Raw genomic sequence first — 140,135 nt, forward strand, 5'->3', positions numbered from 1 at the left:
GAGAAGCTGAGACGTAGGAGAATGCAGTGATTTTTTTTGTTTTGTGTTTGTTTTTGGGGTTTTTTTTAGACGTTTGACATTAATCTTGAACTGACTCGTTCCTCCTGATCGCAGGATGAAAGATATTCAACCGAAAGTGACGTCAACGTTAGTTTACCTTTTTCTAAATGTCGTCATGCTGCTGGAGGAAACTGTTTCACTAAGCGGGAGCTGCAGTCTGTGATTCTGCAGATCCTGACATAGAACTTTAGATTAAACTTTCAGAGTGTGAATCTAATATTTAGTTTGAAGGTAAAGTGAAGCTTTGTGTTCAGAGCTGCTCTCAGAGTCGGCTCTTTGGACTCTACAGATGTTCACACGTCAACATCTGTAACTAGTATACACACAAAAATGGACAGAGGCAGTGTGGTCCGTATCGAATTAATTTTTTAAAAATACTGCATATACATGAAGGTTGGATAACGGACTGCAGCTTATTTGTTTTGCGATGATAAACTCTTAGTGGAGCTTTTTGAGTTGAGATTATTTTTCTACAGAAAAGTCAGAGGAGTTTCACAAGATCACAGATTGAGAAAGTCCTCGTCGTAGGCATCCGTACTCTGTGCCTGTGGTTTGCTGCGATTTTGTCACTGGTTCGTAGTTGTTCGTAGTTTTTCGTCTAGTGGGACTTTAAATCATAACTGTTGGAAATTTACGACACCTGCTATTTATACCCCAACTCTGAGGCTGATTCGAACAGCTTTTCCCAGCGGTTGCTTGTATCTACAGTCTGTCTGATGTCACATGAACATAAACACTTCAGCAGAGCTAACAGCGGTTCATATGAGAGTCTCGATATACAGCCAACACACACACGGTCCCCGCTCTGTGTATAAAACCAGCACGTGTCTCTCTCATACACGCAGTCTCTCACGCTGTCCTGAGCTGCGTTCAGGAAAATTAAATGTCCCCGCTGTCACGGTTAAAATAGAAACCATGAGAACGCCACGACTTTCCCAGTCTGCCCAGGAGCAAGGCAGCAACCCCCCCAAGGACAGCCCCGATCAGCTGGGAGATGCATGATGGGAAGGATTTCAGGACAGTTTGACCTCCTCTGTCTTCTGGTTAAATTTAGTCTGAGATCAAACCTGAGAACCACAGCATGAGTCCAGGACAGATAGCTCCGACGCTAGCTGATGCCAACGTCTAATGTCGCCTCTGTTTCCGCAACTCTTAAGCAAAAAAATAGAGCAGGTAAATCAGACAGCTCACCTGTCAGCGCATGAGTAACTGTGACTAAAGCCGACAATCTGTAAAGTTTGAGATAAAGCCTTAGGTTCACCTAGCTTAGAGCTAGCTTCCAGGTACAGAGAGGCTAGTAAATAAGTAAACTCTATCTCCATAGCAGCTTTCAAAACCACAGTCACGAGTTTCTCCACAGACATAAAAATACAAGAATTTGACTGAATGGGTAAACACATAAAATGTAAACTAAATAAATAACAAAGTAAAACCAGTGATAACTTGTAAAATGTCAGCCAATACAGTTAGCTTCTGGTTCCAAGTTAGCTTAGAGCTAACCGATAATATCTGGTTTTGATAAGAGCTTGGTTAGCAGTTATCTATGGGATAGCTTCAGTTCCAGTTGGTTTCTAGGTGCTAGTCAGCTAAACCCTGTTGATAACAGGATGCTCTGCTAACTTGCCTTTTAACTAACAAGCTACAGCATTTGGAGGCTAGCTGATAGCTACTGGCAATGCAAACATTTGTTGAATTGTGATCACGTATAGGCTAAATGCAAGAAGCTAGCACTATCTAGTGAGCAACTGTTAAATTTAGCAGCCAAGTGCTATACTTTGACAACAAGAGAGTAGTTCGTGCTCTAAGCTAATAAGTGAAAGTGCAATGCTAACGTTAGATTTTTTAAAATTAGCTGGTTAATGGTAACTGATGTGTAGCAATAAATGAGCGATAAGAAATTTATTTTAACTAAACTTTAAAACTTTGAAAACATTTTTAGTGCTAATTAGCGTTGTTGTTAATGTTGGTTAGCATAAAACAAAAAGGATTGTCTTGGCTAATGTTAGCGTAACATGCCCTTCTTGTTAATGATAATTATATATAACATTATAGAGGTTTTTCTTGTTCTTCTGACATGGCGTGAATGTGGCCTAAGCTACGTTGGCTAGGCCAGCTGTTTACCCCTCCTAGGTTTTGTGCTAAGCTAGGCTAAACCCATCTTGGCATAACTATCAACTACAAAAAGAAATTCTAACTCTGGTTATTCTAGTAACACTAGTTTCTAGCTACCATAACACAGAATAACTTAAAACACATCCATTCAAATTGTTTTGTGCCTACACAGGCTAAGCGTCTTCGCGCTAAGCTAGGCTAATTTGTCAGTTATTGAATCCTGTGAACCGTGTTTATTGGTCCAGTCGCTGTAGTTTCTCTCCTCAGACAACATCCAACATGAAATTGATTTTTTTAATTAAAATGATATAATATTAGTTATAATAATGGATTATTTGGTATTCGTGGTTTAATAAAGTCTTCAGTTGTTCTTAATTTTTTAATCAAGATGTTATATAGATCTCATATATGTAAACACCTTAATCTGAAATTAAAGAGTTTGATGTTTTCAGGAGTAAATTAATTTTTGTAATTTGTGATATTTAAATGGAATTTTTGTTTCATGTTCATCTTTAATGTCGATCAACACTTTCAAATGTCATCGCCTCTATTTTCCGATTTCGTCTTTTGCAGCTGTTTTGTTCCTTTTGTTTTATCTCCTTCATTTTCTTCATTTCCCTCTTTTTTGTTTTCCAGTTCTTTTTCCTTCCTTTTCTTTCTCACATTTCTTTTCTCCTCTCATTCTTTACTCTGTCTGTTGTATTGTGTTGAGAGGAAAAGCTCCATAGGCTCCAGATGGTTTTTGGTGGTTTTTACAGACAGGACGTTCACACACACACACACACACACACACACGCCCACACACACAAACATCCTCGTGGTGTGTGTGGGTTTTATTGTATGTTTGTTTTGGTGTGTATTATGTGAAAACTGTGTGAACCTTCAGTTAAGTGTCTTCATGTCTGAACCTGAAGAATTTTAATCATCAGTGAGTCACAGAGGATTTATCTGAAGAACGACTCTTTCTTCTGCCTCTGTTTCCCACAATGCATTTCAGCATATGCATTTGGACTTGAGGTATTTTCATACAAACCTCAAATTTCTTTAGTCGTTCAGTTCGTCCTCTTGTGTCCTTTCCGTTTGTCCGTAGCTGCGGTAAAGTATCAAGTTCTCCTGTGGCATTATTGCTGTTATCTTCCAGATTAACTTTATTAAACATGTCGTCATGGATACGCTTTCTTCTTCGAGCCCAGTCCTTAACAAATACACTAAGCAGAGAAATAATGAGTAGCCCAGTTTGCAGACCGAACCTGTATCTCAGCACAGAGCGTTAGGATGATCGTGACTCCGCTGCCGGGTTGGACAGTGCATCGGTTTAGTTGCACGAAGCCTGGAAACCATCGAGAGAAGAATGGAAACATGATCTGGATCCCTGTTAAGGCCAAATACCAGGAAAGTCAACACATACCAGTCTTTGAGCTTCCCCCAGAGACAGCTCAGCCTCACCTTCAGTATAAACAAACTGTGTGTACGACACAATATGCTTCATCCACACAGCAACGCCACATACGGGGGGTGTCGCTGTGTCCTCTGATTGGCTGGGTTTTCCCAGGTGGAAGCCTTTAGTCTTTGTGTGTCTGGTGCTGCTTGTCTGAGTTTTGCCTGTTGAAGGTCTGAGGACTGGGACGTGGTCTCAGTGAAGCAGGTTTGAGTGATGGACGGTGTAAAAGTGATACCGACGCGTGTTGAGTTCGGTGCAGTGAGTTTTTCATGTGGTGATCGGTTTGTTCTCCGTGATAAAGATCCCGAGCTGTGGATTCACTTTATTCTCCTGTTGGGAAAATGTTTCATCCATAAAAACAGATTCTTCTTCCTCCAAAGCCTGAACTTCCTTTTTCATTTTGTGAGGCACCTTGAAGTTGTTGAAGACGTCAAAAAACTTTTGTTTATTTTGTTTTGTATTCATTTAAATGTAGCTGGTGTCTGTCATGTGCTCAGTATTTCACTACAGTATTTAAAGACATGTTTGCCTTATTTGTGCATAAAGCAAATAGTTAACAACGTTTATTGAAGAAAAAGGAGGACAGACATGAGGCGTTGTCGGTTCGGGCTTTAATCTGGTATGAGAACTGGATTAAATCAGATTAAACCGGCAGCCACTTCGGGTTTGTTCAGATTAAACACCGACAGAGTGAAAACTGCCTGATGTTTTATGAGAGTCTGCATTAGATCAGATCCCACATCAGTTCTGGGGGAGAGCATGTGGGTGTTTTGGCCTCAGATCAAGAGGTCGGACTGAACCACGCCTGTGATAATCGGAGATTTGGAGGTTTTATCTCCGTGAGTCGGCAGTGATTTACAGATTAGAGCTTTTAGTTTGTGGGAGAAGGAGACGGAGCTCGGTCTGAAACGTAAAAACTCTTCACATGGTCGCTGTTGGTTAAACACTGTAAACTAGAATCTGACCCGTGGTCAACTGCAGTTGAATTCATTACGTTACATGATGGAGCCCCAGGTCCTGAGAGCAGATATTTTTAATTCTTTGTGCACAAGATCATATTTTATGCACACAAGTTATTACTTCGTTAACTGGATTTAAAAAAAAAAAAAAAAGTAAATAGTGTCTCCCGTTTGTTTTTACTGACGAGTTTCAACTTTATCAGATTTATTAGGGATAATCCTGGCTCATCTCCGGCCGGAGCCGCTCTCATCAGACGCAAACACGTGCAGCATATATTATAAGCTGATCACATGTTTTGTCTGAATAACGGTAACTGCAGCTGTCAGATAAATGTAGTGGAGTGAAAGTATAAAAAAAGCAGAGAATGGAAACACTTGAGAAAAGCACCAGTACAAAAAGATATTATTTAAGTACAGTATTTGTAATAACTGGGTTCTAACAGACTAAAGCTATAAGGACATGTTTCATCCAATGATCATTTTCATTATTGATCCTTTTTCTTGATGTATCAAATGACTACCAACAGTTCAAAACATTCAGTTTATGATCAGAAAAGCAGAAAATCTTCACGGCTGAGAAGCTGAAAAAGCAAAAGTTTGACATTTTTGGCTGAAAAATATAAAATGATGGTGATTTATTTTCAGTTGATCGACTAAAAGTTTCAGCCGCAAACAACTTTAACTGTTAATCATCAATAACTGAAGCTTTTACTGTAAACGGATAACAAATGATGATTTAATATAACAGCTGTAATAATAGAAGTTAGAACGAATACTGAACAGTAATTAAGACTTAGATCTGCTTACGAACACGTTAGAGTCTGTTACAGCCGGTTTGTCAGGTGAAGTTTTCGTTACAGCTGTGAACTCAGCTCAGAGAGACGTGAAGTTATTTCAGAATAAAATCAGGAGGCGACAGTTTGATTAACTTTCAGCTCAGTCGGTTGGTTCTTCTCTGGTCCAGTTAAAAGCTTCTGACGGTGGATTTCCTTCATTAAATGTCTCTGTTCACACTAACAGACGGCATGCTGGGATGCCACTTACTATGCTAATGCTAGTCAGAGGGATGCTAATGGCTGTTGTTATGGGCGAAGTCTCCAGCTGTGACGGCACAGCTGCAGCTGGAGAGCTCAAGGTTTCCCCCCAGAAAGAGGAGGGAAACGTTGGTAAGTGCGAACTTTAACGGACCTTCATTCTTCATACACAAACAAACGGAAGCTTCACATCTCTGCATGGAGGTCCGAGTATTTTCCCACACAGCTTTTATCACTGAGCACTAGTCCCAGTTCTGCCATTAGTCCCAGTTCTGCCATTAGTCCCAGTTCTCCCCTTGGTCCCAGTTCTGCCATTAGTCCCAGTTCTGCCATTAGTCCCAGTTCTCCCCTTAGTCCCAGTTCTCCCCTTAGTCCCAGTTCTCCCATTAGTCCCAGTTCTGCCATTAGTCCCAGTTCTCCCCTTGGTCCCAGTTCTGCCATTAGTCCCAGTTCTGCCATTAGTCCCAGTTCTCCCCTTGGTCCCAGTTCTGCCATTAGTCCCAGTTCTGCCATTAGTCCCAGTTCTCCCCTTGGTCCCAGTGCTGCCATTAGTCCCAGTTCTGCCATTAGTCCCAGTTCTCCCCTTGGTCCCAGTTCTGCCATTAGTCCCAGTTTTGCCATTAGTCCCAGTTCTCCCCTTGGTCCCAGTTCTGCCATTAGTCCCAGTTCTGCCATTAGTCCCAGTTCTCCCATTTGTCCCATTTCTCCCCTTTTTCCCATTTCTCCCCTTATTCCCAGTTCTCCCATTAGTCCCATTTCTCCCCTTTTTCCCATTTCTCCCATTAGTCCCAGTTCTCCCCTTATTCCCAGTTCTCCCATTAGTCCCACTAACTGTCTGTGATTCTTCTTCCTTCAGACCGATGTCAACTGACTCATGAAAAATCCTTCACGTTTCCTCAGACCGATCATTTCAACGTCCATATTTGGTGTGTGTTGACATCACTGATGATGTCACTGCGTGGCGAATTTCCCCGTGAACAGTAGAGACTGGAAATAGACTCTAGACTCTATTGTTTCACATCCAGCTGCGATACAAGAAACAAAAGAGGTCTGATCCCGGGGGGGTTCAGGTTTACAGACTTTAAACACAAGTGATCTCCTGGGCTGAGCTGGTTTGAAGTGAACCTGCAGTCCCTCTGGGTTCTGCTGGAGCAGGGAGGAGCACACCTGAGAGGAGGAGGGCAGGAGTTTACCTGTGGTCTGACGCAGCTGTTTGAGTTCAGGGTCAGGATGTGGGATTATATCGGTAGTGTCATCTCAGAGCAGCATCAGATCCAGATCAGTAACGGAAACCTCAGCGTGAGCAGACCTTATTTTAACGGTGCCAGGGGTCTGATAAAAGACCAAACCAGCAGGTCCACAGTTAAATCTGAAAACTCTTCTTCTCTCAGTTTCACCCTCCGTCCAGACTGAAACTGATCTTTTTTAAACCTGTGTCGAGAGTGTGTAGACGTTAAAGCGTCTCAGCGTGTCAGTGTTTCAGTGTGTCCGGACTTTACTGAACAATAACAGCAGTGAAACCGGTCCGTGTCCGGTCTGACAGAGTCTCAGGCGGTTTCAGTTGAGAGCTGTGAACCAGGATCAGCGATTTAATCCCAGAAACACTTCGCGTTAACCAGCAGTCGTTCCCAACCTGCTGCTGCTGATAGAATCAGTATGTTATAATAAAACCAACATAAAGCAGAGTCCCGACGGTGCTCTGCTGTGATCAGACAGATCCACATTTAAACCGATGGATCTCAGAGCGGACTAAAGGTCGTCCTCTTCGCTTCACCGTCTCACAGCTCCGACCCTCGCTGAGCCGCTACAGCTTCGTTCAGTAAAGTCTCCGTTTTAATAAAGATCAGTTTCAGTCTGGACGGAGGCTGAAACACAGGAGATGTAATGTGGACCTGTGGACTGGAGTCAGCCCCTCTTGTCAGGACCAGCTGGTTTTTTGTTTTTTGTCTCATTATTTAACCACTGGCCTTTTTCAGCTCTTTCATTCACAATGAAGAGGACGTGTAAACACTGGTTATATGAACATGCCTGAATAAATCTGAACCTAGACACGAGGGTCTGACCTCTTCAGAACCTGTCTTCCATTCACTGAACAAGGTCTTTGTCTGGATGTGGTTCCAGAGGTTTGGCCTCTGCTCACATGTAGTTCATAAAATTTAAATTAAATAAAATGATGTAATTTTCTGTTTTGCAATAACTCCCTCTGTTTCTCTTTATGTCTCTCTCTCTCTCTCTCTCTGCTCATGTTTGGCAATCAAGAACAAACTTGGCAGGAAAACCAGAAACCCCCCCCAAACTCCTCAATCCCCCCACCCCCCTAACACTCTCTCACACCTCCCTCCTCTCTCCTCCCCTTTTCTCTGTTCATTCAGAGCTCAGTTGATCAGGACATCACATCTCTGTCCTCTCTCTCTCTTTGTCCTTGTCTTTGCTTCTGTCTTTCTATCATTCACTCACTCATTCATTCACTCATTCATTCATTCATTCATTCATTCTCTGTACATTTGAAGCATGTCCAGTCTCAGTTTCCTGTCTGTTTATCTGAGTGGAGCCTCACTGATCCTGCTGCTGACTGCTGGTGAGTCTTAAACTGTGTGTGTGTGTGTGTGTGTGTGTGTGTGTGTGTGTGTGTGTGTGTGTGTGTGTGTGTGTGTGTGTGTGTTTGACATCTTCTTCATGTGATCAGTGTGTGTGTTGCAGCTGTTTAACTTCCTGTTCTCTCAGCGTGTGTGTGTGTGTTATGGTGAATTGAAATGTGAGTGGACATGGACACACTCCTCCGTGCTGCAGATCCTCCTCTCTGGCAGAAAAGCAGCAACAACGAGGATGAAAAGAAAAGCATGAGAAGCAGAAAACACTGTGCTGATCAGGACAAGCAGTTGTAGTGAAGGAAACTGTGAAGACCTGCTGTGCAGAGTGTGTGGATTAGCGTGGACGTGCGAGGAGGACGGTGTGTGACGATATGAAAGCTGAGCTGTACAACCTAACCACAGAAGTAATTAGTTAATTAAAGAAGGAGGTGGCAACAGTAACAAAAACACGAGCTCCAGTTGTGTCGCTGATTAGTTCTTTTTCTAGAAGACGGGGCCTCGTCACATGAAGCCTCGCTGCTTTGTCGGTTGGCCCCTCTGGCCCACCTGAGGTCTGCGAATTCCTAAAAACCTGAGAATGATACGATTCGGTAATAATTAGGGTGAAAAGACACTTAATTGATATCTGCAGGTCAGCTGAAAGGTATTTTCCACACTGACCTAAACAGTTTAACATCGAGTTTATAGAGAATAAAGTTTACAGTACTAAATGGATAATCAACGACAATGAATTGGGTTTAAATCAAGTTTCTCTTTTAGAGACATTCCTATTTTCCCTGAAATTGATTTTTCACACAGAAGTGTGTGTGTGTTGTTATATGGCTTTATGCTTGGCTACAAACTGTTTCGTTATCACCGGTATCAGGTTAGTTTGGATGGTTTAAACAGACATGGTTAACGCTTCAGGTTCTGGTGAGAGTCCAGCTTGAGGAACGGGGTCATGAAGGTCCATCAGAGACCAAGACACTCAGACAGGATTAGGTTCTGAGGTCAGTTGTTCTGTTGTAGAGTTTAGGCTGTACTGAGGTAAATTTGGGTGTCATCAGCATAACGTTGAAATGAGAGGTTGGGTTTTTGACCTCAAGGGAGAATCCTATCTTTCGTCAGTCGTGAGGTAAAGAGTAGAAAAACAGCGCTCACTTTACAAAGTCATCTACCGGGAATTTGTGTTTGCCTGTGTCTGATTGGCCAACGAAGCCTTAGTCCTCTTGTCAGTATCTTTGGATTTAGCTCTGAGGTCCTGGGCCTTATGGTGGCAAGCGTTGGTGCCTTAGCTTTCACATCCCCCTATCGCGTCGCTGGAAGAGGAATTTTATCGCGTTGGAAGCGCATTGATCCTCCTCCCGCTCCGTTGTGGCTCAAAGAAAAATCAGATACACTCTGAGAGGATCCACAAAACAGTATGATAAAAGATGGGACCTTTGTTGTCTGTTCCCTCACCTTCATGTGAAAGTCAGCGAGGTGAGGAAACCTGATGTTGACAACTGGAGACCCAGCACCTTACTGAGACACTTTATGTTGGTTTTTCCTTTAATCTGTCACCCGTCAGTATGTATGTATATGTATACTGTGTACGTGTGTGTGTGTGTGTGTCTGTATATACTGTCTATGTTTATATTTCCTATTTTTTCTTCTTGAATTTTAAGTCCCCCCTCGCGGTGGAAGTCGGGCAGATGCAGTTGTTCGTAACGTTTCCTCCGCTGTTGTTCACTATGTAAGAACAGATCAACTCGTGTAACTGCCTGTTACTGGATCAGTTCGTCTTCCTGTTGAATCAAAGAACCGTTGCCGTCAGTGCAGTTGCAGACTTTGAGGTTAAGTCAGTAAATTCTGTGTTGAACAGCTTCAGAAACCACAACATGAAGTCTCCTCATTGGTCGGCTGATTGTCCTGCGGCTGTCCTTATCCTCTGTCTGATCAGCTCTGTTCTGAAGGATTTGTGTGTGTGTGTGTGTGTGTGTGTGTGTGTGTGTGTGTGTGTGTGTGTGTGTGTGTGTGTGTGTGTGTGTGTGTGTGTGTGTGTGTGTGCGCTGAACAGCTGGTTTTTGTAAAATTTGTGTGGATCCTGTGACTTTGCCAACAAGCGCTCCCACACTGTTACTGACCCCCCACTGTTTTTAATTTCTTAACTTCCTTTTACTCTCCTCTCCTTCTGACCCTTCCTTTGTTTCCTTTCCTCTCCTCTTCTTTCTTTTCTTTTCTTTTTTCGTCTTCTCTTTCCCTCCCTCTTCCTCCCTTCTTCCTTCTTTTCTCCTCCTCCTCTCCTTCATTTCCTTCCCTCTCCCATCCACCTTGATGACTTTTTCCTTTCCTTTCTTCCATCCTACTTCTGTCCTACCTTTATCTCCTCTTGTTTCCTTTTCCATTTCCTTCACTTTCTTTTGTGTGTGTGTGCGTGTGTGCTTGTTTGTGTGTTTCTTTCACCTGGTTTTCATTTCCTCCTCCAATGTGATTGACAGGCTTTTAGTGATGACACACTTCCTGTTTAGTAACAATTAACAGCCCACCCCCTCAGTTCCCATCAACCTACTTTGGTTGTGTGTGTGTGTGTGTGTGTGTGTGTGTGTGTGTGTGTGTGTGTGTGTGTGTGTGTGTGTGTGTGTGTGTGTGTGTGTGTGTGTGTGTGTGTGCCAGAATGGCTATACATTGTGAGGACCAGTTTGAGTTTTAAACCGTCGTTGTGAGGACATTTTGTCCGGTCCTCACACCTTCAAGAGGCTGTTTAAGGGTTCAAGTTAGAATCAGGTTTAGACTAGGGTTAGGGTTACTCTGTGTGTGTGTGTGTGTGTGTGTGTGTGTGTGTGTGTGTGTGTGTGTGTGTGTGTGTGTGTGTGTGTGTGTGTGTGTGTGTGTGTGCGCTGAACAGCTGGTTTTTGTAAAATTTGTGTGGATCCTGTGACTTTGCCAACAAGCGCTCCCACACTGTTACTGACCCCCCACTGTTTTTAATTTCTTAACTTCCTTTTACTCTCCTCTCCTTCTGACCCTTCCTTTGTTTCCTTTCCTCTCCTCTTCTTTCTTTTCTTTTCTTTTTTCGTCTTCTCTTTCCCTCCCTCTTCCTCCCTTCTTCCTTCTTTTCTCTTCCTCCTCTCCTTCATTTCCTTCCCTCTCCCATCCACCTTCATGACTTTTTCCTTTCCTTTCTTCCATCCTACTTCTGTCCTACCTTTATCTCCTCTTGTTTCCTTTTCCATTTCCTTCACTTTCTTTTGTGTGTGTGTGCGTGTGTGCTTGTTTGTGTGTTTCTTTCACCTGGTTTTCATTTCCTCCTCCAATGTGATTGACAGGCTTTTAGTGATGACACACTTCCTGTTTAGTAACAATTAACAGCCCACCCCCTCAGTTCCCATCAACCTACTTTGGTTGTGTGTGTGTGTGTGTGTGTGTGTGTGTGTGTGTGTGTGTGTGTGTGTGTGTGTGTGTGTGTGTGTGTGTACTTGTATGGCTATACATTGTGAGGACCAGTTTGAGTTTTAAACCGTCGTTGTGAGGACATTTTGTCCGGTCCTCACACCTTCAAGAGGCTGTTTAAGGGTTCAAGTTAGAATCAGGTTTAGACTAGGGTTAGGGTTACTCTGTGTGTGTGTGTGTGTGTGTGTGTGTGTGTGTGTGTGTGTGTGTGTGTGTGTGTGTGTGTGTGTGTGTGCGCATGCGAATGGGAAACAGAAGACGAAGCAGCAGGAAGTTGCTTCAGGGCTCACCTCACCTGCAGAGTCGTCATCTGGTTTTGTACTTTGTGAGTTAAATATGAAACCAGATGAAGTGTATGTGTGAAACGGTGTAATGTTGTTAGTCTGACCTGAGTGTGAATGTGTGCGACTCAAACAGAAAACAACGTGTTTTAACAACGTGTTTCTCTTAAAGCGCAGACGGTGGACCCGTCTCCTGGAAATGACGTTTGTACTTTTAAGTTTTTTTCACAGTGACTTTGTGGAGACAGACGTGATCTCTGGCTGGATCATGTTCAGAGGAAACGATTCTTTTCGTTATTTAACAGGGACAGTTCATATTAATGACACTGAACGGAGCGAGCGATTATCTCTGCAATATGTCACCTGGCTCCTAATCAGTGTAACTAAGTTCCAGACTATCAGCCTTCAGACCGTACTTGTTTCATATCGGGTCGTCAACAGAGCGATGCTGCATACCATTAGCCACCAGACTGTGATCGATGACATTGGTGGGACACATCGTCTCGGGTCGTCACCGCCGCCACGCTTCCCTGTTGCTGGTCGCTCCGTCGGTGTAAAGCTGGCTCCTAGCGTCTGCACGCAGCCGCTGTGGGATCAGATCAGATCAGCCGAAAGCTGACTCGTCGTGAGGGGACAGCGTGGTTGCTGGTTCGTGCTGAGATGACGATTTTGTGTTTGTTGCCTGAGCGACTGATGGGCTTTGTTTTCTGTACATGAGCTGTTAGCTTCCAGGGCTGCGCTGTTTTCAGTACATTAACCGCTCGGACTCGGAGCCCAACGGGATTTAAGGGCCGGCGTCCTATAATTACCGGCCGTGGCTGCAGAGGGCGCTGTTGCCGCTACTCAGCAACGGTTACATAGTGTTGCTTTAAGCTACACTTATACTGCACCGTAGCTACGGCGGCTACATGTGTAGCATGTCCAACTGCTCATACATGTAAGCAGATGCTGCAGAGATACAACACCTGTGATTGGTCAGTTTGGGATGATGGTGGTTGAGAAGAGGTGGACTGGAAACCTGCTGTACAGAAACCAGACCTGACGAGGACTGTCCCAGACCCCCTCCCTGCACAGGTTAGAGGTGTCAGAACAGACAACCGTGGGTTCACACGGTGCCGCGCTCTGAGGCGTCGCTGCAGCTCGCTGATGTGTGTTTACTCAGACTCTGTGTCTTCAGCACTTTTCTCTGCTGGACTCAAACATGAAAGCTGAGAACTCCGACTGAAAACACACATCAACTCTCCAGAAAAGCAGTAATTTAATCTCATCCACACATCCAGACTACCGTCTGCTGCCCCACCTCAGCTCAGCACCAGGGTTACATTCTTTCATCACAAGCATTTCTACAGAACGCGGCTACATTTTGGCAGAGGTGGGAGATGCACTCTAACATTTTACTCCAGTCTTATGGGGGGGGGGTCTCACCCCAGAACCCCCTTTAAAAGACACTAAATACCATCTTCAGTGGGTCTCAACTAGGGCTGAAATGACAAACGGCTACAATTCAGATAATTGATTAATTGTTTGCGTCATTTTTCAAGCAAAAACACCTTCACATCAGCTGGTTCCAGTTTCTAATCAGTAGTGAAACATTAGGTCAACCTCTGTAACAACAAGAGAATTTAACCTTGTGTTGAGAATTCGTTTGTCCCGTTGTTTTTCCATCAACAACAACAACAACGTCTCCAGAGAACCCTTCAAAATAAGACAGTGAATTCAGCCGCCCTGCGACATGAATGTTTAAAATCCAATACACATGAATCGTCCCTATGTGGCAGTGAAAGCATAAATACAGCAACAGCGGTTTCATCATTTTTCACAGATTCAGCTGCCGCTCAGACCAGTTTCCGACTGGGAGCGGACCAGTTCAGCCACAGTCTCGCGGGCATTGGGAGACTGGGGCAGAGGATTTATGTCTCAGACCCTCCCACTGTTCATCATGTCAGGCGATTTACTTCCTGCAGGATTTATGCAACAGAAACCAGCGTTTACATTCCTTCAGACTCTTTGTCATACTAATACATAAGGAGTCGATGTATTCGTCCTTAAAGGCTCCATGTTTTCTACATCAGGACGATAGAAATACAGTTTCCTGTTCCAGTTAATCTGCTGAAAACGGTCGGGACTTTTAGTTCCCCGTCCGTCAAAGCTTCCAGCTGTCACAGAACCTCACTACAGTTTTGTTTCAGCCAGTTTTGTCTTTTATAAAAACCTATTTGAAGACTTCACCAGTAATTAGAGAAACTACGATGGACATTTTTCACAGTTTTCGGACGTTTATCAAACTAAAGATCAAGTGACAAACAGAAAAAAGAAGCAAGAGATTAAAGGATGAAGTCATTAGTTTCAGCCACCCATGACATTAAAACAAAGAATAAGAAGTGATAATTCACAGGTAAAAACCAAAACAAATGTTGTTTTTCAAATCTGAACATGTACAGTTGCAACACATGGGCAACTGCACCTCCTGATGAAGATCATATGATATGACTGAAAGCTCCAGAGGCAGGGGATCTCGTGCTGAGATTGTTTTGTTAACTGCCGTTCCCAAAGTCAAGAATGAACCTCACAAAAATAAAAAAGGTTTCAGAGACTCTCTCTAACTGTTGGATCACGAGCTTCAGACGCTTTTCACCGGTCGGTGCTTTCACGGAATCCTTACCGAGATGTTTTACGGTTCTTCTAAAATGGAGAGTATGTCTGATTGATGAATGTGGTGGTAGGGTCCACTGCCTGATAATGCAGTCAACCGAAGCACTTTGGAAAGGGAGGATGACCATCAAAGTAAGCACAGTGTCAGATGGGAAAGGAGGAGGCCGAGGCTCTGAGGAGGAGGAGGAGGAGGATCGACCTCCGAGGTTCAGTTTGGGAACAGGAACGGACTGAGGGCGGGAAACAGAGACACACTGGACCCATGTGTCTGCAACACACACACACACACGCAGGAACACACTGGGATGGTGAATGCTGGGGGAGGAGGAAGGAGACCTTCAGGGATCAGAGAGTTTCCCATCAGAATGTAACTGTGGGCTGGTTTTTATTTCTCAGTGGGGACTTTAAACTGAATACACACTAACCCACGGGGACTTGTGTCGCTCGTGACGTCCCCACGAGTCCAGACTGTTTTTTGAGGGTTCAGACCTGGTTTTAGGGTTAAGGTTAGAATCGGGTTTAGGTAAGGGTGAGGGTAAGGGGCCGGGGAATGCATTATGTCAACGACGGGTCCCCACCAATACACTAAAACAAGGATTTGCGTGTGTTGTTTGAAGGATTTTGTCCTCAGTGTCTGAAGGCGACCAACGTGCCGGTTGATAACACGGGGACAGAGCTGCTGCTCCGCAGGTCAGCGACCACTCAGCTGTCTCCATCTCTCTGATGGTTTTGAGTCCCTTTGTGGACTGTCCCACCACTGGCCCTGTCCCTGACTTAGGTGTAGTGACATGTCAGCATTGTAGTGTAGAATTTGCCATCTCTTGCACCTTCACAGCAGCTCCACCAAAGAGTGAATCACCATCAGATGGTTGAATTTAATTTCAATAGTGGTGAAGAGACAGAGATTAAAATGACTCAATATTTCACTAAAAATCAAAGATCAGAGAAAATTTCAGAAACTGAATCCAGATCAGTGAATCAGAATTGTGTTTCTTCTTCTTCTTCTTTCCCATTAATCATCTGACGACCCCTCAGGTTCACCTAGTGACCCTCTGGAGGGGCCCGACCCCCCGGTTGGGAACCAGTGGACTAAACTAAAAGCAGCTCCACCAGTAAAACGCTGCTGAAGCCTCCGTGACTCAGGATCAATGATCTGAGAATCAGAGACCAGTCACAGGAGACGTGTCCCTGCACAGTGAAGTACTTTTACTGTGATACTGGGACTACAGCAAGTACTTTTACTGTGATACTGGGACTACAGCAAGTACTTTTACTGTGATACTGTGACTACAGGAAGTACTTTTACTGTGACACCGGAACTACATGACGTACTTTTACTGTGACACTTGGACTACAGCAAGTACTTTTACTGTGATACTGGGACTACAGCAAGTACTTTTACTGTGATACTGGGACTACAGCAAGTACTTTTACTGTGATACTGTGACTACAGGAAGTACTTTTACTGTGACACTGGAACTACATGAAGTACTTTTACTGTAATACTGGAACTACAGGAAGTACTTTTACTGTGATACTGGTACTACAGGAAGTACTTTTACTGTGATACTTTAACTATTTGAAGTCATACTTTAAAGGTGCTATATGTAAGTTTTTTCTATCGCTACGTAGCCACCGTTAGCATTAACAGCTGCTTACTCACCAGTCTAGAAGAAACGTTGCGAGTTCAGCATCAAACTTCATCCTTTACTCTCCCAGACCCGACTCCAGTGGTGGAAAACAACACCGATGTTAACTCGAGTTTTGCCTCCATTTATATCACTTCTTTTCTTCTTCTCAAGTTAGCATGCTAACCAGCTAGCCCCGGCGCATCTCTTCACTTTGTGATAACAACAACATGCTTTTGCCTATAAAACATCAGAAAACAGTGAAAAACGTCTTCTCAGAGTCCAACGTGACTTGAATGTCTGTTTTGTCCAAAACTCAGTCTTTCAATTTATTATTATTTAAAAAAGAGAAAAACAGAAAATCCTCAGTAACATTCTGAGAGAATTGTTGGTATTTCTGCTTTCAGTTATCAAAAGTCTCAGCAATTCATTTTCTATCAATCAACTAATTGATTTATTAGCCAATTGTTTTAGCTCTGAAGTCCTGCATTTCAAATTTTACTCAGGTGAAACTACTTAAAGTTTGCAAAGTAAAAGTACTCATGATGCGGATGTGTGTTTTGAATTTAAAATCTGAATCTGTAAAGTAATAGCACATAGTACAGCCATTGGAAAAATGTAGTGCAGTGAAAAGTCCAGTATTTCTTTACGTTATGTAGTGAAATATTAAATTACATAACATGAAAATACTCAAGTAAACTGTGAGTCCAGTAGCTGAGTAAATGTGAGGACCAGTTTCAGTTTTAGACTGAGGACACGGGGAGTGAGGTGTGTTGATTTTTATAAAACACGTCTTTTACATGTGAAGGTACGTCTTGCGGTGGATTGCTCGGACTGCAGGGTTATGTACCTTACTGTCTGCTGTATGAGAACAGATGGACTTAACCTCAAACACAATGAAGTGAAAACATGCAGAGAATCTGCTCTGGAGCCAGAACACTCCCAGACACCCACCAGCACAGGCTGATGGAAAAATGACTTTCGTATACACAGAGGTGGAAAACCCCAAATAAACTGATAATAAATCATTGTGAGACACCACCTCAACCGAAAGGTCCAGTATTAAGGAAAATCACAAGAATCTGGATCAGTTTCATTCCAAGACTCCAGTAGAGGTGAAAACCATCAGAACATCTTTTATTTTCAAAGTGAACAGGAAACTGTTAGCCAAAGACTGGAGTCAGGGGGGAAACTGTTAGCCTAGCTCAACAAAAAGACTGGAAGCAGGGAGACACTGTTAGCCTAGCTTAGCACAAAGACTGGAGTCAGGGGGGCACTGTTAGCCTAGCTCAACAAAAAGACTGGAAGCAGGGAGACACTGTTAGCCTAGCTCAACAAAAAGACTGGAAGCAGGGAGACACTGTTAGCCTAGCTTAGCACAAAGACTGGAGTCAGGGGGGCACTGTTAGCCTAGCTCAACAAAAAGACTGGAAGCAGGGAGACACTGTTAGCCTAGCTTAGCACAAAGACTGGAGTCAGGGGGGCACTGTTAGCCTACCACAACAAAAAGACTGGAAGCAGGGGGAAACTGTTAGCCTAGCTCAACAAAAAGACTGGAAGCAGGGAGACACTGTTAGCCTAGCTCAACAAAAAGACTGGAAGCAGGGAGACACTGTTAGCCTAGCTTAGCAAAAAGACTGGAGTCAGGGGGGCACTGTTAGCCTAGCTCAACAAAAAGACTGGAAGCAGGGGGAAACTGTTAGCCTAGCTCAACAAGAAGACTGGAAGCAGGGAGACACTGTTAGCCTAGCTTAGCACAAAGACTGGAAGCAAGGGTAAAACTGTTAGCATAGCTTAGCACAAAGACTGGAGTCAGGGACACACTGTTAGCCTAGCGTAGCAAAAAGACTGGAAGCAGGGGGACAGTGTTAGCCTAGCTCAACAAAAAGACTGGACACAGGGGGAAACTATTAGCCTAACTCCACCCAAATAGAGAATCTCCACCTTCCAGCAGCTCCACATCTGTTCTACAGAAAGACGACTTTCTGTGATGTGACACAGAGATGACGGTTGGATTTTTGAGTGTGTGTCTGTTGTGTTGTCATGAGCTGTCTTCACTGTCGATTGAACATCAGTGTGTTGTGTTTTCAGTGTCTCAGGCTCAGGACTACGACTTCACACCAGCTCCAGACTACGACTCCGACTACAATGCCACCTTCGAGTACAGTTTCTACAGTGAGTCACACACACCTGTTAGCCTCAGAAAACACTGTTTATGTGAATTATTATGTTTATTAATTATAAAATTATAATTATTTGAAAATTTGATATGATTATCCACCACTTTTTCTTTTTTCTTTTTTTGTCGTTTATCAGCTGCAAACGAAAAAACGAGCAGAATAAATATATTTATTCTTGTCTTATTATTTTCTACATATATTCTTCTTTAGATTTAAGGATTTCACACAAATAAAAATTAAATTTTTCAAAATATTAATTCCAGTTCTCGCAGAAAAACAAACCTCTGCATAAACCGTAGGATTTTTAAAGATCTCAGATATTTACAGGTGAGGTAAATCCTCAGGTGTTACAGGTGTTGCTGGTGATGTGTTTTCAGGTAACGGCAGCAGCGAGGACCTGGAGAAGTTGAGCGAACGATTCGTCGACCCGGAGGAAGAGGAGGAGGACATGGGTGGATGGGAGGAAGAGGAAGTGACTGTTACCACGGCAACCACCCAAGGAACCACCGAGAGGGGCGGGGTCGACGTTCATAACGCTACATCACTTCCTGTTTCTCTGGTAAGACTGACAGATTCACTGAACAACCTGAGCTGGTATCTGACCTTCTACTGAGCCAAAGTAACTTAAACCAGGTTTAAATTCAACTTCAGTCAAACCGAAGTTTAGTGTTTATCGTTTATTGACATCCTCAAAAGCTGTTGCCTTGGCAACAAATACTCTTCCTGAAGTTCATATTCAGAGAAAATACAGCGTGTGCACTTACACTTCATACAGCAAATAAAAAATGCACAACATAAACTCTGCACCAAACAATGAGATAAACAAGATAAGCCCAAGTCAAACCAAAGTTAAAGCTCAGTTAAACCTAATTTAAACCAGGTTTATGTTCAATTTGAGATGAACTAAAGTTGCATCTCAGTTGAACCAGGTTTGAGTTAAACCTGAGTTAGAACTCAGTTAAACCAGGCTGTAAACCAGAGTTTCGACGATGATCCTTTGACTTCTTGTGACGGCAGCTGTTCCAGACTAAATTCAGGTTCAGTGTAACCTGCAGCCTCTGAGGACACAGTAATAAGGTTTAACAATTAATCTGGTTTAAACCCAGATTAAACCTTAAACTCCATCTGAGCTGGTGACAAAGCTGCGGCTCCCTGATTTTCTGTTAGTGCTGTTTTAATGTTGCAGAACAAACATGGCGACCACAGCCACACATGCAGCTGAGAGCAGGTTGTTTCTATTAACACCGCGTGTGTGTGTGTGTGTGCGTGCGTGTGTGTGTGTGTGTGTCTGTCTGTGTGTGTGTCTGTGTCTCCATCTGCTCTCTATAAAAGTGAAGCTGATTTCTGCCAACGTCAACAAACACACTCTTTATATCTTCAAATCAAACTGTTTAAACATTGAAATTGGTTGTAATAAGCATCTGGAGACAGAAAGTCTCCACGAGTTTGAGTTAAAAGTAAAACCAGCCGTTAATAAGAAGCAGAAGAAGAAAAAATGAAAACAATGCTCGTGTTTATTTCACTCTATGAAAAACATTGTTTACATTTTATGAAAGAGAATTTGACATGAAGTAAACATCTTGTGGAAAAAAGCCACGATGAATTAAAAACACTAAAACAGAAATGAACTCCAGTCAAATTCAGTTATTATGAAAATGAATTATCAAATTTCATAATAATGAGTTCATTTTATTCAGTTATTTCACACACTGTTGGTTCATTTCTATAATTTACAAAACGTATTCATAGGAGTATTTTGTCATGTGTTTTGAGTTCGGCAGTAAACTAGAGCAGACGCTTCAACACGCTTCTCCCCAAATCACCGGAGTCGATGGGATCATCAGAAGTTCAGCTCTGAAGTTTAAAAATGTCCACAAGCCGACGTTGCTGTTCAGAGTTATGAACCGACGCCAAACGGAACAGGACTAAAGGGCAGTTCTGTGGTTTTAGGCTGTCTCCACTTGTGTTGCCCAGTAACGTTAGTGTTGTAAATAAGAATGAAGCTGAGGTCTGGATGTGACGGAAAGCCTCTCTGCTCTGTGGTTCAGTGGTTTGTGTCGCCCGGGACATTTCCAAGGACGTTGGTCCCACAAAAATGAAGAGAAGGAAATCAACACATTGTTCTTCTCCACAAAATAAAAATCAGTTCATGAACTGAAGAAGCTCCGAAGGCCTGTTTGTCTTGGACCTGTGAAGACGTGGACATGGACGGACGGACACGGGCGGACGTGTCCTCTCATGTCACTTTTCAAAACCCAGCCTTTGTGTCCGACCCTTTAACAGGTCCAGGTTGAGGGTGCGGCCTCTGCAAACAGCAGAGAGCAATTGCAGAGTTTTCTAGGCCTTTTTCTTGCCCTGGGTTTCGCCTCTCAGGCTACAAACAGTCCTACTTTACTCTGGTTGGTTTGTTTGGTCACTGCTCAGGACTGAAGCACTACTTGTTTTTCAACATATATTTTTATTCACAATAAATAAAAACACACGAGTTTATTAAGATAATTCAGCAAAACTCTTTGTGGTGAAGTGCTGGGTGCAAATATGACATTTTGATCATAAACTGTTACGTCTCTGTCATCAGTACTAAGCAGGATTTGGTAAAGCACCACTTTCTGACTAGGCTCCATTTATAGCGGCTTTATCATCTGTATTTAATGGATTCATTAATGGTTAATAAATCATTTACTAAAGCTTCATAGATCAGTTCTGAGCCATTACTGAGAGAAACTTCTCGGTTGCCAGGTTGTGGAACAATCCTCCTCCTGCAGACACTTTTTTATCAGGGAGACGTCTCCAACGGACTGTTCGACCACTTGTCTCCAGCTGCAGACCAGATGGATTATTGTAGAACCTTGTAAGAATGGTTCAGTAACGTTTATAAAACATTTTGTAATTTAACGTCGTGCTAACACTTATAACTGCTTTACTACTGAACAGAAACACTCATGGGGTTAGAGACTGATGCAGCAGAGTCTGGATTCAACAAGGCTTCATAAAACTTCAACATTTACCGTCGTTCTCTACATCTGGACTCACGTTTCACACACAGATCAACATCTGCTCAGACCCTACGTATGAGTCAATAAATGGTTCTATGACAACGAGTCTGCAGCTGCAAAGGTCTATTATCGGTTTATAGATGGGTTTTGGTCCAGATGTTCTGCAGCTGTTTTCAGAAGATCAGAGATAGTAGATGATTTATTACCCATCGATAAATCGTGAATTAAAGCTGACGAAGCCGCTATAGGTGGAGCCTGATCAGAAGGTGGAGCCAGTGGTTTGAAGACGAGTTTAGAAAACAGAAGTTTACATTTTTAATAGCAATGTTATTACACACACACACACACACACACACACACACACACACATTAAACATCAGTACACTGTGTCCTTGTGTTATTATTAAAGGAGCTGATGATGTGTTTTCTGTCTGCAGGAAATCAGGACGCTCGTCTGGACTCTGATGATCCTGATCAGTCTGAACCTGCAGCAGCTGCAACCCACACTATGAGACCAGACACACACTCAGCAGGTCAGACACACACACACACACACACACACACACACACACACGATAAACAAGTCCTGATGCTGGCGCTAGAGGAAGGTCAAGGGTCGTGGTGGGAGAAGTAAAAGTACCACAGTGTAAAAGTACTCTGTTACAATTCGTCCAGAATGGACAGCAGTGAAAGTACAGAAGTATTAGCAGGTAAATGTACTTCGAGTATCAAAGTAGAGCTACTTCACCGCGCAGTAAAACTGACGCCAGAACACACGATATTTGACGGGCTCCTCGGAGACTCGGCTCCAAACATGAGACCGGTCTGTTTAAAAGTCGGCAGCATGTTGCACAGGTGACTTCACCTGATGAGACCTCTTCTCGGGACTGTGTGGGCGGGCTCGCGCTGGGTTTGATTGACAGCTGTCTCACTCCGTCATGTATTCTGTGGCAGGACAAATTCAAACTCTTTTTAATCCAGATTAATACATGGAGTTTGGTGAGTCTGCGGGAATCCCAGGAGTTTGTGCCTGTACTTTCAAGTGTTTGTTTTTTCCCACTTCACCACATTTCAGAGGGAATATTCTGCTGTAGTCACTTTACAGATTCCGTTTATTAAAACACAATGTAATCAAGTAATGAATGGTGATGTCACATTATGCATCAAATTAAATCTTTACCAACATTAAAAATGCTGAATGCATCGATAGTTGTAGTACACTTGTATAATACACATTACTCGGCACGTTTACTTTTGGTACTTTACGTATATTTTGATGCTGATATTTTTGTACTTTCACTTCGGTAAAGTGTCGAATGCGGGACTTTTACTTGTAACAGCTACGCCGAGGCATTTATACTTTTACTTCAATAACAGACCTGAGTACCGGTCCTCCCCTGTACTCCGGTAACCCGAGCTCGGGGAGGGTACTGGAGTAAAAGTACTTCGTTACACCTCCAGCTGTGCTGAAGCCCTGGGCGAGCGGGAGCTGGTGTGTAGGTGTAGCGTGTCCGGCAGGAGGAGCTGCAGCCTCGACGTCCCTCCGGTGCAGCCGGACCAGAGGTCGTTCCAGCTCTGACCTCGGTCACGTCTGCGTCGTGTCCTGATGCGATGAGCGATGGAGCCTGGGTCTCACCGGGTCGCTGCTGATAAAGCGTCTTCCGCGACAATGGTCACAATTAGACGCAAAGGGGCTGATTTCGTTCCGTGCGACGCCTTTAAAGGTCGAGACCCGAACTAGAAACACGCAGCGAGTTTTCAGACACCAGAGTCACGGATTGTGACTGAAACCTGCCGTTTCTGTCGGTCAACGGGAGCCGAGAAAAACGGACCCGCGCAGCAGTTTGTCTGTTAAAAACTTCCGGACGAGGAAACGTTTTGCTCCCGAGAGAAATAACACACGCGACACAGTTCACGCGCTCAATGTCGAAACAAGCGATTTGAAGAATTTACTTCAGTAAAAATGTGCCTCGTGTCAGAAACCGGACTTTAACGGTTAATTCATCCACATCAGCACGTTTTCAGTGAAGCTGATTGAAAATAAATACATCGAGAGAGAAACAGATCCGCTCACTTGATGAAATTCAACTGAAATAACTAGTTTTAACGAGTAATTGCACCGAAATGACTTGAGTTGAAGACACAAACGCGCAGGTAGAGACGGGCCGATGCGTCGACACGTGACTCGTGAGAACTCAGCCAGTCCTTGATTCTCTCAGACGAGTGGAATCAGGGAGCGTCGGGAGTCTGCCGCTACGCGGAGTCGTGGTTTGTTTCATATTTACGCACAAGCACAGTGAAGCCTCCGGCTGCTTAAAGATGAGAAAAACACCGAGAGGTTTGGCTCAGACACTCGGGCTGCGAGTCCGCAACTGTCCGGACGTTTCTTCTGGCGTCTGATCGTTGTTGTTTTTGTTTCTTCCCGCTTTCCAGCTGTTGGGTGCGTTTGATCCTGCAGAAACCGGCCGAGGTCACTCGATCTGAGGTGGGCGGGGGCACTGTCCCCTCTGTGACCTTTGACCTCAGCAGAGAGCGACTCCTCCTGAACGTACCTACCGTCACCTCGGCGTGGGAACAGGTGGAGCTCAGCCAATCACAAACCTTTATCAGCACCTCAGTTCACTGCAGAACTTTCCTTCTAATATAAAAACTGTCACGTTTCAAAGGATATTTTTCACAGTTTATCACTATTTTATTTGACTGTTGGGGAAACAGCAGATTCAAATCATTATTATCTTGTACGGAGGCTCGTGTGTATAAGTATAGAAGCTGATTGATGCCAAAACTGTTGAGTGAGAGCGAAGTAGAATCGGGCTTCGGCCGAGCTGAACCGCGATTTGCACCAGACCTGAGACGGACCCATGGAGAACCTACCCGAACCCGATCTGAGGGGATCCCGAGCACAGCCAGACCAGATCCAGAATGTGGAGAGAGAACACCGGCAGCAGCACGATGATCGATCAGTTGACGAGCAGCAACAGAATGATAATCATGTCGTAAGAATAGATTTAAAGTCTGTGTTTCCACTTCAAATGTATTGAGACCATGTAAAGTCCTGGTTCCTGCTCCTGCCGCCAAACGTCCTGCAGCCGACGGGGCGCCGACGTTCTGACCTGTTTCACATTTGATGCTTATACACATTCGTTCTTCACTCATTCACAGAATAAATTAATTTCAGGTTTCAGATTCTACGTTTCGGCAGTCTACAGCTGAAAATGAGACGTTTTCACTTATTTCCGTCTGACGCCAAGAAGCTCTTGTTTAAAAGTTTCCGAGGATCTTGATGATAAATCTGCCGCAGATGAGCAGATCAGCATCAGCGCAGTGAGTTCATTCGTCCGGAGAATGAAAATTAGATTCGCCTCCAGAAATGATTTCAGCTCAGAACTGGTTCCGTTTAGTCATCAATGAACCTCCATATCTAAAGTCCTGTTTTCTGTGGATGAACCTCTGATGTTCAGTGATGTAAAACGCTCTCACCTCGACAGGAAACGGTTTCCGGTTCCGTCTCCTCCATCTTTTATCTCACGTCGGTTTCACCGTGAATCAAACAGCAGCACTTTGAAAACGAGCAGCACTTACCAGTTTATTTCGTGACGTTCTTTGTCTGTTACAGATTGTTCTGCGGAGGCGGAGGAAAGAAATGTACCTGTCAAATTAATGGTCCAGGGGATTATTGCTGCTTTTAGTTATGAGACCAGATGAAAGGCTGGTTATTATTCAAACATTTGAATGTTGGAAACAGAAACACGAAGAAAACGAGAAAATGCGCTCAGTAGAGCACAGACCTCCACCAAGGCCAGTGTCGAACAACACACGCCAGACTTCAGAGGAAAAAATTCAAAATCATAGCACAAGATCCGGATCCACACCAAAATGTAACAGGTTCTTCCCTGGACCATGATCCATCCCTTGGTGAAAGTCAGTTCAGTGGCTTTAGTTTAATCCTGCTGACATACAGACAAACACGGGTGGAGGAAACAAAAGTGTTGTCAGGAGCAGAAATAGAAAATATAAAAGTTAGAGTTTTAAAATATCACGCTGAAGGACAGAACTGTTGTTTCATCAAGACACAAACATGAGATGACTTTCAGAACAATCTAGAACAGATTTCTATTCACTTTAGTGTCTAATATTTGTTTGTTTGTGTTTTTCAATAAAATGTATAAAAAGTTATGAACGAGGTCTGGATGATGATTTAATGTGGTTACTGCTCCGCACACAAACACACCAATTATGTTCTGATTATACAGGATAAATGTGAAGCTCATTTACATTAAAAGCATAAATGTCGTTGGTTTTAAAAAAGGACGTTAATTTCTTCCCGTCTACGTGAAATTTGGATGAATTCCTACGTTTTTGTTGAGCTGTAAAACCTTTAGTTCGTTCCTTTCGTTGATCAGAGGAAAACTAACAAGCTGCTATTGATCCTGGCTGAATATCAGCTGTGGAGTGAGGGTCTGCGGGTCTTTGGGGCCGTCAGTCAGGATTCGAACTGGCTGATGACACGTTTAAAAATCAGATTAATCATCGTCGGTGGCAGCTTCGTGAACCCGGGGGGGGTTCACGTGTGCCGGGTTTATTCCTGGTGCTCGGCGTGTGGCGGCGGCCTGGTCGTGACCGGAGGTGTCTGCTAACGAGGAACGAGTCCGTCAGTGTCACCAGCTCTCAGCGAGAGTCCGTGAAAACCGGGAGGAGGAGGTGACGGACGCCTCGGGCTCCGCGGTTATTTCCGTCCAGGAGGAATCTGCACGACAGGACGAGGGAAACCAAACGAGCGACTAGACCGGTGGTCAGATCCTGCAGCAGGAGTAAAAGTACTGACGGGAAACTAGTTCGAGTCATATATGAGAGTGTCAGGTGATTACTACTGATGCATAATGTGTGTGATGTGTAGAATTTCTCTGTAATATTTGTTGGAGGTGAAGTTGATTCTATTTTCGTTTGAAGATGAAAGTTTCATTGTCTGATTTTGGTGCCTGACCGCAAATTATTCTCAATGTTTCCTCAAAAAGAAAAACAAACCAACAAACACTAGAATGATTGGCTCTCAGTTTAACGTAAGCCAGAGTCCGGACTCTGGTGAGCCAGAGTGTATTTCTTTGGCATGCGTGATTCCAGGTGTCTGTGTTCACATGCTTGGCCAATAAAGTTGATTCTGATTGGATACAAAGTTGTAGCCATGACAACTAACAAAGCTTCAAATGTGGACGTTGCTGCAAAGAAGCTACAAACTCTGAAAACGTTCTCTTCTCTCTGGGGGACAAACTGTAAAACTTTCTCTGCATCTACACATTTCTTTGGTTCCGCTGTTCCGGTTCCGGTGTCTAGAGTGGGTCTCGTTTAGCCTCGCGCCATCCAGAGGGGACACAAATAAACCTGGTTAACACACAGTCTAAACCCCGGTAGCGCCGTCTCGTTCCCCCGCGTTTCATCCAAAACAACGAATCCTTTGAGTGAACGAACTGAACTGAGTCACTGCGGAAACGATCGGTTCACTTCTCAGTCGGTTGTGAGTGATCGTTCAGTGATTCGTTCACTGAACCTACTACACAGTGAACATGCCGAACTGTAGGTCAGTTAAAACGCCTCCGAAGTCGTTAAGAACCAGCGAGGAAACGTTTAAAATACCAAAAATTATAAACAGAGTCTGGCCTGCTTGTCAGAAGCCGGGATCAGGAGGACTGAAGAGCGTTCAGCCGTGTGCCAGGTCAGTGAGACGGACTACGCTCCGACACGGAACGATTCAGTGAACGGATCTTTTGAATGAATCTTTTAAATGAACAGATTCTGGTGATTCAGGACGCTGACAAGAAAAAGCTCTGCACTTCACTAAATCCCTGCTGGTGCCCCCTAAAGAATGCAGTGTGTGTTACACACACACACACACACAGCTACCTGCAGGATGAAAGGTGTGTTTGATGAAGTCTCCTCTCTGATCACACTCTGTGCTGTGTTTGGTCTCAGTCTGTGACCTTCAGGGAAACTCTGCTGTCAGTTGATAACACAGAGACACAACATGTAAACACAAGTCTGTGTTACACATGCATACAGACACACGTCACTGAAACACACACTGAGTTGTCAGCGGTTTCTTCGCTGTGCTGACGAGCTCTGCTCCGATGGAGGCGATAAGACCGTCACGACGAACGGCAGCAGGTTTTCTCAGTGACTCGGTCACATTTGTCTCTGAGGCTCCCACACTGAGCAGGGCTGGGTCTCACACATTCACACACACACACACACATTCTCGTCTATGTAGTGTGAGTTTTTCTATTCATTGTGTTTATAAATTTAATTCTCAATTTAAAGGCAGGAAATAAAAATCATTTAAATCTCCATCGTCATCATTTAGATGCTAATTTACTCAATCAATGTACGAATCTTTTAAATTAGTTTAATGTATCAAACATCTCGCAGGTGCGACCGCGCCCCCAGTCAGTGATGTCACAGGGGTTTTCAATCAGGTGATAATCGATCAGAAACATCAGAACAGGTTGAAAGCAGGATTTTTTGGTTTTGTGATCTGAAGTTTTCTTCTCCGCGTTCGCGAATGTTTTCGTGTCAAACTTGCGATTCTGCAGCTTTGAGCCCGAGGCTCATTTTTCTACTGAAGGTCACTGATGTTCACGTTCCAGACACTGAGGAGCAGGAGGTCGTCCGCTGTCGTCTTCTTCTGGTTGTTCTGAATAAACAGCGTCCGTGTGACGTCGGCTTCAGCCTCGACTGTCGCCTGGAAACTCACCTTCAGCTGCTGTTTATTCACTGAGCCGCACGTTAACGCTGTAAATAAAGGCTCAGGCAGAGAATTATTCAGGTTCCGAGGTGAAAAGAGAATGAAAACTTTTCAAAGGAACAAAACCAGAAAACACCAAAATATATATAAACGTCCTTTTACGCGCAAACGTCCTGCATTCCACTTTTTATTGAGTAAAAGGACAAAAGTCAAAATGTAGTTAAAGTACCAGAAGTAAAAGTTCTCATCGTGCAGAATTTTACAGACGATTTTTTTGCACTATAATTATGAATGTGTTCATCACTTGCTGGAGGATCCTCATTAGCCTCAGTCAACCTGGTTGCTAGTGAAGGTCCGTTAGTTCTGGCAGACGCAGAACAAAGGTCACGAGTGGAAGATGGGATGAAATCAGTCACATTATGAGCACAGGACTATTTCTACACTGTTTCCACTTTAGCGTACATTTTCCCAGCATTTCTTCCACCACTCTACTCGAGTGAAGTACAAGTACCCCCAAATTGTACGTAGGCACGGTACTACAGTAAATGTACTTAGTTACTTCCTCCTCTGCCGCTTTTCCTGAGATTTACTCCTTTCTCCCTCCTCACAGAGGATGTTATGCTGCTCAGGTTGTAGGAAACTGCACTCAGCCAGCAGACTGGGCGTTCAGTTGCTTTGGAGATATGGGGTTTTCAGTGGTCAGGAGCGCCGCAGCAGCTGTTTGACATTTAGCTGCTAATGAGAGTCGAGATGAAAGCAGCGGAGTCTGAGCGAGTCGAGCCGCAGGTCGCCTCACGATGCTAATCAGCCAAAGAAAAGGGCAAAACAGTTTCCTCCTGCATCACTATTAAACACGGTCCTGGTCTGAGGTCAGCCGGATCAGACCTGTTGCTGCCTCCAGGTGAGGAGCATGATGGGGGATTTATTAACGAACATCGGAGCTCCTGACCTCTGACCTCTGACCTGGGACAGGAAGCGGCTGTAGTTTGATGAGCAGGTGGAGACTGAAGTTGTTGATGAATCAGTCCGAGTTGAATAATGCGTGGAAGTAACACAGGAAACGTCCTCCTGAGGATCTTCTACAGTGACCTCTGACCTCCCAGAGACCGTCACGGTCAGTATGAAGCTGTTTTCTTCTCACCCTGAGTTTCTGTCAGATAATGAACCGATTCCAGAGACGGAGCAGCTCAGCTCACCTGAGCAAAGCTTAGAAATCATGTGTTTTTGGTTCAGGATTTAAATCAAAACACAAACGGGCTCAGTTCAGCTCATTTCAGTGAAGTCACAGCATCAAGTTCAACACACACACACGTCCGCGTCTGTTTTCTGAGAACTCGTCCGTGATTACAGCAGATTTCAGCTAATATCCCGAGCTGAGTCCCTCTGCTCCGACCTTCAGCAGTGAGTCACAGTCTGACCTTTGACCCCTGGACAACCACACTCCGGTCTGCAAGGTGTTTGCATGCAAACGTTCAGTATCGGCCTGTTCAATATTAACCACCCGGACGCATCATCAATCACCGGTCAACACATCCACACGGTTTTATCTAATGTGCTGAATACATGAATAAAATGTGAGCGAGCGACCGTCAGCAGAGCCGTCGCAGCAGGAGGAGGGGACGGTATAAATACAGGAGCAGGACAAACCTCACAGTCCGTGTGAGGAGGAGGAAGACGAGGAGCTCAAAGGGAGAGAACATAACTAACATTTCAAGAAGAGAGAAGAAGAAGCTGCTGGGAAAACTAAAGACCAAGACTCTGGAGCTGAAGTTAGACACCGAAGAAGAAGAAGAAAAGAAGAAACTGAATACTTCTGTAGTATTCCTGCAGGATCTTGAATTATTTCTGTCGCATTTAATCGTGAGTTCACATCCATCCAACGGAAGCTTTTAATGACATTTAAAAATTGTGGAATATTTGTGGAAAATATCTAATTGCCTGTGCTTACATTATTTTAGGTTCTTTAAAAGATTCTTGGTGATGGAGAGTGTGCGAGCCGTGGTCTACCTGTCCGTCTGTCTGTCCGTGCTGGCATCACTCTGTCAGGGTCAAAGGTCGGCTGACAACCAGCTGCCGTCCGCACCGGACGAGCCGGTCCTCGGACTCACAACCAGAGAGCTGGTGAGTCAACGGTCCTAGTTCGTCTTAGAAAGTTCGTAGTCCGTAGACTTTTAACTGTGAAACCGTCTTGTTTTAACGAAGAGCTACAAGAATCATCTTTAAAAATCATTTAGGTGGTAAAATGGTGAATTTACAGCTAATTAAAGACGTAGAATTTCCTCAAAGCTCAGTTAATGAAGGTAGTCAAAGATGGTTAAAGTGTAATTTAAATGCTAAAAGAGTTCGTAAATGGAGGTGAAATCAAAACCAATAAGGGTTGAAATATCGTTAAATTAGAACTAATGAAGGTGATGGTAAAATTATAGACAATTAAGGTTGTAAGATCATTAAATTAAAGTAATGTTTTACAGTAGTCAAATTTAGCTTGTTAAAATTGAACATTATAAGTAATTCAGTTGAACAGATTCTAAAATTATTAAGGTGGTAATTTACAGCTAATTAAAGTAGTAATATGGTTCAGTCATATAGGAAGATTATACCGTATTCAGATGACTAATTAAGGTGGTAAAATATGATTAAACTATAACTAATTAAAGGTGGTAAAGGGCAGTTAAACATACACATTAACATTATCAAACTATGTTTTCAGAGATCGACAAATTTGATTTTTCATGTAATTTCAAATTAGATAGTTAGATAGATACAGTAGCAAAAGTGTATGGGGTCAAATCATAACTAATTAAGGTAGAAAGAGATGATTCCATTTTAATTGAAGGGTAGATCGTGTTTAAGTTGGTAAATTCATAGACAAAGATGTAAAATCATCAAATTCAAATAAAGTTTTAGGAAATGCTCTAAATGGAACTAATGAGGGTGAATTAGAAGCAATTAAGGTGGTAAGATGGTGAATTTATACATAATTAAAGCAATAATATGTAGTGAAATCATTTCTAATGAAGGTGGTAAACTGTGATTAGTTAAGGTGGTAAGTGATGGTTGAACAAACTACGGTGGAAATGTGGTCAAAATAGAACCAATAAAGGTTAAAAACAGACAAGGTTTGTTTTAAAATCATCAAATTAAAATCATGTCAGTGTTGCTTCCATGTTGCAAACGTGCTTCCAAATTGAACTCATTAAGATTGAACCCTTTTCAAATTAAAGGTAAATAAGAAATAAAATGATATTTCTTATTTACCGGGGAGCAAATAGCTCCGCCAAGGCCGACCCATCGCGTCTGTCCGACTCTTAAAACAGAAAAACTGAGACGCTGATGAAAATGTGGGAAGATTTCTCATCTCACAATGTTAAGGAAAGTGATAAAAAATGACAATAAAAGATGATTAAAGTATAATCAAGGTGGTAAAAAATGTCAATGATCCATAAAGTGGATAAAACTCAGAAAAGAAAGATTCATTAAGGTGGAAACATGTTAAATGTTTAATAAAATTGCTTAACTTCAATTATCTGTTCAGTTGTACGTTCTGTAAAGGTCATCTAGCTACTTTGGTAGGCAAAAGGTGGCCTGTGGACCAAATCTGGGCCTCGGAAATAAAATATTTGGTCCCTGACAAAAGGTTTTTTTATAGTCAAATGATTTTTCCTAAATCAACTGTAGGTAACAAGTGTAAATACACGACTCATGTAAATCCCAATAATTATGACACAAAGTCTAATAACACCACCAGATAAATAACACAATCAAATAATATTAGAATCCCCAAAAAAACAATGTAACAATGAGAATTCAAACACGTATTAATTTCTCAGCTTCAGCCTGTTTGACCAGAACAGATTTGTGTCTCACAAACTGAAGGTGTCAGACATGTGGAGGACACAGTGAAGTTTAAAAACTACAAGGCTCAGAAAAACTGAAAGAGAAACTATGGTAAATGATACTTTCCATAATAATGGTAGTATGAGGTCAAATACAGGTGCTATTTAAGCTCTGTGTCACTGCTTAAATTCAGGTTGAGGTTCTGATACTTTCTGATTCAATCCAAACGTCTTTTTAGGAGAATATTACCTGAGAAACCATGTTGGCAGCACCTTTTCTCAGCTCTGAGTAGTGTCCGCGGATATTTCCTTCAGGTTGCACAAAGCTCCAACAACATTCACCATGATGGAAGGCAGGCTATATGTATCCTGGGGGTAAAACCCAGGGTCAGTCAATCATTAATCTGACTGCTGTGAGCCGCCAGTAAGAACTGAAGGAAACACAGATCAACATGTTGATCTCTAGTATCGTAGTGCAACACAGAACATGAGTCTTTCTCAGCTAAAAGAGGAGACACAGGAGGATGAAGAAGCCGAGAGCCAACGTTAGTGAGGATGAAGAAGCCGAGAGCCAACGTTAGTGAGGATGAAGAAACAGCGGAGAGCTAATGTTAGTGAAGATGAAGAAGCTGAGATCTAACGCTAGTGAGGATGAAGAAGCTGAGAGCTAACGTTAGTGAGGATGAAGAAGCTGAGAGCTAACGTTAGTGAGGATGAAGCAGCAGAGAGCTAACGTTAGTGAGGATGAAGAAGCTAACGGCTAACGCTGGTGAGGATGAAGAAGCCGAGAGCCAACGTTAGTGAGGATGAAGAAGCCGACAGCTGACGTTATTCAGGATGAAGAAGCCGAGAGCTGATGTTAATGAGGATGAAGAAGCCGAGAGCTAACGTTAGTGAGGATGAAGCAGCAGAGAGCTAACATTAGTGAGGATGAAGAAGCTAACGGCTAACGCTGGTGAGGATGAAGAAGCTGAGATCAACGTGTTAGTGAGGATGAAGCAGCAGAGAGCTGGCGTTAATGAGGATGAAGGAGCTAGCTGGTGAGGATTGAGGATGAAGAAGCGCTACCATTAGTGAGGATGAAGAAGCGTGAGGATGAAGAAGCTGAGAGCTAACGTTAGTGAGGATGAAGCAGCAGAGAGCTACCATTAGTGAGGATGAAGAAGCTAACGGCTAACGCTGGTGAGGATGAAGAAGCCAACAGCTGACGTTAATGAGGATGAAGAAGCCGAGAGCTGATGTTAATGAGGATGAAGCAGCCGAGAGCTGACGTTAGTGAGGATGAAGAAGCCGAGATCTAATGCTAGTGAGGATGAAGAAGCCGAGAGCTAACGTTAGTGAGGATGAAGCAGCAGAGAGCTAACGTTAGTGAGGATGAAGAAGCGGACGGCTAACGCTGGTGAGGATGAAGAAGCCGACAGCTGACGTTAATGAGGATGAAGAAGCCGAGAGCTGATGTTAATGAGGATGAAGCAGCCGAGAGCTGACGTTAGTGAGGATGAAGAAGCCGAGATCTAATGCTAGTGAGGATGAAGAAGCCGAGAGCTAGCGTTAGTGAGGATGAAGCAGCAGAGAGCTAACATTAGTGAGGATGAAGAAGCTAACGGCTAACGCTGGTGAGGATGAAGAAGCTGAGAGCTAATGTTAGTGAGGATGAAGAAGCTGACGGCTAACGCTGGTGAGAATGAAGAGGCCGAGAGCCAACGTTAATGAGGATGAAGCAGTCAAGAGCCAACGTTAGTGAGCATGAAGAAGCCGAGAGCTAACGTTAGTGAGGATGAAGAAACAGCGGAGAGCTAATGTTAGTGAAGATGAAGAAGCTGAGATCTAACGTTAGTGAGGATGAAGCAGCAGAGAGCTAACGTTAGTGAGGATGAAGCAGCAGAGAGCTAACATTAGTGAGGATGAAGAAGCTAACGGCTAACGCTGGTGAGGATGAAGAAGCTGAGAGCTAATGTTAGTGAGGATGAAGAAGCAGAGAGCTGACGTTAATGAGGATGAAGCAGCAGAGAGCTAACGTTAGTGAGGATGAAGAAGCCGAGCTAACGTTAGTGAGGATGAAGCAGCAGAGAGCTAACGTTAGTTACGATGAAGAAACAGCAGAGAGCTAACGTTACTGAGGATGAAGAAGCCGAGAGCTAACGTTAGTGAGGATGAAGCAGCAGAGAGCTAACATTAGTGAGGATGAAGAAGCTAACGGCTAACGCTGGTGAGGATGAAGAAGCTGAGAGCTAATGTTAGTGAGGATGAAGAAACAGCGGAGAGCTAATGTTAGTGAAGATGAAGAAGCTGAGATCTAACGCTAGTGAGGATGAAGAAGCTGAGAGCTAACGTTAGTGAGGATGAAGCAGCAGAGAGCTGACGTTAATGAGGATGAAGCAGCAGAGAGCTAACGTTAGTGAGGATGAAGAAACAGCGGAGAGCTAATGTTAGTGAAGATGAAGAAGCTGAGATCTAACGCTAGTGAGGATGAAGAAGCTGAGAGCTAACGTTAGTGAGGAAGAAGCAGCAGAGAGCTGACGTTAATGAGGATGAAGCAGCAGAGAGCTAACGTTAGTGAGGATGAAGAAACAGCGGAGAGCTAATGTTAGTGAAGATGAAGAAGCTGAGATCTAACGCTAGTGAGGATGAAGAAGCTGAGAGCTAACGTTAGTGAGGATGAAGCAGCAGAGAGCTAACGTTAGTTACGATGAAGAAACAGCAGAGAGCTAATGTTAGTGAAGATGAAGAAGCCGAGAGCTAACATTAGTTACGATGAAGAAACAGCGGAGAGCTAATGTTAGTGAAGATGAAGAAGCTGAGATCTAACGCTAGTGAGGATGAAGAAGCCGAGAGCTAACGTTAGTGAGGATGAAGCAGCAGAGAGCTAACGTTAGTGAGGATGAAGAAGCCGACAGCTGACGTTAATGAGGATGAAGAAGCCGAGAGCTGATGTTAATGAGGATGAAGCAGCCGAGAGCTGACGTTAGTGAGGATGAAGAAGCCGAGATCTAATGCTAGTGAGGATGAAGAAGCCGAGAGCTAACGTTAGTGAGGATGAAGCAGCAGAGAGCTAACATTAGTGAGGATGAAGAAGCTAACGGCTAACGCTGGTGAGGATGAAGAAGCTGAGAGCTAATGCTAGTGAGGATGAAGAAGCCGAGAGCTAACGTTAGTGAGGATGAAGCAGCAGAGAGCTAACGTTAGTGAGGATGAAGAAGCGGACGGCTAACGCTGGTGAGAATGAAGAGGCCGAGAGCCAACGTTAATGAGGATGAAGCAGCAACGTTAGTGAGCATGAAGAAGCCGAGAGCTAACGTTAGTGAGGATGAAGAAACAGCGGAGAGCTAATGTTAGTGAAGATGAAGAAGCTGAGATCTAACGTTAGTGAGGATGAAGCAGCAGAGAGCTAAAGTTAGTGAGGATGAAGCAGCAGAGAGCTAACATTAGTGAGGATGAAGAAGCTAACGGCTAACGCTGGTGAGGATGAAGAAGCTGAGAGCTAACGTTAGTGAGGATGAAGCAGCAGAGAGCTAACGTTAGTTACGATGAAGAAACAGCAGAGAGCTAACGTTACTGAGGATGAAGAAGCCGAGAGCTAACGTTAGTGAGGATGAAGCAGCAGAGAGCTAACATTAGTGAGGATGAAGAAGCTAACGGCTAACGCTGGTGAGGATGAAGAAGCTGAGAGCTAATGTTAGTGAGGATGAAGAAACAGCGGAGAGCTAATGTTAGTGAAGATGAAGAAGCTGAGATCTAACGCTAGTGAGGATGAAGAAGCTGAGAGCTAACGTTAGTGAGGATGAAGCAGCAGAGAGCTGACGTTAATGAGGATGAAGCAGCAGAGAGCTAACGTTAGTGAGGATGAAGAAACAGCGGAGAGCTAATGTTAGTGAAGATGAAGATGAAGAAGCTGAGCTATTAGTGAGGATGAAGAAGCTGAGCTAACGTTAGTGAGGATGAAGCAGCAGAGAGCTAACGTTAGTGAGGATGAAGAAGCCGACAGCTAACATTAGTTACGATGAAGAAACAGCGGAGAGCTAACGTTAGTGAGGATGAAGAAGCCGACAGCTGACGTTAATGAGGATGAAGCAGCCGAGAGCTAACATTAGTGAGGATGAAGAAGCTGAGAGCTAACGTTAGTGAGGATGAAGAAGCCGAGAGCTAACGTTAGTGAGGATGAAGCAGCAGAGAGCTAACATTAGTGAGGATGAAGAAGCTAACGGCTAACGCTGGTGAGGATGAAGAAGCTGAGAGCTAACGTTAGTGAGGATGAAGCAGCAGAGAGCTAACGTTAGTTACGATGAAGAAACAGCAGAGAGCTAACGTTACTGAGGATGAAGAAGCCGAGAGCTAACGTTAGTGAGGATGAAGAAGCTGAGAGCTAACGTTAGTGAGGATGAAGCAGCAGAGAGCTAACGTTAGTGAGGATGAAGAAGCCGAGAGCTAACATTAGTTACGATGAAGAAACAGCGGAGAGCTAACGTTAGTGAGGATGAAGAAGCCGAGAGCTAACGTTAGTGAGGATGAAGAAGCCGAGAGCTAACGTTAGTGAGGATGAAGCAGCAGAGAGCTAACGTTAGTGAGGATGAAGAAGCCGACAGCTAACATTAGTTACGATGAAGAAGCAGCCGAGAGCTAACGTTAGTGAGGATGAAGCAGCAGAGAGCTAACGTTAGTGAGGATGAAGAAGCCGACAGCTGACGTTAATGAGGATGAAGCAGTCGAGAGCTAACGTTAGTGAGGATGAAGAAGCTGAGAGCTAACGTTAGTGAGGATGAAGAAGCCGAGAGCTAACGTTAGTGAGGATGAAGCAGCAGAGAGCTAACATTAGTGAGGATGAAGAAGCTAACGGCTAACGCTGGTGAGGATGAAGAAGCTGAGAGCTAACGTTAGTGAGGATGAAGAAGCCGAGAGCTAACGTTAGTGAGGATGAAGCAGCAGAGAGCTAACGTTATTGAGGATGAAGAAGCCGAGAGCTAACGTTAGTGAGGATGAAGAAGCCGAGAGCTAACGTTAGTGAGGATGAAGCAGCAGAGAGCTAACGTTAGTTACGATGAAGAAGCAGCCGAGAGCTAACGTTAGTGAGGATGAAGAAGCCGAGAGCTAACGTTAGTGAGGATGAAGCAGCAGAGAGCTAACGTTATTGAGGATGAAGAAGCCGACAGCTAACGTTAGTGAGGATGAAGAAGCCGAGAGCTAACGTTAGTGAGGATGAAGAAGCCGAGAGCTAACGTTAGTGAGGATGAAGCAGCAGAGAGCTAACGTTAGTGAGGATGAAGCAGCCGACAGCTGACGTTAATGAGGATGAAGCAGTCGAGAGCTAACGTTAGTGAGGATGAAGAAGCCGAGAGCTAACGTTAGTGAGGATGAAGAAGCCGAGAGCTAACGTTAGTGAGGATGAAGCAGCAGAGAGCTAACGTTAGTGAGGATGAAGAAGCCGACAGCTGACGTTAATGAGGATGAAGCAGTCGAGAGCTAACTACTGAGGAAGTTACGACGGTGTGCCCCTAATGAAATGCAGGGCTTGAGAGTAACGTTATCTGGATAAATGTGTGGTTATAATGTGTCTACAATGAGTCATGAGATAATCACATTAAGCCTTCTTACGCATATTTATTGGTAGTGAATGTTTTGTTCCTTACAATCAATGTACTCCTTCAAATTAAAGCTGTGTATTTGTCTTTTTAAGGAAAAGGACAACTGACCTGTCTGAAGAACAATCACCTAATACGTGTATATACAGATACATAACACATTAAAACCAGATTGTTAACTGTACCAGTATCAGTCTATGCACATTACATAATTAGCAGGAATAAATGTGAGATACGAAACCAAAGTATATCAGTGTGCAATGCTGTAACTCTCATTATTGACTAATTTTCAACCAGCCTATAAAAGAGTTTCTGAAATTCAGCTCTGGATTTTGTTTTGGTGAGTCACCCCTATGAAAAATGTCTGGGGGCACCGCTTTTCAGAGAGCAAATGTCGTGATTTACAGCCTGAAGGGAATACCTGCAGACAGTACTCGGGGCTGTGTTACTCCCGGTGTATTACTGTCTGTGTGTTTACTGTGTGTGTGTGTGTGTGTGTGTGTGTGTGTGTGTGTGTGTGTGTGTGTGTGTGTGTGTTCCCGTGTGTCCAGGCTGAGGCTCTGCAGGGTTTCCTGGATGAAGCCGACAGCCGGGTCGGTCTCTCTGTGGAGAAGAAAGCCAGTGTCATCCCGCGGGTGAGAACACGACTGACAGCTGTCAATCAAACAGCAGAGCCAGGGTTTCCTGCTGGTAATGAGCAGGTGTTCAGCCGACTGGTCTTACCTGTTGGTGGTCTTATCAGGACCCACGTGACAGAGCAGTTCACTGGTTCTGCAAAAGGCAGCACATTGGCCGGCCAGTTCACCACGTCATGTGACCAGGAAGTGCATTCCACCCACTCCTAACACTTCTCATATATTCATACAGAGGATTTACTGATATTAGCACCATATTTGTACAGTGTTGAGTCCAATGAGCCGCCTCAGGGACGTCTCTCGTGAGCTGGAAACACTGTCCTTTATCTACCGAGAGATGATCCGTGAATTCATGGATTCATTACAGTTGTGACACTTGTTATCAGATACTGTACAAACTCTGTTACACATAACGGCGCTGCCAAAACCTACACTCAGTACTGTACCTGAACACGTCCTGTGTTAGAGCAGTGTTAGTCTGTCTGATCTGAGAATCTGACGTGAAACCTGTCTGTCTTTCTGTCTCTGTCTCTCTCTGACTGACGCTCTCTCCATTTGTCTGTCTCTCTCTCTCCATCTGTCTCTCTGTCTCTGTCTGTCTCTCTCTCTCCATCTGTCTTTCCATCTCTGTCTGACTCTCTCTCCATTTGTCTGTCTCTCTCTCTCCATCTGTCTCTCTGTCTCTGTCTGTCTCTCTCTCTCCATCTGTCTTTCTGTCTCTGTCTGACTCTCTCTCCATTTGTCTGTCTCTCTCTCTCCATCTGTCTCTCTGTCTCTGTCTGTCTCTCTCTCTCCATCTGTCTTTCTGTCTCTGTCTGACTCTCTCTCCGTTTGTCTGTCTCTCTCTCTCCATCTGTCTTTCTGTCTCTGTCTGACTCTCTCTCCATTTGTCTGTCTCTCTCTCTCCATCTGTCTCTCTGTCTCTGTCTGTCTCTCTCTCTCTCTCTGTCTCTGTCTGACTCTCTCTCTCTCCATCTGTCTCTCTGTCTCTGTCTGATTCTCTCTCCATCTGTCTCTCTCTGTCTGTCTCTCTCTCTCCATCTGTCTTTCTGTCTCTGTCTGACTCTCTCTCCATTTGTCTGTCTCTCTCTCTCCATCTGTCTCTCTGTCTCTGTCTGTCTCTCTCTCTCCATCTGTCTTTCCATCTCTGTTTGACTCTCTCTCTGTTTGTCTGTCTCTCTCTCTCCATCTGTCTTTCTGTCTCTGTCTGTCTCTCTCTCTCAATCTGTCTCTCTGTCTCTGTCTGACTCTCTCTCTCCATCTGTCTTTCTGTCTCTGTCTGACTCTCTCTCCATTTGTCTGTCTCTCTCTCTCCATCTGTCTCTCTGTCTCTGTCTGTCTCTCTCTCTCCATCTGTCTCTCTGTCTCTGTCTGACTCTCTCTCTCTCTCCATCTGTCTCTCTGTCTCTGTCTGACTCTCTCTCCATTTGTCTGTCTCTCTCTCTCCATCTGTCTCTCTGTCTGTCTCTCTCTCTCCATCTGTCTCTCTGTCTCTGTCTGACTCTCTCTCCATTTGTCTGTCTCTCTCTCTCCATCCGTTTGTCTCTCTGTCGGGGGGGGGCTGATTGTTATTTTCTGACGGGAAGTTTCTTTTGGGCGACTGTTCTTTGGTTGTTTTTGTTTGTTTGTTTTGCTATTTTTATTTCTGGTCTTTGGGTGATGATGTGACGATGATCTGGGTTTAATAAATGTTTTTTTTCTAAATCAAAAAAATCTCTGTCTGTCTTACTCTCTCTCTCTCTGTCTGTCTCTCTCTCTGTCCTTCTCTCTCTGTCTCAGTGTGACGTTGGTGAACGATGTGCGATGAAACATGGACCTCGAATCGGTCGACTGTGCGACTGTCTGAGAGGAACGGTCTGCAACACCTTCTTCCTGCGCTGCTACTGAACGCACACGCACGCACACACACACATACACACACCTGTCCCACCTGGCTGTCTCTCTGCATGTTTCGGTCTTTGTTTTGAAGTTTCAGTGTCTGTCCCTCAGATTCATTTATTTTTATTAAATAAAGACGGTTCATTAAGCTGCACGTCTCCAGTGACCTCATCCTTTACAATCATCAGTTACTCTACAGCCACTTTATGCCCCGAGCGTAGTCTGTCAGGTGATTCTTCTTCTCAGATCCAAATCCAGCAGTCAGTGCAACACGTGTGACGAGCAGTGAAAGATGGCACCAGGGACCAACTCTGTAACTGCCGTCACGTGCGTTTTGATCAGTTCTCCTCCTTCAAGATACTTTTTTTTTTCCTTTTTTGGGTAAGTTTTAGTCCTTTATCTGAAAACCCTGTTCACGTTCTGTGAGGATGAAGTCAAACTCAACTCAAAGCGCCTCAGAAAGGCAGTTGTGTGGCGTTTTCATCAGTTTACAACGTTCAGTTATACTCGTGTTCTGCTGTAACTCAGTCCAGCCGAAATCAAAACTTTTGTTTGAACAGGGGAAGAAATGAATGTTCAAACTGTAACGAGCTGTTTGAAATGAGACTTTACAGCCTATAACCTCGGGGGAGTGGCTGAAGTAGTTCACCCTGTGGTCCAGCAGAGGGCGCTCTTGTGATTGACTATCAGCTGATCTATTAATGCCCAGTTGCTCTGTGTGTAAACCAAGCACACAACCCAATAAACGACAGGTTCTCACAGTCCCTTTTCACAACATCCATGTTGTTTAATTTTCTCACGCCAAAGCCCGATAATAGAACACTGACCGTCTGAACAGTGGATCTCAGACTGTCCCTGAATGCACCAAGAGGTGATGGTAAAATGACACTTCATCCCTGTCTGATGTGAATTATCAGAGTTTGTTGTTGCAGGGCGTAAACACGTCTCTGACTTTCCGACAGCCGCCCGTGAACGCACTTCTTCCTCTCCATCGAATTTATAAACCAAGCTGCTGCAGCATCGGTGCGTTTACGGTCAGAAAGAGCTGATCGTCCATCAGCCACGTGTCAATCAGACGGGCTCAAACCAGGAGGGAACAAGAAAAATAAAACTCAGACCTGGAAACGTCACCTGCAGCTTCAAACTAAGCCAGTCTGGAAAAGAAAATATGAAAAGTGGTGAAGAAACCTGCTGGTCAGGAGAAACCCACTTTTTCTGCAACAGTACGAGAAGAAAACAAAGTAAATGTGAAGAGACGGGTGAAGCGCTGCTCCGCTGAAACGTGGACTTCACTCACATTTTGCTTTCAATGACTTTCTGCAAATTCATTCAAAATTTGCTGGAAACTGCAGTAGTGATTTGATTTCACTTCTGTCCATCGTTCCTGACGTCTCCTCCGTTGATCCTCCGCCGTGTGTGAACTTCCACACAAACTGTCGGAGGCTCCCGGGAGGAGTTTCCTGTAACAATGATGTGAAAATACTTTTCACGGAGCAGAGACAGAGGAAAACACAGAAACACCAGATTTCCCCAATCAATCAATCCCTCCTAATTAGACCCCCGGTTGGGTTGATCGGCCCCGGGGCCTCAGCAGTTGACAGGCGGCGCACACTCTCCTAAAAAAAGACCCGACAGCAGCAGCTTCTCATCAGCCTTTATTAAACACCGACGCTGACGACGGCAGCCGCAGCGGCAACAGTTCAATTCCCTCCTCAGACCTACCGAGAAACCGTCAACCTTTAGCTGTAACGAACCGCACGCGTTTACCTCCAACACTGAGACTCTACGGACAGATGAATCATCGGGAGGGCGTTTGTTTGGATTGTGGCTGTAGGGGGCGCCGGCAGAACTGCAGACTAATGGTCTGATATATTTGCTTCTTCGGTATCAGAGATTAAGGAACATTTTTTTTCAAATGAGGTACAGTGAAGTCAGTTGTTGGTGCTGTGGTGGAAATTGTGTCTCATGCCGGGTTCGAGCGACACAATATTTTTGTCTGAACAGATCGTCATTGTGTCAGGTGAGGCGATTATCGAGTCACAAAGATTGGTCCCCGCCCAATCACGGCTTGCCGTCTTTCACGACCTGCATGATGCCTTCAGGAAGCAGGTGCCAGGGATCGGCTTCGGGGAACAACAATGTGAGGAAACAATGGCGTCCACAGCCGTCTTGTGTTGTGAGAAACGTAAAAAAGTAACGTCATGAAGGCAGGTGCTTCCTCTGGTGGACGGTTCCACCCGGCAGCTGCAACATACTCATTCCTCCGCAGCACTCTGCGCTCCCATTGGTCAGCGTCACGGGACGCGCCGCGGAAAATGTCACTAAGACAAAAGCAGTCTGACGTGCTAGTCTTTCTGTCGGGCTGTCGTCCGTTATGATGCACTGCACAGGACATTACGATCAGTCGACGCACCCATGACCCATTTGCACTCCAGACGGCCTACGTCCGTCGGGTCGGGCTGATGGCGTACGGTCTGAACCCGGCAGAGCTTGAGCTGAGAATAAACATCTCAGGACCACGTGCGTTTGTGAAGCAGCATCAATCTGCTGCCACTTTTGTTAACAAGAGAAAACGTGCGGCGGCGACGGTTGAGCCATCGGAGCTCGCCGATTCTCTGCGGCCGTAAAAACAGCTCCACCAAACCGTTTTTTCATCATCTCTCTTTACTGCCATTATACTCATTAACTATTAAAGAAACAGTAACGTGTGGAGCTGTGTGTTCAGGTCCTGCAGGTCTACAGCCTCCAGACAACAATGTAACTTCCTGGAGAAGCCTCTTCCCATTCGTTGAGCTGTTGCCGTCTCGCCTCGCTGCGATTGGCTCAGCTGTTTCAGAGCGATGCGATTGGCTGAGAGTGATTTCTTGATCACCACGCCCCTCTGATCTACAGTCACCTCCACCCAGCTCAAAACAGCAGGCGGAGGCGCTGACTCGGCCCGGGACCAGCACCTGTAGCTTTTTGCCGGTCGTTGCCCTTTCAGATGAAAACGGGCCCCGACGCGAGATAATGTCACAGTATAAAGGGTCGAGTCAGAAGTTTGGTCAGTTCATGATTATGTTGATTTTATTTTGAATGAGTTGAATAACTTCTTTTTCTACTTTCTGTCTCAATGTCTACTGGACCTGCCTCGCTACTTTTACTGTATTTTGCAACACGGTGAAGCATACGAGTATTTTATTGTGTTTCATTCGTTTTCCTAAGCGGAGGTTCACCGGCCAACCACCAGCTGCGCTCAGAGCGACCGTCCAATCAGAGACGAGCTGCATCTGATCCAGGGAACCTTTAATTCCTGCGTCAGACAGATGGACGGAGATTATCGACGAGATTCACGGAGACAGGATGGCATTTGGCTCGCAGCTCCCAGCCGACAGAGATAAGAGGGATTAATTACAGCAGCGTGCGCGAACGCGTGCACGGACACACACACACACACACACACACACACACACACACACACACACACACTCGGGGGGGGGGGGCATTGTTACCATGTTACAGAACGCAGGTTTGTGCTCTGACAGACTCCTGACGGGAGATTGTAAGTTGATCTGTTGATTCGATGTTAAATATTTAATTATTCAGAAAAAAAAATTGTTTGAATGTTGATGCTTGACGTTGAAATAAAAACTTAAGGTCCACTTAGTAGCTTTTCAGTTGCTTAGAAGCTGCTTATGAGCTGAGCTGTCGTCGTCGTCGTTGTTTCTCAGCCCTAATTTGGCAAAAATCTAAAAAACATTTCAGAAATCTGAGTATTTGTTTTTCTACATTCATGGAGACGGAATTAACCTGCTATCACAACGTTGGAGTAACAATATTCTAACTTCTGCATCTGATCTGCAGAAAGAGAAAAAGTTTCAGGGTCATTAACACAAAAATTCATTCATTACACCGGTGACAGTTGGTCGACAGAATTCAGAGGCAGCGAGCTCAATCATTTATTATTCATTTGTTTTAATATGACATCAGATGAAGTTTAACGGTTAAGATGAGTCCGTCCAAGTCATGCAATACGCTTTAGGTCAACACAAGCCTCCTCCTGGCCTCCGTCCAATACCAGTCAGTGGGTGTAAAAAGAACCAATCAAACAGCAGGATTCATGAGCAGCCAATCAGAAGCTCCCGCAGGGCATCTGTCTATCAATAACTTTATCTTCCTGTTAGAGATTCAGAGACGTTCAGCCGCTCTGTTCCACTCATTCACTGAATAAAGAATCGAATTAAGTCTAAAACTTGTGTCGTCAGTACGAAGGACACGCTGCACGGCTTGGAGCTCCGGCTTTATTGAACGTCTTCCTGTTCAAGCCACCTGCAGGCTAAACAGACGCAGCAGGCGTCGTATGTTCAGCGGAGATGCTGAAGACGAGACCGAGTCAAGAAAACATTTCATTATGTTTATGAAAAGCGGGAATGAATCTACACTCAGCATTTATGATTAACTGAAAGGTTTAAACAGAAACTCACTTGTTTTTTCAAGTCCGAGTTTACTTGTGTTTTGGTGAGTTAGGTCTCTGGTCTGAGTGCTTTTGCTTTCTGATCCATTTGTTGAGTAAATGCAGGAGTGTTGTTGGAGTCCAAGCTTAACGACAGTGACACTGCCTGTAGCCCCCCCAGGTTAATAATCACCAGCCACCACTCCATTACACTCTGAGCAGGACCACAACAGCCTCTCTCTCTGATTACTACCTTTCTATAAAAGCGTATCTACAGCTAAAACGCGTCGTGCAAACCGAGCCGATAAAAAGTCTTTTCTCCTGAATGACAATCGTGATGCAGGAAAAAACCTTCACCGCAAACTGACTTTTTTTGTGTGGATTCTCCTGCTAATTTCGACCCGATTAAGGACATCAGGGTCAGAAACGGGTCGACGGCACCAGAACTGGCCAATGAACGAGGGACGGGTCGTCCGTGTGACTTCAGACTATCTGAATGTCATTTCTTGGCTAGCTCTGATCCTCCACAGTCTCTTCTCCTCACTTTCACTCTGATGAAGATGCGAGGACCCACCAACACACCTGTGGTTTTTCAGCTGGTAAAGCCAAGTGAATCTTTGATCACAAATGCTGCAGCTGAACGGTTTCTCCCCCGTGTGGAGTCTCATGTGTATCTGTACATGTCCACAGCGTGAAAAACATTTCTTACAGACTGAGCAGCGGTAAGGTTTTTCTCCTGTGTGATCTCTCAAGTGGTTCTGCAGATGAACTTTCTGGCCAAATGTCTTGGCACAAACCGAGCATCTAAAAGGTTTCTCTCCTGTGTGGATTCTCCTGTGTATGGTCAGGCTTCCGTTTTGGCTGAATCTTTTACCACACTCAGCGCAGCTAAACGATTTCTTGCCAGAACTACATCTCATATCACGTACAGGGACTTTGTGATTTTTCAGAGTATTTGAACCTGACTGAGGTTCCCTGGTCTCCTTCCAGTCTTCACTGTCATCAGTATCAGGTTCAGAACAGTCTAATTTATTGTCCTCAGTATCTGGTTACAAATGTCTGTCTGGATCCAAGTTCCTGGCTGGTTCTGGTCCTCCACAGTCCTCTCCATCAGCTTCAGTCTCCATCTGTTCAGCGGAGCTGCTGGCTGGAGGTTCTGCCTCTCTGTCCTTCTCAGTCTGACTCTGATGAAGCTGTGAGATCTGAGGTTTCTCTTCATCGTCGTCTTCGCTCTTCACGGGGACAGGAAGGAACGGGAATTTGGTGATATCGGCCTCCTCCAGCCCTTGAAGCTGCTTTCCCTCCTGACCGGTCCAGACCTGCTCCTGTTCCTCTTTAATGTGTGAGGACTCTGGTGGGTCCTCCTGGTCCAGACCGTGGCTCCACTCCCGTTGCTCCTCTTTCCTCACCAACAGCTGCTGGATGTCTGCAGGACACACTGAAATACAGACACACACATTGTGGAAAACTGTGAGTTCATGCCAACTATGGGTGTAACAGTGTGTGTTTTCATTTTTGGGCTGTGGATCAGGTTGATTCAGTCTTTCTAGGTTGACATTTGGCAGCGTAGAACATTAAATCTGAAGTTTTTAAGGTCAGGCAATGTTGGAATAGTCCCTGGATGTGGAAGAAAAAAAAAAAGAAAAAAAAACCAAGCAGAAACCAAGTGAAAGAGCCGCTGATCTCTCACATCTAACAGATATTTACTGGTTCCGACAGTTTCAAAGCCGAGAGGAATCAGGCTGAGGAAAACCTGATCAGAGCTGAACCAGTTGGACCTCCAGATGCCCCCCATCTGCAGCCACACAGACCCGACACCCCCCGTCCCCACAGCTACTTCCCTCTCACACCTCCCCACTGATTAACACCCCCCCCAAACAACAGCCCCCATCATCACCTCCGCCGCTTTCATCCAACAGGTCGAGCAACATGGAGGCTCCGTCTGCGCGCAACGTCATCATCTACCTGCTTCAACGAGCCCTTTCTCCCCTGGACAGAGCAGACGTCACTGTGAGGATCTTGTTCCGAGACTCCTCTGGTGCCTGTGCTGCTGAGAGAAGCTCCAGAAGATGCAGGGAGACGCCTCCGCAACCTCGGGGCCTGCTGACTGCCTGACCACAGTTTGTGTGTCTGAACGGGCGGTCAGCAGCACAGGGGCACCACGGGGGACCGTCCTCTCACTGGTCCTCTTCCCCCGTCCTCCTCCGACTTTCGCTACAACTCTGAGTCGAGATGACTCTGCAGCTGTGGGGAGTGTCGGCGGTGGACAGGAGGCCGACTCCAGAGACCTGGTGGACCGCTTTGTGGTGTGGTGTGGGAACAACCACCTGCTCTTGAATGTGACCAAGACCAAGGCTCATATTTTAAAAGCTCTTTATTTGTTTTGTTAGTAAAGTAACTAGTAACTAAAGCTGTCCGACAAATGTAATGTAGTAAAGAGTACGATATTTCCTGTAGTGGAGAGGAAGGAGAAAGTGAAAGGAAAAGAAACACACGCTGAAGGAGAAAGCACCTAGGCACAGTACTTGAGTAAATCTACTTAGTTACATTCAACCACTGGAAAAGACATGAAAGAAAGTTGCAAACAGTCAGTGGTGGAATGTAACTAAGTAGATTTACTCCAGTACAATTTTGAGGTACATGTACTTGATTCAGTACTTCCATTTTCTGCCACTTTATACTTGTACTGCAGCTCATTTACCTGATTACTTCAGTTACTTTAGATTCGTCTGAAGATGCCTAGTGCAGCGTCAATGGGCCAACGGAACATGCAGGTGGGGCTGAGACCGCGAGTCCGTTTTGAGGATGGATGGATAGAATCGTCATCTTGTAAAAACTCCAGATGTTTCCTGGTTCCCGCTTCTCACGTGGAGGTTCGGGTCCTGGGTCTCGCTGTTCCCTGAGGTTTTACAACCCAAACCATCGCTTGATTGACGGGACCATTAATCAGCAGATTCGTTCATGATGAGAACAATCATTAGTTTCAGGTCTGATCGAAACTGTTCCGAACCAGCTCCAGCTCCGCTGCAACAGTAAAACAGGCGTGAAGGCGTCGGTGACATCCAATGACCTGAAACAGTCTCGGTCTCGCTGCACTGACGACTTTACTACAGGACCTGAACACTCTCCCCACCGCAGTGAAGTCCGTCAGCGGCGGATCTGAATTCAGTCCAGACCGAGCGTGAACCGCGAGGGAAGCGCGGAGAACCAACCTGCTCCGCGTAACCGAAGCTGAGGCTTGAAAACAGCGTCCGGTAGTTTCCGTTGCCTCCGGTTCTCCCGCTTTGAACGAGAACGTTCCTCCTCGTCCTCCGCTACGGTTCTTTCGAACAGCCCGAACATCTCCTCGGCGGCCGCGGTCAGTCGCCGCTTCACCGCCGCTCTCAGCATGTGGACCTGAGACATTGACACTCGACGACGGCAACTTTTTCTCCGCGGACTCCGTCAAACACTCGCTCTGACCTGCGCTGTGTCGCCGAGCTCCGTCCCCGCCGGTCTCCCTCCGGCTAACATGCTAAGCTAACCTCAGTAGCTCTGTGGGAAGCGGGAGATGTGATCGTTCAGACAGAAGGCGAACGGCGCCGAGTCCATTCAGACGGTTCGTACACACACACACACACACACACACACACACACACACACACACACACACACACACACACACACACACACACACACACACACACACACACACACACACACACACACACACACACAGAGGCTCGGGCGGTTCACTAAACAGTCAAGAGTTAGCGTCAACGAGCGTAAGAGCTTCCGCTGTCGTCGTTGCTCTTCTTCTATGGTGGTTGGCAAACAACGAAAAGATGCATTTCCGCCACACACTGGAGTCCGGATCGCTATTCTGACTCCAAGCCATGGATCATAACAGCAACAACAACAACAAGAATGATGATAATAACAATCCAGAACAAAGACGAGAGATCGAACCGAGCTGTTCGTTATTCAACTGTTTATCGAACAAATGGTCAAATTCCTGGACGCTGAATAAGAGACTGAGACAAAGAGTCGAAATGAGGATTGTGCTTTTTATATCATCTCCCCACAACATTACACCAACAACATCACGTGAGCCCATTAATGCGCAATGAGGTCACGGAGATAAACAGTGGAGGAAAGTAACTAAGTACATTTACTCAGTTACTGCACTTAACTACAAATTTGAGGCACTTGTACTTTACTGGATCATTTTTTCCTCCCACTTTATAGTTCTACTCCACCACATGTCAGAGGGAAATACGTTTTACTCCATTACATTGATCTGATAACTTTAGTTACTACTTTACAAAATTACAAGGATGTTACACACAAAACAAATGACGATCTCACAACATGACGTTTATTCTAGATTAAACTCGTCAACGGTATAAACAGGCAGAGCGAAACGAGCAGTCAATGAACTGACACAAACTTAATTGGCAACTAGTCTGATTCATATTTAGTCACTTTTCATGTAAAAATGCTACAAATTTCATGGTTCCTACTTCGGATTTACCGCTTTTCATTGATATTATTGGAATTATTTTGTTTTAATCATTGATTTCTTTTATTTTGTTTATTTTTTAGTTGCTTTTTTCCCTCAAACTGTTGGATGGACAATGTGGAGGATTCACCTCTGGGCTCTGGGTGATGCAGATGACGGCATTTCTCACTATTTTCTCAAGTTTTAATCCATAATGAAAAGGATCATTCGTTGCGTCCTACCAGCTACGGCAGTAAAATGCTGCTCCCACATGAACTCACCGGTGATCATAATCCAGAATATAATGTTCATAGTAACAGTCATGGAGCCATTTTCTGCACTGAGTACTTGAAATACATTTTCCGGATTATACTCATATTTCTACTGAGGTGACAGATCTGAGATGTTCTTTCACGCTGAAGATAAGTTTGATAGAAAAGGTGGTTTTTTTCTAGGCAGTCTGGTGGGCGGATGTTCCAGGCAGCGGGGGGAGGAGGGGCTGCTGCTGCCGCCGCCGTCGTCTGACGGAGCAGGCGGAGCGGCTGGAGGAGGAGGAGACGGCCGGAGACAGACCGCGCCTCGGGTCACACGTCTCTGAAAATGTCTCAGGTCCACATGCTGAGAGCGGCGGTGGAGCAGCGACTGGCCGCGGCTGCTGAGGAGATTTTCGGGCTGTTTGAAAGAACCATCGCGGAGTACGAGCAGCGGATCGACCGCCGACGCAGCGGGCTGGAGGCTGATGTGATGCCTGAGACAAACTCAGCAGGTCTGGAGCTTTTTCATCTGATCCCCGTAGAGTCTCAGTCCTGCTCTGTCTCCTGCTGCTAGATGCTGTTAGCTAACAGTTAGCCTACTGCGGCTGCGTCAACACACTGGCACTCAGAACGAGGCCGGATGTTCAGCATCTCTGACCTTCGAAATAAAAGCCCAAGACGTGTCACGGTTTTCAGCTCTGATCCGGTGGACTTCTCCCAGTGCGTGAACTATAGCAGGAACTCACGTTTTTTCACTTTTTCACAATCGGAGACGACAGATACAACGTTTATAAAGAACTTCATTTAGTTTCTATTTGTAATTATTCCTATTGATAAAAATCTGAGTCATAAGAATAAGAAAACGGGTGAAAAACAGCTGCTGCTTCCTGCTGTGCGTCTTTCAGCACCACGGAGGCGTGGAGAGAGAGTAGTAGGCTACACTTTATAGCCGCTAGAGAGAGAGAAACCGTTTTACTAATCCACCCTCCTGTGTGGAATAAGTACACCCTCGACTTCCTGAGTGCTACTGGACACAAACTAGGTTCAGACACTCACGATTACCAGACGATGTGTCCTACTGACTGTGGTGATTCCCTGACGTTCATACCGGGACCGTTTTTCAAACGTTTCCGAAATTTGTCACTTGTCATTTTCTTTGAACAGAAACGCTTCCGTTTGATTCTTTTGCTTCTTTTCACGAGTTTAGGACCAAAAATGTCACACAGCTGTAATGAATCTCTGCCATCAGCAAACGCTTCAGTACAGCATCATTTTAGAGAAGAGTCTGTGTAGTTTGGCCCAATGTATCATTAAGTTTTTACATTAATGGCTGCCTGTCTGTGTTTCTACTTTAAATTCAGATGTCTACAAATTTATTGTACATAAAGAAGAGGTTTCACCTGAGCAGCAGGAGCGGAGCCCCAGTCTGGACCAGGAGGACCCACCAGAGCCCCCAAACAGTAAAGAGGAACAGGAGGAACTCTGGACCAGTCAGCAGGGAGAGCAGCTTCAAGGACTGGAGGAGGCCAATATCACCAAGTTCACATTCAGTCCTGTCCCTGTGAAGAGTGAAAACGATGGAGAGGACTGTGGAGGATTAGAACCAGCCAGGAACTCGGACCCAGATTGTCATTTAGGACGAGTTGGGGATGAAAAGGTGTCAGATTCTTTTGAACCTGCAGCAAATGTCAGTGATGATTGGAAGGTAACCAGGGAAAATCAGTCAGGTTTAAATTCTCTGAAAAGTAATGGATGTTTTACTAGTGAGAAATCATTTCACTGCTCTGAGTGTGGTAAACGATTCAGCCAAAACTCAAATCTAAAGACACACATGAGAATTCACACAGGAGAGAAACCTTTTAGCTGCTCAGTGTGTGGTAAAAGATTTATACAGAAGATACATCTGAAACACCACATGTCACGTCACACGGGGGAGAAACCATTCAGCTGCAGCGTTTGTGATAAAAGATTCACTTGGCTTTATCAGCTCAAAAACCATCAGTGTGTTGATGGGTCCTCGCAGCTTCATCAGAGTCAGACTAAGGAGAACAGAGAGGCAGAGCCTCCAGCCACCAACTCCGCTGAAGAGATGGAGACTGAAGCTGATGGAGAGGACTGTGGAGGACCAGAACCAGCCAGGAACTCAGATCCAGACAGACATTTACAACCAGGTACTGAGGACAAGGCTTCAATTTGTTCCGTGCCTGAGACTAAAGTTCCTGTAAGTGACAATAGATTAAATAATGGTAAGAAACCATTTAGTTGCTCTGAGTGTGGCAAAACATTTGGCTTCAAGACACATCTGCAGGAACATCTCAGGTGTCACACAGGAGAAAAACCGTTCAGCTGTTTGGTTTGCAACAAATGTTTTTCATGGAGAAGAGAACTACAGAGACACATGAGAATCCACACGGGAGAGAAAAGACTGAGCTGCAGTGTCTGTGACAAAACGTTCAGTTGGCCTTATCAGCTCGAGCTCCATCAGTGCGTTGGTGAGTCCTCAGAGCTTCATCAAACGCGACCTCAGTCAGCTTTAAATTCTCTAAAAAGTCGTGAGGTCCCTGTAAGTGATATGGGAAACATCCCCAAGAAACAATATCCCTGCTCTTTGTGTGGGAAAATATTCGGCTACAAAGACTCTCTGCTGAGACATGTACGGTGTCATACAGGAGAGAAACCATTTAGTTGCCCAGTTTGTGGTAGACAGTTTAGAGACAGAGGAAATATGGGACAGCACATGGTCGTTCACACAGGGGAGAAACGTTTTAGCTGCAGTGTATGTAACCAAAGATTCAGTTGGAATAAACAGCTCAAAAAACACAAGTGTGATGGTGAGAGCAGCAGCAGAAGATGAACCTCGGAAGGATGAACGGTGATTGATTTTTAGAGCTCAAGTTAAAACAGACTTTACGAAGTGCTTCACGATGGAGGATAACATTGAAAGCTCCTCAACAGGGAGATAATGGCCTGACTGAAAATGTAAAGAACGGTAAAACGCATCGCTCACTAAATCTGCCTTTGACATTTTACAGAACAGTGTGTAGACTGCAAAAATAACAACGCAATCAGTGAGACTGGCAAACAACCCTAAACGACGATATTTTACTGTAAGGTTACACGTCTCTCCGGATGCGTAATCACCTTCCCGCCATATCACCTGCAGCCCTCATTAGTAAACTGTGTTTACGCTGGTCTGAAGTCAGTGTAAGCTTCGTTCTCCTTAGTGCACATTCTAAAGACCAGTTTGTGTGTGCGTGTGCATGGTTTTTGTGGGTGTGCAATGTTTCTACATCTGGCCCCTGGTCTCTTAAACCCCGCTGCTGTCCTGCTGAGGTTTAGTCTGAACCAGCTGCTGTGTCCTAAAGGAAACACCTAAATGCCACTAGAGGTCGTCATAACTGGGCTTTAGCTTAAATCTGCTCCACACCAGGGCCAGATGCTCTAAAGAGGAATTTAGGAATAAAAAAACTTCTTTGCTGAAAGTGAAGAGTAAGACTCTTATTAAGTGACTCACTCCAACTGACAGACAAGTCTCGACGTCACCTTTAAGAGCAGCCCAAGTGGACAGGTTAAAGTTTTCTCAAGTCTGTCTTAAAACAATACTGTCATGCACGTATGTACGTTGAAGGGGTTACTGGTTGCTTCAGTTGTTTTCCCTGTTCATACTGGTTATGAAAAGGTCCCTTCTGAACCGATTCTAATGGAAGTGATGGGGGACAAAAACTCAAATCCAATATGCTGACATTTTTAGTGATGTGTTATTCTGCAAAAGCCTATGTAATGGTTTTGTTTGTTTGTTTCTTTAAAGCCATTTTCTATTTGTGTGAAATCCGTAAATAAAAAAAGAAAAATACTCTGGCTTACTGCTATATTCATTTATCATACATGTTTCTGTCTACTCAACCTTCATCTGGTTACGGCCAAGAAAGACTGAATATCAGACTCTCCTTAAATGAGAATTTAAAAAAAAGAAAGAAACGGGGCTACTTTGCTATTTTTATGAGGAGCGGCGGGTTTGAGGCTGCGTGGTGCCTAGTCAGTCAATCGACGGGCCTTTTATTCTGAAACGTGACCCGGAAGGTATCAGTCGTATCTGGGCCAATTTTGAATCGAGACAAAACGTCCCCACGGTCAGTCTCCCGAAGACAGCGACGGCGTTTGTTTGTCTTTTCCGACTCTGTGAGGAAGATGTCCAGACTCCAGGGTCTGAGGGTTTTCGTCAGCCAGCGGCTCACCGCGGCCGTGGAGGAGATATTCGGACATTTAGAGAAAACCATCACCGAGTGCGAGGAGGAGATGGACCGACGCCACCGTAAACTGCTGGACGTGGCTTTGACACCTGAAATGAGGCAGCGAGGTTCGTTTCGTTTCTCCTGCTGGAAACGCGTTTGCTGCTCTGCCGGTGTCGCGGGGGCTCAGTGCTAAGCTAACGTCAGCTAACCCGTCCACACACGGCTGCTAGCCGCAGCTAGCTCCTGCTAAAGCGCAGCGGCGTCACGGCGACGACGGGCCGGGTAGGAACGGTCCGGCCTGACACCTGACACCTGACACTCGCTAAGGAAGTTATGAACTGTGCTAGAACTAGTGGTTTGCTCGACGTGTTTGCTCCCGTGTCACCAGATAGTCGGCGGCGTTGCAGCAGAAACGACCGGACGTTTACCGAGTGTGTAGCAGGTTTTCGTCCCGAAGTCTGACTGATTATTAAGCTGTGGTTTCCTACAGATCACAGCCACGTGTCCTTGTTCCGTTAAGGGTAAACGACACAGTGTAGTCCGAGCTCGGTGGCCACTGTGTTAGGTGCACTGGACCTGTCCAGTGTAATCCACTACAACAGCTGTGACACAGGCTTCACCTCAGCTCCTAATGTCCGGTTTTCGTTGACGTTCTCTGAGAGACAGCAGCACCGGGGTCATAAGGTCAAGATGTTCTTGTTCTAGAGTCGTTCTCAGCAGAACCGTTTCCTGTCCACACATACCGCCGCTGCCGTCGATGCTATGTCCGACCTACAAACCGATTATCGCTCCAATGTCAGTGGCGGGTGCCAAAATATTCCCACAGTAACAACGATAAACTCATGAGCGCCCCACCCCCCCCCAAGAAACCAAAGGAAAAAAAGAGTTAGAAAAAGTAAATTTCTTCTTGATGTTATTCACCGACTTAATGTGCTGTCGTTTCGTTTCAGCTCACGCAGACGGGTTGACGACTCGTCATGTTAGGGAAGCTGGTCCTGGCCGGAGCCGGCAGCTCTCCTGCTGCTAGACTGTCCAACGGACACCGCCAATGTTTTCCCTCCTCGTTAATGGTATTAATGTACAGATCGAAAGTTATTGATATCGATCGATACGGGAAAATAATTATGATAATATTGTGACACTTTGCTGGTGGCTAAGCTAGTGGAGCTAGCTGTATGGCAAACGGCAAGCATTGAGCGTGTCTTTCGAGACTGAGAGAGCCCATGAATGAGAGTGTAGCGACTCCAGTCCACTTGATGGCGGTAGTGCACCTCTAAACTGATTTGTCAACAACCAATAAACACTAAAGAAGAAGAACAAGCGGAGAGTGAAGCGGCCTCACGATCAGCAGGATGACTGAGTGACACATGGCGCTGCTGTTTTGCCTCTACAACCGTTCAACTTAACTTTCCTTCTTCTAAATGCCAAAGTAATAAATAAAGTAAGACTTCGGCCTGGTTTTCTTTGAGACTAATTCCGGCCACTTCTCATCGTCGCCTCCAGAAAACACATGGACTTTCTAGTAAACAGACACAACGCGCGCCGTGTAAATCTTCCCTCCTCCCGCTACTGAAATGTCAGCTCCTTCATGTTACCGGCCTCGGCTCGTCAGGAACCTGCGCACAGCTCGTTATTCCGTTTAGAAACAAACGTAAGACTGTCACGTTGTCATATCGCTTCTGCTAATTCAACACGAGTTGGATTTAGCGCCGTGACACCGTCGGCAAAGGTCGCCGATGGAGGCTGTTTTTAATTTGTCAGAACCTGCCATGATGACAAATGTCGGTTCAGCCAGTTCACATAAAATCGAACTGGTTTGAGCTCCTACACCGGACCGGACCGGACCGGCAAAACCAGACACTGACCCAACTCAAGCCCAAGATCTCTACATGTGGTAGTTACGACCTCTGAGTGTGTTGCGTGTTTAACATCAGAATCTCAAGAACCATGATGAAGTGCAGGCTGGAAAGACACAACGTTCGGTTTTTGATAAGTTCCAGAGATGGTTTGATTCAGCTGTTTATTTTAGAGGTCAGAGTTGCTGGTGCTTTTGTACTAAAATGCATTAGACTGAAAGGGGTTCCTAATATTCTGCCCCACACAAACGTAAATGAGGCGGAGAAAACATGGGATGCAGATTTTAAGTTTTAATTCCTTAATCGATAGTCTGCAATGTTAACAATCAATAGTCGGTTAATGGTTGAAAGTTTATGAAGTACGCGGCTCTTTTTTTAAACCCCTGACGTGACCTGTGTTCACCACACGGTTCTTGATATGACGCTGCTGTTTTACTGGCTTGCGGCTCTTACGGCACATTATGTGACTGTTGCTCAACCAGAAGATTTGCCACTGAATCAAACCATCTCTGAAACTTATCAAAAACTGAACGTTGTGTCTTTCCAGCCTGCACTTCATCATGGTTCTTGAGATTCTGATGTTAAACACGCAACACACTCAGAGGTCGTAACTACCACTGTATACATGTAGAGATATGGAGTCACAATGAATTGTCTAACTGATTTATGACATAATGGTTGTTGGTAGATACAGGGTGAGAACGTTGAAATCTGTCAGAGATGGTTGAGCTGGCTTTGGAAGTCCAGACTGTATTGGTCTGGAGACTAAAAGAGTGAGTTTACTCAGTTATTACATCGTATTTTCTTATTTGCCTTTCTGATATATCGCCATTAGTTTTGTAATACGTATTTGACAATTTGTATTTACGTCAGGTTTACTTATATTGTCCGAAAACACAAATGACAAATTTTCTTGAAAGGCTTTGTGATCTGTATAACGAACAACTTTCATGCTCAAATAGAATAAAATCGGTTTAATAAACCAGCAGAAAATATACGATAAGTCTTTATGCAGATTAAAAAAAACCCTCAGCTTCATCTTAAATCATCAACCTCCTTCAACCATAAATCTCCACTTACTCCATTAACTAAGTTAAGTAGGATTAACCAACAACTTTCCCAATATGTATCCATAACAGGGAAGCAGCAGCCAATACATCCGTCACCTATCACACTGTGCACTGCTCACATCACTTATTTCATCACTTATAACCTGTTTCCTCCAGGCTGTTTTAGCTTCACCCCGTTGCTCCAAGCAATAAACCTTAAGAATCACATGAGCGTGACATTTAGTAAAGGCAGAAGAGCTGCAACCCTCCCCCTTAACGGGTTGACATCAGGTGACATTTCTAGAGCTCTGATGGCAGTGTGGGTTTTAATTTTTGGGGGAATGCGGTGTTCTTTTGCACATCAAGAAGCTCACTACCATAAACTGTTATGCATCTACATTTATGTTAAACTCACGGTTTTTCATAATGTGTGTGTATTTCAGTGTGTCCTGGAGACGTCCAGCAGCTGTTGGTGAGTAAAGAAGAGATTCCCCCTGAGCGGCAGGAGTGGAGCCCCAGCCTGGACCAGGAGGACCCACCAGAGCCCCCACACATTAAAGAGGAACAGGAGGAGCTCTGGACCAGTCAGGAGGGTGAGCAGCTTCAAGGGCTGGAGGAGGCCGATATCACCAAGTTCACATTCAGTCCTGTCCCTGTGAAGAGTGAAGACGATGATGAAGAGAAACCTCAGACCTCACAGCTTCATCAAAACCAAAGTGAACCTCTAGCCAGCATCTCAACTGGACATATGATCCAGAAAGATCCAGACAGACAATTAGAACTAGTTAGTGATGACAAGGCTTCAAACTCCTCTGAACCCGAGACTGAAATCAGTGATGATGATTGTAAGGAGTCCGGAGAACCTCAGCCAGGTTTAATCTCTTTGAAAAATAATGTTCCTGCGAGTGATGTCAAATGTAACGCTGCCAAAAAATCATTCATCTGCTGTGAATGTGGTAGAAAATTTGGTCGCAAGGACAGTCTGCGGAGACACATGAGGTATCACACAGGAGAGAAACCATATAGTTGTTCGGTTTGTGGTAAAACGTTTTCCCAGAGGCCAAACTTAATTCGTCACATGAGATGTCACTCAGGGGAAAAGCCTTTCAGTTGCTCGTTTTGTGACACAAGTTTTGCTGTGCGTAGCGCTTTGGTAAACCACATGAGAATCCACACTGGGGAGAAACCATTTAGTTGCTTACATTGTGAGAAAAGCTTTACACAAAAGGGGGGTCTGAAAAAACACATGACCGTCCACACAGGAGAGAAACCATATAGTTGCCCGGTGTGTGATAAAAGTTTTTCTCAAAAGGCAAATCTGACATATCACTTCTCAGTACACACAGGACAGAAACAGTTTAGTTGCAGCATTTGTGACAAAAGATTCACTTGGCAGTCACAGGTCAAAAGCCATAAGTGTGTCGGTGAGAGCAGCATCAGTAACTGAAGCTGCTGAGCTGCTGGTTCAGCTGTAAATAAACACTGAAGCAACTGGGGAACTTTCTGCTCTGAATTTCTTACTTCCCACCACAGACAGTTCAGTCAGTTGAGGCAGGAACAACATGGACGTTCTTAGAATATTAAAATAAAACAAGAGGTCATAGTAGAAGTATTTAGAATATGATGATTTCTGTCCAGAGCTGATTAATGAAGTGTTGTATTGAAAGTGCTGACAGTACTATGGGACATTTATAGTACTACGGGGTGGGGGTGGGGGGTGTTACTGTCTCTGGACACAATGGATACATCCCAGCTCCTTTAATTGCATCATTTCCCTCACATATTTTCCTTATATAGTAGTTTCTTGCACTGAACACAGGAGGAGAGGCTAAATAATTTATGATTTAATAATATTTATGAATAATAATTTTCTGTACTGCTTTGCTACTATAGGTTTCCGATCGTCATGCCAATAAAGCTTATTTGATTTGAATTTGAAAACGAGGAAACATTTTTAGAGAAATGAAGCGTCCTTTCCTCTAAACCGCAACATGTGTTTCTGATGAGGACCACACAGCTGGATCACAGCTGAATCACAGCTGTCGATCAGCTTTAACTGCTGTGGGACAGAGTTTGTAATTGTTTATAGAAACGCTGTAGATACTAATAAGGGTGCAGTTATTACTGCCAGCAGAGCAGCGCTTTTTTTCTTGAAGTGTCTTTGTGTGTTTGAACATGTTTACACTGACTCACAAACGCCTGCACACTTTTTAAGAAATTTTTATTTGTATTATCCTGAGTTTGTCAAACCACAGTGTGTAAACAGACTTGAACCACATGAACCATTTCCTCTGGCACCAACACAAAATTATTCACCAGCACAAATGTTCTAGATAAAGCGTAAATAATGTAAACACATCTCACATCCACAGAAACTATTTCCACCCAAGGCACTAGAATGTTTTGAGTTCGCTGCTGCTTTATCAGACTGTCCTTTTCTTCTTCCCGGTAAAAAAGAAAAAATAACAACTAGTGAAGAGTACAATCTTTCCAATGAACAAAAAACGTTTTTATGGCTCTTTTGTCCAATCAGCGATACAGTGAACACAGAGCCACTATTTTTAACGAGATGGTTCTAGTTCTAAAACTAAAACCTATGTCGAACTTGAGCGTTTTCAGGTGGTTCACTTCTTTGTCCATGTAAGTATAAAATTGCAGTGATGATACGATGTGGTCTGAGATCATCCGTCCAATCACTAACTGGTTTCTGCAAAGGATGGTCCACATCTTCCCAGGGCAGAAATAAGAGTAACTGGAACGTTCACATCAGGTGAAAATTAGCCAGGTGGCTAAACCGGCACATTTTCAGAAATGTGTATTAACGCGCTCTGCCCCTGTATCTTTAACCTGTATAAATTAACAAATTAACATCAGGCACACATTAACAGACCAGCATACGAGTAGAGCCACCAGTCTGATTTTCAAGTCTACAATCAAGACAATGGACTGGTTGTTTGGAGTCGCACCTGTACGACTCGGACGTGAACACCGCTGCGCCGTGAGGTGCGGTGCACTTTTGCCTGTGCCTCAGCCGTGTCGGATAATTTGACGAATTGGCTCGACAGCTTGAATCGAATGGCCCTGAACGCCACATGCACACGGCGGCGAACGGCTGGCTCGCTGACATCAAATGCCTCTGCCACAACTCTGTAATCTGCACAGGTGGCTTGCTTCTCCAACGCGATGGAGCTCCAGAGAGGAGATGTGAAACTCCACTGAGGTGGTTTTTGATACTTTTAAATACTTTTCAAACTACTTTTTCCCCAATGTGAAGAATTAACATTCAACCTCGACGAATGGCATTTTTAATAGTGTTTAATCATTTATCTTCCTGTGTAGGTTTTTCAGATTAAGTTTTTTGGTACCGCCTGTGAACTTTTATTTTGAAGCTCAGCGACCAATCTGCCCCAGAACCTGTTTTCTTTACAGAGGCTAACTTGACGTAGAAACTATCATAGCAAGATGGTGCCTAGTCGGAGCATCCGCATCAGCAGAGTCCCGCTCTCTTCTTTAAGTGTCTCCGACATACGAACTGAATGAACCGCCCGAGCCTCGGTGTGTGTGTGGACGAACCGTCTGAATGGACTCGGCGCCGTTCGCCTTCTGTCTGAACGATCACATCTCCCGCTTCCCACAGAGCTACTGAGGTTAGCTTAGCATGTTAGCCGGAGGGAGACCGGCGGGGACGGAGCTCGGCGACACAGCGCAGGTCAGAGCGAGTGTTTGACGGAGTCCGCGGAGAAAAAGTTGCCGTCGTCGAGTGTCAATGTCTCAGGTCCAGATGCTGAGAGCGGCGGTGAAGCGGCGGACGACCGGCGAACGGCCATATTCTGGACTTCACGGTAAAAGACTCGACATGGTTAAACATTTCCGACTCTAATCGACCTCTTCTCTCATCCTGTGAAAACCAGGCGTCAACAGTCTTTTTACACCGATTCGTGACATTTCTGAACCGTTACCACGAGGAGCCCGACGGTTTAGTTACATTACCCCGTTGAAGCAAAGTAAAAGTATCCAGAGGGATTTCAGTCGTCGGTGCTGCTGCCACTGTCACGAGGAATTTCATGATGGTAATGGCGGGAAATTCCTCGGCAAAAAGAGGCCAAGTGCCGTTTTTCCAGGCTTGACGATGTATCCGGACGAAGTCTAGATTTTTGAGGCTGACACCGAGAGGAGCAGGTAATGACATCATGGGTGACATCAGCAAGATCTCGACGAGGCACCCTGGTGACCTGCGGGGTGAAGCACCGACCATGAACCATCGCAGGTCGCCACCCATGTCGCATCATCTCTATTACAAGCATGAGATGTCGCCAACAACATGTTAATAAACATATAACTTATTGATTGTTTAGGTTCCCTTTATTTTTAGTTATTGAAGAACGTGACCAGATTCTGTTTCTAAATCAACATTGGGGCTGACACAAGAACCATAGAACACTTGTTGGGGCTTCGTATATTGCAGATATAAGTTTTTTTCTTAAGAAAGCGCAGCGTTCGAGTATTGACTTGGACGTCGATTACCATGGCAACAGCAGAAGCTTCGATGCGTTCGGGTCAGCCTTGAATTCTTGTTTGTTTGATTAAGGGTTGAAACTGATACTGTGTGTCTGCCAAAGGCCGGTAATTAGCCAATACATCGTCCCAGGTGATTTCTCACTCGGGTTTTAGTCGACACGTTGTAAAAACAGGATTTTCCAGCACATTAGATTTGAAATGTAAAATCATTTCTCTCATTTACATAAAGCTCCTCTGGCTGTTTCGGTCTTTTGCTGGTACAGACAGTTATATTGGTCATAGATGAAACAATCATGGAAATCTTCAAACTCATCCTCTTGGCTTCTTGGAAATTTTAGGATAAAGCTGTGGTTTCAGTGTTGATATGAAAACTGTTTTCCACAATGTGTCTCTCTGTATTTCAGTGTGTCCTGCAGACGTCCAGCAGCTGTTGGTGAGGAAAGAGGTTTCCTCTGAGCAGCGGGAGTGGAGCCCCAGTCTGGACCAGGAGGACCCACCGGAGCCCCCACACATTAAAGAGGAACAGGAGGAACTCTGGACCGGTCAGGAGGGAGAGCAGCTTCAGGGGCTGGAGGAGGCCGATATCACCAAGTTCCCGTTCCTTCCAGTCCCCGTGAAGAGCGAAGACGATGATGAAGAGAAACCTCATTCCTCACAGCTTCATCAGACTCAGAAGGAGAAGAACAGAGAGGCAGAACCTCCATCCAGCAGCTCCGCTGAACACATGGAGACTGAAGCTGATGGAGAGGACTGTGGAGGACCAGAACCAGCCAGGAACTCAGATCCAGACAGACATTTACAACCAGATGCTGATGACAAGGCTTTAGACTCTTCTGAGACTGATGTTAGCGATGATGATTGGACCAAGACCAGGGAAACTCAGTCAGGCCTAAACTCTGTGAAAAACAAAGCACGTAATACTGATAAAGGCTCATTTACCTGCTCAGAATGTGGTAAAACCTTCGGCCACAAGACAAATCTGAAAAGACACGTGAAATGTCACACGGGAGAAAAACCATTCAGCTGCTCATTCTGTAATAAAAGTTTCAATCGGAGAGAACACTTGATTGCTCACATTCGATGTCATTCAGGAGAAAAACCTTTCAGCTGTACAGTTTGTAGCACAAGTTTCAGTCACAGTTGGTCATTGGATAAACACATGAGAGTCCACACTGGGGAGAAACCATTTTGTTGCTCACTTTGCAGTAAAAGGTTCAGGCAGCGCTCAGATCTGGTCGCACATTTTAGAATTCACACGGGAGAAAAACCTTTTTCCTGCTCAGTCTGTAACACTAGTTTCACCCAGCGTCACACTTTGGTTCAACACATGAGAACCCATACTGGAGTGAAACCTTTCGTTTGCTCAGTTTGTGGTAAGAGATTTTCACGAAAGGGACATATGACAAGACACATGACAGCTCACACTGGAGAGAAACCATTCAACTGCACTGTTTGTGACAAAAGATTCACCTGGCAGTCCCAGTTTAAAAGACACGAGTGTGCTGGTCAGAGCAGCGGCACTAAGTGAAGCTGCGGAGCCTCAATTTAACATTAAAGCAACTGAGAGTTTATTTACAGCTGTCTGATTCTTCCTGCTGATCTCGGTGTTAAAGGATTAAGGCAAGAAGAATGTATTGAGACAATAAATGGCCCATGAAAAAAAAGTTTTGATTTCCTGTGCTCTTTTGAATAGATTTGACCCTAAACACTAAATATATCTAAGTGTTTTGAATAATAAGGCACTGTGGCGTTTCAGTAGTGTTATATCTAAACGTTCATACCTTACAATCTGTGATGAATAGGTGTCTTTTAACTTTGATTCGCTTTTTGTGTCTTTTAAAGGAGCAGTTGTGATGTTTTAGGGAAATAAACATTTGCCTTCCTTCTGAAAGTGAGATAAGAATATTAATCTTATGTCTGCGTGTTAAAGCGCAGAGCTGGAGTCAGTGAGTGGTGATCTGAGCATCAAAACTACACCTCTGAAACTCACCAGTTAACACTTTTTCTGGGATTCTGTTAACTCTGGATGCCTTGGCTTCAGATTAGGCAGATAGTTCCTCCTATGACACCACGTAAACACATTTTATGTCAAATGAGAGAAAAAGCAACTTACTGATGAAAAGCATCATCACGTGGGTTATACAGCCTCCTCCTCACACAAGACAATGTCTGAACATCACACCGTTCTCCACAACTCAGCATCAACGTTGATCCATTTTTTCCCTTTTGCGTCTTTTGTTTTGCTGAATTATTTCACAACTATTATATTTTGAAATGTCAATCAAAATACAATTTTAGATGCAACTAAGGCAGAACAATGTTATATAATGGGTTAGATTGAGCAGCAGGTTTGCAGAGCAACGCCTTCAGAGTTCTGTCTGCGTCACACAGGATGCATTCAGGTGCAGTACTGAGCTGTAGGTCACCTGCGTTTTGGCAGAAGTAAGAGCCAAAAAACACAATCACAGTGTTTACACATGTAAAAAAAAACAAAAACGTAAAGCCTAAAAATACTTTTTATTTACAAAAACAGAGCAAGAGAAAAACACAAGCTGTTACACGGCCTGTGTAGACAGCTGGATGATTAAAATAGAAGCGTATGACTGACGACTGAGAAACTAACTCGGACACTTTCTGTGGCAATTTGTCGTCAGTCTCACTAAAGATGTTCAAGTCACCGAGCTGTTTGTATGTAGGATTCTTTTTTGAGTTTAATAAATTTGTGTAAATCCGTAGCCATCACACAGCAGCTGATTAATAACTGATCAATAGTAGCCACAAAATTAAAATAAAAGTTTTTCAGCTAATTATACAATAAACATTTTACTCATATGGACAAATGTAAGCATAACAGTTTTTTATCACAGAGCTGTGACAGAAAAAGAAGTTTCAATTTAGTTGTCAAAGTAAAATGACATTTGGTTTCGTCAGTCGTCAGTCATTGTGCGTCAAGAGAACCACTCCACTTGGTGTTCTGTCAGTCTCAAGCACACGAGCTGGATGAGACGAGGGGCAGATTTTTTGGAATAAAGCCTAACGTTCGGTTGGTGGAAACATCCCACAAGATACAAAAGTAGCCCAAAATAAGCAGTGGAGACAAAAGCGCAACGAAGTCGAGTTGCAGGTTGTCAAGTTCCTTTAGTGAAAAAGACCAACAGGTAACGTTTCCATTACGCTTTCAACACGACACGTCTGAACTGGATGCTGACACACTAACGTAAAGGCTATGGCACCTCAACGTGAAATACAGAGAGATTAAACACACATCTTGTTCGGCTTATTGAAAGTACTCTAGAACTCTACCACTCAATTATCCTCTCCTGTGAACAGACAAAATACAACTCAGTTTAATAAACAAGTGAAAACAGGGTCAGCTCAAAGTGCGAGCAGGAAAAAAGAGATGAATAAATAAAATAAAAAACTAAAGATTAATTTAATACTCAGTCAAGTTTAATCTATACCAGCTGTATGCACAGCATTATCAACATCCAACAAACACTTTACATACAGCGAAAACCAGACACGTGGTAATGTCAAGTCATTTTATGATTGTGCACTCTCACGTTATAAAACAGAATTGTCTAATACCTGCTGATGAAACTGGTGACAGAATGTCTTGGGTTTTTTTTTCCAGTTTCCTTGTTCACTTGATATGAAGAATCGTTACCAGAAATCAATAAGAACCAGGATCAGAATCAGAATTATTAATTCTACATAATCACCAACTCAATGTGAGGCCACTGCTGTTTGACAACAAGCAGGACAAGAACAATGACAATCCTACTCTGATGTTCTTATTTCAAACATGTCTGCTGCTTCTGTGTTTCATCACCGCTGAAGATTTCATCTGAACCTGCAGCTCTTCTGCTGCTGGTTTTGAAAATACACTTATGACTGTTGGCACATGACTGTCTGGTGAATCTTTTGTCACAAACACTGCACCTGAATGGTCTCTCCTCTGTGTGAAGAGACATGTGATGTTTTAGAGTTAGTTTATGTGTAAAACTTTTACCACACACTGAACAGCTGAAGGGTTTCTCCCCTGTGTGGATTCTCATGTGTATCATAGCGTGGTCACTCCGTATGAAATGTTTCTTACAAAATGAGCAGCTGAAAGGTTTTTCTCCGGAATGACATCTCATGTGACGGACTAAGTTTTCCTTGCGAGGGAATCTTTTACCACAAACTGAGCAACTGAATGGTTTCTCTCCTGTGTGAATTCTCATGTGTATCTGCAAATGTCCCTTGTGGCGAAATCTTCTAGCACATTCAGAGCAGCTAAATGGTATTTTTCAAAAAGTCTGAAGTCTTGTCATCAGCATCTGGTTGTAAATGGCTGTCTGGATCTGAGTTCCTGGCTGGTTCTGGTCCTCCACAGTCCTCTCCATCAGCTTCGCTCTCCATCTGTTCAGTGGAGCAGCTGGCTGGAGGCTCTGCCTCTCTGTTCTCCTCAGTCTGGTTTTGATGAAGCTGTGAGGAATGAGGTTTTTCTTCATCATCGTCTTCGCTCTTCACGGGGACAGGAAGAAACGGGAACTTGGTGATATCGGCCTCCTCCAGCCCCTGAAGCTGCTCTCCCTCCTGACCGGTCCAGAGCTCCTCCTGTTCAACCTTAATGTGTGGGGGCTCTGGTGGGTCCTCCTGGTCTAGACTGGGGCTCCACTCCTGCTGCTCTTCTTTACTCCCCAACAGCTGCCGGACGTCTGCAGGACACACTGAAATACAGAGAGACACATTGTGGAAAACTGACTGACACTACCGATACCACAACTTTAATTAAGAATCGAGGAAAATTTACAAGCTTGTTGTATAAGTATCTTTAATATATTTCTTTGAAATAATAAATCTGTTAAGTTTCAAATGTGTTTTTCATTAAACAATAATAATAATAATAATATTAATAACAACAACAACGACGACAACAACCTGTACCTATAGAGCAACTTTCATGTTCCAAGTTACAAAGTGCTTCATGAGGCAGCAAAACAAAAACAGACAAGTGATAAAATCAAAAGATTTTAAAAGGGGAAAGACAGATATTATTTCATGTATAAAACCAATTCAGTGAAAGGAGATAAAAGACAGTTCAAAGAAGTTTAAAACTCAAGTAAAATCAGGAAAAGCCGATAAAAGTCCGTCTTGAGACGGGACTTCAGGGAAATTACTGAGTCAGCCGACCTGATTTCTCTGGGTCTCTGTTTTGCTTGAATTCAGCTGAAGAAAATTTTTAGAGATCCAGTTTTTAACATCACAACTGCAGGAACTAAATGAGCTCAGTATTCAAGGGTCTGTAGGTCTGATGGGCAGGTACATCTGTGTATCATCAGCATAGCAGTGGAAAGAGACACCATGTCTACGAGTAATGTGTCCAAGGGGAAGCATGTATAGAGAAAATAAAACTGGTCCTAAAACAGACCCCTGAGGCACACCACACTGAAAATGAAGAGAACTAGTTATTCACAGACACACAGAACCTCCTATTTGACAGATAAGATGAAAACCAAGCCCACAGCTGCACCAGCTATCCCCACCCAGTACCTCAGTCTGTCTAACAGGATTCTGTGATCGATTGTGTCAAAGGCTGCGCTAAGGTTCAGGAGTACGAGGACTGAGCACATCCCATCGTCACCAGCCGTTACAAGGTCGTTGATGACCGTGAGCAGGGTGGCCTCAGTGCTGCGACACTTCCAGAAACCAGACTGAAACTTTTCAAAAAATACTGTTGTTTTCCAGTGCAGACAGAAGTTGCTTGGACACTACTTTTTCTAAAATTTCTATATAAAAGGCAACTTGAAAATCGCTCTATCACCAGCATTTTTAAAATAATCAGGGACACAACCATTACACAAGAGGTTGTTAAAAACAGAAAGCAAACAGAGCCCAACGGATTCCATTACTTCATGCAAATACTTTGTAGATATATACCAGGAGGTCTGGAAGACACTCTCATATTTGATACCATTCATTATATGAGAGTAAACAGGTTTAAAGGTTCACATGAAAAGTTGGCCACTATGGTTGCAGAGGTCATGACCAAAAATAGGGTCATAGGTCAGAAAAGACTGAGAAACAGAGCTGTAGGTTAATTTGATCAGTTTGTCAAAACAAGGAGCGCAGGTCAAACCAACTACCATTTTCTGTTCATACAGTTTGTGCATAGTCCAGAATCCCAGTAAACCTTTGAGTAAACTTTCTGTCAGTAAATGTGTTGTTAATATAATGAGATAAAAATGAAACACAGAATCAAAGGCACCTGTGCTACAGGGCTCTTTGGAGGTGGAGGTCCTTTCCCCTCCAGAAACAGACACTAGTGTGGCGGAGGACCACGGTGGTCCCGAGCCGGATCAGTTCGAGCCATTGGCTCCAGACCCGGTAAGGCCCAAAGCTGGAGCCCTCTCTCTCAAATGTACATGGTAGGGTGTTGCTATTGAGGGACCTGCTGAGGGTCTGAGGGGTAAGACTGCAGTCAGGTGGAGCTGCTACAGCCGTCAGCGTTGGCCTCGAGAGGTTCACCATGATTTAAAATAGTAGATGCCGTGTTGAGTCATTTTCAACCGATGAAATGCTGATTTTTTATAACTTTGGTAACAAATGTAAACATCAACAACTGAACTGATGTGTTTCATCACAGTAGAGTCACGTCAGTTAGTTCACGGCTCAAACAAGCAGCAGTGCCCCTTCAAACAGTTCAGTTTCTAACCAGATGGCTGCAGATCATGTTCACGTCGGTCGTTTTGTGGATTAATCAACTAATCGTTTCAGCCCCAGATCTCGGTCGAGACCGAGCGTGAACCGCGAGGGAAGCGAGGAGAACCAACCTGCTCCGCGTAACCGAAGCTGAGGCTTGAAAACAGCGTCCGGTAGTTTCGGTTGCCTCCGGTTCTCCCGCTTTGAACGAGAAGGTTCCTCCTCGTACTCCGCTACGGTTCTTTCGAACAGCCCGAACATCTCCTCGGCGGCCGCGGTCAGTCGCCGCTTCACCGCCGCTCTCAGCATGTGAGTGAGTTACATCTTTTTCATCACTATTCATCTGAATCATCTGATTCTTGTGGAAATCAGGAGGATTAGTGTGAAGTAGAAAACGTTTTAGTTAATGAGTCCCTGCATTCTTTAAATAACACGAAAAGCTCAGTAATTACTGACAAACCTGCCTTTCACTGTTGAAATTATTAAATTTGTTCAAACAAGCAGTTTTTTGAGTGTCTCGAGAAGCTGTCAAGTTGTCAGAGCGTGTAAAGTCTCGTGACTCTACGGGTCTTTCGAAGACCCCGGACATCTCACAGATTTACCCACAAACCGGACTCGCTCTCTGAATTCAGGACGTCACCCGACGCTTGTAGCAAAGAAAATACCTTCCGGGTTGCACTTCCTCTCGCCTGTCAAAATAAAATAACTATTCTGAAACGTTTACATTTCAACCAGAAAAAACGAACTCGTTAATAAATGACATCGTAATCGATTAAATACTAACCAACATCCAGCTGTCCTGCTGCTGAGCTACAAGAGAGGAGCCAACATTATTACGTTATTATTAATCATTGGTCCAAAACCGGAGATTGAGTCCTGTGTAGACAGGACTCAGAGCCACCAGAGCAACTTTGACTCCTGCTATTTTAGCGACATGTTTAACTGTGGCTCAGTCACAGGATCTACTCACCTGATGAGCCAGGTCTTTGGGTCTTAATACTGACATACGCCAGCCGCACTTTTATTTTCGACGCTCGTCCCCGGAAGTAGTTGTTCGTGTTCTGACACAGTCTCTCTGCTGAACCTCTACAAAGTGGCGTCCGTTAAGCAGGACTGATAAAGGACTTATGGGGATGTTACAAAATGTAATTAGATTATTCTACAAGCTTTATTAAAATGACATAGAAAGGCTTCAGCACTGGTACTGACAGTAGTCCACTATATTGGATATTCAGTGGATCACTAATAGAAAGACTGTGAGTAGAGCTGCACATTATTATTACTGTTCTTTTAACCACTGATTAATCTCCCAACTACTTGGACCATTAGGTAATTTCTAGTTTGGTCTCTAAAATGTCTGAAACATCACAAGTTCCCAGGCTCCAAGGTCATGTCTGGAAATTGCTTGTTTTGTCTGAATAACAGTCCAGAACCCAAAGATATTTAGTTTACAGCTGTGTGAGGCAAACAAAAGCAGCAGGTTATTTTTTTGAAAAATAACACACACGGTAACGTGGAGCTGTAGATGTTCAAGTTTCTGAACTGTATGTCTGTGTTTCAGATATACCCTCCAACAACAAAAAATGGATTATTAGTTTAGAAGAGGTTTCCGCTGAGCAGCAGGAGTGGAGCCCCAGTCTGGACCAGGAGGACCCACCGGAGCCCCCACACATTAAAGAGGAACCGGAGGAGCTCTGGACCGGTCAGGAGGGAGAGCAGCTTCAGGGGCTGGAGGAGGCCGATAACACCAAGTTCCCGTTCCTTCCTGTCCCAGTGAAGAGCGAAGACGATGATGAAGAGAAACCTCAGTCCTCACAGCTTCATCAAAACCAGATGGAGGAGAACAGAGAGGCAGAGCCTCCTGCCAGCAGCTCCACTGAACAGATGGAGAGTGAAGCTGATGGAGAGGACTGTGGAGGACCAGAACCAGCCAGGAACTCAGATCCAGAGGGACATTTACAACCAGATGGTGACAAGACTTCAGACTCTTCTGAACCCGATACTGATGACAGTGAAGACTGGAAGGAGACCAGGGAACGTCAGTCAGGGTTAAACGCTGGGCAAATAAATCCATGTCGGAAAGAAGATTCTGTCAGTAGTGTGGTCTGGTATAGTAGCAGCAAACCCTTTAGTACTTCAAGTGTGGTAAAGAGTTCGGGCATAAGAGGTCTGTGCAGAGACACATGATGTCTCATGAGGATGAAAAGCCTCTAAGCTGTTCTGTTTGTGAAAAACATTTCAGATGCAGTTCAGAGCTGGTGAAACACACCAGGATCCATACTGGAGAGAAACCATTCAGTTGCTCAGTTTGTGGCAACACATTTTCTAGGAGGGAAAGCTTAATTCGTCACATGAGATGTCACACAGGAGAAAAACCATTCAGCTGTTCATTTTGTCTAAAGCGTATTAGATGCAATCAGTACATCGTGACACACATGAGAACCCACACCGGGGAGAAACCGTTTGACTGCTCCTTCTGTGGCAAAGGTTTTTGTTCCAAATCAAAGTTGACACAACACATGAGAGTCCATACTGGAGAGAAACCGTACGCCTGCTCAGTTTGTGGTAAAAGATTCTTAGTTAAAGCAACTCTGACAGAACATATGAAAGGCCACACAGGAGAGAAACTGTTCAGTTGTAACGTGTGCAGTAAAGGTTTTAGATTTCACTCACAAATCAAAAACCATACATGTGCTGTTGGGAGCAGTAAATGAAGCTGCACAGCACTGGTCGAGCTGAATGGTTCAACAAACACAGAACTTGAGACACATCATAAATGTTCACAGTTCAGGAGAAAAAACAAAGGTGTCTGCTATTGGCTTTATCAAGAATCTCAGAGGAGGAAATCAGTCCTAACTGCCCAAAGTTTTTCAGATGTAGCTCTTCTTTTAGCAGTAAAAAGTAAAAGCATTTGATCAGATTTCTTGATAAGGAAGTTACTTTAATCTCACTCAAGATTTCGAAGAGCTGCACAGGTGTCAAATTGTTGTATCTTTTTTTTTCTTTCAGCCTACTATGCAAAGTCCATGTTGGTAAATATAATTTTAAGAGTTAATGTATTTATTTATTTATTTTTTATAATATTTGGGTAACTGACCCACCCAGGTTTTCGTCTATGCACTTAAAACCTACACAAGTGGTGGTGATTTCTGCATTAACATTTTTCCACTGCAAACTGAAGAAACAGAAAAACAGTGTAATCAAGATTCCTACATTGTGGTAGGTCAGTTTAGGAAGCTTTATTAGTGACTTTAAGTCATGGTCTGAGGTAAGACCGGTTCCAGACCTCTGAAACCCTTTAGAGAGATGGACCCAGATCTGAATATCAGCAATTCTGTTACTGCAGCTGTTTAAAATTTTGAGCCTTTTCTCATTCAGTCTTTACCTGTGGATGAGTAGAATTTTCAGGTTATTTTTTGTACTTTTTTCCCCCTGGCATCAGGTTATTTGGATCAGTCTGTCAGGCCTTTAAAGTGTTGAAACGACTAATGGGTGAAAAACTGTAAGACATCATTGGTGATGTTACTTTCATTTCAGCTCTTTATTGTCATAAATCTGTGACTCCTGTGAACTTTTACAGATACAGTTCTGTGATTATTTTATTCTTTTAATAAATACGTGTCCATACTGGAGACACAGTGACATAAAACATATTTTGTCTGGTCTTGTTTTTTGCAGTTAGTTCAATAAACAACCTCATAGTCTCAGTTTTTAATTTTCTGACAACCCTGCTCTGTTTTAGGTTTTATTAAGACTAAATAAATGATAATTATATTAGACAGATTATGAAAGTGCAGATAATACAAGTGTTGGCAGATTTATGTCCATTGTGCTACGTGGCAACAAAACAAACTGTATCAAGGCTTTTAAAGTGAATATTAAAGTACAGATTCTAACATCTTCCACAAAGACACTGAATCAAACATAAGTTTTAGGGCCAGTGGCTGCAGACAGGAGCGCTCAAACTACAAACCACTTTAAACACTGCATATTTATTACTGACTAATTCTTATTGTTTCCACACTCATTTATCAAAGCCGTCTGTTTTATTGTTACAGATACTCAGTTCACTTTATTCGGTTATTTCCAGAAACATAGTTCACAACAAAATATAGTGATTAATAGTAATAATAATAATAATAATAATAGAAAAAAGTTAAAGATATAAAATGGATATTTGCAAGCATCAAAAACTACCGTACATACATACTATAGCCCAAACTGGCTCTATTGTTTTCTAATGCCACTAGTGGTGATGTCAGAAAGTAGTTCTGAAAAGTCTGAAATTGTGAAATAATATGTGTATTGATCTTAGGAACTAGGAAGAATATATTGTCCAGACACACAAAACAAGATGACATCAACTAGTCTGCAAAGAAATGAACCATTAGAAGCTGCAAATTTCCAGAACCCAAAGAAAAACAACAGGCTTCACACAGAGACAAAAGACCTTGAACAAATATCTACCTATGCAGTAAAACACTGAACGTCACATTTTAGCCGGTGAAAACTATGAAAACTTGGCTATTTTCAAAAAAAAAAAAAAAATTAAACGATGAAGGAGTTATATGACATTTTCCACATTTATATATCTGCAATGAATATTAGCACTTGACCATAAAAAATTTCCCTGAAATTGAAAAAATCCTTTTTGGGAAAATATCCTAAAATGTGGCTTTTTCACTTTTGCACCTGCTTCAAGGACTGGAGTTTCCCAAGTTCCTATTCAGTCCTGTCCCTGTGAAGACCGAAGATGATGATGATGAAGAGAAACCTCAGTCCTCAAAGCTTCATCAAAACCAGACTGAGAACAGAGATTCTGTGGGAGGAGTGGGCTGTGGAGGACCAGAACCAGCCAGGAACTCAGACCCAGATGGACATTTACAACCAGATGCTGATGACAAGACTTCAGACTCTACTGAACCTGGGATTTGAGACAGTGATTATTGGAAGGAGAGCAGTGAATCTGATTCAAGTGTCAACTATGGCAAGAAACCGGAAACCGAAACGGTGAAATGCTCAACAGCCAAAATCACATCAGATACTTAGTGATGAATCAAAATTTGTGTATGTGTCAAATAGTTCAATGAGGCAACTCGAAACGAGTCTCTTTGGCACATTGTGGTGATTCTATACATCACTGCTCCTTTGACGGATCTGAAGAGTTCTCTGATTGGGCGTTAAAACCAGGTTCAGTCCAGATCATGAATGCGACTAACAAACGTGTTGTATTTACAAGATGCGTGAACCATTATGCACAGATGATTAACACGGCAGAAACATGAAAACATATTAATGACTATCTTAACATTTGACAAAAAAGAAAAGGATCTATTTTAATAACTAAAAGCAGGAGCCAGTGTTACAATCATTTTCACAGCTGCTGCGAGAAAAAAGGCAATTTTCAGGTCAATTCAGTTTTATATAGTATAGTTTTTATACCGGCAAATCATAACACACATCATCTCAAGGCACTTTACAGAGTGATAAGAGACCTGACAGTGTTATAGAGAGAAACCCAACAGTTCCACCACGAGCAAGAACCTGGTGACAGTGGAGAGGAATCACTCCTTTAACAGGAAGAAACCTCAGACAGAACCAGACTCAGGGCGGGGGCCATCTGCCTCGACCGGTCGGGTTGAGAGGAGAGAAACGGGGGACGGGGGGGAGACTAGGAACAACTGTAGACACTGTTGTATTCAATACACTGGATATGAAGAAGGAAAACTTAAACTACTCATGTATTGACTGATTCATTTTTATAATGAAAGGCTAATTTCTGAATTTAAAGTTTTCGACATTTATTCTGGTGCAGCAGCTGCAGCTGAAAATGTGGGTTAGTTTATGGAGACGCTGCAGCCTGGAGTTTGGCAGAGTTTCAAACGGCACAGCAGGCACAATATAGCATTTTTCAACACTTATGGGTCACAAGCTCAAGTCTTTTCAGCTTTTTACTTTTAAGACAAAGGTCAGGTTGAGTCCTCAGACATTCGAGCCTCAAGTAAGTCTCACAGCAGACAAGTCCAAGTCGACACTATTTTTGCAACTTGAGTCCAAATCTCAAGTCCACAGCTCTGGTCGTGTCTACATAAAATCAGAAAATGGGAACAAGACAGTAGTTGGTAGGATTTTTCCCTTGATAATAATTACGTGTCACCCTCAAGTCAATTTTTAGCAGATTCTTTCACACTGTTAAAACGTTATTTTAATGACTAGTTTTGTTGCTACTTGAGTTCTTATTATCAAGTTTTTAAAAAGCACCGTTTTTGGCTACTCTCCTCTAGTTTAATGTTATTACTGTTATGAAAAAGAAGTTTTCACAGTCAAGACAACTTAGAATCTCTTCATAAGCAGGAACCTTTAGCTGAACAGGAGTAAAGAGCATAATTTTTACAGCTCCACTCAACTACTGGCTTCATCTGTGTTAATGCGCTCGCCCCCCCCCACGCTGCCTGCCTGAAGTGCGGATGCTGTACAGGTTTATGACAACAGCTGTGCCAGGTGCCATCATAGACAGAGTGAAACACGGAAAGTTGTCTTCTTCACTTCACTGCCAGTCTGCTCCTCTGCTGAGAGTTAAACCAGTGTTCAGTCTCCTCCTGCTGCCTGTCATCACCTCACTGGGTTTTAATGAAGCTCAGTTCTATTTCTATTCGTCCAGCAACTGAATGAGTATGAAATACTGATTTAACTATTACATGTAAACTGACAGTCTTTGAGAAGTTCCTGCGCCGATCGACACGAATCCAGGCTAATGAAACCAGCCGCACTGTGTGTTCAGAAACACTGACCGCAGAAAAAGAGATGACTGAAGGTCGTCCTCTTCACTTGACTGTCACACAGTCTCTGGCCTGACTCGGCGGATGTAGCCTGTGGGTGTCACCTCCCAAATGCCGCGCATTTCACGCAACATTCTCCTGCCCCGCCGCTGTCTGCACGTTACCGTCTTCAAAACCCCCTCGCTGTAGGAAACATCAGCAACCTCCGCCACATCTTTCCACTCTGGCAGCAGCATTCGCCAGTGACATCGACCAATCACTATTTTTACTAAATTTTAGCTTTAAGGTTTCTAACGATAAAAAAATAACCCTGCCTAAGATTCTTATTTCATGTCAGTGACAACTGCCAAAAATGAACTTCCAACACAAATATCTAAAGAAACATATATGCAAATGTTGAGTTTAGAATTTTATTTTATTAAAATATGAATCATATGAATCATATGAATCCATGAAAAATCATGTTACATTTCATAGTAGTTTTTTGTTTATTTCTAAGTAAAATTCTAAAATGTTGATAAAACGGCACAATTCAGCCTCTGCTGTAAGTTCACAATTAATTCACAACATTTATATACAGCACAACACAGTAAGTCCTGAGTGGCATGAAGGAGAAAAGTCCGATCATTTAAAAAAAAAAACATGATGCTCATTAAACATGTTATGGATGAATGCCTGATATGAAGACTGTCTTTCAAAATAAAGTTTATCTTGTAAATTATTCCCAGCCCAAGGTCCTCAGTTAGAAAACTCAGCTCTTCCAGGTTAAGAAAAGACTCTGTGGACGCTGAAGTTAACATCTAGATGGTCCAGTTTGACAGTGGTTAGAAACAGGATAAAGCTTTTCACAGAGGTAGATAGGCAGTTTATCAAAAAGCGTTACAGACGAAAAAGTTTCATGTTTCGACTTTTAGTTTTATTGTCATCTGCAGAGGAACCACCAGGAATCATATCCATCTTCCTCTGTGTTGTTAGTGAGGTTGATCAAGTTAACATGTATAAGTTACAGTGAAGAATACATGAGACAATTTCTAGATGTGAAGGGAAAAAGTTCTTAATTGAGACCAACCACATGTTTCATCATCCCATTGTATGTGATTTGAGGCACTGCGATATTAACTAAACCGGTAGCCAATTAGAGGCCGGGTTTCTGATATTTGCCAGGGGCGTGGTTGACACGAACAAATAAAGGCTCCGGTCTCGATTTGAGGAAATACAGTAATAATAATAATAATAATTTGGGTTTTTGCTTTTTAACTGTAATCAAAAGCACAATCTTGTCTTTATCTAATTAATTGTAAGAATCTCAAATCGAAGTCTTCCTGTTGCTTTAATGTTGCAACACATTTCTGAAACGCAGCCCAACCAGCAGCTCTATGACTTCACTGACTGTCACTGCTCTAAAATACCTTTCTGAGCCACTGAATGAATCTTCTGCCACAAACCCTGCACATGATTCATTTCTCCCCCGGGTGAGGTGGTAGGTGGCTTTTCAGATTTCTATTTCGAGCAACTACCCGGTTTTCCCCCAGTATTTATTTTCATGTGAGGACTCACCAAGACATTGATGATATTTGAGCTCTGTATACCAAGCAAAGCCTTGGTCACAGACATTGCAATTGTACTGTTTTTCCACAGTGTGGACAATCATGTGAGATTGCATACTTGCCTTGTGTGCATATTTTTTACCACAAACTGGGCAAACGAATGGTTTCTCTCCTGTATGAGTTCTCATATGTATCTTCAGATGGGACTTGTAAAGACATTTCTGACCACAAACAGAACAAAAAAATGGTCTCTCTACTGTGTGCTGTCTCATGTGGGTCTTCATATGGCAAATGTAGAGAAATCTTTTACCACACTCAGAGCAGCTGAATGGTTCCCTGAGAGAACTATATCTCACGTCATTATCAGAGACTTCATTATTTTTCAAAGAGTTTATACATAATTGAGGTTTCCTGCTCTCTTTCCAAAAATCACTGTCAACACTGTCATCACTCTCAGGTTCAAGGGACTCTGAAGCCTTTACATCAGAGCAGCTAAAAGGGTTCTTTCCAGATTCACATCCCACATCACTTTCAGCAATTTCGTTATTTGTTAACGAGTCTAAATCTGACTGATGTTGCCTGCTCTCTTTCCAAAAGTCACTGTCATCAGTATCGGGTTCAGAAGAGTCTGAAGCCTTGTCGTCAGCATCTTGTTGTAAATGTCTGTCTGGATTTGAGTTCCTGGCTGGTTCTGGTCCTCCACAGTCCTCTCCATCAGCCTCTGTCTCCATCTGTTCAGTGGAGCTGCTGGATGGAGGCTCTGCCTCTTTGTTCTCCTCAGTCTGACTCTGATGAGGCTGTGAGGTCTGAGGTTTCTCTTCATCATCTTCACTCTTCATGCTGCCAGGATTGAATGGGAACTTGGTGATATCGGGCTCCAGACCTCCAACTTCCTCCTGTTCCTCTTTAATACGTGGGGGCTGTAACTCCTCCTGCTTTGCCTCCTTCTGTGCCCCTGTATGGAAAACCATATGTTGTTCCAGACCTTCTCTTTGTGTAAACTGTTTACCACAAAATGAGCAACTGAATAGTTCCTCTCCTCTATGAATTCTTATGTGGATCTTCAGAAGGTGATTGTTGAAAAATGTTTCACCACACTCAGAGCAGCTGAACTGTTGTCTGCCAATATTACGTGTTGTATCCCTCTGAGTGACTTCATTATGTTTCAGAGAGTTTAAACTTGATAGAGGTTTCCTGGTCTCTTTCCAAAAATCACTGTCAACACTGTCGTCACTCTGAGGGTTAAAAGACCCTGAAGCCTTGTCAGTATTGCATCCCATGTCACTTTCAAAGACTACATCTTTTATACAGTTTGAACCTAATTGACTTTGCCTAAACTTTTTCCAAAAGTCACTGTCATCAGTATCAGGTTCAGAAGAGTCTAAAGCCTTGTCATCAGCATCTGGTTGTAAATGTCTGTCTGGATCTGAGTTCCTGGCTGGTTCTTGTCCTCCACAGTCCTCTCCATCAGCTTCAGTCTCCATCTGTTCAGCGGAGCTGCTGGCTGGAGGCTCTGCCTCTCTGTTCTCCTCAGTCTGACTCTGATGAAGCTGTGAAGACTTATGAATGTACTTCTGGTGATTGAGCTCATAATTGCAAATGAATCCTCTGTCACAAACACTGCAGCTGCTGATTGTCTCCTTTGCGTGGACTTCCATATGTTTTGTCAGATATCTTCTCCAAGCAAATTCTTTACCACAAATTGAGCAACTAAATTGTGTTTGTCTAGTATGGATTCTCATGTGTTGAATTAATGACTCTCTGTCACTAAAACCTGTGTTACAAACTGAACAGCAGAGAGACTTTTCCCCTGTGTGACATGTCATGTGAAAACTTAAACTGTCACGCTTGGCAAATCTGTCACCACACACTGAGCAACTAAATGGTTTCTCTCCTTTGTGAATTCTCAAGTGTACCTGCAGATGGTGTTTACGGCTAAATCCTTTACCACACTGAGAGCAGCTAAACAGTTTGTTAGCAGTAATCTTTTCCTCAATTTGGCTTTGATGAAGCTGTGACAACGCACCAACACACTTGTGACTAATGTACTCTGACTCCATTGTGAATCTTTTCTCACATATAATGCAACTGAGTAGTTTCTCTCCTGTGTGAACAGATATGTGTCTTGTCAGAAATCCTCCTGTCGCAAATCTTTTCCCACAAAAGAAGCAACTAAAGGGTTTCTCTCCCGTGTGACACTGCGTGTGTGTTGGCAGCGTGTGACTGACTTCAGGTCTTTTATGACACTCATAGGAGATGAATGGTTTCTTGTCAGTATTACATCCTGCATCACGTACAGAGATGTCTTCATTTTTTGTATCTTTTAAACATGATTGTCTTTGCCTCTTCTGTTTGCCAAAATCCCTGTCGACACTTTCATCATCCTTGGGTTCAGCATTAGCTTTGTCATCAGAGCAGCTAACGGGTTTCTCTCCAGTATTACATCCATCATTTACAGAGACTTTTTTTTTCCTCTGATAAGTGAAGCCGGACTGATGTTGCCGGATATCTTTCCAAAAATCAATGTCGACACTGTCATAAGTTTCAATAGAGGGCTCTGGTTTTAAATGTCTATCTGGTTCTAAGTTCCTGGCTGGTCCTGATCCTCCACAGTGCTCTCCAGTGAGGCCAGTTTTGTTTTGCTGTGACTTGCCGGAACACTTGTGTTTTTTGATCTGAAAGTGCCAAAAGAATCTTCTACCACAGTCACTGCAGCTGAACGGTTTCACCCCTGAGTGGACTGCCATGTGTTGCATCATAATTCCCCTTTGTGTAAATTTTTTCCCACAAATTGAGCAACTGTAGGGTCTCTCTCCCGTATGGCTTCTCATGTGTATCTCCATTTGGGAGGTAAACTGCCGTTGTAGACCACAAACTGTGCAGGTAAGAAGTTTCTTTCCCTTGTGCATTCTCATGTGTATCTTCAGAAGGGAGTTGTTTGGAAATGTTTCATCACATTCGGAGCAGCTCAGTGGTTTCTTGTGTTTATTCCGGTGACGCTGTGATGATTCACCAACACACTTATGGACTCTGATCTGTGACGACCACCTGAATCTTTTGTTACAAACATTACAACTAAACGGTTTCATTCCTGTGTGGGTTAACATGTGGTATTTTAAAGGTCCTTTCTGTCTAAAATTTTTACCACAAACTGAGCAACTAAATGGTTTCTCTCCTGTGTGAATTTTCAAGTGGTAGTGCAGACCTACTTTTTGCGTAAACCTTTTACCACACAAAGAGCAACTAAAGGGCTTTTCTCCTGTATGAGTTCTCATGTGAATATTCAAATTTCCCCTTTGTGTACATGTTTTACCACATTTGGAGCAGCAAAATTTTCTGTTAGGATCCTCCCAGTCTTTATCATTGTCATCAATTTCAGGTTCAGGAAAGTCTGAAGCCTTGTTACGAGTGTCTGGTTGTGAATGCCTGTCTGCATCCGAGTTCCTCTCTGATTCTGATCCTCCACAGTCCTCTCCATCAGCACCTGTTTCTCTTTGAATAAGACAGAGCTCCTCCGGTTCCTCTTTAATGTGTGGGGGCTCTGGGTCCTTCTGGACCAGACTGGGGCTCCACTCCTGCTGCTCTGGGGGAATCTCTTCTTTACTCACCAACACCTGCTGGACACCTGCAGGACACACTGAAAAACACAAACACAATGGGAACCCTTGAGTTTATGTTTATGTATGTATTTTCATAAAATGCACTGTAGAAGTATAACTCTGTATATTATTACACATATATCTGCTAAAATACACAAGAGATGTCCAAAATTAATAATTGTAACATCTGGCAATAGGAGTATCCTCAGACAGTGCACTGAGATAACACAACTCCCTTGGTCATAAGCACAAGGTGACATGTTCGAATGATTTATTTTGTCCAATATCCAAAAACATTAAATTTATTAAAATTTAAGCCCAAGATAAGCAGCAAATTCGATTAACATGGAACCGCCAAATTTTAGGCACTTTTTGCTTGAAAAATACCTTAAATGTTTAATATAATATCACTAGTGATGGTTTCAACTACTCTGATAATTGTTTACTTGTTACTACTAGACAAAATTCAACCCTACTGAATTCTTGCCGTACTGAAGAGAAATACTCCAGATAGAGTGGCCAACGGAGTACCGGAGAAGAGTTGCTGTAACTTCCAAACTTGCACCATTTTTAGCCCCTGGATTCAACTGGCCAGCCGACCAGTCAGGCTATAAACCTAATTCAGCTCAGCCCCTCCACGTGCTCCCTGTAAACCAACATCAATTGTCTCCAGGGTCTGACTGATGTGGGATCACAAACACTATCTTAACTGCGTTTCAAATGGTTCCCTCTGCATCCGCCAACTTTATCAGCACGGACCACTCAGCCATCGGTCCTCACAGAACACTGTCGTAGGTGCCGTTCGGGCATGTTGTTACGTTCAAGGGGGGCACCAAGGTTTTCTTATCAGAAATAATCCATTTCTGTAAGTAATAACATCCCTAAACTGGCATAGTTACCTGATTCACAACATCCAACAGAAGTGTTTTGCTGCCTTGTCCTGCATTTGCTTGTAAACCGTACATTGTGTGCTCAGTGTGAGGGCTGTCGGGGAGCATGTCAAAGGTTTCAGTAAATCTTCCAGCAACATTTAGGAAGCTGCTGCACTTTCATAATCAAATTTCTCATAATCAACCCCCCCCCCCCAAAAGGATTTTGCCCTGCTGTTTTTCTGCCTGAATTCTGTTCCGGTGTTGCCATTAGCATACTAGCTGCCGGTTTTGCTAGCTTAATTGATTGACAGCTTAATTACTTTGTAGACGGAGCGACTTTATTATCCGTGTCGTTCATGCCAATGAAACTTATTCAATATGACGTAGTTGAGCTGCTAAACATATCTTGCTGTATGCCAGGGGAGTGTATATTATGCTGATAGTAATTCTGTAATGCTTTATTAGTGTATAGTTGAAATGTTTATTATTCTTCCCATTATGACAATCTCTTAATATTTAGGACTCTGTGGTAAACAAGAGAAGCCCAGATCTCAATACACCGTGTACCTAACAGCTATTGATATAACGGTCACATTTGTTCTAATTTAGATTTACATTTAACTCTTACGTTTATTTCAGACCACACACATATACCCCTACGACACCTGTGTGTTCAACTCGGTTTATGGAAATAAAAAACCTTCCTACAACAAAGGATTCTCTGAGCGGAATCATTTCCGTAGTGTACCAGCCGATACCAGTTTACTGAGGTTACACTTCCTCGACTAAACGCAGCATCATTTTTGGAGAATCTTTGCAGAGTGTTGGAGGTGTTGGGGAGAACGTTAAAAGTTTAATTCAATTTTTAAATTATTGTCTGTCGCTCAACTGAACTGCACACACCTACCATCATAAAGATGATGACGTCTGTCCCGGTATCCGAAGCAGTGTTGCCTTTTTAACTATATACATCCAAAATGCAGTTTTAAAACACTGGAAGGTAAAGCAGGACCTAGAGCCGACACCTTTTAGGTTCTTACAAGTTCAGGTTATGGGAAGGTTAGGTTCCCTTTGTGGAAAAGAGCCGTCAATGACCAGCAACACATCTTTGACATTTATCTGCCGCAATTTCTTGTTACTTTTTGAAACAACCTGCGGTGGGGCTGAGCAATTAATCGAAACCAACATCGCGACACCCTAACCGACCTAATGTCAGTCACATCAGTATGTTCAAGTATGTTATTGTTATTATTATTAGTAGTAGTTGAAGTAATTATCAATTTGTAGATAGTTGTTCTCATGTTAGGATTTTTTGTTTAAAATGGCAACTTTGTTGATTCAGAGTGCAAATATTTTCCAGATGAACAACTAGAGCATCAGCTAGTGATCTTCCTCATTATCAACTAATTTGCTGATTATTTTCTTGATTACGTTATTAATTTTTTGGGCTATAAAATGTCAGAATAGAGTGAAAATGCCTGATACAGTTTCAGATTTTTCCAGCTCTTTTGTTGATACTGGTTTTTAAACAAAGGCAGCTCTACCTTTAACAACTCTATTCGTATCAGACCATTGTATATAATGTTATAATATACAGTAAATTCTCATAGCAGATTACAGATCATTACAGAAACTCCACATTTAAAAATCAATTTCCTGTTTATGTGTAGATTTCTGTAAGCGTATATCATTAATATAAAACATAATAATTCTACTGACACAGTTCGCTCTGGCTGCATAATGAGCACTTTGACTTTCTTAAAAAAAATTATTTATGTTCAAATGTTGAGCCGAATTTAAAGACGACATTTTGTTGAAAACTGTGATCAAACATTCAGCGATTTTAAATCTGTTAATTTTCAGACCCTGGATCTGGTTGGAATAAATTCAGTAACCATGGCGACAGGTTTAACCGCGCTGGATTTGCTACTCTCTCCTCTTGAATGGTTTCCGAACCGAGGCAACGACAGCTGAGGATCATGGGTAGTGTAGTCTTTAGAACAGTTGAAAATCTGACTTCTCAGAATCAAAGGTGATTTGACTCAAACCGATGGTCAGAACAGAAACTTGTATGAACCGCGTGGTTCTGTTAAAAGATAAAACTTTGAATCTAGGACGGAAAAAAAACACTTCCAGGACCAACAATCACAAAAACCGCAAAGTCTTTGTTTTGCCTTGAGTTTATGTTTTCACAGAGAACGCGAAGCCCCAACAGTCGAATCGATCGATCTATCGATCGAATCGATCTATGTGACTCGCAGTAGAGAGTCTTAAGCTTCACAGCAGGAGCTAGCTGTGGCTAACGAGCGGCTGTCGATGGATGGTGCAGCCAATTTAGCTCAGCGCCGACTCCACTCAACGTTAGCAGAGCGATCGACACATTTCCAGCGGTAGAAGGGAAAACAAACCTGCTCCTCGCCGCTTTAAGTCGAGGTTAGAAACCATATCCAGCAGTCTTCTGTTGCGATCGATCTCCTTTTCATATTCGGATACTCTTCTCTCCAGATGTCCAAACAGATCTTTGCGAACCGCGGTCAGCAGCCGCCGTTTGAGTGAATCTTTCAGATCCTGAAACCGGGACATTTTCCACAGATCGTAGAGTCAAAGAAAACACAGCACGCTGGTGTTTTGTTTTGTTTTTTATCGGTATTTAGACCTGGCTGACATGTTTCCTCGGCTCCTGTAGCGACAGAACATCCATACAGGCTAGCAGCGGTCGGCCAGAATGAAGCCCCACGACCCGGAAACAAAACACAACCTCCGGTAACACTCCCGGCCTTCAGAATAAAAGTGGAGAGGGTTTTTTTTTGTTTGTTTGTTTGTTTGTTTTTTGTTTGTTTTTCCTAATGCACTTAAAAATTTGATAAGATAAAACAATATGACATGATGCCAAATGGGAAGATAGAAGTACATGTATGTATAAGAAAATATATTCTAATGTGGGCAATAGTGGAAACACTGAACCTGCCTATGAGAAACCTTTTCATCGGGCTCTATTAGGATTTAATTATTTAGATTGGATTAGATTATATTCAAATTTATTTTTATTGCACAGAGTACAAGTACCGAGACAGCAAAATGCAGTTTAACATCTAACCATAAATGCAAAAAGCGTTTAAGTGCATTAAGTAATATATATATATATATATATATATATATATATACATATACTACATATACATATACACACATATATGTATGTATATATATATGCACAAACAAACAGTATGGACAGTAAAAAATATACAGCATGTGCAGCAGTTTTGTATATGCAGATACGTACAGTAAAGACATCAGTATAAATATGAATCTCTATAGCGAAAATATATACAATATGGTAGTTGTAGTGCAGGAGACTGTCATGGTGTAAATCTGGTATTTGAAGTTAATATCAAAAAAGAATCAACTATATACAGAAATATATTAAACCCTGGATAAAGAACCTCAAAAAAAAAAAACAAATTGAGGAGCCCCCCCCCCCCCCCTTTATGAATTCTCAGTCGAATTAACCTTATTACGAGGTCAACAAAGTAATGTCATACTTTATTTGGCCCTGCAGGAAAACTAAAGTCGAAGCAGAGACATTATAGCTGCCAAAAGAACAAGTTAGGTGGGGGTTTACCACACATGGAAAACTACTCATTGTTGCTACAAGCCAGGATTATTTCTTCCTTGGTGAAGGAACATTCAGACTCTCTTTGGCTTGATACTGAGTCAGTGATCTGTAAACCTTTCTCTGCTGTAAACTTGTCGGGTAAACACCTGAGCCAATTATCAAACATTACCAAGAACAGCCCTTTGATAACCAATGTGTTGTGGACATGGAGAAAATTAAAGAACACATTCAAAAACACTCAACCACATTGATCATCTGTCAATGTCGTAAGACACTCGTAGATAATGGAACTGTCCCCACAGGGCACGGGATCAAATAAAAAGCAAATAAAAACACCACAATAACTAAACAAAGATTTCTGCCGTCTGACAAAGACGAAGGTAGAAGCTACATCTTACTGTGCCGACCCTTTAAACAGGACATATCCTATTTGACGTCAAGAGCACACATCAAGCATAAACATATAGTATCCTGAGCACTGTCATAATAAAACCTACCCAGCTCTACTGAATACAGATTTTTATATTTGTTCAGTAAATTCTTTCTAAACATTTTGAAAACTTGCTAAATGTGCTACATGTTTTCAGTTCCTTACCCCTTTAACTTGATATACAATTTTTTACAATTTTAACAAACCTTTCAGGTTATAATCGATCTTAACTCTATACATGATGTTGAAGTCAATCAAGTCTCTAAACATCAGTGTCTTTAATCCAGTAAACAGTGAGTTTGTTGCTTCATGGTAAACAGTTTTCTCTGCAATTATGAAAATTAGATTTGTATTTGTCTTATTCACATTTGCCCATACTTCCTCGCAGTAAGTTATATGTGGAACTATCAGGGAACAATTAAAATTCAAACTTAATAAGTAATGTGAGACCAAAGTGATCAAGAGAAACATATAATCAGTCACCAAAGAGGATTTTATTTTGAATCTTGTCCCCGGAAGTGATGGTAATAATATTCCTATCTTCACGATGCTAGTGGTGAGCGGAGTGAACCCGTTAGCTAAGTCCGAATAACAACGGAAGACCCGTCGATTGTTTCGGTTTCTAAACGGATCAGCGATGGAGCGACATCGTAAACTACTGGACGTGGTTTTCAAACCGGAAACGAAGCTGCGAGGAGAGGGTTTGTTCTTTTCTGCTGCCGGAAAAGTTCACTGCTCTGCTAATGTTGCTAAGCTAACGTTAGCTAAACAATTAATACTCTGACGGTGAAGAAACGTTTTTTTTGTCAGAAATACTTTTTTGGACGTTAGGAGCCTTTATAATTGTATGTTCATTATTTTGTTTGGTCTGTTTGTACGTTTAACGGACAGAACGGATACAGGGAGCAGTGGCAGCAGTTCTGAGTGGTTTGCATAAAATCTGAGTTTGAGGTGTAAAAGGCTTCAGGTTCAGTAAATTTGTCCTTTTTAGCCTCAGGCAGCTGCGAGTCTGAGGCTGTGTGAGAAAAATATTGTACCTTCCCTCCCTGAAAGAGCAAAGATGCACTTGAAAGGAAGAAAAACAAAACAAAAATTAAGCCTCAGTGGACAAAGTTGCCAGAGTGGTGGTGTTTTTTGTTTGCTTTGAGTTATTCATCATTTGGATTAACTTCTTGGAAAATTTCACTTTCATGGGCAGCGTATTGCTAGCACCAAAACATAAAACAAAACCAAACAGGAAAAAATAAATAAATCTCAGTTTCTTGTTTTTACAAGATTGTTTTCACATTATATCAAGAAATTGTTCATGTATTATGTTTACATACCAAATGATTCAGTTTTTACAAGAAACATTCTTTGTTGTAACGTCTCACTTTGAGTCGTTTTACCACAAAGCCAATCTCGTTACAACACAACTTTTCTCATTATAACTTGCATGATAAGTTGGTGTTAAAATGAGAACAAGGTCCATCATTGCCAGAAGAGGCAAAGTAGCCAACAGCATCTAGGTAACATGACTGATAAATATATATGTGAATGCACTATGGGAAAACAGCAGGTCTGAGATCAGTGTTCTTTACCCTCATTGTGTGTAGAGTGACATTCAACACTTAACACAGATAATTCCTTTGCGACATTTAGGGATAATGCCAAGGACAAAAGGTAAAGCAGAAGACCCTTAGACAGGTTTTTCAGACGCTCAAATATTGGAGGTACTGGTGATGAGGAGGAGGCCGTTAGCATTCGCGGCTCTACCGAGTCAACATTAGCCCGGCCTCGAGTCAAAGAAGCGAAGCTGATGAGCACCTTACCCTTGCTAATGCCCACTGGTGCACTGGCCACTGGGTACCCAGTGGGCCGGTGGACCGTAAGAAAATCCATAGTTCCAAGTTTTTACTGTCCCTGCCTGTGTGCCTGTTGTGGGACTGCGCTCACTGGCCAATCCCTGTACATATGTACAAAACCTCACGTTCAGAAAATAAAATAGTTAACTAATGTGTGAACCGTAGCACTCAGGAGTACGAAGGTGTATTTGTTCCACACAGGAGGTTGGATTAGTGAAATGGTCTTTGGACATATTTTTTATCAGCAGTAAACTGCACTTGTTGAAATAAACAGCATCTCTGTGTCTCCGTGGTGCTGGCGTCACAGCAGCAGCTACTTTTCAACTGTTTTCTAATTCTATTTATTCATATTCTTTTAAGATATTCTAATATTCTATTCTATTCTAATAAGAATATGAATAAATAAACGCTAAATCAAAAGCTTTATTACCGTTGTATGTGCTGTTTCTGTATACCTCTTTTATGTAAGCCAACTGATGCTATACTTTTAGGTGCAGCGTAACGGGTCATCAGTATCCATTTCGGGGCTCCGACTCAGCCGGATCACGCAGCGCGTGCTTGGCACCACTGTTTACAGAACGTAATCGTCCATCAGTGTGGATGCTTACATCGTTATCGCTACAGTTATCTTTCATGTGTGGGCGGCCCTTTACAGTCCAGTAAAAAAAAACTTCCCTCATAGAATACACATGTGGGTCCAGAGCGCGTGTAAAGGACTGGAACGTCCTCAATGAAGGTGGACCTCGATTGATTTCAGGGTCACAGGCTCTCGGTCGGAGGAGTGAGAACAAGGAGGAAGCATAAAATTAAAAGTGCACTGTTTCTTTGTCAGGGCGTAATATTTAAATGTGAGGTAGGAGGTAGCGTTTGAAAACGCTCCTACAGAGTCGCAATGTGCGAGGAGCAACTGGTACCAGAAGTATTTTCCCCAGTCTGACTTTCAGTTTCTCTTTTGCCGATATCCTTGATGTTCATTAACACAGAAACTCAGGACTTTCCTGGATAATGTAATGAGACTTCAGTTTCATGTTCTGACCAGCAGTTTGAATTATTTCGGCTTTACTTCAGAAAAATCAGGGTTTTTTCCATTAATTTTGATGGACGGCTCTAAAAGTGAATCAGAGCATGTAACAAAAATTCAGAACAGTTAATACCGTCACCATAGTGTTTATGTTCACAGGCCTTTACCCTTCACTTGTTATTAAAGAGCTAGATATTTTCTGACACAGTTATTCATCTTTTCTGCAGATCATTCAACCAGGAGGGGTTCAGACTAGGAAAACGATGTCTTCTCGCGGTCATGTGCGACTAAATATATCGATTCAACTGATTGTTTTCAAGATTAATTGCGTAATCAGATAAGAAGTGTTTTAAACTAGAGTAAATATGAGAGGTATAAGTAGTTGGAAAGTAAGAAATGGGCCCTGAAATGTACAGTAATAACTTTCGTAACCAGTGAATCAGTAGACTGGGCGACCAGTAATACCAGTATTTAGACAGAAAAACTGTGGTTTTGTATAAATGTCTCACTTTAACATAAATCGGTGTCATCAAGCTGGTTTTTATGGTTTTACATTAATAGATGTTTGTGGTTGTTTCAGCTTTACCTTTAGATATCCGAAAAGTGATTGTTGGTGAAGAAGAGCAGCAGGAGTGGAGCCCCAGTCTGGACCAGGAGGACCCACCAGAATCCCCACACATTAAAGAGGAACAGGACGAGCTCTGGACCAGTCAGGAGGGAGAGCAGCTTCGAGGACTGGATGTTCCCAAATTCGCATTCCTTCCTGTCCCTGTGAAGACTGAAGGTGATGATGATGATGATGAAGAGAAACCTCAGTCCTCACAGCTTAATCAAAGCCAGACTGAGGAGAAAAGAGAGGCAGAGCCTCCAGCCAGCAGCTCCACTGAACAGATGAAAACTGAATCTGATGGCGAGGACTGTGGAGGACCAGAACCAGGCAGGAACTCAGATCCGGACAGACATTTATTATCAGGTACTCATGACAAGGCTTCAGACTCTTCAGATACTGAAGTCAGTGATGGTGATTGGGAGGAGACCAGGGAATCTCAGTCAGGTTTAAACTCTGTGAAAAATAATGAAGTCACTGTTATTGATTTTAACTGTAATACTGTTGAGAGATCATTTAGCTGCTCTGAGTGTGGGCAAAGATTTGGCCGCAAGCCACATCTTAATGCACACATGAGAATTCACACGGGAGAGAAACCATTTAGTTGCTCCTTTTGCGGTAAAAGATTTTCTCAAAAGGGAAACTCAATTAGTCACATGAGACTTCATACTGGAGAAAAGCCTTTCAGCTGCTCCATCTGTAAGAAACGTTTCAGATATAGTGGAGATGTTAGCAGACACATGAGAATACACACAGGAAAGAAAAAAATCAACTGCAATGTTAGTGACATAATCAACAGCAACATTCACACAGGATCAGAACCAACCAGGAACTTAGATCCAGATAGACATTTACCAACAGTTACTGATGATAAAACAGGACCGGAACCAGAACCTGAGATTGAACCCAGTGATGGTGATTGGAAGGAAACCGTGGAACCTGAGTCAGATTTAAATGCTCTGAAAAATGATGATGCCTCCGTAAGTGACATAACATGTAATACTGACAAGGAGTCATTTAGCTGCTCTGAGTGTCGGAGAACATTTTGTCGCAAGGACCATCTGATGAGCCACATGAGAACACACACAGGAGAGAAACCTTTTAGTTGCTCAGTTTGTCAGAAACGCTTCAGCTGCAGTGGGAATATTTTGGCACACATGAGGATTCACACAGGAGAGAAACCATTTGAATGCTCATTTTGTGGCAAAAGTTTCAGCCAGAAAGGAACTTTGCAGCTGCACATAAGAATTCATACCGGAGAGAAACCATTTAGTTGCCCATTTTGCGATAAAAGATTTGCACATAAAAGACGTATGACACTGCACATGTCCGTCCACACAGAGGAAAAACGATTCAGCTGCAGCGTCTGTGACAAAAGATTCACTTGGTACACGCAGCTCAAAACCCACAAGTGTGTCGGCGGGTCCTCGCAGCTTCGTCAAAACCAGACTGAGAAAAAGGTTTCTGTCAAGGAATCTTTTAGCTGTACGGAGTGTGGTAAAAAATTTAGCCTTAAGGGCAATCTGAAGACACACATGAGAATTCACACAGGAGAAAAGCCATTCAGTTGCTCAGTGTGCGGTAAAAGTTTTAAACAAAACGTACACCTCACAGAGCACATGACGATTCACACAGGTGAAAAACTGTATAAATGCAGTGTTTGTGGCAAAGGATTCAACAAGAAGTTACTTGTCAAAAACCACACGTGTGTTTAAATCTGGACACTTTGCGGCTCTCAATCACAATCTGAATTCATGGATTTGTATTTACAAAGATGTTGAGTGAATATTGTCTTTTTTGACTTTTTGCAGTTAAAAATAAAAAACAAGCAGGCAAACAATCTAGCTGGCTGTGCACATTATTTTCCAGTACAGAAGGAAAAAATGACCATATAGATTTTAATCTTTTAAGCAGCTCAATAACAAATTATGAAGTTTGGTAGCTACTGAATGCTTAATGTTGAAATTAAAATACAGCTGATTTTACAGTGCTGAAATATTTTACTTTGAAACCTTCTATCTCAATTTAATGTGGCCAGACGTGAACTGACCACAGACGCTCGACTGTCCCGCTGTTGCTACAGACATGTGAACTACCCACAGGGCTCCTGGGAAATGATCGTGAACAAATGTGAACATAAATTTAGTAGTTTTTTTCTAAAATCTGTGCAATTCATTTTAGTATTACTAAATATTAAGCAATCAGTAGTGATAATGTTTGACGTTTAGGAAATAATAAGATGTAAGGAAGAAGTGCATGTGGGGAAAGTTATTTTACAGACTGATCTGACATGAGAAGAATCTCCTCAACAACTTGATTTGAGGATTATGAACTGTACAGTGATTATAAGCTCAAATGTCCACTGCAGGGACACAATGTTAATACCTACACAAGTTTTCCAAAAAGAGAATTTGATGAAGCTACATGTTTAATTTAATGTGCCTCCACTCTGAGTTTATACTGTAACTGGACTTGAGGAGATGATAGTGCTCATACAATCCTGTTATTTTATTCTTAAAATAAATATATAATGGTCACAGTGACTGTTGTGTCTGTTTCTTTGTCTTTCACTGACCCTCGTTTTCAGTCAGTAAAAACACCATCATCGCACCTTTGCACCTTGTTCGTGTGTTTGCTTCTTATGAAAGCTGCAAGTAAAGGTCATGACGAAACAGATAATACTCTTCATTCGCTTCCCGCATCAAGAGCATCTCAGCTGCAGGCGCAACCCGGCTCCCTGGGGTTTTTATCAGAATATCAGCATATTTTACTCTTGAAAAAACTAAAAAATTTTAATACAAATTAGGCAGTTAACATACTTAATTTAAGTCATTATTTATTTTAGCTTAGGAGAATACGTGTATTTTGTGTATTAAGAGCTCTAGAAATTGTTATAACAGATATAAAACCATGATGTACTTTTTACCTGAATAGGCTGCATGTACATGTGTGTATGGAGAGGACGGGTGGGGGTGGTGTGCAATGACAACGCATTTCCTATGAAGGGTTGCTGAGGTTTTAAAATACCTTGGGAAACACTGCTGTCCAGTGCAAGTAGCCCAGGTACCAGAACTACCAAAAAGTATTCTTAGGCAGCCTCCGTCCGTGATGCAGTGGTGCAAGAAGTATTTGGATCTTTTTCTTTATGGGCTTAAGAGAGCGAATGAATAATCGACAAGGAAAAACTTGATAGTTGAAAATACTTATCATAATTTGCACGTAAAACTTTCAAATGCTTGTCGTTCAGTAAAACGTACGTTTCCCTCTGAAATGTAATGAAGTAGGAGTATAAAGTAGCATAAACTGAGCATACTTAAATTAAATACCAATAGTTCAAAACTGCACTTAAGTACAGTATTTGAGTACATGTACTTAGTTACTTTCCACTACTGCTGTTATGTGACCTTCCCCAGCAGGGTGGCCATGATACTGGACTGCTCACGAGGAAGGCCTCTCTCATATTTACGAGCTACAGCTCACATGACTATATAAAAACTATCTCGTAATTAAAAGATCCAAATCTCGAAATTATTACATTTTTTTTCTTGTAAATACGAGATCGGGATGTCGTAATTCCGACATCTTTTCTCATAGATAAGTTGTAAATATTTTCTCGTAAATAAATTGGAGATAATGTCTCCAATCTCTTCATTTTATTTGATTTTTTTGCGTGAATACAATTTGCTTGTGTAAATATGGGCATGTGAGTATTTTTGTAGGATAGACTTAAATAAAATGTGTTTTGAAAAAGCTTCAACCAGTTAAATTTGGACATACTCTTACAACGAGCACATGTATGTAAGCGTGTGTGGGGGCATTTGGAAACATTACACAAACAGCAGAATTAGTATGATTTAGATATTTATTTGTAAATAATATAAATTAACAGCATCCGATTCAGTTACATCTGCTCTGCAATTTATCATTTAGAGCTTATTACTGCTATATCCAAGGGGGACAATTAACAATACTGTGACAACTGTAAAAAGGACAAACCTTTGTCTCAACTGAGCCTAACTATGCTACTAACAAATTCATCAGGATTTTACATGGAAGTTAACTTCAGAGAAGTTCGAGCTTCATCTATTCCCAGAAAACTGAACCAGAGTTCACTGTAGCTCACCCTCTCATTCTTGTTTTTCCCTCCTACTTTCTTTCTCCCTTCACTCGTGTTTTAATTATTTTTAAATGTCAGTTTCGTTGAACTGATTTCCATCCCCGACAGAAAAACCATGTCACCAAAGCTGGGCGTGATAGCCTACAGCAGATATATCAGTCTGTCAATAAGTGGCGGTAAATGTCAGCAGGGAAATTAGGCCACTGATGTACGTTATCTATGCGTTCACATGCACGTCACGGCTACCTCTTGTGTTCTGCTTTCCTTTGGAGCTTTGGTTGTGCATGTCCTGAGAAATTAACACAATGCATCTGGAAGATACAGTTCATCACATGGCCAGTGGGAGCAGTGCCAGAAAGTAATGTCAGCGGCTGTTTTGGATCATCACAACAATGGCGGAAAGGTTTGAAGCGAAACTCATAACAGAACTTATCTGTCGAACACCAAAAGTGGAGGTTCACACAGATATTCTGTTTTTGGCCAGGGGTGATTGAGCCCTAATATTTTCCCTAGTATATGTACCTCTTAGTCCTGATAAAGTACACAAGCAAGTATGTGAACAGTGATGCTGCTGTTGCAGCTGCTGTCTACGCGTACACGTTGGTAAAAAGAAAATACATCAGTGGCCTTGCAGTTTCTTTTTACAATGTAAAATGTCCCAAGCTCTACAGTTCTGAATCACTAATTACTAAAGGGACCCTTATCAAAAATGTCTGTTTAAGCGATGTGTGTATGCAAAAAAAAAAAAAAAAAAACAAGAAACAAACAAATAGCTATCAGCGGATTTTCTTATCGCAGTGTGTCCGCTATATACATTTTTCAACGGTGGGCCGCAATGTCAAGAAATCCCAATTACTCTGACTCTGGACAGGGCTTTTAATTTGAAACGACAAGTACAGGAAGTGGAGACACACATGGTGACACCTGGCCAAGGCGAGAAGGAGAGAGAGAAGAAAAGAGGAGAGAGAAAGTTAGATTTAACTAGCTAACATTAGGTTAGATAGATTTTTGTTACCTATTGAAATCACTCTTACCACCAGCTTTCTACACACGTGCACCAGCCAGGAACAACAAAACTCTAACCCTTTCACCAGACTGCTGGAAACAATCTTCGAGGAAACACAGTAGTGGATCTTTCAAACTCTTGAATGTTTATATTGGCATCGGCCTTAAAAAATCCAGAACCACTCAGTTCTACCGGCTACTGCTTGCTATCATTTGCTACCACTGGACAAAGACCTTGTATTGCACAGCAGTTCACTATATATTGTGATTTCTAGTGAGATGGAGCAGGAAAATGTGGACGACCAACTAAACCGTTTGTGTGTAGACAGACTCATCCCTCTGTTGGTCTTCTTGAATCCATGAATTCAGAGATTCTTTCACTGTCAAACCATCTTCTTAACACATTAAGACATCAGTGTACGATACAGGTTTACAACAGTTTAGTTTTGTAGTTTCTGGTACCTCAGGGAATCAATGTCAAGTGGGTACCAACTGATAAAAAGATCCTGCTAACAACAGAGTTGGGGAAGAACTGGATGCAGGAGGTAACAGTAACCAAACATTTTATCTTTTAAGGTCGTCATTGCTGCAACAAGACTCTGTTTAGAGATCTGACAAGTGTCCAGGAGTTAAATACAGTGGGGGTTTTTCCAGTTCCATTTTCCATCTATGATTTCTCTTTTGTTCGAGTTCTCATGTGTATTTTCACACAGTACCCGCAAATCTTCTACTACCTTCAGAACAGCTAAATTTCTTGGCGGCTTCACAGACAGACTGATGATTTTTCAGCCGATTAAGCCAAGTAAATCTTTCGTCACAAGCACTGCACCTGACTTGTTTCTTTTGTGTGGACTGCCGTATGGTACGCCAAATCTTTTTTCTGTGTAAATCTTTTATCAAAAACCGAGCAACCAAATGGTTTCTCTCCTGTATGAATCCTCATGTGCGATGAATGGTTTCCACTGCAGGTAAAACATTTCTTACAAACAGGGAAACTAAATGTTTTCTCTCCTGTATGGATTCTCATGTCACTCTAGACTGTAGACTGTCTTTGCGGTAAAATCTTGTTCCACGCCTAGAGCAGTTAAATGGCTGCTTTCCAGTATTACAACTCATATCACTTACAGGGACTTCATTGTTTTTTTGGTTTTTTTTTACACAGTTTAAACCTGACTTAGGTTTAAACTGTTTAAACCTCAGGCATGTTCTTGGTTGGCTCTGATCCTCCGTCAATGTTACTCTAGGTGTTGGTTTCTCTTGTGTCCTTATCAGTACAATGGACAGGTTTCTCCCCATATGGATTTTTTTTTTGTGATTTGCAATTTCTGTACTAAACGTAAAACACTGGCAACACACCAAACAGCTAAAAGGCTTTTTCCTTTGTGAATTGTCATTTGACTAATTAATTGTCCCCTTTGAGACAATCTTTTACTGCAAACTGAATTCTACTGTGCACAAGACTTGACTTGGAGCAAAATGTTTTACCACACTCAGAGCAAGTACTTGATTTTTCATCAGTATTAAATCTCATAACGCTTACAGCAACTTTATTATTTTTCAGAGTCGCAACCTCACTTATCAACACTGGCCTCAGTCTCAGAACAGTCTGATGTCTTTCATCATCATCTGGTTGAAAAGGTTTCATTTTTAAAAAGGCTCAGTCATTTCCTTTGACGGCTGCTCACTGCAGTTTTTATTAAAGGCATCACCTTCGCTTCACTGGCGCCCTACCCATTTCAGATCTGACTTTAAGGTGCTTCTAATGACAGAAAATCCTAAATGGGCAGGCCCCTTCATACTTGTGTGATCTCCTTAAACCTTATATTACATCACATGCTCTATGTTCTCAGAATACAGGTCTCCTGTCTATCCCAAGAATTAAAAAGAACTGCAGGGCCTTTTCCTATCATGCCCCCTCCCTCTGGAACAACCTCCCTGCTGACTCCAGACGGTCTGACTCAGTTGAGGCCTTTAAATCAAAACTTTAAACACATCTTTACATCTTAACTTTCAGTTAGTGGCTCATTCTTTGATTACCTCAGGCGTTGTACCTGTTACCATTCTCCCTTCGGTGGGTCTGCCTCAGTGTCACTGAATCCATTAAACCCAGTATGTACAGTAGAGTCTATGTTGTCCTGCCGATGAGATCACTGTAAACCTTCTGAAAACCACTGCATCACTCTGACCCTGTTGGCTTGTTCCCTCAAGTGCATGAGCATCCAGGCTGTCTCTCTCCCTCCCTCCCTCCCTCCCTATTTCCTTCCCCCTGTTATCTCTTTTCACTCAGGCTCTCTGTGCTTGACAATCGGCCGTCCTATGTCCTTTCCTAACCACTTTTCCTTGACCTCGATGGAAAACACAATGAGGTAAAGAAAAGATGTGAAGGAGAATTCATAAGGACATAGGAAAAGACGACCGCGGTGCTGAGAGAATCTGACTCCACTTACACTAAGATGCGTAAATATGCGACGGCAGATGTTATTGACGTGGGTCTAAGTTCGCCGATGGGTTTAACAAGCAAGTTATCGCACAAGATGGAAAATGCTTAATAAGCAACGATTACTTACACGATGATCTGCAGCCCTTGACAGTCATGTTGATCGTTCATTTTCATAAACGGCCGAATGGTGCGTCTCTTAAAATGCTACTGGCGCAAGGAATTGTGGGACGGAGTTTTCCTCTTTCCTTTCGTAAAGGGTGGTCCAGTGTGTCCTATGCTAAAGGAGATAAGAAAGGAAACAGTGAAGCTCCTTTCCTTAGCATTTAGAGAAATCGACCAGCGCTCATCATGGCTGCCACTTGGATACTTCCGGGGTCATTTCATTCAGTGAGGAACCTTCTTAAGCAAAAAAGGACTATTTGACCGCAGTCCAGCTTTTAGTGGTTTTAGCTAAATTCAACGGGGCGGAAAATTTGGTAGACAGAAATGTCTGCAGAGGAAGATGCATTTTCATCCAAGGAACCGTGAACTCTTGTATTTTGTTTCTAGAAAGAGGGAGCGGTGGTTTTGCTGTGCATTGATTTTTGCACAGTGTATTTTAAAAACTACCACCAACTCAGTTTTTTCTGGTTTCAGAAGTTTTTATTTTATCTATTTCATTTCATTTCTCCCCTCTATGGACCTCCAGATGTTTAGTCAGACTTCCTTTTTGTCTATATCTTTTACCACAAACAGAGCAAATAAAGGGTTTCTCTCCTGTATGAATTCTCATGTGTACCTTTAGATTTCCACTTTCAACAAAACCTTTACCACACACTGAGCAGCTGAAAGGTTTCTCCCCTGTGTGGATCCTCAGGTGTTTCTGTAAACGTCCACTCCATGAAAAGCATTTCCTACAAACTGGACACCTGTATGGCTTTTCTCCGGTATGACATCTCATGTGTAACTTCAGATATCCCATGGAGCCAAAGCTTTTTCCGCACTCAGAACATTTAAATGATTTGCACATATTGCGTCCCATATCGTTCACAGGAACGTCATTAATTATTCCTGACTGAGGTTCCCTGGACTCTTTACACTCATAAAAACTGACTTCAGACTTTGGTTCAAAAGGGTCCCAAGTCTTGTCATGAGTATCTGATCGTAAATGTCTATCTGGATCTGAGTTCCTGGCTGGTTCTGGTCCTCCACAGTCCTCTCCATCAGCCTCAGTTTCCATCTGATCAGCGGAGCTGGTGGCCGGAGGCTCTGCCTCTCTGTTCTCCTCAGTCTGACTCTGATGAAACTGCGAGGACCCACCAACACACTGATGGTTTTTGAGCTGAGAAAGCCAAGCGAATCTTTTGTCACAAACACTGCAGCTAAATAAGTTCTCCTCTCTGTGGACTGCCATGTGTTGTTTCAAATTCCCCCTTTGTGCATATCCTTTACCACAGATTGAGCAGATAAAGGGTTTCTCTCCTGTATGAATTCTCATGTGTACCTTTAGATTTCCACTTTCAACAAAACCTTTACCACACACTGAGCAGCTGAAAGGTTTCTCCCCTGTGTGGATCCTCAGGTGTTTCCGTAAACGTCCACTCCATGAAAAGCATTTCCTACAAACTGGACACCTGTATGGCTTTTCTCCCGTATGACATCTCATGTGTAACTTCAGATATCCCATGGAGCCAAAGCTTTTTCCGCACTCAGAACATTTAAATGATTTGCACGTATTGCATCCCATATCGCTCACGGGAACGTCATTATTTTCTCCTGACTGAGGTTCCCTGGACTCTTTACACTCATAAAAACTGACTTCAGACTTTGGTTCAAAAGGGTCCCAAGTCTTGTCATGAGTACCTGATCGTAAATCTCTGTCTGGATCCAAGTTGCTGGCTGGTTCTGGTCCTCCACAGTCTTCTCCATCAGCTTCAGTTTTCATTTGTTCAGCGGAGCTGCTGGCTGGAGGCTCTGCCTCTCTGTTCTCCTCAGTCTGACTCTGATGAAGCTGTGAGGTCTGAGGTTTCTCTTCATCATCATCTTCGCTCTTCACGGGGACAGGAGTGAATGAGAACTTGTTGATATCGGCCTCCTCCAGCCCTTGAAGCTGCTCTCCCTCCTGACTGGTCCAGAGCTCCTCCTGTTCCTCTTTAATGTGTGGGGGCTCTGGTGGTTCCGCCCGGTCCAGACTGGGGCTCCACTCCTGCTGCTCAGGGGGAGCCTCTTCTTTACTCACCAACAGCTGCTGGACATCTGCAGGACACACTGAAATACGGAGAGACACATTATAGAAATCCATGACTTTATATTTAAACCAAACTTGAATGTATTTCATATCACTGAAGTAATTTTAAAAACAAAATCAAGGATGTCATGTAATAAAGACCTAAATACCTTATAATATTGACACATATCTTAAAATACTACATAGATTAACAAGTAGGAAATAATCTATCAGGGGCTGTTTCTCGACCATTAGACCCTGAGCATAACGGTGAAAGTGGCAGTTACACACAGGAACAGCTTCACCAACAGCTGGTGGCAAGAATGAAAAACCAAACCCTCATCCCACACTCTTAAAGTGCAAAGCATAAACTGATCTGATAGTAATAGTTTTGGTACTTTGGAAAAAAATTACTATTGATGCAGACTTGATGTTGATAAAACAAGATTTCTACAAACTAATTGCCTTGGTTGTGACCATGCGGAGCTATAATGCTCATTACAAACCAGAAAACCAAACTGCAACATGCAAAAACAGTTATTTTCAGATAAGTTTTCAGCATAATCACTGGCTATGTGGCCAGACGGGGTCCATATTTCCAGTGTGAGAAAGTGTGAGAAACCAGAAATGAAGAATGTGAGGTGTGACCAGCACACATCGCGGGTCTGGATCAGCTTGGTCTGATGATAATGTAAAAAAACAACATCATCATCATCAACAGCTCGTTGTTAGTAAATCCTTGACTATTGGTTGTAAACAACACAATCTGAAGATGTCTGTTTGTCCTCTGGGAGCACGCGATGGGAAATTTTTACTGTTTGCTGAGTTTTTATATAGAAGAACTAACTGACAGATGAGATTAAACGATAATTAGAGTAACTGTTGGTTGCAGCCCTCGTAGTCGTAGTACTTAACTAGTACATCCTGGGTAATTGTGTTTTACTTACTGCTACGTATTTAGATGTGATGTAACATATTTACATCGCATGGTACAAACACTAGGTGAATATTAGCAGTGCAGTGTTAAGTCCTGTAGTGGTTGCAGTGGGTAACACGAGGGGAAATGTGCTCTACTCTACGAAGCTCCAGAGGAAACTGAATGTCCATCTTGGTGTACAGCTCTTATTACAGCTGCTGACAGCTGCTGACAGCTGGTGTCAGGCCGGACCGTTCCTACCCGGCCCGTCGTCGCCTTGACGCCGCTGCGCTTTAGCAGGAGCTAGCTGCGGCTAACAGCCGTGTGTGGACGGGTTAGCTAACGTTAGCTTAGCACTGAGCCCCCGCGACACCGGCAGAGCAGCAAACGCGTTTCCAGCAGGAGAAACGAAACGAACCTCGCTGCCTCATTTCAGGTGTCAAAGCCACGTCCAGCAGTTTACGGTGGCGGCGGTCCATCTCCTCCTCGCACTCGGTGATGGTTTTCTCTAAATGTCCGAATATCTCCTCCACGGCCGCGGTGAGCCGCTGGCTGACGAAAACCCTCAGACCCTGGAGTCTGGACATCTTCCTCACAGAGTCGGAAAACTAAACACTTACGCGTTTCTTACTGTTTAATGTTTAATGTTACCATCTTTACTCAACCTGCTGCGCGCACTGTAAAAACCAAACGTCCACTTCCAGGTCACATTTCAAAATAAGGGCATTATATAATCACATCAAAACAGCCCGATTGTATCAGAAATAGACCTGGCATATTTAGAATTGAAAGTGTGACTTTTGAAAATCTGTATTTAATCAACGAGTAAATTAATATGTTTTTTAAGATGACAATAGATGCTAAAATCATCATCAGTTCGTTATTTTCTGGTTGTGACCCTAAATATTTTAAGACCACTACTGTCCAGCCACAAAACAAACCTTGTTCTGATCCCTCTTTCCTTAGAAACTATCGACCAATTTCTCAGCTTCCCTTTAGAACAAAAATCCCATAGAAAACTGTCTCAAGTCAACTGCTGGAAGTCTTGATCAATAACTAGCCCCATAAGAGTTATCAATGATTTCTTGATGAATGCTCGGTACAAGGAGTTTAAAAACGTTTAAACCTCTCCACTTTTATTCTGAAGGCCGGGAGTGTTGCCGGAGGTTGTGTTTTGTTTCCGGGTCGTGGGGGTTCATTCTGGCCGACTGCTGCTAGCCTGTATGGATGTTCTGTCGCTACAGGAGCCGAGGAAACATGTCAGCCAGGTCTAAATACCGATAAAAACAAAACACCAGCGTGCTGTGTTTTCTTTGACTCTGTGGAAAATGTCCCGGTTTTCAGGATCTGAAAGATTGACACAACCAGCACATGAGAACTCATGCAGGAGAAAAGCCTTTTAGTTGCTCACTGTGCGGGAAATGTTATACTGCAAAAGCTGGACTGGACTACCACTTGAGAACTCATACTGGAGAGAAACCATTTAGTTGCTCAGTTTGTGGTAAAAAATTCAGCCACAAAGGAAATCTTTCATACCACTTGAGAATTCACACAGGAGAGAAACCATTTAGTTGCTCAATTTGCAGTAAAAAATTTAGACACAAAGCACATCTGTCATACCACGTTAACCTACACAGGAATAAAACCTTTTAGTTGCAGTGTTTGTAACAAAAGATTCAGCAGGACTACACAATGTAAAATTCACAAGTGTGTTGGTGAATCGTCACAGCCTCACAGTGGAAAAAGCAAGAAACCACTGAGCTGCTCCGAATGTGATGAAACATTTCCAAACACTGCCCGTCTGATGATCCACATGAGAATGCAAAAGGGAAAGAAACTGTTTACTTGCACAGTTTGTGGTCTACAACTGCTGTGGAATTGCCAACTGAACTTACACATGAGAAGCCACACAGGAGAGAGACCCTACAGTTGCTCAGTTTGTGGTATAAAATTTAGAAAGAAAGGAAATCTGTCATACCAAATGTTAATCCACACAGGGGTGAAACCATTTTGTTGCTCAGTTTGTGGTAAGAAATTTAGACAGAAAGGAAATCTGTCATACCAAATGTTAATCCACACAGGGGTGAAACCATTTTGTTGCTCAGTTTGTGGTAAAACATTTAGACACAAATCACCTTTAAAATATCACATGTTAACCCACACAACGGTGAAACCACTTAGTTGCAGTTTGGTTTACGAAAAGTGCAGGAACACTACACAACACAAAAATCCCAAGTGTGTTGGTGAATCGTCACAGCTTCACAGTGGAAAAAGCAAGAAACCACTGAGCTGTTCCAAATGTGATGAAACATTTCCTAACACTGCCCGTCTGATGATCCACATGAGAAAGCACAAGGGAAAGAAACTGTTTACTTGCACAGTTTGTGGTCAACAACTGCTGTGGAATTGCCAACTGAAGATACACATGAGAAGCCACACAGGAGAGAGACCCTACAGTTGCTCAGTTTGTGGTAAAAAATTTTCACAAACGGAAACCATGATGCATCACATGGCAGTCCACTCAGGGGTAAAGCTAAACAAAACAGGCCTTACCAGACAGCACTGTGAAGGATCAGAACCAGCCAGGAACTTGGATCCAGATAGATGTTTAAAACCAGATCCGAATAGAAAGACTAAACCATCTACTGAGACCGATGACAGTGTTGACATTGATTTTCAGAAAAATATCAGACAACATCAGGCAGGTTTCACTAGACAGAGAAATAAAAAAGTCTTTGTAAGTGATAAATTTTGCAAAGCTAGCAAGAAAGCACATAGCTGTTCCAAAGACAAGGCTAAAATTAAACCCAAGACCAGACAGTCCTGTCAAAAGCAGTCAAGTTTAAACGATCTTAAAGTCTCTGTAAGGGATGGGGGCCGTAATCCTGACAAGAAAACAATCATCTTCTCCGAGTGTCATAAAAGATCTGATGACTTTCACACTCTGCAAACACAGAGGATATATCGTAGAGGAGAGAAACCATTTATTTGCTTATTTTGTGGGCAGAGATTTTCTGCAGGAGGGTTTCTGGCAAGACACATATCTGTCCATACAGGAAAGAAACTACTCAGTTGCATTGTTTGTGAGGAAAGATTTACTTTGGAGTCAGAGCGCATAAGTCATAAGTGTGTTGGTGTGCTCTCACAGCTTCATCAAAGCCAAACTGAGGAGCAGATTACTGCCAGGCGTGAAAGCTTGAGTTTAAACATGATGTGTCGCACAGGGGAAAAGTCTCTACGATGTTCAGTTTGTAACACAGGTTTCAGTGAAAGTAAGTCATTACTTACACATATGAGAATCCATACTTTGAAGTCACCATTTATTTGCTCAATTTGTGGTGTGGGATTTAGATGGAAAAGAAATCTGACCAAACATATGGAAGGCCACGTAAAGGAGAAACACTATGGTTGCAGTTTTTGTAAGAGACGATTCACTTGGCATTTTCAACTCAATAACCATAAGTGTGTTGGTGCATTCTCACAGCTTCATCAAAGTCAAAGTGAGGAACAGATTACTGCCAATAAATTGTTTAGCTGCTCTCACTGTGGTAACATATTTAGCAGGCGTGACAGTTTAACTTTTCACACGACATGTCACAGAGAAAAGTCTCTCTGCTGTCCACTTTGTAACACAGGTTTTAGTGACAGTGAGTCATTAATTAAACACCTGAGATTCCATGCCAGACAGAGAAAATTTAGTTGCTCAATTTGTGATAAAAAATTTGTATGGAGAAAATATTTGGAAAAACATATGGAAGTCCACGGAAAGGAGGGAAAATTCAGTTGCCTCACAGCTTCATCAGAGTCAGACTGAAGAGAACATAGAGGCAGAGCCTCCAGCCAGCAGCTCCACTGAACACATGGAGACTGAAGCTGATGGAGAGGACTGTGTAGGACCAGAACCAGCCAGGAACTCAGATCCAGACAGACATTTACATCCAGACACTGATGACCAGACTTTCGACTTTTCTGAACCTGATACTGATGACAGTGACTTTTGGAAAAAGTTTAGGCGAAGTCAATTAGGTTCAAACTGTATAAAAGATGTAGTCTTTGAAAGTGACATGGGATGCAATACTGACAAGGCTTCAGGGTCTTTTAACCCTCAGAGTGACGACAGTGTTGACAGTGATTTTTGGAAAGAGACCAGGAAACCTCTATCAAGTTTAAACTCTCTGAAACATAATGAAGTCACTCAGAGGGATACAACACGTAATATTGGCAGACAACAGTTCAGCTGCTCTGAGTGTGGTAAAACATTTTTCAACAATCACCTTCTGAAGATCCACATAAGAATTCATAGAGGAGAGGAACTATTCAGTTGCTCATTTTGTGGTAAACAGTTTACACAAAGAGAAGGTCTGGAACAACATATGGTTTTCCATACAGGTGCACAGAAGGAGGCAAAGCAGGAGGAGTTACAGCCCCCACGTATTAAAGAGGAACAGGAGGAAGTTGGAGGTCTGGAGCCCGATATCACCAAGTTCCCATTCAATCCTGGCAGCATGAAGAGTGAAGATGATGAAGAGAAACCTCAGACTTCACAGCTTCATCAGAGTCAGACTGAGGAGAACAAAGAGGCAGAGCCTCCAGCCAGCAGTTCCACTGAACAGATGGAGACAGAGGCTGATGGAGAGGACTGTGGAGGACCAGAACCAGCCAGGAACTCAAATCCAGACACACATTTACAACCAGATGCTGACGACAAAATTTCAGTTCAGCTCTTTCAAAAATAATTAACTTTCTGAAAGTGAAACAGGATATAATTTCAACAAGAAACCATTTAGTTGGAGTGTGGTAAAAGATTTCAATACATTTGCCACATGAACTGGACTCACTGATCCTGTCTAACATTCATCTGTGCATTGTAGTTTGAATATTTAATTACATATTCACCCGTGGGATCTATACATGTTAACTTGATCAACCTCACTAACAACACAGAGAAAGATGGATATGATTCCTGGTGGTTTTCTGTGAAAAGCTTCATCCTGTTTGTAACTACTGTCAAACTAGACCATCTAGATGTACAATCTTCAGCGTCCACAGAGTCTTTTCTTAACCTGGAAAAGCTGAGTTTTCTAACTGAGGACCTTGGGCTGGGAATAATTTACAAGATAAACTTTATTTTGAAAGACAGTATCCATCTCAAGCATTCATAAAATGTTTAATGAGCATCATGTTTTTTTTAAATAGATTTTTCTCCTTACTGTGTTGTGCTGAATGTAAATGTTGTGAATTGTGAACTTATAGCAAATGAGGCTGAACTGTGCCACTGACAAAAGTTTAGCATCATTATACCATTTTTCCCGGAAATCACCCTCAAAAAAACTTTCATGTTGTAGCTCTACATTGAAGTGCCTGTGAAACGCAATATATTATATTCAATGGAATTATTTTTTCGTATTTTAATAAAATAAAATACTAAACTGAACATTAGCTTCTGTTTCTTTTAATGTTCCTATTCACTGACATTAAATAAGATTGGTATATGACACTGAATCTTAGGCAGGTTTAGTTTTTATTGTTTAAACGGCAGTGACATCGTTCTTCATTTTAGCCTGAGATGAATTAACTGATGAAACATTAGACTGCAGGTCTGTTAGGATATTGCTAACTTAAGTAATTTCGTGCGTTACCTTTTGTAGAGTTGCTTGGAGCTCTGTCAGCGCGTTTGTAGTGATAGCTGGTGTGCAAACTTCCACTGTTGAGGATGCTGCCTTGTTAGCTGGTGTGCTGCTGTTAGCATAGCTAATGCCCTGTTTAGCAGACCTTGGTTTGAAGCACAATGCTTCTTCACCCTTTCACCCAGTGTTATTCTTCATGTAGTGGAGATTTCTATTGAATTTCTATTGATATTGGGTCATTTTTCGGGAGGTTAGTTTTAGGCGGCCATCTTGGTCAGCGGTCCCACGTGACTCCCCATGAATGAAACTGAACGGAGTAGAGGACACATAAGAATAAATAAGCTAATATTATGATTTCCTAATGCCAGAGGAACAAGTAACAAAGCCGGTTCTTCATTTCTTAACTAATCATTGTTTATTTAATGAACAAATGATTATTACATTACTTGAGCTGTAAAATACAAGAATTCTGGTGATTGTCACACTCTGGTCCTCAGTTCCCCTCGGCCCCTGTCTCCAGCCCCTGCTCACTTCTCCCATGGCACGTTCTTCCCTTCAACTCCCCAGACCTGCCTTTCTCTCATTGTCCACCAGATGTCCTCAGACTTTCTCTCCTTCTCTCATCACCTGACTGCCTCTCCAGTCCACACACCTGTTCGGACTCCTCAACAGCCCTGTAGTCACCTGAGCTCTCCCCACCTGCACCTCATTGCCTAATCAGCCTTGAACTACATATACCAGTTCACTTCCTTCGCTCCTTTTCAGAATGTTATGTTGGTGTGTGCATCATGTCTTGATGCCTGCCTGCCTGCCTGCCTGCCTGCCTGCCTGCCTGCCTGCCTGCCTGCCTGCCTGCCTGCCTTACCTGTGTTGTGACCGTTTACCTGTTTGTTGGTCTTTGGACTTCTGCCTGTGAATTTCTGGACTTGTTTGCCTGTTTGGACTGCCTTCTCTGGTTTTGACCCTTCCCTGCACACCATGCTGTAAGCCTTTGTTCCTCTTTTTAAAAATAAAATTACTGAACTACATTAGCTCTGTCTCTGGCATCTGCACTTGGGTCCTTTCCTTTGTGTTCCTAGAACCAAATGTGACATGAGTTTGAAAGAAAATGGAAAAGAAATCAAAGAAATGCTTTTAAAGAAAAGTTTTCGTGTTTGCGGAAACCCCTGAGTTCTGTGACTCAGTTCAATTCCTGGTGTGGAAATGTGTGGTGTCCCTGTACTGTACAGACACAATGGGAGACTGAAGTTTTAATACAAACTTGCTTCTTGTGCTGTTCAGGTCTGGTTAAGTGGTTTCAGTCCTCCTGTGGTTTTCTGCTTGGTTAAAGTGTCAGAACATTAGTGACTGCAGTCCTCTGTCCAGTCTAAAGATATGAGTGTCCTTGGCCTTAACCCATGGAGCCATACTTGGTTTAGTGTGTAGTGTCTGGTACAGTCTGATACCACCACTCCAGATTGATCCAGAGCAGCCTCAAGCTCTTTAGATGTCGTTTTTTTTTTTGTTTTTTTTCCAGAATCCGGATCAACCTTTGCAGACTTCTGAGTTTCTTCTTAGCGCCATGTCCTGGGAGAGTCTTAACAGTTTCATGACTCTGAAACTTCTTTAACATTATGAACTGTTGAAACAGACTTGTAGGCTTTGAATGATGTTTTTTGATGATATAAATTCTGATGCTCTCAAACAGCTCTTGTCATCGCCATTGTGAAAAAGAAACTTGAAACAATCAGCCACTTTTTTTTATGCGGTAAACCATCATTCATGCCAATAATTTCAACCAGGCCTGTGGACAGGGAAGTCCCAATCAAGATCAAATTTTTTATTTGGAATCTGCTGATGCTCAGTCACATCAGATGCTTATATTGACATAAATGTTTGTTAAATATGCATCTGACATATTGAAACATGTGCAGCCTTTTACATCTGACATACCTTATTTTTCATGAGCTACTTGACCCAAATACTGAATGGAATCAGCACAAGCAGGGTGGACCCAAACGCAGACACAAAAGACAGGATGATGCAGTGAAGTAGCTTTAACGAGAGTACGGGCTTACAGGCAGACAGGTGGAGGAGCAGGCAGGTAAACAAGAAGGATCGGGCAACAGGTGACCAACTCTGCTAGAAAGAAAAAAACACTTGGAAACAAAAGGTAGCAGATGCACAAGGAAAAACTAGGGACCAGAACCAGATGAACTGACAATGAGCTGGTGATAGTGGCAGGTATATAGTGTCTTAAGCGATAAGGGAACTGGGTTCAGGTGTGATATTTGGCAGGGAAACTCAGATGATGTCAAGTGCAAAACAGTCTGGCAAGTGGAAATGGGGACAGAGTACGGGGACATCTGCTGGGCAGATGGAAAATGGCAGGTCTGGGGAGATGAGGAGACCAAACATGGTCAGGAAGTGAACGACTGAAGCTGATCTTGAGATTTTCCTGGTTCAAAAATACTAGATTGATCAGCATAAATCGTCAATATGACATGAGAGTTTAACTGGAGAATGAAGACGACTCTGTTCTACTAAAGTTAAAGGTAAACTCAACATGGTTCTTCTTGTGATTCCTTTTGCAACTTTCTCTGTTAGTCCGTTTCCTTCAGTTCCAATATGTGCTGGTATCCATGTTAATAATAAACTGAGTCCTATCATTTGAATTCTATATAATTCTTGTCTCTATGAAAATGGTCTGAATGACCTCTTCTATCCACTGTAATGCTAATAGTATTGCAAGCATTTCTGCTGTGAACTAATAATCCATCAGATTCTGTTCCCACTTTTTTTGTTTTGTTTGACTGAATTCTTTGAAGCATCTGTGTAGATCATAGGCCTTAATTATGTGAATTTAAATAAACTCATCTTTGTCATTCTTATCTAGTGATGTAAAAGCTACTGTTGCATCAGGAAGCTTCCATGGTTGTTTTTAGGTCCAGCTTTGTTTGTGTTCAAATTAAATTCTGCCGCCTCTTCTTTAATTGCAGGTGGCAACAAACGTTCAATTAAATTATTTATATAGCGCCAAATAATAACAGGAGTTACCTCAGGGCACTTTTCATGTAGAGCAGGTCTAGACCAGGACTCTTTATAGTTATAGTTAGAGACCCAATGTTCCCCCATGAGCAAGAACTTGAACTGAAACCTTGAACAGAACCTGGCTAGAGAGAGAGAGAGAGAGAGGCACAGCTCAATCCAGGTACCACATCAAAATGTCAAGGTGTAATGTAACAGTTAGTTAGCCCTTTATAACATTATTGATGATAATGATAATAATAAATCCAGTATCTCTCAACTAAACTGACACTACTCCCTGCTCCAACATTCAGGGTTTAACACTGAAATCTTCCAGTTCCTGCTGACTGAGTGGCCTTAGTGTCTTTCTTAGACTTTTAGCTCTGACATAACCTGTGAACTACTGACTCCTCTGTTTGACACTGATCACACAGACCAGATGGATGTTCACCTATTAGATGTAAAGTCTTAGTCTGTTTCAAAATAAATATTCCAAACCTTTACTGAAGTTGGTGTTGCTGTGACTCAGTCGGACACAAACAAGCATATTAAAGTAAATACATATTTACTGTTACAACAGAGACTTTTTTTACATATAGATTCAGCATATTGTTACTGTTTTTATTAAAACTATTCACAGCACTTATGTCCTGATCTGTTATTTACTTTGAAATCCAGCTAAATCACTCAGTGCTTACTCACCAGTTTTCAAGCACTTACATTTCATCCTCATTCGAATTGAATAAAGTGGATATACACTAACTGGGCACTTCATATGGTGTTAGATTCAGCCGGTTGATGCCTCTCAGCATCAGGAGATTAGTATATTGTGAAGAGTGGAGTTTTAAAAAAGGTCTTATTCTCAAGATTAACATGCTGCTTTAAATGTTAATGTAGGTCAACACACATTGCTGTTGTCTCTGACCTCAAAGATAACCCGGCTATGATCAGTGTGGTTTGTACATATGTTTATACTGTTTTTTGGGGAAAAGGAAATTAAACTGTTGGCCTTTTCTGTGTTGATTGTTCTGCCTTCTAATGTTTAAGAAAAGAACAGAGCAACATTTTCAGACTGTAAAAGATTTTCAGTTTCTTATTACTTTAGTTGAATTCAGTGCAGGATAAAGTATCAACACATCCGTGGATTTCATAGATTTCCCGGTGAAATGCAGAACGTTGAGCTTGTTTTGCTGCTGTTTGTGTTGACAACGCGACATCTGAAGCAACAAAGAAACAAGACCTAGATTTCTAAAATAAACTTTACTGATTGCAACCTAAAACATTAGGATACATAGAATCATAAACTGACATTAATGATTGTTTTATCATCCTTCTTGGTGGTTACAATGCAGATTCAATACACTCAAACACCTGACAGACTGATCCATATATGATACAGGAAAAAGAAAAAGTACAGAACATAGAATCATCATTCTACTTATTAAACAGATAAAGTATATTATACATTCACAAAAACTGAGAAAAGTTATAAGAAATTTCTATACATTACATGTGGATATTAGGCGATATGTCATTACATACTGTGAGACAACAGTTTTATTAACCCTTGGATATCTTCCCATAGATTTTTATACCATGGCAGCTACATAGTTTCTGTCTCTGGCTGTATTAGTCCAGCGTGGGCAAATCAACGAGTAGTACTTTTATGGCAGTTTCAGATTTACAGTATTGTTGCATCTGTGATTAAATACCTTAATTCTTTAGATATTTAGCAGACATTCCCACCTTTATCACTAAATGCATCTTTTTTTTTTTTTTTTGGATTCACATAATTCTTAACATAAATTAGTACTGCGGTTAAAAAGTTGCATATTGTGGTAGAGTTTTTTTCCATCTTGCCCACCTCTACTTCTAAGCAACAATGGCAGAGGCAATACTATTGGTCTACTGCTCTGCCATCTGGCCACAACATCGTCGTTCATGAAGTCACAATTTGTCTTGATGCTGTGAACTCAACTGTTGTTTGTCTTCGGGTCTCTTTAGGACTCTTCTCAGTTTCACGCTCAGCTTTCTAAGCTAAATAAGGCACAACTTTTTGACAAACGTATAGATTTTCTTGCTTCAGTACTTTCCAGAGACCCTCAAGGTCTCAGAAAACTTCATCCGTAGTGCTTCTCAGATTATCTAACCACATCTGAAAGTTCCTCTGACGTCAGAATTGGTGAGCTGTGTCCGACAACTTCTCTTTTTACAAGAGAGACAATCCAGCAATCACGCCCCCTTCTCTCAGGGACTGGCCAGGTGTGTCAAGATGTGAAAATAGGCAGCATCTTAACTTCTCAAGTTCTTAACCTGTGAACTGTGAACTATTCTATTAAGTGATAATATTGAAATGACAATGACACTGAAATGATGAATCAGAGTTTGAGCCAAAGAGCAGCGGCAGTAGTGTCTCTTACATAACTTTCCATTAAGACAAGTGGAGCATGAGAAGTATTTAGATTTAGCTGCTGTCACAGTGTGTCTCTAGCTCATTCCTGTAGTTGTGTCTGAATGATATTTCATGTGATTATTGAAGCTTTGCCTCCAGGTAAAGCTTTTACCACAAACTGAACAACTGAATGGTTTCTCTCCCGTATGGGTTCTCATGTGCACCTTCAGATGTCCACTTTCAGTGAAACGGTTCCCACACACCGAGCAACTGAAAGGTTTCTCTCCTGTGTGGATTCTCAGGTGTTTTCGTAACGATCCGCTGCATGAAAAATATTTCATACACACTGAGCAACCATAAGGCTTTTCTCCCGTGTGAATTCTCATGTGTTCCTGCAGATTTTTCTTGCGGCGAAATCTTTTGCCACACTGAGAGCAGCTGAACGGTCTCTCTGCATCATCGCTTCTTATGTCACCTTCAAGGACTTCATTATTGTTTAGAGAGTTTAAACTTGATTGAAGTTCCCTAGTGTCCTTACAATTATCATCACTGACTTCAGTCTGACGTTTAGAAGAGTATGAAGTTCTTGAGCTGCTGGTTGGAGGCTCTGCCTCTTTCTTCGCCTCATCCTGACATTGATGGAGCTGCGAGGAGTCACCAGCACACTTATGGTCTTTGAGGTTATAACGCCAAGCAAATCTTTTGCCACAAACACAGTAAAGGAAACGTTTCTCCTCTGTGTGGACTTCCATATGGTTTGTCAGGTATCCTTTTTGTGTAAATCCTTTATCACAAAATGAACAGCTAAATGGTTTCCCTCCTGTGTGAGTTCTCATGTGCATCTTCAGATTTTCCTCACCGCAAAATGTTTTACCACACTCAGAACAAATAAATGATTTTTTATCAGTGCTACTTCCCACATTACTTACAGGGATTTCATTATTTGTCACAGAATTTAAGCCTGATCGAGTTTCCCCGGTCTCCTTCCAGTCATCATCTCTGACTTCAGCCTCAGGTTCAGAAGAGTCTGAAGTCTTATCGTCAGTATCTGATCCTCCACAGTCCTCACTGTCAGCCTTTGTCTCGATGTGTTCAGTGGAGCTGCTGGCTGGAGGCTCTGCCTCTCTGTTCTCCTCAGTCTGACTTTGACTAAGCGGTGATGAATCACCGCCACATTTATGGTTTTTGAGCTCATGACGCCAAGCAAATCTTTTGTCACAAACGCAGCAACGGAATCGTATCTTCCCTGTGTGACGTGCCATGTGTTGTATCAGATAGCCCCTTTGTGTAAATTTCCTACCGCAAACTGAGCAACTAAACAGATTATCTTCTGTGTGAGCTCCATTGTCTTTCTTCAGATGATGACTGTAGCAAAGTCTTTTATCACACTCTGAGAAGCTGAGCGATTTGCCACCAGTCTTACATCTCATCCCACTAGCGGTTGAAGCGGTGAGATGAAGCTGTGAAAACCCTGTAACACACTTATGGCATTCCACTCCTGAGTGCCAAACAAATCTTTTGTTACAAACACTGCAACTTTGTCGTTTTTCCCCTCTGTGGACTGCCATGTGTTGTATCAGATATCCCTTTCTTGTATATTTTTTTCCACACACTGAGCAACTAAATGGTTTCTCCCCTGTGTGGATTCTCATGTGTGTCTCCAGAAATCCATTTTTCGTAAATTTTTTACCACAATCAGGGCAGCTGAATGGTTTGTCAGGAGAATTGCATCTCATGTCACTTACAGGGTTTTTATTATTTTCCAGAGAGTTTATACCTGACTGAGGTTCACTCGTCTCCTCCCAATCATCACAACTGACTTCAATCTCCGCTACAGAAAATTCTGAAGCCTTGTAATCAATAACTGGCTGTAAATTCCTGACTGGTTCTGATCCACCACAGTCTTTTCCTCCCACGCACTCTTTGTCCTCCTCAGCCTGGTTTTGATGAAGCTGCAGGGTCTGAGGTTTCTCTTCATCGTCGTCTTCACTCTTCACAGGGTCAGGAGTGAATGAGAACTTGGTGATATCGGCCTCCTCCAGCCTTTGAAGCTGCTCACCCTCCTGACTGGTCCAGAGCTCCTCCTGTTCCTCTTTAATGTGTGGGGGCTCTGGTGGGTCCTCCTGGTCCAGCCTGGGACTCCAATCCTGCTGCTCAGTGGAATCCTCTTCTTTACTCACCAACAGCTGCTGGACGTCTGCAGGACAGAGTGAAATACGGAGAGACACATTATAGAAATCCATGACTTTATATTTAAACCAAACTTGAATGTATTTCATATCACTGAAGTAATTTTAAAAACAAAATCAAGGATGTCATGTAATAAAGACCTAAATACCTTATAATATTGACACATATCTTAAAATACTACATAGATTAACAAGTAGGAAATAATCTATCAGGGGCTGTTTCTCGACCATTAGACCCTGAGCATAACGGTGAAAGTGGCAGTTACACCACCAATAGAAATCAAGTAAAACTGTGATTTCATTCTATTGTCCTGTTTGCCAGAGGCTCAAACTGTGACATCTCCTTCAAACAAGCCGTGTTTGAGCTTAACTGATTGGCCAAACATGTGAGGTTCAATGACTGGAAAGAGTGCCAATTTTAAGTCTTTCTTCGGCTTTCAGTATTTCTGTTATTCCCAAGTAACTTATTACTATTATCTTACAAACAGTCTGCTCTGTTTTCTGATCTGCTCTCCCACAGCAGCGTAAGAGCTCTGCTGCTGTTGAGGTACATTAAAATCAAACCAAAAGTACTTTGAGTATGCACTCTAATTACTAACACAGTCAATATTAAGTCAGAACAGGTCAAAACTGACCTGTGATTTTCCCAAAAAGTAAAAATTACTGTGTTGAGAAGCTGAACTGAAATGTATAAAAGGTTTATAAACTCTTGTGACCTTTGATAGGTTTCTGGCTGAAAGTATACGTCAATTATGGATATTCAAAATGAGTCAGTTTACACATTTCTCCCATTCATTTACAATATGTAAGAGGTTAAGTATTTTAAAAATGAAAAGATATAGAAGAATACAAAAGATAATGTGGGAGACAGGAAACTATGGAGCACTTCCTAAAGAAAAAATATGGTGTAAAAACTGCAGCGAAATTGCACGAGGAGGAGCAGCTGAGGGACTGCAAACTGTAGGAAGAGTAGAAATAGATGGATGGATGAAAGAAAACAACCTGAATGAGGCATCAATTGACAATGTAATGGCCTGAGGCATCTGAGGTGTTTCTAAGGTGCTCTTGGTGGACGTCAGGGTGTTACTACATGGCCGCTATGATGCATCAGGTGAGAGACAGACTGCTGCTTACCTTTTGTTGTGTTAAATTGTGATTTAACTACAATAACCACACACAGTCAAACTGCTGGAATGTGTCTGGAAACTGAATCAGTGATCAGAAAGATCTGAGCGCTCATGCAAGAAAGTCACCTTCAAACAAAAATAGCAGTTAAAGGTTTGTTGCTTAGATAGTCCCACTGTATAGAGACATACAGAATGTATGGAAACATTTTTATGTATAAAGTGTATACAGAGTGGAAAATGTGTCAGCAAGATGACAGCTTTCTTTTTTAAACTTAAATAGAGGTGATGGGCAGTTAAGGGGCATGACGATGTCATGCACTTTTACTCTGAAAAGCTTGTACACACACTAGTTTGAAAAACCGTAAAACTGCAACCTCTGAGAAAGAATGAAAGCTACATTTAAAATTTAAAAAAACAAAAAAAAAACGAAACGGCTCGGACGTTTTTCCTAATGAGCAGAGACAAGAAAACGTATATTTACTTTAATTCAACGCAATTATATAATTCTATAAAAGTATCAAGACGTCTATGGATAGATCAGTAGATAAACAGAATTTCTGAATAGTGTGTGTTCTGCTGTCTGTTACCCTCCTTTAAAATAGAAACAAAGTTGATAATAACACCAATAATCCATCAACACAGAATACACTTTCCTAAATAATTTATTTATAGAAAACTTGTTGGTTACACTGTGGACTCGCATTCAGACACCTGACGGGCCGACGAACATAATCTGATACAGAAAAAAAGAGATACAGAAAGTATGATTTTATAAACGTCTCACACCAGCTGAGGTCCATCCGTTGCTGAGTGATCTATTGGCCGGTTCACATATCGTTTATAAGATTTTACAATACATGAATGTGCTTCTGCTAATTACTTTAGTTTCCCTCTCTCTCTGAAATGGCTCAGCGTTAACACAAGCTGAGTATTAACAGTATTCAGATGAGACTGCCTCCCAAACACAACATTGACTTTCCTCAATTAAGGATTTTCCTGATGTGTTCTTTTTTCCTAGTGTCTACTACATGACATCTCCTGTGATAAGCTAATTGCAAGTGCTGGGCAAAACGTGCACCGCATACTGAACAACTGAATGGTTTCTCTCCTGTATGAATTCTCATGTACTTTTGTTAAACCCTTGAATTAAAGATGCAAGTCTCCTCTTCAGTCACATCTTGATGGCTTCATTTCAGAATTATGAAAATTGTGCCACTGTCCAAATACTTATGGACCTAACTGTATATCACTTTTAGGGACTTTGTTGTTTTTCACAGTGTTTAAACCTGACTGAGGTTCCCCAGTCTAATTCCAATCATCACCTGTTTCAGTCAGTTTCACAAGAGTCTGAAGCCTTGTCATCAGCATCTGGTTGTAAATGTCTGTCTGGATCTGAGTTCCTGGCTGGTTCTGGTCCTCCACAGTCCTCTCCATCAGCTTCACTCTCCATGTGTTCAGTGGAGCTGCTGGCTGGAGGCTCTGCCTCTCTGTTCCCCTCAGTCTGACTCTGATGAAGCCTATGAGGACTAACCAACACTGATGGATTTTGGAGCTCTATAGGCCAAGTGAATCTTACAGCTCAAATACTGAAACTGAATTGCTTCTCCCCTGTGTGGACTGACATGAGGATAGTCGTGTGTTCTCTCCTTGCAAACCTTTTACTGCAAACAGAGCAAATAAAGGCTTTTTCTCTGAAATAACATCCAATTTGTGCAATTACATGTATTATATTTGTAACTTTAACACATCAACAAGGTAAATGCCTTTTAAGATGCCATCCTGTTATATGGAAAACCATCCGTGCTGTTGTTGCATCATAGCATCTACTTGAGTTTACTCACGACACGATGTGGGTTTCAAAACACTGTAAAGGATAATAGGCTCACTGGTTTGTGATCATGTCTCCCACTGCTGTATATTCAAAGCTGTATTTACTGTTTTAAGTTACTGCTAAACTGAACAAAACATTTCCTGCCTCTGCTTTATACTAAAAGATTTCCTCTGGCGTACAACAAAAGGGCTCCGAGTGCTGAGCTGAAGGGTCAGAGGGCGACATGATGTCACGCGCTCTACGGGCGGCCAATACACACCCACGCTAAAAGTCTGAACCAGCACACAGTGTGTGTGAAAGTATGAGTTAGTTTAATGGTTACAAGTGAGGTTTGCTTGAACAGTTTAAGCAATTACTTCTGTTTTACATGAGGTTGGAAAAAATGTGACTGTTTTGAAAACAATGGCGTGAAACAGAGACTGAAGGAAAAAGTTGAATTCACCCGATAATTGAATGAAGAAGCTTCCTAACAGCTGGATATTTCATCTGTTAATATTCGTCCCTGTAACGAAGGACACCAGCACCTACTAACCGAAAGCAAGGAGAGACAGATTATTCCTTCAGGCTGTAAAATGTTTAAGTTTTCAAATCAATACAGTCTAATTCAGTGCCACTGTTTAACTTCATAACTATCAAGACATCTATGTATAGATGAGGAAATGAAGAGAACTGCGTTGGTTCTGATGTCGATCGTTTGCATTAAAATTGAGACATTTCTGATATTTGCCAACTCCAACAACAACAAAGAAACACGAATGAGCCAGTATTCTAAAATACATTTTATTAATAGCAGCCTGAATGTTTATTTACACAGAACCATAAACTGACAGTAATAACGTTTTTTTTTTAAATTCGGGTTATTCCATACCAACTCACCGAGGACCTCCCACCTCATGTCATGGACTTTCTTGAAAAAATTCATGTGAAAACTATTAAATTCACAGGACCTTGCAAAGTCCTACAGCTCTACTCCAAACACTGTTTTAGTTATGAATTTCGGAGGTTTGTCCCTTGGAGCTAAAGTTGATCATTCCTGTGATTCTTTGGTGAGGCTGAAAACAGTCACTTACTTTTCACTGGATTGGGTTGAGATCTGTACTGAACATCCCAGAAACCATCGGGATCATTTACGTGTATTCATGTTAATATTTGTTGCTGAAGGTTTTATAGTTATCAAATTAATAAAAATAAATACATTTACCCAAACGAAGAATCTTTCATTTTCAAAATTAATATCTCCACTAGTTTTCACTTTGTTTCCATCAACCTGTGCCACAGATTTTGCTGATATTTTCCCAAGACGGATTATTTTGTCATACACTTTGAATATGTTGCTGACTTTAAACCTTGTGCTTAGACTGACAATGACGTTTGTGTTTCTGTGCTTAACTAAAATTTCCATTTTAAATATTTAATCTTTCTCTAGCTTTGTCCTCTAAGTTACAAGCGTAAGAAAAGCTGATTAAGAAATAATATAACATCTTTACATTTTTGATATATCTGCAATGAATATGAGCACTTTATCATAAAAATCTTCAAGGAAATTTAAATAATCCTTCTTGGGAAAATATCCAGTCAAAATATCTTAAAATGTGGGTTTTTCATTTCTGAAGCTACATTTAACAAAATCCGACTTTTTTTTTTTTTTTTCTTTTTAAATGGAGGACCAAGTAACTTCTGGATGTGATAAAACTTTATTAAGACGACACAGAAACAGTTGGTTGCAAGAAAGTGAAAACTAGTGGAAATATTAATTTTTTGAAAATTAAAGATCCTTCGTTTGGGTAAAACAATTTATTTATTTATTTATTTAACTATAAAACATTCAGCAGTGTTCCCCAAACACACACTTAACTTGGGCAAAGGTATATTAGCATACCTGGGCGGCTATTTGGCAAGCGATTTTAGTATTTTTAATTATTTTTTCTGTCCGAAAGAACGACCCCGTCCGGGATCGATTTAACTAGTGGACAATCTCCCCTCGCTCTGCCCTCCCGTACCTGTTGGTTCTGCTATCATGAGAAGGGTCTACTGACACAGAGAGAGAGAGACGTTCTCTGGTTTTACGTTAGAAGACGCAGACTCTGTGGATATTTCAAAGCACACACCAGGTAAAGAATCATCATTCTACTCAATACACAGGTGAAACCTAAAATTTTGCTCACAATGACCTTTCAAACAACAGTTCATCTGGTTTTGTAAATGTTTCACACCACCCGAGGTCCATGCAGTGCTTTAGTTTTTATCTTGTTTAACCAGTTAACTTTTTTTTAAATTTTCTTTTTTGTATTTGAACACTAAATGTAAACTGACTGCAGCACTGAATGTGCCTCTGCTACAATAATAGATATAAGGCAACAGTTTGGCAGAGTTCCTGGTCTCCTACTGGGTCATGTGACCTTGAATTCTCACAGCATTATGTAACGTCAAATATCTGCTAAGAGCTGGTGGAGCAGAAAATGAGTAAATATTGGACTTGGGACTGCAAATGCTCCTGTTCCTATTCAGAAGAGCTACATTCTGCCCTTTGGAGGAATCATTCTCATCTAGAGACCTCATTTCTGTCACTTATAATGTTGTGGATAACATGGTTTGTCTCCATCTTATTTCTTTTTTCTGTAACAGCTGATCGCACGGCTTCATGTCCCGCTGCTGCTCGCGACAACACATTTAAGGTATCTCAGTCCCGACTTCTGAGTAAATCTCTTGTGACAAACCCTGCAGCTGACTGGCTTGTCCCATGTGGATTTTCATGTGTCTCACAACACCCCCTCTAAACCTAAAACGTTTCTCACAAACCGAACAGCTGAAAGGCTTTTCTCCTGTATGACATCTCATGTGATCAACTAAGTGCGAGCGCTGAGCAAATCTTTTATCACAAATGGAGCAGTTGAATGGTTTCTCTCCTGTGTGAGTTCTCATGTGTACCTGCAGATTTCCCTTTTGAATGAAAGTTTTACCACACACGGAGCAGCTGAACGGTTTCTCTCCCCTGTGGATTTTCATGTGTTTCTGTAAACTGTCACTCCATGAAAAACGTTTCTCACAAACTGAACATCTGAAAGGTTTTTCTGCTGCATGATATCTCATGTGTGCCAGCAGAGTTTTCTTGCAGCCAAACATTTTACCACATCTGAAGCACCTTAATGGTTTCTTGTTGGTATTAACAGCATCGCCAGTATGACCGGACTGAAGTTTCCTGGTCTTCTGCCAATCACCATCACTGTCTTCAGTCTCAGTCTCAGAAGACTCGGAAGCCTTGTCCTTAGTATCTGGTTGTAAATGTCTGTCTGGATCTGAGTTCCTGGCTGGTTCTGGTCCTCCACAGTCCTCTCCATCAGCTTCTGTTTCACCAACAGACACAAATGTGTCATCAGCACACTTGTGTCTTTTGACCCCCGAGAGCCAAGTAAATCTTCTGTCACAAACACTGCAGCTGAATCGTTTCTCTCCTGTGTGGCGGCCCATGTGGTAAACCATGTTTCCCTTTTGTGAAAATCTTTTACCACAAAATGAGCAAATGAATGGTTTTTCTCCTGTATGAGTTCTCATGTGTCTCCCCAGAAGGTAACTGTAGCTAAATGTTTTATCACATTCAGAACAGCTAAATGGTTTCTCACCAGAACTACATCTCATATCACTGGCAGGAACTCTATTATTTTTGAGAGTCTTCAAACCCGACAGTTTCCCGGTCTCCTTCCAGTCATCATCACTGACTTCAGTGGAGTCTGGAGAATTGTCATCACTAATTGGTTCCAAATGTCCATCTGGATCTGAGTTCCTGGCTTGCTCTGATCCTCCACAGTCCTCTCCTTCCACAGAATCTCTGGTCTCAGTTTGGCTTTGATGAAGCTGTGAGGTCTGAGGTTTCTCTTCATCATCATCATCATCATCATCATCTTCTTCAGTCTTCACAGGGTCAGGACTGAATGTGAACCTGGGAACCTCCAGTCCTTGAAGCTGCTTTCCCTCCAGACTGTTCCAGAGTTCCTCCTTTTCCTCTTTAATGTGTTGGGGCTCCTGGTCCTCCTGGTCCAGACTCCACTTCTGCCGCTCAGGAGGAAGCTTCCCTTTGCTCACCGACTGCTGCTGGACGTCTGCAGGGGAGAGTAGAGAGGGCTTAAAGGGGAACTCCACGGATTTTACACATCACAATCTGTTTCCAGTAGTTGGAGTACGATGCACATGTGAAAAAGGTTGTACAAAATCCTTCAGTGTCTCCGGACGGAGCTGTGTGAAATCTTCTGAATGTCCTCAGGTGATGTCACGTGAGTCTGCATTGGTGGAGTCTGAAGAGTAAAATCTGGGGGTGTGGAGTTACAGAGAAGTGAGCTCAGCAGACCGTTGTAAAAGGTAACATTTTGGTAAAAGCTACGCGTCAATATTGCTCAACCTAAGCTGGGTAGGTCTATGGAAATAAAGGCAATGAAACATGCTTAAACCATGTACAACGGCACCAATCCGGCCTTTCCATTAGAGTTTGAGCCCCGCATCAAAGTCCCTTTCCTTGTCCATCAGTCAGGTGTGAATTCCCTATATCAATGAGCATGACTTGCATGTGTCCAGAAAGCATCCACTGCAGATGGTGGATCAATCGACCCGGCTGTCAAAAGCTGAACTTTCCAAATCGACTCCTGTGCTATAGACTGGACACAAGGTCCCTCGCACGTCACTGTAGTGAAATCATTTTATGGAAAATTTCTGATTCAGTAGCTGAAATAAAAACAGGAGTGTGGCCTATAAAACATGAGAAAATGGTGAAAAATGCCCATCACAGTTTCCCCGAGCCCAATGTCAGGTTATCACATGTCTTGTTTTGTCCAAAGAGTTTCAATTTTTCAACGATTAATCAATGATCATAATAATTTCCCTTTTTGTTTTTCTCAATCGACTAATTAGCTCATTGACTAATCATTACAGCTCTAATTACTGGAAGTGGTTTTACTTGTTTATTCTGGTCTGGTTCATGTCTTTTGATTTTATATTTGTCACTTTTAATTTGCTGCCTTGTGAAGTACTTGGTAGCCTGGGTTTTGTCTAAACAAATATTATTCCTGTCATTATATGCTACGTTGAAATTCATGACCTAGTAAAAATATCAATTCCTACTCACACTGAGCTGAAACAACATTCATTTCAGCTGAACTGAGCTGTCAGATGTAACACAAAGTTTTATTTGTCTTTATCATTTTAGTATCAAATCCTGGGCCAACCATCTAGAGACCTTTTGAAGAGAAGGGGGAGACGCGCCGCTAACAGACACTGTCCCATTTTAACACACTACTGATCACACGGAAGAAAAGAACAGCAGGTAAAAGATGAGCAGCAAATCCTGCGATCGCTTCGTTGATGACTATCAGGGTGGTTGGCAGCTCATTTTCTGTCAATCAACTGATCATCTCGGCTCCACTACAGTGACTGTTTTTATGGTAATAAAGGAAAATGTCACCTGATCAAATGTCACCGAACACACAGAGCAGCTCTGTAAATTCTCCAACTGTGGCCTGCACTTGAAACAGACTGTTCCTAAGATATCGAGCAGGTTTCCCCTCCACACCTGAGTCCTGTCGGACAGCAGACCTTTTATCCAGTGCACACAACGACCGGTTCAATATTTCGCTCACACTTTCACAACTTTGTCAGTGTCATTCAGATTTTGTCCAGCAGGCCGCGCTGGCCCCACGGGGTCGGTATTTAGCAACGGCTAGCCCCATTAGCTGAGCCACCGAGTACAGCGCCGGCAGCTCCTCCAGGCTCCCGGTGTGACTTTATGACAAACCGCCTGTTTTCATCAAACCCGCCGCTGAAAAGAACAACAACGCAGATACATACAGAGTTTGGTTTAGCAGCTGCCGCCTTTCGATCTCGGCATCGCTCGGGTGTTTCCGAGTCCAGCGAGCAGGGACTGACCTGCTCGGTGCAGCCTGACTTCGGGCTTCAGCACGGCGTCGAGCAGCCTCCTCTGGCGGCAGATCTCCCGCTCCGACCGCTCCACTCGGTCTTCGTACTCCGCCACGGTTTCCTCAAACAGACCGACAATCTCCTCCGCCGCCGCCGTTAGCCGCTCGGTGAGCAGCGCTCTCAGCGCCGGGATTTCAGCCGCGTCTTCTCCCTTTTCCACCCGCAGCAGAAAGTCTTCAGCGGCGGCGCTGATCCGCTCGTGTACCGACACCCGCAGCAGCTGCACGGCGCACATTTTCCTCCTTTTCTGCGCAGTTTGAGGCTTCCAGCGAACAAAGAGAGCCAGCGGGGAGGTAAACAGAGACACCGAGTTCCGCGTCGACGACAGTTCGCTTGGAGGAGCGCGAACAGCGACCTCTGCTGGACTGGAGGAGAGCGAGAGGCGCTGCAGACGTTTCTCACTCGGTTCAGACATTTTTGATGAGTCTGACTTCTAGAGAGCGGAGGAAGAAGTACTCAGATTACTTACTTAGACATACTCCAGCAAAAGTACAAACAGCGCAGTGTAGAAATACTCTGCTACAAGCGCAGTCAAGATTTTACTTCAATAAAAGTACAAATGTATCAGCAACAAAATACACTTGATGTAGCAAAAGCTGAAGAACTCATTATGCAGGAAGAATAACATATTTATCATAGGACTTCATTCGCATTCTGAGTTACTACTACTACGCGACTACCGAAACCTGCCAGCTCAACCCTGATACCTCAAACTGACCATCAGACGTGAGGAGCTGGTTGTAAGGAAACGTCACCTGACTGAGTGAATTCGGGGCACAAAGGTCCCTCAAGCTCAATTTAATGCTCACATTTAAATGCCAAAATAAAGCTTTTTACACAAAATCATAAAAGGAGATCATTTTTATTTTTACTTTATATAATTACATAATATGATTAGTGTTGAGTTCCTTAAACAATTTGCTGACTTGCGACTTTTTAAATATTAACCTCAGTTTTTGGTAGTACAAGCCTGCTATGAAACATTTTCAGGCAAAATAATCTGAGAAACTCACAATAGATACCTAGCAGTTACTCCTAAAACAGGCCAGTTAGTAGAAAAGCACTTGTTTCAGTCACTACGAGCCAAAGAAGTTCCCTTCGTCCTCCACAGACGATCTTCTCTTTGGGTTTGACTTAAAGCAAACTGCTGCTCTTCTTCAGGTCCTGCAGCTGTTCGTCTGTTTTGTCCATTTTCTCCTAACTATAAACTGGTTTTTCACATGCTGAAGCGGGGACGTGGCGATTAGGAGGCTGAATTTTAGCCAAACAGCAGAACCAGAACTCATCTCTCTGACCCTTTCCTTCATCAACACAACCTTGTGTGAGCAGTGGTTCAGGCTCCATGTTTATCGAGCTCCTCGGAGGAAATCTGTCTTCGCTGCCCTCATATTCTCAGATTTACATCTATCTGGTTTGACATTGGAGATAAATTTTACCGTCTGCCTCAGGTTGCGATCCGGGTCGACTGGTTTCCTCCAGAATATTAGGACATTTTCAAACCCATAGTTTGCTCTGGTCTGAATCAGTGGATAAGCTGGTTTGCTTTTTTACTCTTAGTTCAGTTTCTTTTCACACACAAAAAAAAAAAATCAAGCAGGGAAAACTGAATCAATAAAAACAAGGTCAGCATGTACCTCTCTCATTGGTTAGTTGTGTCTGAGGACAGGAGACACAGAAGCAGCTCCTATCTGCCCAAATATCAAGAAACTAGTCCAGGTCCTACCCCCATTCATTCTCCTGTTAGGTCTTAGCAGCTGTTGATGTCTTCATCTGCATCCCAGCATGCAAAGCTCACCTGGCTACATGAGCCGTCGAGGTGGAAGTGACGAGTTACATCTAATCTCGTTACTGTAACCAAGTTGTTGTTGCTTTTCATGTACTTGTACTTTTTATTTTTAAAAAAAATCAGTTATTTCACACTGACGTAAGTTTTTTTTTTTTTTCTAACTCAAGTACTTTACTTTGTTATATTGAAAGTGGAAGTTTCTACAGAGTAAAAACATAAAAGTCACGTGATGAAGTTATGATTAACGGTAACAAATTAAAAGAGCCAGATCAGCGGCTCAGCAAGGAAGCAGCTGCTGGTGAGACTGTGGCCGCTGGAGGGCAGAGCTCCGTGTTCAGAGAGGAGCTGGTTCTCCGCTCACGGTCCACATACATGTTCTAAATGCGTTCACAACTGGACCAGGTCTAACTATAAAATGATGCGGCCATGGTTCAGATTAGCGTTAGCTAAACATTATCACGCCGTATTTTTTGACTTTGACTGACTTTGTACTTTTATGTGACTACATTTGTACACAAGTAACTTTACTTCTACTTGAGTAAAATTTCTTTTAAGTACCAGTACTTTGAGTTGAGTACCATTTTCAAGTTCTCCTCCCACCTGTGAGCCATTCATCTCAAACCTGCAGAGCATGTCTTTCATTTGGGTCAGACTGTGGTTGGATCAAATTCCCACCACAAACAAACCCCTCCACAATTTGTGACCAGACCAAGGCCACTTCCTCTAAAGGTCTCAGCATGGTTGCTTTTGTCCACACCTGAGTACGGCTGCTGTGTTCCGATGTGCCCAAATGAATTCACCACACAGAGTTCTGAAGCCGTGTATTCGGGAAGCTTCACAACACGTTGGGGCTTTAGCAGCGACGGAGATCCCACATTTAGAAACACAAGAACTGTGATTGGTCAACTTGGGACGTGTTTGTTTTCACCAAATCGTCGCATCTTTGGACTGTGGGAGGAGACTGAAGTGCCCAGAGGAAACGCAAGCAGACACAGATAGAACCAGGTGGATTTGAAATATTAGGACTAATACTCCAGCAGGGGGACTGCAGCGCTAACCACTGAGCCTCTATGCTGCCTACTATATATATTTAGTATTCTAGATGTAAAAATGAATTAGTACAACAACAAGGCCAGTGTAGAGATGATAGCTAGAGTGTGATACCTCAGGAGTCCTTAAAGGTTTCAGCAGTACAACAATGTACTACTGTGCCAGTAACGTTTGCACTACGGCTGCAGCACTCTGATCAGATTTTGTGATTCAGCTGCTCTAAATGATCGTAGACCAGCAGTACTCACTATGAGTAATCTTCCCTTTGCCACTGGGCATTGATTATCTCCTAGCTACTCGTGCACTGTACCCCTGCATCATCAGTGGGTTCTCTACACAGGGTTCGTAGCTGGGACAGTAGACGTCCTTTCAGAGCACTGGGTTCAGGCTGGGTAAAAGAACAGTGCTTGTTACTCAGGTGATCTGGCTCAGGAGGAAGAATGTGCTCTCACTATTTAAGCCAAGTAGCTCAAGTGACAGAGAACCAGAGTGAAAAAACTATTTGGCAACATTATCTGACTAACTGGAAGAATCTCCTTTATTTCAGCTACGTGAATTGTTACAGGCCTTCATGACGAAGGCCAAGTCGCTCTTTTGATATAGCTCCGAAGAGCCACCCTTATCAATGAATGTATTTTTGATCAATTAAATCACTGATTGCAGTTAATTTATCACAGCTGAATAATTAAAAATCCCTTGATGGCAAGACATGAATCTGAGAAGCTTGATAAACATGGGCTCAGCCACCTCGCTGACCTATCCTGACCAACGGCCCATCATGATGCGTTCAGCGGTTCAACAGCGTCAGCTTCATTTTGTGCTGCCTGAATAAGAATCTGCAGACTCGGTCACTTGACTGTCTGCTGTGTGGAGCTTCATGTGTCTCTTTAGATGTCCGGTAACTGTAAAACATTTGCCGCAGACTGAGCAGCTGAAAGGTTTCTCTCCTGTGTGGATTCTCATGTGAATCTTCAGGCTCCCCTTTTGGGCACAACTTTTACCACAGATATTGCAACTGAATGGTTTCTCTCCTGTGTGGACTCTCATGTGTTTGGTCAAGTCTCCTTTTTCAGCACAGCACTTTCCGCAGAATGGACAACTAAACGGTTTCTCTCCCGTGTGGACTCTCATGTGTTTTTTCAGGTCTGTTTTCTGAGCACAACCTTTACCACAGACAGAGCAACTGAATGGTTTTTCCCCCGTGTGGTACTTCATGTGTCTGTTGAGGTGTTCTTTAACGTGAAAACTTTTATTACACACCGAGCAGGTAAATGGTTTCTCTCCTGTGTGGATTCTCATGTGTCTGGTCATGTTTCCCCTTCCACTGAAATTCTTCCCACAGAACAAGCAGCTGTACGGCTGCTCTCCAGTGTGACACCTCATGTGTGCCGTTAATGATCCACTGTCTTTAAATGATTTATCACAACCTGTGCAGGGAAATGGTCTCTCGCCCGTGTGGTCTCTGATGTGTCTATTCAAGTTACCCTTGAGGCTAAATCTTTTACCACAGTACGAGCAAGGAAACGGCCGCTCTTTCATTGAAGATCCTATATCAGTGTCAGGAGCTTCACTGTTTTTAACAATCTCTATACCTGACTGAGCTTCACTGGACTGTGTCCAATCACAATCACTGTCATCAGTTTCAGTAGAGGCTGGAGAATTGTCTTCACTAACTGGTTGTAAATGTCTGTCTGGATCTGAGTTCCTGGCTGGTTCTGGTCCTCCACAGTCCTCTCCTCCCACAGAATCTCTGTTCTCAGTCTGGTTTTGATGAAGCTGTGAGGACTGAGGTTTCTCTTCATCATCATCATCATCTTCACTCTTCACAGGGTCAGGAGTGAATGTGAACTTGGTGATATCGGCCTCCTCCAGCCCTTGAAGCTGCTCTCCCTCCTGACCGGTCCAGAGTTCTTCCTGTTCCTCCTTAATGTGTGGGGGCTCTGGTGGGTCCTCCTGGTCCAGATTGGAGCTCCACTCCTCCTGCTCAGCGGAAATCTCTTTCCTCACCAACAGCTGCTGGACGTCTGCAGGACACACTGAAATACAGACACACACATTGTGGAAAACTCAGGTTTATGACATCCCAAGCCAGATACATGTTTACCATGATACCATCTTTTCTTGCATTACAAAAAGGAGAAAGACGCCTGAAACACACAATACTGGACGAGTGGAGCATCGGCCAGGAAGCATAAGATTATCAGTTTTCACAGATCAGCAGGATGGCGGCTCACCATCAGCCCTGAGGAGGCAGACCGCTCAGCCTCCAGCTGTCCCTGGTCGGCACTTTGTCGTCATGCAACTCAGTTTGTTATTGGAGCAGCTGATACCAGCATAGAACAGAGGAGATGTAGAGCTGCCTGGTAAAACTGGACTAAATTTAGCTTAAAAGTTTAGGTTTTTCACGTGATGATTATATTTTCAACACGTAGAAGGTTCCATCGCATCTCCTAGACAGATTTCTTAAAAAGTGAAACCTATGGGTAAATTTAGGTTTTCTAGCACAGGTTTACGAGGGAGGCCTCACTGCGGTGATGGCGGCTTGTTTACTTCCACCTACAACCCTGACAGGTCTATAAAGGAGGCAGCGGATCTCGCCTCCATGATCCAGTTGTAGCCATAGCCTCAGAATTTTTACTTTAGTCATGAGAAGACAATATTCGAGGCTAAAGCCAACAGGTCCCAGATAAAGTCTTCACCAGCTGATGATCCACGTTGAAGACATGGAAATATAGTAGCAGCAGCGTTCTTGTTTTGCAGGGTCTAGCTAGTTAGTACAGTAGTATTAATTGTGTTGTATTAACATTGTAGAATTAGTACCAGTGGTATCACAAGTATAATAAGTAAAGTCATTCTGAGGCCCTCATTGAAAACAAGATGGTGCCTCTTAAGGGATTTATCCTCAAATGAGAATTTGAAATAAATAAAACAAAGGCGAAGACCCTGTCTGGCTGCGTACCTTAGGTACTCGTTCGTATTTTCACTGTAAACGTTACAAGAGAACAGGCTTTGAGGATGAGGACTAGGGCCATGTTCAGACTAAAGCCTTGGGACATCCATCCTTTCTAAATGTTCGTAATCATGCAGTCTTTTGACAGTAATTACAGCCGTAAGTTAGAGCTGCGGCGATTAGTCGATTGTCCGATTAGTTAATAGAAAATCAAAAATCCAAATGGTTGCAACCATTTTGATAATCGATTAATTGTTTCAGTCATTTTTCAAGCCAAAAATTCCAAACGTTTGCGTCTTCTCTTGATCACATCTGAAGATAAACTAACATCTTTGGGATCTGTTGGATAAAGCGAGCGATTCGATGACTGAACCTCGGCCGATGGGAAGTCAACATTTTTCATTTTATAAATAAACTGAAAAATATTCACACAGCTCACAAGCAGCTGAATGATGAATTCATGACCATCACGATTGTTCTGTTAGGATGTGAAAACTTCAGCTCCCATGAGGCTTTGCTAGCGATGCGTTGTGTAAGACTTCTGGGAGTTGTGGTTGTTGCCTGATAACAGTGCATTTGTTGTTTTATCTTTGAAAAATCGAGTCGTTTTCATGTTTTACTATCCTGTAATGTAGTTTGTATCTGTTTCTCAGACGGGAGACAGAAAACTTCCGAATCATGTTTCACTTCAGTGAAAACCTTCATGTTTGCCGGGCCGATGCTAGCTAGCATGTTTAGCATGTTTGCCGTCTCCGGGTCCTCCGGGTCCAGCGAGCAGGGACTGACCTGCTCGGTGCAGCCTGACTTCGGGCTTCAGCACGGCGTCGAGCAGCCTCCTCTGGCGGCAGATCTCCCGCTCCGACCGCTCCACTCGGTCTTCGTACTCCGCCACGGTTTCCTCAAACAGACCGACAATCTCCTCCGCCGCCGCCGTTAGCCGCTCGGTGAGCAGCGCTCTCAGCGCCGGGATTTCAGCCGCGTCTTCTCCCTTTTCCACCCGCAGCAGAAAGTCTTCAGCGGCGGCGCTGATCCGCTCGTGTACCGACACCCGCAGCAGCTGCACGGCGCACATTTTCCTCCTTTTCTGCGCAGTTTGAGGCTTCCAGCGAACAAAGAGAGCCAGCGGGGAGGTAAACAGAGACACCGAGTTCCGCGTCGACGACAGTTCGCTTGGAGGAGCGCGAACAGCGAACAGCGACCTCTGCTGGACTGGAGGAGAGCGAGAGGCGCTGCAGACGTTTCTCACTCGGTTCAGACATTTTTGATGAGTCTGACTTCTAGAGAGCGGAGGAAGAAGTACTCAGATTACTTACTTAGACATACTCAAGTAAAAGCACAAAAGTGTCAGGATCAAACGTCAAGATATACTTGAGTACCAAAAGGGAAAGTACTCATCGAGCAGGATAATACATGTAATTGGAGAAGAACTGCTGATGCACTGACCATACTTTATATTCTGCCGGGTAGTTTGTGAATTTTGCCCTGGGATCAGTAAAGTCTTAGGCAGACTTTATTAGACTCACCTGTACAGTGTGATCCAATCCATCTATCGAATTACGTGAAGATAGATGTTTTGGATCTATCTTCACCAGTCCAGTACAACGCCTCCTTTAACTTATCTGACATCATCTTTACACACTATGGACATTCAACCCATCACACGGAACCTTACTTCTCAGCTGTATAAACTGCTTTTGTGTATTTGTATATTATCATACTTTCAACTACTTACGATCATTTTGCTGCTTTTTTTTGTTCTTCCGCAGACTAATCTTCATTTTTCCTTTTTCTCTTACTTCTGTACTTAGCTGTTAAAGTCTGATTCTGATTTAACTATGACCTCATTAATAAACATATAATCGAATTTCCAATATTCTTTTTCTCTTTCACATTATGAGCTTCGTAAGGCCAAACGTTATCACAGAGCTGCTGTACTGGATTACATGAGGCTGGACAGAGACTTCTACAGCAGAAATATTTACTTCATTAATGATTAGTCAATTGATAGACGTAATCAGTAACTATTTTTCATCATTTATTAATTGTTTCATTCATTTTTGAAGTAAAAATAAAATTCTCAGATGTTCGTTTTCTGTTTTTTGTCTCACTCACTTGGACAAAACAAGACATTTGAAGACGTCACTTTTTTACTATTTTATGACATTTTATAGACCACCCAATCAATCAACTGATCAAGATTATCTGCAGACTAATTGAAACTGAAAATACTCTTCAGGTACAGCAAGACAAACTTTACTTACATCATTTTTTTCCCCCCAAAGGACACAGGTCAGGTCTTCTCTGTTGATTCTAGGAACTTAAAAAGTATTAAATTAATGACAAAGGCTTTTTAAAGTGACTCCTCAAACCGTCTTCAGTCTGACCAACAAATGAAACGGATATTTTTGGTGCTTTTACAGGAAAATCAATAAACTGACTGAAACTGAAACCGGCTGCCCTTCAGATCAGTTTAAAATAATCACACCAGAAAGTCAAATAGAAAATACGAACGGTTTTAATTTTCAGTATTCTCTTACACGATTCTGTTTCAACCCTCCAACCACCCAAGAAATGAAGTAACGTAAGAAATTTTTTATTGTTAAAAATCCCAAACTTTGTCAATTTCTAGATAAACACTAATTTCTCACTGTGTTGAACATCAGTGTTTTGGTGTTTGTTGAAGACTCTGGAGCGTTTAAATTAAAAAAACAAAAACAAAACATGAATGGAATTGTTATTTAGACTTTTGTGAAATGAAAGGAAGTGATGATTTTAGAAAAAGTTTTCTTTTTACAACTGAGCTGTTACTAATATTTTTCATTTTGGTGTTTCTACTTTATTATTATATTAATTGTAAGGTCTATAAAACACAAACAGTGAAGTCAAACAGATTCAGAAGAGGTTGAATCAGAACCTCAGATCAGAACCAGGTCGTGTCTGATGACTGACTTATGGATGGATAAAGTAATAATTTCTGTCTCTTAATGAACTGACTCAGTTCAGACACTGTTTTATTAATCAAAGATATGAACCTGTTACACCAAAGGAACTTTTCCACAAACTCAGGAACTACTTGTTTTTGATTAAATTTAAACAGGAATCTGTATTTATCTGTTAATTTGATGCAGTTCGTCATTCAGACTGAGGAGACTTTTACATTCATGTTACTTACAGCTTCATTCAGACATGTAGGTAGAAAGAGACACAAAGCAAAGGTGATATTTGTCACCTGGCTCTCACCAGGAGAAAGGTAAAACGATTACCAGTGGGGAAAAAACTCCTCCTCAGTCTGAATGACAAACTGCATCAATTCAGATTCATGTTTGAAAAGAGCTGAGAGCCGAGGCCAAATTTAGTTCCAGAAACTCACCAGCAGATCGGCTTCATGTTACCAACGTTATGTTATGTTCTTGCAGTGGAAATGAGACTTAAGGAGCCACAGGAACTAAACTGGAAACTAAAAGTCCCTTTTGCATTTCTTGTTTGTGTTTCTGCTGCATCTGAAGTACCACAAAGATCCTATAAATTAGTCCAAAAAACTCCGGAGCACCTGTCTCTACATGATCTGCTATAGCAGCCTGAGGTTTGTGTTTGACCAGTCAGGGATATTCAGCACCACAGCCTCCACCCTGATAACAAGCCCAGAGCAGGGAGTTGTTGGAGACCGGGAACTAATTCTGTTCCCTGGTTCTTGCGGCATAAGGACAGGTCAGGTACCAAAATTCCTAAAATCAGTAAAACATCAAAACCAGGGTAAGGAGACACTACTGTCACAGCTGGATGAAGTCAGTGTGAACTCCTTCCTGTCGTTTCAGGTTCAGTGTCACAGCTGAATCTTTGGCGGCTCGTTCTCCGGTGTGAACCTTCATGTGCGAGTCCACTGAACGTTTCTCCTGGTACCTCTTCCCACAGACCCGGCAGCTGTACGGTTTCTCCCCGGTGTGCGTCAGCATGTGTCTCTTCAGGTCGATCTTCTGGACGAAGCCTTTGCTGCAGAGCTGGCAGCCAAACGGTTTCTCCTTTTTGTGGAACCTCTCGTGTGTCTCCAGCGAAATCTTCTGGCGAAACCTCTTCCCACAGAGGCTGCAGATGAATGGCTTCTCGCCCGTGTGGATCCTCATGTGGGAGTCTAGGTTGCCGATCTGCCGGAAGTTCTTCCCGCATACCCTGCAGGTGTACGGTTTCTCCCCAGTGTGGATCCTCTTGTGTACGTCCAGATGCTGGCTCATGGTGAACTTCTTGCCACAGACGTCGCAGGAGTAAATCCTAGGCTTCCCACCCGTGTGGCTCTTGATGTGTCTCTTCAGGACAGTGTTTTCGATGAAAGTCTTCCCGCAGAACTCGCAGATGTACGGCCTCTCACCAGCGTGCAGCTTCATGTGTCGCTCTAGAGAACCTTTCCTGGGGAAGTCCTTACCACAGTCTTTGCACCTGAAGGGTTTCTGGCCGGTGTGCATCCTCATGTGGATCTCCATGTCCCTGAAGCTTATGCCACAGATGTCGCAGATCCTGCTGGTTTCTCGGTGGCTCTGGATGTGGATCTGTAGACTCTCTGAGGACTCTGACTGCTCTCCACAGACACCACAGCGACATTCGGGATCATTTAAATGAGTCTCAGCATGCCGCACAAAGTTACCTTTATTGTAAAAGGCGTTCCCGCAGACCTTACAGCAGTGAGAGGGAGTCAGACTGGGTTTCCTGCGTCTGCTCTTGATGCCAGGCTGGTCTTTGGACTCGTGGCTCCGAATATGTTGCCTTAGCCCGGCGCTCTTTGTGAATCCTTTCCTGCAGACTTTGCAGCTGAATGGCATCTGTCCATCATGGGCCTTCATGTGTCGCTCCAGAGAGCCGGCGTGGCTGAACTCTTTGCGGCAGACTGTGCACCTGAATGGCTTCTCCGCCGTGTGGATCCTCATGTGCGTCATCATGTTGCCCTTCTGGTTGAAGCCTTTCCCGCAGATGTGGCAGCTGAAGGGTTTCTCTCCAGTGTGCAGCCTCAGGTGCGTCTCCTGAGCTCGGATCGAGGGGAACTTCTTTCCGCAGACATCGCAGGTCCTGCTGCTGTCGCGGTGAGTTTGAAGGTGAAGCTTCAGACCATCACTGGACTCCAAACGCTCACCGCACAGACCACACACACATTCAGCCTCCTTTGAGTGTTTCTCCACGTGTTTCATCAAGAAGCCTTTTCTGTCGAAGGATTTCCCACACACTCTGCAGCAGTGAGATGTTGCCTCTTCATCGTCCTCTTCCTCCTCGTCAGCTGGATCCTCTGGAGAGGCTGGTTGGTGGTCTGGTTCAGAGACGGTCTCTGGTCCGGAGGACGTGCCAGGCAGCGGCTCCTTCAGTCGGCCGTCAACAGAAACGTCCGGCTTCAGATGTCTTTCATCAGAGAGACTCCTGACACCGACCGACAGACACAACTCTGCAGAGAAAACAATCTAAAATAAGTTTATTTAAATTTACTTAATCTCAGACTTTCATTTAAATGTTTGAACCCTGGGCTTAAACCAGCTAATATTTTCATTGATGATTAATCTACAGATTATTTTCTTGATTTATAGACTGATCCTTTGGTTTATAAAATGTCCGGCAATAGTGAAAAGTGCTTCTTACAATTTCCTACAGACCAAGGTGACGTCTTCAAATATCTGGTTCTGTCCAGCTGTCCAAAACTCAAAGAGCTCAAGTTTAATATAACTGAGGCCAAGAAAAGCAACGAATCCTCACATCAAAATAGTTGCTGATTAATTGTATTTCAACTAATCAATTAATTAAATAATCATTACAGCTCTAACATTCAGAATGAACACAAGTGAAATTATCAGTTTATTGTCATGGAAGACAAATAAAAAACAGGAAATCCTCACAAGAAGCGACGGAAAAATAGTTATCAATTAATTTTCTGTTGATCAATTACCTGACAGAGTTTTAAAAACTTTACTTAAAGCTGAGTTCTGTTTGAAATTTGAGTTACTATTGTTGATACAGTACCTGATAACCACTTTGTGAAACAAACATTTTTCTACAATAACATTTTTACATTGAATAAAAGAAGCCAAAGTCACCAGATTTTGTCTGAACACAAGCAGTCGAATAGCAGGAGTAGTAGAAGTAGAAAGTATAAATCAAGAACAATCTTATCACAGAATAAATCAACCAGATTATAAATCTGACGTGTGATGAGTTTGTGTTACTCACTGATACAGACACATCTCGGTCAGAAGCAAAACAGCACTGAGGTTTGATACCCAGCACTAATTTCCTTTTTCCCACAGAATAAATAAAAACTTCTTCAACCCCTTTAACCCATCAGTGGGACAGACAATGTTTTACCTCACAGAACTTTTTTAGATCCAGTTTAAGATAAAAGATAGAGTGGCATGAAATAGTCTGGGCACTCCTGGTCCAAATTTCTGTTACTGTGAGTAGTTTAGTGCGTAGAAGATGAACTGTTCTCTAAACGAGTGTTTCAGTTCTGGTTTGGGGGATTTTCGCCGATTCTTCCTGCAACAGGCCTCTAGTTCTGTAGATTCTTGGTCCGTCTTGCAGACTCTTCTGAGTCTCTATCCACAGATTTTCCATGATGTTTCGGTCGGGGGACTGAGGGCCATGGCAAACCCGTCAGCTTGCGCCTCTTGAGGTCGTCCATTATGGATTTTGAGGTTTGTTTCGGATCATTATCCTGTTATAAGGCCTCCTCTTTTCATCTCCAGCTTTTTTACAGACAGTCTGACGTTTGCTCCCAGAATCTGCTGGTATTTAATTGAATCCATTCTTCCCTCTACCAGTGAAATGTTCCCTGTGCCACTGGTTGCAACACAAGCCCAAAGCATGATTCATCCACCCCCGTGCTGAACAGTTGGAGAGGTGGTGTTTTCATTCAACTCTGCTCCTTTTTCCTCCAAACATCCCTTTGCTCATTGTGGCCATAAAGTTCTATTTCAACTTCATCAGTCCACAGGACTTGTCTCCAAAATGCATCAGGCTTGTTGAGATGTTTCTTTGCAAACGTCTGACGCTGAATGTTGTGGTGATGGATCAGGAAAGGTTTTCTTGTGATGAATCTTCCATGAAGATCATATCAGTGCAGGTGTCGCTGCCCAGTAGAACAGGGCACCACCGCTCCAGAGTCTGTTAAATCTTCCTGAAGGTCTCTTTCGGTCAAACGGGGTTTTTTTATTTGCCTTTCTATCAGTCCTACCAGCAGTTCTCTCTGTAAGTTTTCTCAGTCTTCCAGACCTCAACTGGACCTCCATCGTTCCTGTTAACGGCCATTTCTTAATTACATTAGGAACTGAGGAAACGGCTTCCTGAAAACACTCTGCTATCTTTCTATAGCCTTCTCCTGCTTTGTGGCCATCAGTTATTCTAATTTTCAGAGCTAGGCAGCTGCTTAGAGGAGCCCATGACTGCTGATTGTTGGAACAAGGTTTGAGGAGCCAGAGTGTTTATAAAGCTTTCACATTTGCATCACCTGGCCTTTCCTAACGATGACTGTGACCGAGCCACAGCACTGACAAGCTAATTAAGGTCTGAGACCTTGGTAAAAGTTATCTGAGAGCTCAAATCTCTTGGTGCCCAAACTTTTGTATGCTTCTCCTTTCATTTTTTCACTCTAAACTTGTACAAAATAAAAATAATTCACTAATCTGGCTTAAAATGTTGGAAAGAATGTTTCACCTCTAACTTTATGCGTGGAGATCAGTTCATCTTCTACTCACTTCACTATTCAGTGAAAGAGATTTTGACCAGGGGTCGCTGGATCGGGGCAAAGATTTGTAGAGATACCGTCAGATTGGAAATAAGGTCACAACAAAATTAAAGCTACTTAAGGGTAAATAAAAGGGGGAAACTGGATTTTAAGGGTTTTTTTTAATGCATCGGTTTTCTCCTCTGAACACAGTCAGCCATGTAAGAACTTTAAATCAACAAAGTTTAAATAAACAGGATGAGGAGTCTTTGGCTGACAGCTCTACAGACAGACTCAGGTTTCAGACCAAATTATATCGTTTTTATTAAAGGTTGAGGTAGATTTTCTTCCTAAAGTCTCTGAACGCTCTTCTCAGCCTCCACAGTCCAGATGAGAGGAGATCAATCTTCTGACTGAGCTGAGTCTCCTTCGGGTCTTGGTGTCAGATCTCAGAAAGACATTAAGAAGCAGGGGGTGGTGCGGTTTGTGGACATACTTTATTGCCCTGAGTTTTGTCTCTCAGGCTACTTACAAACCGGCCCGCCCCACTGCTGGAGGTTGTTGGGGCTGCATGCAGCCTGAAATGAATATCTGCAGACATTACTTTGGGCAGAAAAAATAGCCCACTCCAAACTGCATTCTGTTGGTTAAAAAGGCATTTTAAAAAAAATCTCTGTTTTTACAGTCAATATTAAAAGATGCTGGAAAAGAACTTCAAAGATACGACAGAAAACATAAAAATGAATCTAAGGGAGAGTTAGTGCATTGACACAGCGTTTTTATGTTTTGTTATAATACCATAATTGTGAACAGAACAATAATATGATCCTATGAATTTATTTATTATTTATCTTGCGCCCTCGGGCTCCAATAAGGGTCGATAAGATTCTGATCATGTGAAATGATCGTCACTAATAATTGGTTTAATTTGTAAAACTGTGAGAAAACTGTGAGAAAACTCATGTTTGCACATATTTCATCAAGCGATCTGTTATGGTTTGTGGGTTTCTTATCATTCACATGTTCTGCTCCTTTCACCTGATGGTCTGAGCCAGAACGTTGAGTCTGATGAAAGATAAATGGAGGATCAAGCAAACAAAACTAACACCTGTCAGTTTACAGAAATAAAAGCTTGTCAGTAAATCAGTTGGAGAGAAATTTAAAATTAACTTGTAGCAGGTATATCTCACCTTAAATTTTTAGATTTTTGATCAAAGTCTGGTTTGACTTTGGTCATTGCTACAGGACCAACAAATTCAAATTCGGGCTGGTTTACACTTATTTTTCTTTTCTGAGCCTGAAGAAACGGATTCAGAACCGCAACAACTGAAGTCATGAAGTGATTTTCATTTACAAAAATTGTTTCCTGCTTCCAAATGTCCGATTTTTTGTGTCCCAGTAAACGGAAACTGAATTTCTGTTGGACACATCGTCACCTGGGACTGGAAAATATACAGTGAATCAAAGGTGCATCAGATGAATAACGGATGAATACTGAGAAAAATATGAGCCACTTGCACGAGTTTTTGTTGCAGAGAATAAACTGCTCTCCTTACACTAACTGATGAAGACCGTCTGATGCGGCTGAAAGCTCTTTTAAGTTATTAAATGAACCCCGGTGTGTGTGTGTGTGCGCGCGCGCGTGTGTCCCGTGTCCTCCAGCTGCAGTCTGCTGTTGAGTCTCTGTATCCGGACACTTACCTGTCCTCTCTGCCCCGGATCCTGGTCTCGGTCTGTCCCCGGACCCTTCTGGTCCTCCGTCGCACGTCCTGGTGGCTCTGAACGCGGTGAAGATCTCCTCCACGGCTGCGGCGATCCGCTCCGTCACCAGCTCCTTCAGCTCCTTCAGCTCCGCCTGTCCGCGCTCCTTCAGCAGCCGGTAGATGTGGTCCGCGACCGCCGTCAGCTGCTGGTCGATCACGGCTCTCAGGCTCCGGGTCCCGGTGCTTTTGGACCGTTTTTTAGACATTTTGGCGGAACAAAGACTACAGTGTAAACAATGCGAGGACGCTTCCGCAATCCTCAACCCAGCGTGTTTGCGTAAGACGTCGACGTTGCCTAGGCTCAGATGTTACACGAGCTGCTGCGTCACCGGGAACGTGGCTCCAGGATTGCTGACGTGGTAACTGGGATGTGCACCTGAAGAACTCCATCACCGAAACGGTTTCGTTGTCCCGTCGTGTTTTTTAAACCTCTCTCCGAATTTCGATCCTTCGCTTCGCTTGTCGTGAAAACCCAGCTTTAAATGCGACACCCAGACGCCATTTAGAAATAGGTCTGTAACTCTAAAAGCAGGTCTGGAGATCTGTAGTAGACCCTCAAAGTTTTCTGGTAAATTAGGCATAAAAAGTTCTCCATCCATGAGCATTTCGGTTGAGTGAATGTGTACTTTTAAAAAGTTGTTTACGCCGCTCGCTGCTTCGACAGGTGGCGACTGTAGAAATGGCAACACAACGTACAGTCGCACAGTATATTACGGTAATGTAATGGACTGGGTGCGAGCTGGACTGTGACTGCACCTTCTGTAATAAAGGTGAGTTTGTGGTGTTCCCACTTCACAGGCTCACGGTGACTTCAGCGACGTAGAAATACTCCGCTAAAAATAAAAATCTCTAGTTACAATGAATTACAGATGTATTTGTCTCTTCCAGAGTGTTACGGTACAACTTCTGTTATTAGTACTGACCAGTTAACGTGTCGTCGTGTAAAACGTGTAAAAATTGCACCAGTTACTTTACAGTTTTTTGGTCATTTGGAAATGTTGCATTTGTGGAAACTGCGACATTAATATTTGATAATTGAAATTCATAAGGAGGCGTAAGAGATTATAAAGAGGTGTAAAGTGAGATTATATTTTATTTTTGAATAAAAAGGGTGACACACCAGTCATTTTTTTCAGTATCTAGCAAGAAGGAATTTTGTTTATAATCTGCTGAAAGATAAATGGGGGATAGTGACTTAATAAAAGTTATTGGTGAATCAGCTGATGCTGAATTGTAAAGAGGTTCATTAATCTGAATAACAGTGTTAAATTGTAACAGGTAAATCTGTTCTCAAGAAAACGGCTCATCCTTAAATTACTGGGATTTTGATTGGAGTTTGGTGAGACTTTAGAGATTTATTCCACAGGGCCACTGATGTGTCGGTTTTAAGTGATAAACATGTTTCTGTCTGTGATGTTTCAGGTCGATGATGAAAAGACTTCAGCTGGGAGTCAAAACCGAAAACATCCGAGACCTCGGAGCAGCTGAGATGCCTAACTATGAGAACAACGGTGTACGGGACCGATGGTTGGACTACCATCCCGTAGGACGGAGGATACCAGGGACTCGATTCATTGCCTTTAAAGTACCTTTAAAATCACCTCTGAACTGTCGGGTCCCAGCATCAGAATCCTTGGGTCTGTGGGACCTGCTGGACTTTCTGGAGAATCAGAACCAGGAGCTGAGTCTGATCATTGACCTCACTTTCACCAAGAGGTACTACAGCCTGCCGGACGTCCCTCAGTCCTGTTCTTACAGTGAAGATCCGCACAAAGGGTCACCAGGTTCCCTCTGACGCCAACATCCTGACCTTCAAACGGGAGGTGAGACAGTTCCTGAAGGAGAACCAGGACAATGACAAGCTGATCGGAGTCCACTGCACCCACGGCTTGAACCACACTGGATACCTGGTCTGCAGGTACCTCATAGACGTGGACAGGCTGGATCCTTTGACAGCTCTGAAGCCCTTTAACTCCTGCAGAGGTCATCTCATCGAGAGGCAGAACTACCCCAAAGATCTGCAGCGAGGCGCCAAGAGGAGCAACAGCGGCATCGACGAGCAAGAGAAAGAGGCAGCCCGAGGGCTCCCTGGGCCGAGGCACCACCGCCAAGGAAAAGCCCGCTGTCCGGTGGTGACCCGGCAGAGGAGACTCAACTAGCCGGCGAGAAGCAACCGCCTGGTAACCGCCGTCGTCATGGAGCTCGGCATTGACAGGGGACAGACCACAAGTCCTGTGATAGACCTCCACAAAGTGGCGTCCTCCCCACACCTCCTTTACATTTAAATAATCAAAAATCAGATTTGTTAAACTGAAATCAAAATGAGTTTTTCTATAAATCCGTCTCCTTGGCATTTGACTTGTTCTAATTTAGACAAATTTGTCATAGATAAAAAATTTTAGTTCAGACAAAAATCCCTCCAGGAGGTCCATTTAGTAGCTGCTCTGGAGCTTTCGATCATATCGAGAACTTTGAGGACTTGTCGTCCACATTGGTTTAAAAGCGGAGTTTTAAAGTTGACGTTGGAAACAGCACTTTGACAAAAAGAATCTCACCATGAATGAGTCCATCTGCTGAGGAAGATCAGTGAAATGACTGAAAGCTTCCGAGCAGCTACTAAATGAAACTTGTGCCGGTTTTTTTCAGCAGTTGTTTCAAAGGTTATGATGTTTCCCTTAACACACAGCTTCCTCTTGTGGCCTCTCAGGGTACTATAACTCCAGTTTGACCAGTTTCAGTCCCAGAGCTCCCAGTTCCAGTCCCAGAGCTCCCAGTTCACTCATCAGCCTCTCAGAGTCTCTAACGTCAAATTTAGACGTGTGGCAAGTTTTCTGTTTCAGGACAATCGGGACAGTGTGAAAATTAAGAAACACTTGATGTGAATAGATAGCGTGAAATTTGGGTTCATCCAGAAAAATCCAAGTAGAAAATGTTTTTATTAGAAATCAGAAGCTGTAAACTTATAACAATAATCCCTTTGGTTAAGTCAGAGTTTTTGTCCTTGAACGCACTGAAGTGAGAACATGATGTATTGGGTCCTGTCAATGAACACAAAGGCTGACCTGAGAAAACGGAGCATCTAGCATCAAAAGGTAAACACAACATCTTAGAAATCATATTAACGCTCCTTTATCTAAACTAAACTTTGTGTTTCAACACAGACCTGAATGAATCCCAGGAAACTGCCATAGTTTTGATTAAAACACTGGCTCTGGAAAAAAACATCCTGAACAACAAAACGTGAATCAATCTCAAAAAAAAATAACTGGTAACAGAAATTAGACAAAACTGATCTGAGGTTCAGAGAGAGACTGAAGCATCTGTATATCTGAAAATTTAGAAACGTTTCCTCAAAATGCTGCTGAACTCAGCTGGTCGTGATTTAAGCTGTCGACCATCAGATGCACAATAGAATCAGTAACCCACCATACATGACTTTAACTCCCCATCCTGGAGGTGTGGACCCCCCCACCAAGAGATCACAACATGTCTTTTACTGAACAGAAGAAATTATAATTCTGCTACATTAAGGTTTTTACTCATTTTCTTATGGAGCAGTATTAGGACCATTGTTAAAAGAAAAATAAAAATCTGAAATTTTGAGAATTGAGTCAAAAATCATGAGGAAGGAAAATAGTTATTTAGAGAATAACCTTGTACTATTTTGAGTAAAGTATCTCAAAATATAACTTTTTTTTCTAGAGGATTATAACATTTTCTTTTTGTATAAAAAACAAGTTAATCTTCAAAAACTTGAAATCATTAGTTTGAGAGTCAACAATTTACAAGTAAAACATTTAAATAAAAAGCAATATTATGAGGATAAAGCTGTAACATTTTGAAAAAGATTTACAAAGAACAAGTCAAAATATTTTGAAAAGTATCTTGAAATATTATTTTTCCTACAAATATGACCTTTTCTGATAAAGGTTTGTGGTTTTCTCCAAATATGACATCTTTTGTTCTTTGAATAAAGTCAAAAATGTACAAGAAAATTATTTTGGCAAAGTTTCTGAAATGTTACAACTTTTACAACTCGTCTTCTCAAACTAATACTTTTCTCCTAAAATTGACAAATTACACTTGTCCCAAAATATATATTTCTTTTTACGTATTTCAACCTTTTCTCCAAATATTCCAACTTTTTTCTTGTAACATTGTGACTTTATCCTGAAAATCTCAGAATTTGTTTTCCGATGGTGCCGTTAAAACTTGTTGTAATGTCTCTCTTTGCTTTTTTTCCTGTGAAA

General features: G+C 42.7%; 13 protein-coding genes across 17 annotated transcripts in view; 8 read left to right on the plus strand and 5 right to left on the minus strand.

Annotated features, from left to right (window-relative positions):
* The first annotated feature begins 7,989 nt into the window (after positions 1–7,989).
* Positions 7,990–25,148, plus strand: si:ch211-191i18.2 (uncharacterized protein LOC564095 homolog). The gene is made up of 5 exons (XM_040122204.1): positions 7,990–8,184; positions 18,261–18,344; positions 18,727–18,908; positions 21,783–21,878; positions 23,779–25,148. Exons 1-4 carry the CDS (start codon positions 8,118–8,120, stop codon positions 21,855–21,857), a joined length of 408 nt encoding a protein of 135 aa, XP_039978138.1. The 5' UTR covers positions 7,990–8,117; the 3' UTR covers positions 21,858–21,878; positions 23,779–25,148.
* A 592-nt stretch (positions 25,149–25,740) lies between these two features.
* cart4 (cocaine- and amphetamine-regulated transcript 4) lies at positions 25,741–40,103 on the plus strand. 3 transcript variants are annotated; one of them, XM_040122207.1, is made up of 6 exons: positions 26,160–26,205; positions 27,133–27,257; positions 28,692–29,195; positions 30,040–30,202; positions 38,045–38,128; positions 39,908–40,103. In XM_040122207.1, the coding sequence occupies exons 4-6, from the start codon at positions 30,062–30,064 to the stop codon at positions 40,013–40,015; spliced, it is 333 nt and encodes a 110-aa protein (XP_039978141.1). In that variant the 5' UTR covers positions 26,160–26,205; positions 27,133–27,257; positions 28,692–29,195; positions 30,040–30,061; the 3' UTR covers positions 40,016–40,103. The 3 variants fall into 3 exon arrangements, with proteins under 3 accessions (XP_039978139.1, XP_039978141.1, XP_039978140.1); XM_040122205.1 differs by lacking the exons at positions 27,133–27,257; positions 28,692–29,195 and having other exon boundaries at positions 25,741–26,205; XM_040122206.1 differs by lacking the exons at positions 26,160–26,205; positions 27,133–27,257; positions 28,692–29,195 and adding an exon at positions 29,209–29,941.
* A 3,379-nt stretch (positions 40,104–43,482) lies between these two features.
* On the minus strand, positions 43,483–46,486 carry LOC120786632 (zinc finger protein 8-like). Its single transcript, XM_040122190.1, is given in 2 exon segments — positions 43,483–45,876; positions 46,336–46,486. Coding segments are annotated over 2 exon segments (1,014 nt in total). The 5' UTR covers positions 46,400–46,486; the 3' UTR covers positions 43,483–44,926.
* Positions 46,487–49,428: 2,942 nt separating this feature from the next.
* On the plus strand, positions 49,429–53,012 carry LOC120786617 (zinc finger protein 629-like). The gene is made up of 2 exons (XM_040122147.1): positions 49,429–49,684; positions 50,534–53,012. The coding sequence occupies exons 1-2, from the start codon at positions 49,519–49,521 to the stop codon at positions 52,024–52,026; spliced, it is 1,659 nt and encodes a 552-aa protein (XP_039978081.1). The 5' UTR covers positions 49,429–49,518; the 3' UTR covers positions 52,027–53,012.
* Positions 53,013–53,216: 204 nt separating this feature from the next.
* On the plus strand, positions 53,217–58,402 carry LOC120786626 (zinc finger protein 629-like). 2 transcript variants are annotated; one of them, XM_040122168.1, is made up of 3 exons: positions 53,417–53,529; positions 54,355–54,474; positions 56,753–58,402. In XM_040122168.1, the coding sequence occupies exons 2-3, from the start codon at positions 54,453–54,455 to the stop codon at positions 57,754–57,756; spliced, it is 1,026 nt and encodes a 341-aa protein (XP_039978102.1). In that variant the 5' UTR covers positions 53,417–53,529; positions 54,355–54,452; the 3' UTR covers positions 57,757–58,402. The 2 variants fall into 2 exon arrangements, with proteins under 2 accessions (XP_039978101.1, XP_039978102.1); XM_040122167.1 differs by lacking the exon at positions 54,355–54,474 and having other exon boundaries at positions 53,217–53,529; positions 56,753–58,397.
* An 870-nt stretch (positions 58,403–59,272) lies between these two features.
* On the plus strand, positions 59,273–69,825 carry LOC120786487 (zinc finger protein 599-like). The gene is made up of 6 exons (XM_040121959.1): positions 59,273–59,529; positions 59,649–60,151; positions 61,232–62,352; positions 67,092–67,199; positions 67,676–67,823; positions 69,076–69,825. The coding sequence occupies exons 2-6, from the start codon at positions 60,076–60,078 to the stop codon at positions 69,699–69,701; spliced, it is 2,079 nt and encodes a 692-aa protein (XP_039977893.1). The 5' UTR covers positions 59,273–59,529; positions 59,649–60,075; the 3' UTR covers positions 69,702–69,825.
* Positions 69,826–74,785: 4,960 nt separating this feature from the next.
* On the minus strand, positions 74,786–83,032 carry LOC120786598 (zinc finger protein 721-like). The gene is made up of 2 exons (XM_040122116.1): positions 82,720–83,032; positions 74,786–79,477 (listed from the first exon to the last, which is right to left on the minus strand). Exons 1-2 carry the CDS (start codon positions 82,892–82,894, stop codon positions 75,807–75,809), a joined length of 3,846 nt encoding a protein of 1,281 aa, XP_039978050.1. The 5' UTR covers positions 82,895–83,032; the 3' UTR covers positions 74,786–75,806.
* A 1,838-nt stretch (positions 83,033–84,870) lies between these two features.
* On the plus strand, positions 84,871–89,984 carry LOC120786610 (gastrula zinc finger protein XlCGF57.1-like). Its single transcript, XM_040122133.1, has 2 exons — positions 84,871–85,058; positions 87,803–89,984. Exons 1-2 carry the CDS (start codon positions 84,995–84,997, stop codon positions 89,542–89,544), a joined length of 1,806 nt encoding a protein of 601 aa, XP_039978067.1. The 5' UTR covers positions 84,871–84,994; the 3' UTR covers positions 89,545–89,984.
* Positions 89,985–95,230: 5,246 nt separating this feature from the next.
* Positions 95,231–99,200, minus strand: LOC120786614 (zinc finger protein 570-like). The gene is made up of 2 exons (XM_040122144.1): positions 98,932–99,200; positions 95,231–97,638 (listed from the first exon to the last, which is right to left on the minus strand). The coding sequence occupies exons 1-2, from the start codon at positions 99,098–99,100 to the stop codon at positions 96,053–96,055; spliced, it is 1,755 nt and encodes a 584-aa protein (XP_039978078.1). The 5' UTR covers positions 99,101–99,200; the 3' UTR covers positions 95,231–96,052.
* A 1,210-nt stretch (positions 99,201–100,410) lies between these two features.
* Positions 100,411–103,249, plus strand: LOC120786491 (gastrula zinc finger protein XlCGF8.2DB-like). Its single transcript, XM_040121964.1, has 3 exons — positions 100,411–101,040; positions 101,662–101,785; positions 102,903–103,249. Exons 1-3 carry the CDS (start codon positions 100,411–100,413, stop codon positions 103,247–103,249), a joined length of 1,101 nt encoding a protein of 366 aa, XP_039977898.1.
* Positions 103,250–115,446: 12,197 nt separating this feature from the next.
* Positions 115,447–127,740, minus strand: LOC120786493 (zinc finger protein 184-like). Its single transcript, XM_040121966.1, has 4 exons — positions 127,219–127,740; positions 124,299–125,518; positions 120,596–121,079; positions 115,447–118,782 (listed from the first exon to the last, which is right to left on the minus strand). Exons 1-4 carry the CDS (start codon positions 127,502–127,504, stop codon positions 117,356–117,358), a joined length of 3,417 nt encoding a protein of 1,138 aa, XP_039977900.1. The 5' UTR covers positions 127,505–127,740; the 3' UTR covers positions 115,447–117,355.
* Positions 127,741–128,669: 929 nt separating this feature from the next.
* LOC120786609 (gastrula zinc finger protein XlCGF57.1-like) overlaps positions 128,670–140,135 on the minus strand; it is a 13,208-nt gene continuing 1,742 nt past the window's right edge. The window contains exons 1-2 of one of the 2 annotated variants that reach the window (XM_040122131.1): positions 135,824–136,110; positions 128,672–131,854 (exon numbers count right to left, since the gene is read on the minus strand). In XM_040122131.1, the coding sequence (XP_039978065.1) occupies positions 130,203–131,854; positions 135,824–136,091 (1,920 nt within the window). In that variant the 5' untranslated portion in view covers positions 136,092–136,110 and the 3' untranslated portion in view covers positions 128,672–130,202. Of the gene's footprint in view, positions 131,855–135,823; positions 136,111–140,135 lie in introns of those variants that run through there. The other variant, XM_040122132.1, reaches the window with a different exon arrangement.
* LOC120786637 (RNA/RNP complex-1-interacting phosphatase-like) overlaps positions 136,361–140,135 on the plus strand; it is a 3,925-nt gene continuing 150 nt past the window's right edge. The window contains 3 exon segments of the mRNA XM_040122198.1: positions 136,361–136,655; positions 137,308–137,641; positions 137,643–140,135. The exon segment at positions 137,643–140,135 is cut by the window's right edge and continues 150 nt beyond it. Of these exon segments, the coding sequence (XP_039978132.1) occupies positions 137,312–137,641; positions 137,643–138,044 (732 nt within the window). The 5' untranslated portion in view covers positions 136,361–136,655; positions 137,308–137,311 and the 3' untranslated portion in view covers positions 138,045–140,135.

This window comes from Xiphias gladius, chromosome 24, assembly GCF_016859285.1.
Source record: "Xiphias gladius isolate SHS-SW01 ecotype Sanya breed wild chromosome 24, ASM1685928v1, whole genome shotgun sequence".
NCBI classification, from domain to species: domain Eukaryota; kingdom Metazoa; phylum Chordata; class Actinopteri; order Istiophoriformes; family Xiphiidae; genus Xiphias; species Xiphias gladius.

Excerpts from the sequence above, each read along its gene's own strand:
- LOC120786617 (XM_040122147.1), top strand. The coding sequence starts at position 49,519 with ATGTCTCAGGTCCACATGCTGAGAGCGGCGGTGGAGCAGCGACTGGCC. Across the intron at positions 49,685-50,533 it reads GCCTGAGACAAACTCAGCAG|ATGTCTACAAATTTATTGTA; the intron begins GTCTGGAGCTTT and ends CTTTAAATTCAG.
- LOC120786598 (XM_040122116.1), bottom strand. The coding sequence starts at position 82,894 with ATGTCCCGGTTTCAGGATCTGAAAGATTCACTCAAACGGCGGCTGCTG. Across the intron at positions 79,478-82,719 it reads CTTAAAGCGGCGAGGAGCAG|TGTGTCCTGCAGGTGTCCAG; the intron begins GTTTGTTTTCCC and ends TGTGTTTTTCAG.
- LOC120786614 (XM_040122144.1), bottom strand. The coding sequence starts at position 99,100 with ATGTCCAGACTCCAGGGTCTGAGGGTTTTCGTCAGCCAGCGGCTCACC. Across the intron at positions 97,639-98,931 it reads ACCTGAAATGAGGCAGCGAG|TGTGTCCTGCAGATGTCCAG; the intron begins GTTCGTTTCGTT and ends TCCGTATTTCAG.
- LOC120786491 (XM_040121964.1), top strand. The coding sequence starts at position 100,411 with ATGAGAAGCCACACAGGAGAGAGACCCTACAGTTGCTCAGTTTGTGGT. Across the intron at positions 101,041-101,661 it reads ACATGGCAGTCCACTCAGGG|CTTCATCAAAGCCAAACTGA; the intron begins GTAAAGCTAAAC and ends GTGCTCTCACAG. Across the intron at positions 101,786-102,902 it reads TAACACAGGTTTCAGTGAAA|GTGCACAGAAGGAGGCAAAG; the intron begins GTAAGTCATTAC and ends TTTTCCATACAG.
- LOC120786493 (XM_040121966.1), bottom strand. The coding sequence starts at position 127,504 with ATGTGCGCCGTGCAGCTGCTGCGGGTGTCGGTACACGAGCGGATCAGC. Across the intron at positions 121,080-124,298 it reads ATTCTTATTCAGGCAGCACA|AAGTCAGACTCATCAAAAAT; the intron begins AAATGAAGCTGA and ends TCCGCTCTCTAG. Across the intron at positions 118,783-120,595 it reads AGTCAGGCTGCACCGAGCAG|ACGTCCAGCAGCAGTCGGTG; the intron begins GTCAGTCCCTGC and ends TCTCCCCTGCAG.
- LOC120786487 (XM_040121959.1), top strand. The coding sequence starts at position 60,076 with ATGTCTCAGGTCCAGATGCTGAGAGCGGCGGTGAAGCGGCGGACGACC. Across the intron at positions 60,152-61,231 it reads GCCATATTCTGGACTTCACG|TGTGTCCTGCAGACGTCCAG; the intron begins GTAAAAGACTCG and ends TCTGTATTTCAG. Across the intron at positions 67,200-67,675 it reads AGCCATTGGCTCCAGACCCG|AAACAGCGTCCGGTAGTTTC; the intron begins GTAAGGCCCAAA and ends GCTGAGGCTTGA.
- si:ch211-191i18.2 (XM_040122204.1), top strand. The coding sequence starts at position 8,118 with ATGTCCAGTCTCAGTTTCCTGTCTGTTTATCTGAGTGGAGCCTCACTG. Across the intron at positions 18,345-18,726 it reads CTTCGAGTACAGTTTCTACA|GTAACGGCAGCAGCGAGGAC; the intron begins GTGAGTCACACA and ends ATGTGTTTTCAG. Across the intron at positions 18,909-21,782 it reads CATCACTTCCTGTTTCTCTG|GAAATCAGGACGCTCGTCTG; the intron begins GTAAGACTGACA and ends TTCTGTCTGCAG.
- LOC120786626 (XM_040122167.1), top strand. The coding sequence starts at position 53,361 with ATGTCCAGACTCCAGGGTCTGAGGGTTTTCGTCAGCCAGCGGCTCACC. Across the intron at positions 53,530-56,752 it reads ACCTGAAATGAGGCAGCGAG|TGTGTCCTGGAGACGTCCAG; the intron begins GTTCGTTTCGTT and ends TGTGTATTTCAG.
- LOC120786610 (XM_040122133.1), top strand. The coding sequence starts at position 84,995 with ATGGAGCGACATCGTAAACTACTGGACGTGGTTTTCAAACCGGAAACG. Across the intron at positions 85,059-87,802 it reads AACGAAGCTGCGAGGAGAGG|CTTTACCTTTAGATATCCGA; the intron begins GTTTGTTCTTTT and ends TGGTTGTTTCAG.
- cart4 (XM_040122205.1), top strand. The coding sequence starts at position 30,062 with ATGGAGAGTGTGCGAGCCGTGGTCTACCTGTCCGTCTGTCTGTCCGTG. Across the intron at positions 30,203-38,044 it reads GACTCACAACCAGAGAGCTG|GCTGAGGCTCTGCAGGGTTT; the intron begins GTGAGTCAACGG and ends CCGTGTGTCCAG. Across the intron at positions 38,129-39,907 it reads AAGCCAGTGTCATCCCGCGG|TGTGACGTTGGTGAACGATG; the intron begins GTGAGAACACGA and ends TCTCTGTCTCAG.